This window comes from Typopeltis vanoorti, chromosome 5 (genome assembly GCF_054136105.1).
Source record: "Typopeltis vanoorti isolate ZY-2024b chromosome 5, IOZ_Tvanoo_1.0, whole genome shotgun sequence".
Taxonomy (NCBI): Eukaryota; Metazoa; Arthropoda; class Arachnida; order Uropygi; family Thelyphonidae; genus Typopeltis; species Typopeltis vanoorti.
Window position 1 is genome coordinate 172,128,712 of NC_143553.1, and position 144,179 is coordinate 172,272,890.

The 144,179-nt window shown below is 37.1% G+C and overlaps 1 protein-coding gene across 1 annotated transcript; it reads left to right on the top strand.

Moving 5' to 3' along the window:
- The first annotated feature begins 2,397 nt into the window (after positions 1–2,397).
- Positions 2,398–106,182, top strand: LOC150107062 (elongation factor 1-alpha 2-like). The gene is made up of 6 exons (XM_090392933.1): positions 2,398–2,577; positions 21,609–21,776; positions 35,827–36,106; positions 55,916–56,097; positions 80,382–80,592; positions 105,813–106,182. The coding sequence occupies exons 1-6, from the start codon at positions 2,398–2,400 to the stop codon at positions 106,034–106,036; spliced, it is 1,245 nt and encodes a 414-aa protein (XP_090249059.1). The 3' UTR covers positions 106,037–106,182.
- The last annotated feature ends 37,997 nt before the right edge of the window (positions 106,183–144,179 follow it).

Genomic DNA, 144,179 nt, shown 5'->3' on the forward strand with positions numbered 1-144,179 from the left:
TAGGGCCTCCTTGGCTGATGCTTTTCCTGGAATTTGAGCAGTTCTGCTTGGTGGTAGGGGAGCCTGTCACTGAGCAGAGCCAATGCTGAGTTAAATGGTCGCTCATTGTTGGGTGATCTGAGTGATCGCACTAGTTTTTGGAGAGGTAACCCCACATTTAAACAGGGAAACCGGTTTGGGTTGTGATCCTTTCCATACTGCATGGCATTATACATGTCCATAAGGATATGCATTGCATTATCCTTATGGACCATTATCCATTATCATTATCCTTAGTATCCCTTAATGCTTTGCATTAAGGGATACTAAGGCAAATGATGTGACATCATTAGCCTCTGTATGCTAGTAGCCAAGTTGTGAAATTACTTCACGCTCAAACCTTGTTTGCTTACATTTGGATAAAGGGTTAAACCAAGAATATAAATGTCTTGGCACCTTTAATTTATTAATATGTTACACATATTATTGAATGATTTCCAAATGTCATGAAGGATCACTCTCGGTTTGTATTTAGTGTGCCTTTTGAGCAAATGACATTCTCTCAGTATGACCTATGTACATTTTTCCACAAGAACGTGGTGTCTTAAATACTCCAGATGTTTATAAAATGGAACTTTGCCTTTAGATGAATGTAGGAAGCTTCTAAAGGTGTTAACTGATTTGAAGACTGTTCTGATATTGACTGATTTTAATATTTGGACTATTTTTCTTGATGTATTGCCAACATATGGTACTGATTACTGTGCCTTTGTAATTAATTTCTTAGTTATCACAAGATGGTTCATTAGAAAATAAGTTTCTTTAGTACCTTTCTCAGAGATCCATTTTGAAGAAACTGATTAAATAGAATGTTCTTTTTTTTTATTTCATAATTTTTTGAGTACACCAGGATGTTTTTAATACGGAACTTTAGATGAATTAGAGAAAGAAGCTTTCCTAAAGAAGTTCTTTCTCTAATGCTGGGATGTTATTTTTTGGCAGATTATTGTTTAATGAAACCAGAAGAGTTAAGTCAGGGATGACCAACTTATGGGCATTGGATGATTAGAAGTGGTGCATTGAATCCCAATGATAATGAAAAAAAAAAGTAAGGCTATTTATGCAAAAAAGTATTAACCAATAACCTATTTATAGAAAAAAAGCTAAAACTTAATAATTATTTTTAGTGATTTTATTGTCTTGTGCACATCGTTTGCATATTCACTTGTTTGATCCTGAGGTGCCAAGCATTAGCAGCAGTGATGCATTTGCAAGTTTTTGTCAGTCAATTTAGAATTGATACTCATACGCTATGGAGTTGTGCTTTATTCATTCTTTGTGAATATATGCAGTTTTGTACTTTTTTGAAAATTAAGCCTTGTTTTTACATTCATTTACCCTCACAGTGCAAAAGAAAACAGAAGGTAATAGTAATAAGCACGAATTCAATGAATATTAAACATGTCTGTATTAACATATTTTTACAGGGAGTTTTTAAGGGTACAAGAATTGTATGGTGCATCTGAATTTGTACCTGAAAATATTGCTGCATGGAATGTAAAACGTTGGCCACTCTTGAGCCAAGTTATCTTGTGGATAATGCTTCATGTGATGACAGGAATTTTGTAGCTTTTTTTACAGTCTTTTTCTTCTCTTGAGATCTTCTTCAAATGCATACAATTTATGTTGCTCCATATATTTAGGGATATTGAATTAGCCAGAGTATTATGTAGGTGATATTCCTTTTGTTCAGTGGAGAACAGGTTTGATCTAGTTTTTTATATTGGCTCTTAAAAGAGCAAAACTTGTATTTCTGTATATTCTCCATGCCTTTGCAGAATTTATATTTTCTTTGATTTTTAAAAATCCAGAAATGATAGAATTATCTCTGCAATTTCTCAAAAAATTAAGTCTATTGGAAAGCATTACTTTTTTTTGACTTGACTGTTGGTTGTGCAGGGAATATAGATTGTGGAATTTGGTCAATAGGAGGAAAAGTGGTGATATGATAAAGATGTTCATGTTAGTTATGGGATTTTATCAGATTATAAAAAAAAGTAGATGGTAAGATGGGAAGAGCAAGAGGCCGTCCCTGGAAGTTGTGTAATGATATGGTGGAGAATGGTTTGAGGGGGGGGGGGGTTCTTTTACATGGAGATTGGTTGGTGAGTGGAATGCTATGCTGGAGTGCATTGTGAATGAGAGGAGTAGTCAAAGATTTTAAGGTTCAGTATGATAGACATGTTGCTAGCTTTCCACAACAAGTACTGACCTCATGGAGGCTAATAATAATAATAAAAGAATGGTGGTTATTCTTTTAATACATATGAATATGTATTAAAACAATTGTGTATGTGTTTATTTGTGTGTGTATGTGTGTATATATATATATATATTATTTTTATTTTTTTGTCCTAGATGGGCAAGGGATCTTTTAAATATGCTTGGGTCCTGGATAAACTAAAAGCTGAAAGAGAGCGTGGCATTACAATTGACATTACTCTATGGAAATTTGAAACCCAGAAGTATTACATTACTGTTATTGATGCTCCAGGTCACAGAGATTTTATCAAAAATATGATTACTGGAACTTCTCAGGTAAAACTAAATAAGTAAATATTTTTTATAGCAGCTAGATGTGCAATATTTTTTAAAATGCATATTGGATTTACCATTATGAACATATCTGATCCTTTTTTAATTGCTATGTTATATGACTATTATTTTTCCTTTTGCAAAATACTGTAAAAAGTGATTCTGATCAAATGAAGTTTTTTCTTTAGAAGCACCTCAACAGTGAATGGCATAATAAAATTTTGAGGTAGGTTGTATAGTACTATGGAGATAATCTCCACAGAAGAAATTTCCTTTAAGTGAGCATCTCAGAGAAACAAACTCTACTCTGAAAATACAACTGTTGGTTTTTGCTATTAGTAATTTAATGCAAGATTGTAACACTGAATATATCCTCACAAGAAAAATCTTTTAGTATGCTTACTAGTTTCAAGAAATAACTACTCAATTACCAGCTATAAGGGATACCAGTAGAATCAAATTAGTACTCTTCAAGTAATCAAGTAATTTCTGAAAATTTCTTTCTTTAATCCTCTACTCATTCATCGATGAATGTTTTCTGAAACGTAACATACAGTGATTTTTTTTGGTATGGTATACAACAGTCTTGCATACTGGCTCCTTTATTAACAGTGATGTGTGATATACAGATGCAATACATGTAGAAAATTATAATATTCAGTAATTTTTACACATTTGATAATAAATTTAGTTTAATCCTTTATCCAAGTGTGTGCAAACAAAGTTTGCACCTGAAAGTATCTTCAGGACTGGGGTAAAGTGGTACAACACCCCGGGCGACTCCTTGCAAAGGTGGAGCAAGCTATCAACACTCCTATCTCGGTATCTCCCATAATGCAAAACACATCTCCTTGTGGATATATATAATGTTATGCATTAAGGGAAGGGTCACTACCTGGACTAGTTTCGACCTTCATTGAGGTCTCTTCAGTGGGAGCCAGGCCCAAGTGGAGATACCAAGGCAGAAGCATTAGCAAGGTCATCTCCTCCTATAGGAGCTGCCAAACAGTGTGCCACCATTTTATTAAATTACTCTGGATTTAGAGAAAGATGTTGAAAGTTTTTTATTTTTCACTTGGTCAGACTACAATAAATTTAGTTTAATCCTTTATCCAAGTGTGTGTGTGCAAACAAAGTTTGCACCTGAAAGTATCTTCAGGACTGGGGTAAAGTGGTACAACACCAGGTGACTCCTTGCAAAGGTGGAACAAGATACCAACACTCCTATCTCAGTATCTCCCATAATGCAGAACACATCTCCTTGTGGATATGTATAATGTTATGCATTAAGGGAAGGGCCACTACCCAGACTAGAATACATGACCTTGCTAATGCTTCTGCCTTGGTATCTCCACTTGGGCCTGGCTCCCACTGAAGAGACCTCAATAAAGGTTGAAACTAGTCTGGGTAGTGGCCCTTCCCTTAATGCATAACATCATACATATCCACAAGGATATGTGTTTTGCATTATGGGAGATACTGAGATAGGAGTGTTGTTAGCTTGCTCGACCTTTGCAAGGAGTCGCCCGGGATTGTACCACTTTACCCCAGTCCTGAAGATACTTTCAGACACAAACTTGTTTGCACACACTTGGATAAAGGATTAAACTAAATTTATTATAGTCTGACCAAGTGAAAAATAAACTTTTACACATTTGCTTTGTTAATAAGTTTAATATCTTAGCTGTATGATTCATCAGCTGCCTCTAGTACCCTCCTTATTCAACAAATCACTCTGAAAACTTTTTTATTTTTTTGTCTTTCTTGAAATTTAAGCTTCTGCAGAGTAGCTTTTCCAATATTTGCCTCATTCTCTTTCGAGACTTTAATGTATGCAACATTGATTGGCTGACCTCCTATGCTTTTCACAGATTCAGCTGAAAAACTGGGCCATTTGCTCTTAAAAGTTAGTTTACACAAATTGTACAACTACTAACCAAATTTTCAATCATTTTAACTACTCTACCAATTTCATTTACCATTTTCTCACTAGTGATATTCCTCTTTAGATGTACTGTTAAAATCACCTTCAAGGGAAATTCATGATATACTCTTCTCCCTGTACTATGCCTCCCACCATCATTCACATGTTGTTTGGCACTACATAAACATAATCTGCAATATCTGATCTTCATTTTCAAGTTGTATACAACTTTCATTCTTCAGATTCTAATATGCTCAGAATGCATGATAGAAAGTATGTTCATATGAATAACTTTTTTTCTCTGTCTTCCTTACACATCCCTTATCCATGTTCAACACACCTACAGGTGTACTGAAGCAGTCTGCAATAAATTTGAATTATAGTTGTAATTAGCTGAGTTTTCATTTTCTGCTTATAATAAAAAAGGCCAAATCATAGGAATATAGCAAGGATTTGTATATTTATGTTTTGTGGATTGAGAAAAGGTATATGATACGTTGTTGAGAGAATGGGACGTTACATACAGCAGTATTGAAAGAATTGGTTGGATGTAAAATCAGGTGTAAGACAGTGTGTACGTTATTTACCTCTGATTTTACACACAATTTCTACCATTATTCATCATCTATATGGATCACTTGAAAGGAAAATGGCATTAACCTGGTATTGAAATCAGAAATGTGCAGATCAGCTCTTTACTTTATGCAGATGATGGACTCTTCAGGATGCTTTAATTAAATTAATAATTGCTCTAACAAGTTGAGCATGAAAATTGGCAATAAAAATGAAAACTGTAAAAATAGACAGGAGCATGTAAAAACATTGATTTGGTTGCATTCTTAAAAAAAAAAAAAAAAATGTAAGATACTTCAGTTATATAGGTACAATTTTTAGTGATGATGGCAAATTAAATGTAGAAATAGATAATATGATACACAAAGCTGGTGCTGTGAAGAGCCAGTTGAATAAATTTATATGAAATAAGAGAGAAATCAGCTGCAACACTATAATTGGCAGCATATAAGGCAATTTTCAAACCAAATTTAACTTATTTTCACCTTCCATACTAGAAGACCTTAGTCCATCAAATGTGATTTTTTTTTTTTTTTTAGATTTGATTTTAATCTTGAACTACTGCAGATTGTAGTCCTTTGGAAGTGCTTCATTGGGGAGGCTGTTCCACAGAATTCAGGCAGAAGGAGGGAAACATGACTGGAAGTATCAAGTTCCGTGAGTATGCAGTTCAACTGTAAAGGGGTTTAGCAGTTGTAGCATGAGTTCCTGTAGATTTGGTAGAAATGGGAGGCATGATGGATGCTAGTTCTGCTGAACAATGGCCATTGAAATATTTGTAAAAGAGACAATGTAGAAACAGATGATCTATAGGAAAGTGGCTGAAGAGAGTATAAGAGAAGTGTCATTTATCAACTGGACTGCCCATTTCTGGACAGGATCATGAATTCTTAGGGAGGTCATCGGTGCACTGTCCTTTACTGCTCTCATGTATGGGGTAGTGCACCTAAGACCTCCCTAAATATTCTTGATGCTTACATTAAAGATACCAAGCAATTTTATAAACTTGGGTTTTATCTTTTTTCCCAAGTAAGCAAACAAGCAGGTAAGTCAAGTTTGTGCCTGAAGTATTTTCAGGTCTGAGGCAACTCATGGTAAAGGTGGGGTAAGCTCTGATCACTTTCCTTAGTATCTCCCATAATGCAATGCACATCTCCTTGCGGACATGTATGATGCTATGCATTAAGGGAAGGGCCACTACCCAGACCGGTTTCGACCTTTATTGAGGTCTCATCAGTGGGAGCCACACCTTGAGATGCCAAGGTTGAAGTAATGCAGAAATCATAAATTTTATCTATACAAGTTTGCCACAAGGTGCTTTGACCTTATTAAATAAAAATCTCAGGATGAGAGAATGATGTAGAAAGTTTTTTTATCTTGGGTATACTATACATTAAAGATACCAAGCAATTTTATAAACTTGGTTTTAATCTTTTTTTCCCAAGGAAGCAAACAAGCAGGTAAGTCAGGTTTGCACCTGAAGTATTTTCAGGTCTGATAGCATCATACATGTCTGCAATGAGATGTGCTTTGCATTATAGGAGATACTAAGGAAAGTGATCAGAGCTTACTCCAACTTTACCACGAATTGCCTCAGACCTGAAAATACTTCAGGTGCAAACTTGACTTACCTGCTTTTTTGCTTACTGGGTAAAAAGGATTAAAACCAAGTTTATAAAATTGTTTGGTATCTTTAACGTATAGTATACCCAAGGTAAAAAACTTTCTACATTCTTGATGCTTGTTCATAAAGGGAAGTCTGGTTGATAAATAATACTTCTAAAAATTAAAGATGCCAAAAAATTATATTCTTTGTTTAATCCTTTATCCAAGCATGAGCAAACAAAGTTTGCGCTTGAAGTATTTTCATGACTAGGCAACTTGTATATAAAGGCTAATGACTTCATATCACTTGCTTTAGTATCCCATAATGCAAGCCTCTATATGCAAGTTGCTTAGTAGTGAAAATACTTCATGTGCAAACTTTTTATTTGCTTACTCTTGGAGAAAGGATTAAACCAAGAATTTAATTTCTTGACATCTTTAATTTATAGTATAACCAAGGGTGGAAACTTCCAACAATTATCTCTAATCCAGAGAATTTTAATAATAAGGTTGACACTTTTTGGCAACTTGTATATGAAAATATGACTTCTGCATTACTTCAACCTGGGTCTGGCTCCCACTGACGAGACCTCAATAAAGGTCGAAACCAGTCTGGGTAGTGACCCTTCCCATAATGCTATACATTATGGGAAGGGCCAATGCAAAGCACATAACCATAAGGATATGTGGTTTGTATTATGGGATACTAAGGCAAGTGATGTGAAGTCATTAGCTTCTTTATACAAGTTGCCCTAGCCCTGATTATATTTCAGGTGCAAACTTTGTTTGCTTACACTTGGAAAAGGATTGAACCAAATATATAATTTCTTGGTATCCTTAATTTATAGTGCTGTAAATGAAATATGCAATTCATTTGGATTTTTATGGTATTACTTAACAGTCAATGACAAAAATTATAGGCGACAAATATAACTGCGATATTTCCAAAGAAATTGCCAATGAAATAATCCATTTAAAAACCATACACGTAAGTACTTTTGGTGAGAATGAATTGTTACCTCTTGAGCTATTAAATAAAAAAAAATAATTAGATATTGAAACCCCCAACATTTGCAATGCTCTCAGAATATTTTGCATGCCACCTGCAGCTGTGGCCCAGGCCAAAAGGTCATTCAGTGTATTTACAAGAATTGAGAATGCAATAAGTTCTACTATGTGCTAAAATCATCTCAATCATCTCTGGCTATTGAAACAATGTTAGCCAGACAGATTTCGATCATATTATTCAGATATTGTTTATTAATTTTTTTTGTTGTTGTTTTTTGGTATTCAAAAAACAGTAAAGTATAAAAATAATCGTTTTATTTCTTTATTTATTTTGGGGGCCTGCTAACAGCTTTTTCCCCAGGCATGACATTGTCTTCCGATGCCCCTGCACAGAAGGGATGCTTCATATACTAATTGTGGTCATTGTGGATAGAGATTAAAGTTCTGGAGATATATTGCAAAGGTTATGAAGACATCTCAGAGAACTGCAGCAATGCTGAGGGGAACAATGGCCACAAGAGATATACTTATTTATTTTTGAAGTAATTAAGAGTTAATGTCACAATTAAATTCCCCAATTCGTATCTAAACCATGGTTCTTCAAAATGTGTGCCATGAGTGTCCAAGGAAAGCAAACAGTCTTTCACACTTTCACAAGTGGCTTGAGACTAAACCAGCTTCATTCAGAGCCTACACAGTTGCTGCAACACTTGTAAAACCATCAATAAAAGGGCAAATTCTAAATTCAACAAGGATAAATGTGGAAAACATTTTTTTATTAAATAATAAAACATTTTATTAAACGTGGAAAACATAAAAACAATAATTGTTTATTGTTTTTATTAAGTCTAAGTGAATGAGTATTGCTCTCTTGCCAAGTCAACTGCTGTTCTGATTCTTTAGTGCATTATCTTTACCTTCTTTTCGTTTTCTAAATCAAAACATTGTACATTTACTGTAGTTGTACTTATGCTCTCTATAAATCCTAAGTTCTCCAGAGTTCTTTAATTCTTTTTTCTTTCTTATTCTTTCCATAATTTTTCTTTGTTTTATTGCTCCTGATTTGTGATGGTAGCTCATTATAGAAATTCTTGAAAATTTAATTTCTAAAAAATAAAAAAGTAGAATATACAGAAATCAGATTAACAGTGAAATTATATGTACATAATAAACTTCACCTGATGATCACATATTGTTCACATGTATTTGTTTATATTAATAGTATCTTACAATTGAACAGACTATACACTGACCAAAGTCTAAACATACCCTTACTGTGAACAACTCCATGTGCTCATGCTGCTGGGAAAAGTAGTGAAAGCATTTTGACCATTAACCAAGAACACTATTTATTGTGATCCTTAACACACTAAAAATAGACCATCAAATAAATGTTGCCAGGTATTTAAAATTATATATTTTGAATTCTCTTGGTAAATTGTCAATCATTTAAGAAAAGTCGAATGTTTTCTGTGAGCAACACTATATTAAAAGATTACATTAATATATTCGCACCCAACTTGACTCCTAGGAATCACAAGCCTGGGGAATCTTATCCCCCTTTCTCAACAGGCTTGCGTCTGTATATGCCAAATTTTAAAACCTTACATTTAGTTGCACTAAACTGACTCCCCATAAGAGTCACATTTCTAGCTGGAAATAAGCAAGAAATTCCTGCTTGAAGAGTCAAAACATCAGCACCATTACTAATCCCCCCCCCAAGCTTCACATCATCTACAAACAGCTGAACATCTCCCTGTAGTCCTGTGACAATATCATGACATAAAAATGAACAGCTTCAGTCCCAGGACTGAATCTGTGAAACTCCAATTGTAACCATCCTATTCCCTGATACTGCTTACCATATGCTGTATAACTCTCTGATATCTATCAAAGCCAATCATCGATTCAGTCTGCTAACCTAATATCCAAACCCATATGATGCAACTTAAAAATCAACTTGTCATGTAGCAACCTCCCAAATGCCTTGGAAAAATCCAAAAAAAAAAGACAGTGTATGCCTTACCTCTTCATCCACTGCTCTTTTTACTCTACTGTAAAAGGTAACCAGATTACTAAAACAAGAATGTCCTTTAATAAATCCATGCTGGCAAGCATAAATAATATTACCCTTGTCTGCCCATTCTGTATTATATGAGTTCTTACCAATTTCTCCAAAATTTTAATAACTACAAAAGAAATACAAACAGGCCTATAGTTTGACACCTCCATTTTACTACCATCCCTTATGTAATGGTGCTATTGTACTCTCCTTCCACACACCCCCATTGCAAGATATGCAAGTTGTATATTATTATTGTAAGGGCCCCTTCATGAAGTCTAAAGACTCATCGCAGAAGACCCAAACTATTTACACAATCTATCATACCTCTCCTTGAACCCATTAACTGATAAAGCACTCACAACTGACTCTGGCAACACATTCCACTCATTCACAACTTTCCAAGCAAAAAAAAAAATCTAGTCCTCACACCACTACTGACCACACTTTCATTCAATTTCCAGGGATGCCCCTTTTTCTGGCCCCTCCAGCCAAATGCTGACACATTTCCTCTGCATCGATCCTATAAAACCCTTTAAGCAACTTAAATGTTTCTATCATATCCTCTCTTTTTTCTCTTATCAACCAACTTCTGCAATTCACACACCTTCAATCTATCTTCATAGGGAACAGGGAACAGACCACTAACCATCTTGGTCACTTGCTTCTGAATCTTCTCCAACACTTCTTCATTCCCAAGAAACCCAGGAAACCAGACTTGAGCACAGTAATCCAGATGTGGATATATCAAGTTAATGTGTTCTTCGTTAGCCAAGTAATCTTATGAGCAACCTTAGTAATATGTCTTCTAAACTTTAACTCTCTGTCTACCATCACCCCTAAATCTCTAGCTTCATCTATTTCTTGGAGTACATAATGTTACATTCTCTACGTTATGTAACCCATTATGTTTTGCCCAAACTGACAGCCCATTTAAATTATATTGCAAGCTCTCCACATTGCCTTGATTAATTATCACTACCTAATTTTGCATCATCAGCAAACAACTGAATATTTCCTGTCTGGTTATTTCTTATATTATTTATGTACAAATTAAACAGCAATAGTCTCAGCACCAAACCTTGCAGCACACTACTAGTCACCTGTTTTCATCTTGATTCTGTCCTTCCATATATCACTTTTTAATATCTGTCCAGCAGGCACCCTCTTATCCACTTAACCAGTGTCATATCTATCTCCAAAGTGGACACTCATTATGGGGAGCTTCATCTACAGTGATGTAAACTGGGCAGAGGAGACAGCATACAGTAATAAGGGAAAACTGAATTTTTGGATTTTTTGAGGGACAACTGTCTTAGACAGCATGTAGGAGGGAATACGAACATCAAGATCTGGATTTTATCATAGCATCAGAGATCTGATTGTGATTAAGATGGTATCCCCCCCCCCCCCCTCACTGGTGAGAGTGACCATGTAGTCCTAATTTGGAGGATGAATAGGTCTGGGAAGATATCAAAACAGGAGGAAATTATATGGCAGGTGACTATCATAGACTTAGAAACCAGCTTACAGCAGTGCAATGGATAAAAGCATTTAAAGGAAGAGGGTCATTAGTTCATACTTAAGAATAAATTGTTGACAGCAATGACAGATTGTATACTTTGAGTGAGGAAGATAAAGCAATTTGAAGTCAAATTGATGACAAGAGGAATAAAAGGGGAATTGCAAAAGAAAAATAGATTATAGAAGTCATATAAAGAGAGAGTGATATGAGAGCATGAGGAATATAAGGCTCAGGCTAGGAAAGTGACTAGTATTGTTAAGGAGAGAAAAATTAGAATATGAGAGGAAACTGGCACTGCAATCCACATAGAATCCTTAGGAGATTTCACTATGTGGCAGGTAGGAGGAAAAATGACAGTGGATAGATTACCTTACTTGATGGAGATGGGGATTGGGTGAACAATGCAGATGACATAGTTAAGCTAGTTAATGATCACTTTATTAGTGTTTCATCCTGGTACTACAGGCTTTATTCCTAGTAGAATAATGAGTGGTGAAGTGTTAGAAGTGAATGATGAAGATGTATTTCGAACACTGAGTATAATAAACGTCAATAAAGCAGGGGGACTAATTGGAATTTCACTAAGTGTTTTAAGGAAACGTGCTATGAAACTGACAAGACTGTTTCATAGGTCTGCATGTCCAGCCTTGCCATAATAATGGTAGCGAATATTTTTTTTTGTTTACCGAGGTAGATGTTAACAGAGCTTCTTGTCTGTCCATAGTAATCCAAGTCACGGTCACATGGAACTTCATACACTCTGGAATATGCTAGAGAATGGAGTTTATCCTTAAGAGGGCTGATCAGAGTTACTAATTTAACATATGTTGCAAAGATTATATTTTATTAGTACTTCAGCTATGTCTAGCAATTTGGCTGTAAATTATGGCAAGTATGGACTGGCAGACCATGCTTTGGACATCCCTTAACATAGGATTAGATGGAAGAAAACCACTGAACTATGAGGATGGCCTGAAACTTCTCAGCCTAACAATGAATAAAACATTTATAATTTCAAAATTATTTTTATTTTTCAAGATAATCTCCCTTAAGAATAATACATTTCTTCCAGCGACGCTCCAGTGCCATTATCCCGTCCCTGTAGTGATTCTCAGTAAGATCTGCAAAATACTCCTCTACAGCTGCAATTACCTCTTGATTCAAACAAAAATGCTGACTAGCAAGGAAGAGTTTTAGTTTTTTCCATCCAAATCTGGGGAATAGGGTGGACGTTTCAACAATTCATAGTGCAGATCCCTTAATTTTTTCCCTTTGCGGGCAGGTGCATTGTCCTGATGAAAGATGATTTTTTTTCCTTCTGCAAACCGGGTCTTTTTTCATGAATTTTTTTGTCTAGTCTGGTTAAAAGATCAGAATAATATTCCCCAGTTATTGTTTTACCCTTTTCAAGATAATTAATAAACAAAATGCCTTTAGCATCTCAAAACACCAATGCCATGACCTTTCCTGCTGATGGAACCAACTTTGTCTTCTTTGGCGCTGAACAACTGGCTTCATCCACTGTTTTGACAGCTGTTTGGATTCTGGTGTGATACTTGATAATGGTGAATCCAAGTCTCAAATCGACTCAGAAAATCAGTTTTATTCTTGTTAAAACGCTCCAAACACTGTTCAGAAATTTTCATGCGAGTGCGTTTTTGATCTGCTGTGAGCAAGTGCAGCACTCATCTTGCACAAAGCTTTTTCATTTGCAATTATTTTCTTCATGCAAAATATATCCTACACGTTCTTTTGAAATGCCTATAGTCTCAGCAATTTCATGCACTTTTACACACCGGTTATCCAATACCATACCGTGCACTTGATCAATGGTTTCTGATGTTGTTACACTTTTTAAACATCCTTCACGTGGATCATCTTTAAGGCTGGTATGGCCATGTTTAAATTCTGCAGCCTATTTCTTAATTGTTGAAAACAAAGAAGAAGAGTGCCCATAAACCTTTTTGAACTTTGAATGTATTTCTTTTGCCGTTAAACCTTCTTTTACAAAGAATTTTAGAACTTTACAATACTCAATTTTATCCATTTCAAGGGATACAGACAACACTTTTGCTTCAGACAGCTGTATAAAACAAACTACTTGATAGAGTGACTTGCAATTTCACATGGATGCTTATGACAGATGTATCAACTTAGAAAAAAAAATCTTGCTGATAGTGTTGCTATCTATGGTCGAGGCTGAGAACTTTTCAGACCACCCTCGTATATAGAAATCTCTTATAATAATCTCACTGATTATTATAAGAGATTACTTATAATAATTCTCACTAAAATAAACACCACTGGCTGTTTATTTTAGTGAGATTATTTTTAGAGTTAGCCATGACTGTGAAGCATTCTCCTAACCTGAACAAGTATGGTTGCATTAATTTGCCAAAAATTTGATAGACTATTATCTTAAGATCAACTCCTACATAGCTGTAGTACTTCTTTTTTATAGCATTAGAGAGTCCCACATTAGTATTTGAGATCCTTTTTCTATTACAATTTGAATTGTTTCACTTACTCATTGTTGTGTGTTAACTGTAACTTGTAGTTTGCTCTGATGATGCTGGTTTCAAATTCAGTGAAATATAAGCCAGTTAATAAGCATCTTTTTTTTATCATTTATGTTGTTTGGTGTTGTAATACTTTTAAAATGTTCACCTCAGCTTGTCTGTTAGATGGATGAGAACCAAACAGTTGGAAACAGTCTCAGACCTGTGAAATCTAAATGCACTAATAAAAGGTGAATATATGGGTTCGTGAACTATTTGTGTTTTTTTTTAAGTAGTGCAAATTGAAGGCAACTAATTTCCTTGCCAAAGCTTATATTCTCATATGCTCTTGTTTCTAATCTGGCTAGGGGATCTAAATGAATTTATACAATCCTTTATATAGTTACTTTTTCCAGAATGACACCACTGGCTGTTTATTTTAGTAATAGTATAGCCATTTCCTTGATTTAACTCAGTTGACTTTTTTTTTCTTTTTTTTTTTTTTTTTTTTTTTTTTTGTGTTTTGCATTATGGGAGATACTGAGATAGGCTTGATATAGTGACTGTATAGTGATATAGTGACTTGAGACTGAGAGAGTGATGTTAGCTTGGTCAACCTTTGCTACGAGTTGCCCGGTGTTGTACTACCTTACCCCAGTCCTGAAGATATTTTCAGGCGATAACTTTGTTTGCTCACACTTGGATAAAGGATTAAACTAAGGTTATTATAAACTCAGTTGGCAGTTTGTTATAAAATGTGCAGTGGCAAGATCTAACTTTCACAAAACTGTGCTTCCTTCAATAAAGTATCATGTTCTTGTCCACCCATTCCTGAATTTTGCTTTTAACCAACTTTTTCAATTCCTTAACCACCACTTGATATACTGATTGGTCTCTAATTTGCAACTTCTGCCTTGGACTCTTCATGCAATGGAACTATCTTGTCCTCTTTCACTCCTTTGGGACTCCTGCCTAAGTGCAAGCTGTTTAATTTAAATTTCAGAATCAATATCTCCTCTGATCCCATGGCTGTATTTTCATTAAATTCTGCCATATCCTAAGCATTTCCAGTTCGTGCACACAAGTCCTGTCAGTGCAAATTTCTTTCACTAAGTGGTGAGTACAAGGAAGAATAACCATATAAAGATAGCTTTAATGAATGCTGATGGCTGAGAGGCAACAGAAGCAGACAAAACAGTTGAGTTACTCAGTGGTTCCTATGCAAGGTTGTACCATCCAGGTGGAGATATTTGCCGTGCTAGATGTGACAGGGCTTGTGTGCATGAACTGGAAAGTGGTGAGTACATGGAATCATAATCTGATTTTGTCATCATTCTCTACAGTACTGGCCACCATTCTTACTGTGCTTTGTACTGCTAATGAGCTAGCTGATTGCCTTTCTCCTTATATATTATCTATATCTTTTTTTTCCTAGCTTGCTTAATGAGTCTACTTATTATTCATCTAACTCTACCTAATTTATCCATCTTACCCTGGGTATACTCTTCTGCTTCTTTCCAACACCCCTTTCATGTACTACTAACATCTTTCTCTTCAAGTTCATATTCTGTGGCACTGTTCCAAACTGCCTCTTCAGCTTTTTATAATCACTTGCTTGCAGTTCCACATATATCTCTTCCACATCTTTAGCAACCTCTCCCCATGCAAGACCGTTACAATCAGCAGTTGTGATTTTGGTTGTTGCCAAGTCGGCTGATGCTCTCACCAGATCCAGCACTCTTAAAACCATGTATCCCTTCCATTATGTTCTCAGGTAATTTTTTCACAGCAGCTGCATAAAATTCCATTTCTTTTTCTTTATGTGACCATTCCTACTTCCAGTATGTGTTCACTATAAAAATTACTTGTCCTGCACACATTGTGCTAATTTGCTGTTGCATACCATCCACATTCTTTTTTTTACGCCTTGGCCTATGGTAACAACCAACTCTGTTTCACACGGATAGCTTGAGATACATCATTTTCATCTGTCTCTTTCTCCTGACCTATTTTTGATCCAGTTCTTCTGCTAACAGAAGAATTTAACCAATCTTCCCATCTTCTTCCCTCTATCCCTCCTGAAAATACCATACTCCTTATGCAGTTTTGAAAATTTTAGAGACAACTACAGTGTTTGAATAAAAACTTTAGTTTAATATAACTAAAATCTACATTCGACGTTTCGACCTTTATGTCAAGGTCATCTTCTGGAGCATACAACTATACACAGAAAACAAGCTATACTACAATCAAACTGGTTTGTTAAAGATTCTGACCAACCGCTATAACAATTGTTGACCTGACCTCTGGTGGAGAAAAAAAAAGTATACATCAACGTTAGAGTACTATTATTAGTGTTATCTGTTGGTTGTAGAAATACATTGGGTGCAACAACAAGTATCCATCTATATACATATATTAACATCATGATTATACTTGTACATTCCAGCCAGTTGATATGGAATGGTTTCTAATACTAGCTGAAGATTGGCTAGAGTCCTGACTTATGCTGGATCTTATATATTAGGTAGGTTGAATGTGTGCCATCCAGATCCTTGGAATTTTCATGCCATCTTTGTTGTTGATATTTGGGTGGTTTATCAGGATTTTGCAGGCTTCCTTAAATTTCCTTTCATACCAGGTTTTTGTGTGGTGTAAAGAGCGAGTGTTTTTCCAGTTGATTTGGTGTAAGGTGTTGAGCTGAGAGGCCTGTTTCACTATAATGGTTATATTTAATGTGTCTAATGTGTTCTTTCTTGCGTATAGGGATTGTCCGTCCTGTTTCACCAATGTACGGTAAGTTACAGGTGCAGCGGATGCAATAGACTCCAGGATGTGCTAATGGGAGGAGCGGGTCCTTAGAGGAGTTGAATATGGTTTTAAGTTTAGTGGGTGGTTTAAAGGTGGCAGTGAGGTTATAATGTTGTAGGATTCTGTTGACTTTTTCTGATAACCCTTTAATGTATGGGATGGCTATGGTTTTACTGTAATCTAGATTCATTTTTGTTGTTTTATGGAGTATTTTATTAATAGTATTTTTGTTATAGCTATTATTTATGAATGTGTCGCTGATGATTTTTAGTTCTTGTTTCAGGGCTTGCTGGTTAGAGCAAATTGTTGTAGCTCTGTTTTTAAGGGTGTTAATGACTCCATATTTTTGTGATGGGTGGTGGTATGAATTAGCATGTGTGTATTGGCCAGTGTGTGTCAGTTTTCGGTAGACCGTGAAGGATAGACTGCCTAAAGGAAGACGTATGACTAGTGTGTCTAGGAATGGGAGCGAATTTTGATTTTCGATTTCGATGGTAAATCGTATGCATTCGTCTTGTTTGTTCAGGTGGCTAAGGAATGTGTTTAGCGTTTGTCGCCCGTGCGGCCAGATCACGAACACATCATCAACGTATCTAAGCCAGACTGTTGGTCTTAGCGTGCAGAATCAAGAGCCCTTTTTCAAAGGTTTCCATGTAGAAGTTGGCGATTTGGGTGGGGGTGGGGGGGGATAGTGGTGAGCCCTTGGCTGTACCTTCTTTCTGTGGGTAAAATTTGTTTTGCCACACGAAGTAACCGGACTGTAGTATGTGGGCAAAGAGGGCCGTAATGTCAGGGTGGAAATTTGTTCTGTAGTAGGAGAATTGTGTCATTAATGGAGACATTAGTGAAAAGGGCAGAAACGTCGAAACTGACTAATAAGTCCTCTTTGTCGAGTGTTATGTTTTTAATTTTGTTTATAAAGTGTTGTCTGTTTTTTATGTAGGAGGGGGAATGACCTACCAACTCCTTGAGTGTTGCCGCTAATTTCTTGGCTAAGTGGTAATTGGGGTCTATTCCTTCCACGATTGGTCGAAGGGGCACATTTTGTTTGTGTATTTTCGGGACCCCGTATATTCTCGGGGGGGGGGTGTAGTGGGGTTTGAGTTTTTTAACCTTGTCTGGTGGCCAAGAAGTGACGGACTTGAGTAGTTTCTCTGTTTTATCCTTTATCCTTTTTGTTGGGTTATAATTTACCAGCTTATATGTGTTGCTATCGGCTACTAGTTCATTCATTTGAAGTATGTATGTTGACCTATCAAGGACGACAGTGGCATTGCCTTTATCCTATTTTGTTATTATGTTTTGTTTGGCTTTTAATGACTTAATTGCTGCTAGTTCTGTTTTTGTGAGGTTGTTCTGTGTGCTTTTCTTAGTGTTCAGGACATTACTAGTTTCTAGTCATATTTTATCTGCTATATTGTTAGGTAGGGATCTGATGCCTCTTTCTATGTGGTAGATAAAATCCAATTTGTTTACCTTTTTAGGTGCTATTGCGTAGTTAAGTCCTTTATTCAGTAGCATAAGTTTGCCGTTGTTCAGGGTGTGACTTGATAGGTTGATCACATGGTTCTTGTTTGCTGGTGGTTGGTCGCTCCTTGTCTCCCTTGTTTGTTGTTCATTGTTGGTGTTTATCGGGGAGGAGGTCTTCTGATTGGATGGATTCCTGTGATTGGCTGCCATATTTTGCCATTGTTTCAAACTGTGGAATTTGGTCTTGAGTTTTTCTTTATTCTTTTCCAGGGTATATTTGGCCAAATTGTCAGTAATTCTTTCAAGTACTTGTAGAATGTCTAGATTAATATAGTTCGATAGCGGATTGCAATTTTGAAACCAGATTTTGTGTTGTAGCTAGGTTTTGGTGGGCTGTTTGAATCTGTTCTCTGAGCATTGTTTTTTCTGTGTGGTCATAAATACGGAGTGCCTTAGCGGATGTAAATTTCTTTTTTAGCCTGATGCAGATAGGAATAAGGTTATTGTCTCTGCATCTCTGTAAAAAGGCCAGCCGATTGATCCAGAGGGAAATACGAATCTTTAATTTACCATAGCAATTGCAGCGCTTGTGGGTATCATTTCCATGGATGATCTGAATCCTTTCTTTTCAGATCAGGTCAACAATTGTTGTAGCAGTTGGTCAGTATCTTTAACAAACCAGTTTGATTGTAGTGTAGCTTGTTTTCTGTGTATAGCTGTATGTTCCAGAAAATGACCTTGACATAAAGTTTTTTAAACTAAAGTTTTTATTCAAACACGGTAGTTGTCTCCATAATTTTCAAAAATGCATTCGGATCACCGTGTAAGCTTAAAAGAAAGGAACCATACTCCTTACATTCTATTTCTATGGTTGTATCATCCCCACGAACCAAATCTCTTTAATGCCTGTAGCTTTTGGTCAAGTTGAACTAACTTGACCAAAAACTATCTCCCCCGCCCATTTTGGATGCTACTGGCATTCTTCTTTAGCCTCTTTCCATCCACTTCTGGATATAGCCCTCCCCCTTAACTTTCCAATTCTTACTGTCTTTAGCCAATGTCCACCATCTCATGCAAAACTTTTGTAGATCATCCCTCCTCTTGTCTTTAGCAATCTTTCCTTCTCTTGATATCCACTTGGTACACAATTTTGTCCATCGTTTATCTGTTAATCTACTAATGTGGCCAGCCCATCTCCATTTACATGCTTGACAGTACTTCACGTATCAACTACTCCAGTCATCTTTCTGATTCTCTCTCTCTTTTTTCCAAGCTTAGTCCTTATTTATTGGTAATGACACATATTGTGTATTTATACTGTCAAAGCCTCAGCAATTAAATAATTTAGTTCTGACCCTAGTCATTGATGTTTCAATTACCATTAAATTCATGTTGGAGGTTTAATGGAATAATTATCAGCACTGAGGAAGGATTAAAAATAATTTTAATACTTCCAATATTTCGTCTCTGTCACAGAGACATCTTCAGGAATTACAAAAAACTTTTTGTAACAACACACACACACAAAAGCAATACAGTAGTGAGTGAAACTAAAGTCCTATCTAGGTGGTGCACCCTCTATGGGCATTTGCAAGCGGCCTAGGATGTAAAGAGGGATCTCTAATAATTAATGTTTCCCAAATTTTGGGAAGTTTAATGCAACTGTATTTGTTTAAATTAGGTTGATTCCTGAGTGCCGATGCAGATTCAAAAAATAGTCTTTCTCTTTTGAATTTACTATGGTGGAGCATGGTCATTTTTTTCCAGGAGATCCTGTGGGTAGTATCCAAAACATGGTCTGCAAAGCCAGATTGACCATAATCGTGATTTCAGATGTAAGAACTGTGTTCTTCTAACTGAATGGATGCTGACTTGCCTGTCTGTCCGAAGTAAGCCAGTTTACATGCACAAGTCCCCTCTTGCCAATTTTTACATAGAAAATTTTGAAAAACGAGCCATAGACTCTTCCCTTCTAAAACCTTATCTGACTAAGATATGTAGATGATGTGTTCTCCATTTGGCCTCATGGCCCAGACACATTAGATTCCTTCCTCAATCACCTCAATAGTCTACATCCAAGAATCCAGTTTACGATGGAAAAGGAAAATAACAATAGTATACCCTTCCTGGACACCTTAGTAACATGCCTTCCTAATGATAACCTTTTTTTCTCGGTATATAGAAAACCTACTCATACAGACAGATACATTCACAAACTCTCCCAACGCCACCACCACCCCTCTCAGCAATATGGCTTTATTAAAACTCTAACCAATAGAGCCCACAATCTTTGTTCCAGTGAAACTGCCCTTTCAATCACACACATACACAACATCTTCCTTTTCAATGTCTACAGTGACCACAGGATTAAAAAAATAATCAAATCCTTCCCCATTCCCCGACCACCTCTTCAGAAGGACTACAGAAATGCCATCGCCATACCTTACATTTGTGGTACATCAGAAAAAATAGCCAAATCGTTAAAAAAGTACAACCTCCATACAGCTTTTAAGCCCTATCATAAACTTGCTACCCTTATCCGTTCCACCAAAAACTAGCTCCCTCCTCTCTCAGTGCCTGGAGTACCTTGTGCTTGTAAACTGGCTTACTTCGGACAGACAGGCAGGTCAGCATCCATTCGGTTAGAAGAACACAGATCTTACATCTGCAATCACGATTATGGTCAATCTGGCCTTGCTGACCATGTTTTGGATACTACCTACAGGATCTCCTGGAAAAAAACGACCATGCTCCACCATAGTAAATTCAAAAGAGAAAGACTGTTTTTTGAATCTGCATCAGCACTCAAGAATCAACCTAATTTAAACAAATACAGTTGCATTAAATTTCCCAAAATTTTGGAAACATTAATTATTAGAGATCCCTCTTTACATCCTAGCCACCAGTAGTGAGTGAAACTATCTTTAATTTCACTCACTGCTATATTGCTTTTGTGTGTGTGTGTTGTTACAAAAAGTTTTTTGTAATCCCTGAAGAAATATTGGAAGTATTAAAATTATTTTTAATCCTTTCTCAGTGCATGATAATTATTCCATTAAACCTCCAACATGAACTCTGCACAGCACTTAAGCCTCAACACACGAATTACCATTAAACATCAAGTAATGTTATAATAACAGTGTGATAACTTTATGATAATATTTGAATATAACTACATAAATCCTCGTGCCAGTATGTAATATACAATAAAAACAGAAAAACTTATTTATGGTTAGCAATTAAAATTTGAAATGGTGTAAAGGATGTGGTCCTATAATAACATACCTTGAAGAAAGGTATGGTTATGAGAGGGAAGAAGTGGGTCATAAATAGATCCTTTCATGTAAGGGGTGGCAGTGTAATATGAAGTGGTATATTAAATGCCCAACATAATTTGTAATAAAATAAGGTACTAATTTTCTTCACAATTTGTCTTGTGATTTAAGAGATGAATCATTGTAGATAAATGGGCACACAAAAAATTAAACACTGGTTTTTTATTTGATAAACATTTCACTGTAGTTTATTATTTACCCATTTTGAAATAATTTATTCTAGGCTGACTGTGCAGTCTTGATCGTAGCAGCAGGAACTGGAGAGTTTGAAGCAGGCATTTCAAAAAATGGGCAAACTCGTGAACATGCTCTATTGGCTTATACCCTGGGAGTGAAACAGATGATTGTTGGAGTGAATAAAATGGATACTACTGAACCACCTTTTAGTGAGGTTTGTGGAGTCAGAAACTCTGGTTTCAAATTGATTATTAAAATATAATGTAAATATTTTTTTATATACGTTGGTGTGTGTGTGTTTTACTTCACACATATAACAAGCTCTTACTAAAGCTGTTCTTGTTTTTTCAGGATATTAGGCTATGCTATTTTTCTTTCATAAATATAACTATTTGGTTACTTTTGTAATAGCCTCTACCACAAAGTTGAATATTGTTTCCATTACACAACTATACTTATAGTATAGTATTTATTAACTGTATAATATTTATTAATAAATAAATTTAATCATTCCCATTGTGTTTGTTCATGTTTTCCAATACATTAGGTATTGTACCTTATTGTATCATTTAGGTGTTTTTATCTGAAGCTGTTTAACACAGTCTTTATGATTGCTTCAAATCAGATTGAAAGTATACAAATGCCTGGTGCTAACACAGAGACACACCCTTTAAAGGTGAGTTGTATCATTTAGAGCAGAAAAGAAGAAAATTGTATATGTTCACAGATCCATAATGAGGTGATGTCATAAATGATATAATTACTAAATAATTTGATTATTTTCTCTGTTTTGCCAAAGTCAAATTAGTATCATCTGGAAACAATACACAAGTGCATGTAGGCACCACATGAGTAAGAGAAACTAATATGAAGAAACACAACAAGTTTTAAATCACACCACCTACTGGCTTTGATAGAACATTCTTGGCTGGTCATTTGAGAATAAGCATTTCTCAGTTCTCAGACTTAAGCTTATTTGGGTTAAGTTATTTGGGGGGGGGGGGGCACTTTCCAACAGATTCTATAGTGAGTATCCAAAGCATGGATTGTCTTGTCTGTTTGGTTAGAAGGATGCCATTTTTGTGTGTGGTCTGAAGGTAGTAATTAGATTGTATTCAGGATTTTTACTAACTTTTCACATGTGCCACAGATATAAGGGACAGTGATAGTTTTATTCTAGTCCATATTTGGGAATATGGGAAAATAATGAGAAGTCATTATTTATTTTTAATTCAGTGTTGAGGACATTATCAGAACAAATCAGTTTTGTTCTGTTAACTTAAAGTTTTTATGATAACATGGTTTTTTTTGGGGTGGGGGGTGTTGATGGAAGTGTCTGTTTGGGAGGGAGAGATCTGTAAATAGGGAACACCAGGGATCCATCTGGTTGATGTGTTATTAAGGTATCTAGGAAGAGCAGGCTGCTGTTGTTTCACTTATAAAGTGAAATGAATCCTAATATGTTTGCTGTTCAGGTGTATTAATGGCATTCAGTGTATTTGGGCTATGTGACCAAATGGAGAACACATCATCTACATAGCATAGCCAAACACTAGGTTTCTATGAAGTATAGTTTAGCTCTTCCTCTTCAAACATTCTTTGTTCACTAACTTCCACTTAAGATGTTGAAAATTTATTTTTCACTTGGTTAGAGTATAATAAATTTAGTTTAATCCTTTATCCAAGTGTGAGCAAACAAAGTTTGCACCTGAAAGTATCTTCAGGACTGGGGTAAGGTGGTACAACACCAGGGCAACTCATTGAAAAGGTGGAGCAAGCTACCAACACTCCTATCTCAGTATCTCCCATAATGTAAAACACATCTCCTTGTGGGTATGTCTAATGTTATTCATTAAGGGAAGGGCCACAACCCAGACTAGTTTCGACCTTTATTGAGGTCTCTTCAGTGGGAGCCAGGCCCAAGTGGAGATACCAGGCAGAAGCATTAGTAGGTCATCTCTACCTATAGGAGTTGCCAAATGGTGTGCCACCCTTTTTTTAATAAATTACTCTGGATTTAGAGAAAGATGTTGAAAGTTTATTTTTCACTTGGTTAGAGTATAATAAATTTAGTTTAATCCTTTATCCAAGTGTGAGCAAACAAAGTTTGCACCTGAAAGTATCTTCAGGACTGGGGTAAGGTGGTACAACACCATGGTGTTGTACCACCAGAGTTCAAGATCAGTACTATCAACATAAGAAGCTTGAATGGCAAAGAAATGGAACTGTAATGAAGAATTGGAAAAATAGCAGATTGACATAATAGGGGTGACTGAAACAAAAAAGACAAAAACCGATGAGATCTTTCTAAGCAAAAAATACAAATTGTTATATTCAGGCAATGACAATCAGGGAAAAGAACGAGTAGCTATAGTATTCAACACTAAATATGAAGCTAATCTTCTTGAATGGAAAGCAGTATCAAGTAGAGTGATGTGGGCAAATATCGGAATGGGGAACTGGACATGTGATTTATTTGTGTCTATGCCCACAGAAGGTTCTACTAAGGTATAAATGGGGGAATTTTTTAGAGGCTTTTGAGAAAGCAACTGACACAATGAAAAAGGAAAAGTTGGTCCGTCCTTGTTGGGAATCTAAATATCATCATCAAATTCCTGACATGTACCTTCAAGGGGGGGGGGGGGTAGTGTACAGGATATGATAGTACTACATGAAAAATTTACATCATTAGTAACTTCCTATCTACAATTTTCCTCCAAATCAGCCTATTACTTGTCAAGACTCCAATATTATCATTATCAGATCTTATATTTCTATATCAATCCACTTATATTTTGGTCTTCCTCTGGGTCGTTTTTCTGCCAACCTGGCAGAGAGCACTTGTTTTGCTAATCTTTCCTCACCCATTCTGTTTAAGTGACCATACCACCTGAGATTAGCTTTGCTGATGCATTCCTGGATGCTGACAATGTCAAGTTCTTTCCTAATATCCTCATTTTTAATATCACATTGCCAGTGATACCATCTGTTCACACTTCTAATCTTTCTCAGGACTCTCATATCTGTGGTTTCTAGTCTTTGGTCAAGTGTTTTACTTCTGACCCAGCTCTCAGATCCATAAGTTAAAACTGGTTTGAACACTGTCTTGTATACAGCTAATTTAGTGTTACCACTAATTTCTCTCTTATTCCATATGAATTTATTCAATTGACTTCCTCCCATACCAGCTTTGTTGATTCTGTTGTCTATTTCCACATTTAATTTACCATCTTCACTAAAAATCGTGCCTATGTAGCTGAAACGTTTTACTTGTTCCACAGGCTCCCCGTTCACAACACAGTTGACATTTTCAACAATTCTACCTATTTTCATTGTATTTGTCTTTTTAATGCTGACCTTCATATCATACCTATTACAATAGTTATTCAATTTAGTCGGGAATCTTGCAGACTTGTAGCGGATTTATTCAGAAGTATAACATCGTCCGCATAAAGGAAAGAGCTGACATTAACATCTCCAATTCTGATATCATGTTTAATACCACTTTCCTTCAGAGTAGAAATTGATTGTCAGACATACAAAAATATTTTGGGAAAATTTTTGAGAAAAGAGCAAAGCTAATAATAATAATAATGGCAAATACTTGTTGGATTTTTGCTCAGGACATGGACTGGTTATTACTAACACAATGTTCCAACATAAAAATGTGCACAAATTCACATGGAGAGAAGAAGCAAGGAATAAGAAAAGTTTCATCAATTGTGTTATTGTTGATAGTGATATTTTCCCACTAGTGCAGGACACTAGAGTGTACAACGGATTTGAAATTGTAAGTGATCAGCATTTAGTCTTGAGTAGGATAAAATTGAATTTTGTATTGAAAAAAAGAACATGTAAGAAAGTTTTAAAGTGTTTGAAAGTTGAGCAGCTCTGAAATGCAAACTGTAGACTAAAATACACAAAGATTATTGAAGAAAAAATGAATTTTTTTTGAGAATAGGAACCAAACCATTGAGATTCATTGGCAGATCCTGAAGAAAACATTGATTAATTCAGCCAAAGAAGCATGTGGTGAGGTTGTCTGCTAGGATAGAAAAATCAGAACTCATTGGGGGACACAGGAAGGAAGTAAAAGAGGCAGTGAAGGATAAGAAGAAGGCATATCAAAAGTTCCTGGCAAATAAGTCAGCTTATTCTCTTAGAGAATACAGAGACAAATGTATAAAAGCTAAACACTGAAAAACTCAACCCAAATAGAGGTTGTCAGGATCTGATTTTCACTTTATGACAAATAGTTGAGAAATCATGGGAATATAACAAAGATCTGTATTTAAGTTTTGTAGATCTGGAAAAGATATATGACAAGGTGCCAAGAGAGATGTTATTCAAAATGCTATTTGATCTTCCAATCCTGGCAAAGAACACTTGTTTTGCTAATCTTTCCTCTGTCATTCTGTTTAAGTGACCATGCCACCTGAGATTAGCTCTGCTAACACATTCCTGATGCTAACAATCAAGTTGTTTCCTAATATCCTCGTTTTCAATATGATATTGTTATATGGTGTCAGTGGGACATTATATCAAGCAATACTTAGTCTTTATTTGAATGGAGTCAGCAGTTAGAATTGAAGGAAGTACAGGAAGATTGTTTAATGTTAAATCTGGTGTCAGATAAGAATGTACATTATCCCCTCTCTTATTCATTATCTATATGGATCACATTATGAAGGAAAGTGGTATTAAACCTGATATCAAAATTGGAGATGTTAATCTCAGCTCTGCTTTATGCAGACGATGTTATACTTCTAAATAAATTTGCTAGAAGTCTGCAAGATTCCCTGACTAAATTGAATAACTGTAGTTATAGATATGGTATGAAGGTAAGGAATATCAAGACAAAGACAATGAAAATACACAGAAACTTCGAAAATATCAACTGCATAGTGAATAGAGAACCTATAGAACAAGTAAAACATTTCAGCTACTCAGGCACGATTTTTAGTGAAGGTGGTAAGTTAAATATGGAAATAGACAATAGAATTAACAAAGCTGGTATGTGAGGAAATAAACTGAATAAATTTGTATGGAATAAGATTGAAATTAGTCAAAACACTAAATTAGCTGTATATAAGACAGTGTTCAAACTAATTTTAAATCTGGTGTCAGATAAGAATGTACATTATCCCCTCTCTTATTCATTATCTATATGGATCACATTATGAAGGAAAGTGGTATTAAACCTGATATCAAAATTGGAGATGTTAATCTCAGCTCTGCTTTATGCGGACGATGTTATACTTCTAAATAAATTTTCTTGAAGAACTTATGGATCTGAGAGCTGGGTTAGAAATAAAACACTTTACCAAAGACCATTTATGAAAGTCCTGAGAAAGATTAGGGGTGTGAACAGATGGCATCAATGGTAATATCATATTGAAAATGAGGATATTAGGAAACAACTTGTTAGCATCAGGAATGTGTTAGCAGAGCTAATCTCAAGTGGTATGGTCACTTAAACAGAATAACAGAGGAAAGATTAGCAAAACAAGTGTTCTCTGCCAGGATTGGTAGAAAAAAGACTGAGGAAGACCAAGATACAAGTGGATTGATGCAAAAGTGCCTTAGAGGACAGAAATATAAGATCTAATAATGCTGGAGTCCTGACAGATAGTAGATTGATTTCTAGGAAAATTGTTGATAGGAAGTTAGTGGTGATGTAAATTTTTCATGTAGTACTATCATAATATCCTGTACACTTCTTGAGGGTATATGTCAGGAATTTAATGATGATGATGATTAAACATTTGACTAAGGTTAATTATAGTACACATAGTTTAGTACACCATAATTAACTTTAGTCAATTAAATGTTTAAATGTGCATTACATAACTATTTCAAAAAAAAAGAAAGACTGCCCTTCTAAATTGATTACACATCACCCAATTTTTTGGTAAGAAGAGGCAGTCAGTATGATTTAAATTTAGGTGGTGTAGTAATGCTTCAGCACTCCCAAGCATTCAGATTTGTAACAGCAACAATGAAATAGATGAGTTCTCAACCAGAAGATCCTGTGACCAGGTAGCTTTGATTTGTTCATAAAGTTTATTTTGACAAGCAAAATAATCAAATTATTTGACATACATTCTGGCCTCTCCTTCCCTCAACAAACACAGACTGCTGCAATAAGACTGTTGCTATTCTTTATATCTGTGGTGCATCTGAGAAGTTAGAAAAGATCCTGCAGATATATAATCTAGTTATCACAAAAAAGGAGGGTGGGGAGTATCCCTCATCTGCTCTCCTAAAGACCAGCTATGTTCTTTGGATTTGTGTAATGCCTACCAATCATCCTGCAGCTGTAAGTTTTTCTACTTGTGGTTAAACAGGCAGGACAGAAAACATTAAAATAACTAAACACACAGACTACATCCAATACCACTATACTATATCCACTCAGCACTTGCAGACATGTCTTTGATCTATTAGAAGACCACCTAAAAGTCATTATGTATTCCTTGAATCTGCCTTGGGTATTAAAAAAAAACAGTTCCAACCTGAATACGTTTGTAAGCATAAAACTGTTTCAACTCTGAGAGATGCTTATTCTCAAACTATTACAACTGCCACAAATATCCAATCAAAGCCACTTTGATGACACAGTTTATGACTTATGACTAATCCTATTTCTTCATATTATTTTCTCTTATTCATGTAATGGTTGCATGCACATATCTTTACTGGTATATTGTTCCCTGATGATGAACTTTGGCAAAATATAGAAAACAATAATTAAATTATTTTAGTTAATATATCATGTATGTTGTTATCTTATTCCTAAATTTACCATTATGAGTAATAGCCATCATAAGCCTAAACATCAGAACCATATTTGCAAATCATTTTCAAATGTTAAAACTTGCTTGTTGTCTTGTATAATGTGAGAACTCTTTGATTATATACAGTAAAAATGTAATTACAGGAGAAGTTTAACATTGTTGAAGGAAGAATTATGTTCAGCATTGATCTTTAGTGATATCAGAATCTTTTCATAACAACACAAAGACATTCAGTTCATCATGATATTGAAAACTAGAACACATTTGCATTCTGAATATACTTGTCATTTGTCATACTGGTTAACTACCAAACACCAAAACTAGGTGTCATTAACAATCTCAAAAATAGAACAATAAATATTTACTAAAGTGAGCAATTTCTTATGCACATATTAAAAATTACATAAATGGATGGAACATGTTCAAAGAATGAAAATAGAAAGATTACCAAAACAGGCCTTCAAGTACAAGCCATTAGGAAAAAGAAAGCCAGGACGTCCTCTTAAACGATTCGACGATGACTTCTAAGGCTGGAACAGGCCACATTAGGTCTAAATCCTTGATACGCATGATGATATTAAAAATTATTAGCAGTATTTTTATAAACAACAACAAATGTAAGCAAAAATACTATCAACAAAATTCTTCACTAAGATAGTACCTAAAAATACAAATAGAATATTGTGTATTATTGAATACATTCAATAAAACACTGTATTATATTTATATTTTTAGGGAATGGCTTAGTAAAACCTTAACTTAGTGTTGATTAGGTCATCACTGACCAGGTTAGTGATATTTTGGCATGCTGTCTGAATTGCACGCGCACACACACACATATATATAAAGACTAGCTACGTTACATTTCTTACAGTAAGCCAAAGTGACAATGATTTTGATCAGTTGTTATTCTACTGGCCTGACCTTTAGTGAAAAAAACTGCTATATTCTATTTATAACATCATCAGAGAACAAATTCATATAGATTGGTGGCCTAATCCTGGATTGCTTACAGTCCTAAGGTTAAGTGGGCAGAATATATGCCATCAATATTCTTGTGATTTTTAGACCACCATTATTGTTAAGATTAGGGTGGTTGATAAGAATTTTGCAGGCCTCCTTAAATTTATGCTCATACCATTTTTTGGTGTGACATAAACAACAGGTGATTTTCCAATCAGTTCTATGTAGAGTATTCAGGACATGATCAGAAAGGCCAGATTTACCATAGTTATTAAATTTAATATGTCGTTTATGTTCTTTTTTTTTTTTTTCCCGATAGGAATTGTGCATCCTATTTCACTGTATAGGGCAAATTACAGATGCAATGCTCCATGGTGGGCCATTGGAGGAAGTGTATCCTTGGGTGAATTGAATAATTTTTTAATTTTACAGGAGATTTAAAGGTGCATTAAGGTTGTATTTCTGTAGTATTCTGTTTATTTTATCTGATATACTTTTATTGTAAGGAATGGCTACAGTTTTATTGTAATTAAGTTTATTTTTGTTTTTAAGTGTAGTTGTGTGTAAGTAAGAATTTTGTTGATAGTATTTTGGCTGTAGCCATTTTTCAGGAAGGTATTACTGATAACTTTTAATTCACGTTTAACGGCGTGTTCACTGGAGCAAATCTTCAAAGTCATGTTTTTTAGCGTGTTAATGTGTGGAAAGCATCTGTTGTTTACATCACACCAAAATGTGATGTGTGTGTAAATTTATGGAGGCCTGTGAAATTCTTATCAACCACCCTAATCTTAACAATATTGGTGATCTAAAAAATTCCAAGAATATGGATGGCATATTCTACCCACTTAACCTTTTGGTCTAATAACTGATTAAAAGTAGGACTGTAAGTAATCCAGGATCATAACTCTAATATAACACTGTTGTTAAATTATGGATTAGGCCACTACTTTTTTTGTGTTAAAACTATCCATATGAATTTGTTCTCTGATCATGTATAAATAGAATATTAGGATTTTTTTTTTTTTTTACTAGAGGTCAGCCTAGTAGAATAATGATTGATGAAATCATTGTCACTTTGGCTTACTGTTAGAAATGTAATGTAGCTTGTCTTTATGTATGTGTGTGTGTATATATACTCCAAATGATAACCATAATATGAAGGTCATATATATATATACTCCAAATGATAACCATAATATGAAGGTCATATATATATATATATACAGGGTGTTCGGGATAAATTTGACATATTTATAATTAATTATATTTTTCCGTAAGTTACATGTATTAACACACACTTCTCTTCATTTAAAAGTTTGGACCCTTCTTCATTCATATACAAGATGTCAGAAAGGATGGATAGCTGGAACCCACCTGAATCATGGAAGAGAATAACTTGTATCATGATGATTCGTGCCCGCCATCAAAATAAGGATATTACGACTGCTGCCCAATGCTCCCTGAATACAGTAAAAACAATCAGGCATAAACTAGAGACTTGCAATGGTGACTACGAGGATGTAGCAAGAAGAAAGATCCCTAGCAGACGATCTGATTGCGGTGTTGAAGAACCCTGGCATTGGAATTCGGGCTTTGTTCGTGGAGTTGCTAACTGTAGTCAAGCCCTGGATAACAAGGGTAGCCAATGGTAGGCCATATGTATGGCAGCAGGATTCGGCCCCTTGCCACACCTCTGGGAAAAGTCAAAAATGGTTGTCTGAAAATTTCTACGACTTCACCAGTCCAAATGTTTGGCCTCCAAACTCCCCAGACCTTAACCCCATGGATTATTTTGTATGGGGCACAGTTGAAAAAGACACCAATCGCACTTCCAGTAATACAAAAGCCCAGTTAATGGATAAAATTAAAACAGTTTTTGCGGCCCTTCCCAGGGAGACTGTAGCATCAGCTTGTTCGAGGTTCCAAAGCAGAATTGAAGCTGTGATCGATGCTAATGGTGGTTATTTTGAGTAAATCTTGTTGATAGTATTGTAATTAACTCTGCCTGTAATGTTTTTTTGTCAATTCATTAAATTTAATAGATACAAAGAAGATTTTCTTTTTCCTTACGAAACTGTCAAATTTATCCCGAACATCCTGTATATATATATATATATATATATATATACTCCAAATGATAACCATAATATGAAGGTCAAAATGTCAGGAGATCCAAATAATTATTTGGATTTTGACAAAATCCAAATGATGAGAGTTTGACAAAATCGTACCAACCTGGTGCGAACGTTAAGGATGTAAGCGAGTCAATTAGAATGCAAAAGCAAAGGGTGAAAGAATTGATAGTAGTAGCAGGAACGAATGATTTGAAAGGAGATAAAATGGCTATGAGAGAGTATTTGAAGGAATTACTTGAGGTAGCAAAAGAGAAGAGTAAGAGAGTTAGGATGATGAGTCTGTTGCCGCGGTATGACAGTGAAGAGTTTAGGAGGAGGGCCAAAATTGCTAATGACTTTATGCGCAGATTATGCAGGAGGAGTGGTGTGGAATTTGTGGATGTGTGGAGTGAGTTCAATGGGCAAAAGGATTTATATAAGATGGTTGGTTTACATTTGAATGGATTTGGTGTACGGAGACTTGAAAAGGTGTTGTTGAATGAAGTGGATGTGCAGAATCAGAGAAACTAGAGTTACTGGAGGGGGGTGGGGAGTAGATATGCAGACTTTAGGGAGACGGTAGAGTGTATGAATGTGTGTAATATGCCCGAGCGAGTACGAAGGACAACAAATCAGAATAGTTAGTATAAGGCATCAAAATAGGGATGGGACAAATGGGCTTTTGCAATTCATGTATACTAATGCCAGAAGTATTAGGAAGACGGTAGAGTGTATGAATGTGTGTAATATGCCCGAGCGAGTACGAAGGACAACAAATCAGAATGGGATAGTTAGTATAAGGCATCAAAATAGGGATGGGACAAATGGACTTTTGCAGTTCATGTATACTAATGCCAGAAGTATTAGGAACAAGAAGGAAGAATTTTTGGCCTTGGTTGGTACTTCCAGGCCACAGGTTATTGGCATTAGTGAAAAATGGCTGACTGAAGATGATATAGCTAGTGGAATTGAATGTGAGGGGTATGGTGTGTTCAGGAGTGACAGGAAGAATAAAATGGGGGAGAAGTGTTATTGATGATAGCTGATGAGTTGCAGCCAAGGAGAATAGAAGTTGAATTGCAGGATAGAGAAAAGAGCATATTTGAGGCTGTTTGGCGTGAGATTGAGACTAGCAGAACAAAATATACAGTTGGGTGCTACTATAGACCAGGTGATGGAATAGATGGTAGAGATAGTATGCATAAGCAAATAGAAGAAATGAGTGGAAGGAGGGTAATTATTATGGGAGATTTCAACTATGGTAACATTGATTGGAAGGAGGAGAGGACACATGGGAGAAAGGAATTGGATTTTATGCGGTTATTAAGGGATAACTATCTGCGACAGCATGTAGTGGAAAATACTAGGGGTCAGAGAGTGCTTGACCTAGTAATTGCATCTGAGAATTTGCCTAACAAATATGACCACATTGCCACCAATTGGTGAGAGTGATCATAGGGTCTTGACTTGGGAGATAGCTAAAGGTGTGGAATTTACAATTACGACAGGGTACGTGTGGAATTATCGGGCTGGTAAGTATGACAAGCTTAGGAGTTTGATTGGTTCAGTGCCGTGGCATGTAAAACTGCAAGGGCCCCATGTTGATAGTGCATGGGAGGCAGTTAAGAAGTGTTTGCAGGTGGCAATGGCTGACTATACCTAGAGTCTGAATAATAAATCAAGTAGGGGTTAAATGGATGAATAACACCATTAATCTTGAGCTGCAAAAAAAAAAAAGAAACAACTGTGGAGGGAATTTAATGAGAAAGGTGACTGCCAGGCACTTGAATGGTATAAAGCGCAGGCCAGAAGGGTAACGAGTGTGGTAAGAAAAGCAAAAGCGGATTATGAAAGAACATTAGCCATGCAGGCTAAAGAGAATCCCAAACAGTTTTTTTCGATATGTTGCAAGTAAAAGAAAAAATGTATATGGCAGAATGATTTTAAAGAATGCCGATGGTAGGGAGGTATCCGAATCAGTTGATATAGTGGAATTACTGATTGAGCACTTTGCAAGAGTATATCATCCAGGTGGTGACATTGCAGGAATGAATGAACCAATAACTTATACGGGAATTGTGGTGAATGAAGTGGAGGTGAATAGTCTATTGCATAACCTCAATGTCATTACATCTGTGGGATTGGATGGTATACCAGCTCATGTCGTACGTGAAGTGGCTAAGGAATTGTCAGTGCTCTTGACCATTTTGTTTAGTTTGAGTCTCGGGTCCGGGTTAGTCCCGAGGGGTTAGAAAAAAGGGGAAAATAGTTCCACTGCACAGGTTCTAAGACTGCTGTTATAAATTACTGACCGATCAGTATATCAGGAATCGTTGCCAAGTTCTTGGAGAAAATAGTCAAGAGGAAAATACAGTATTGGATAGATGAAAATGGGATACTGTATGGGGGACAACATGGTTTTGTGAAGGGTAGATCATGCCTCAGTAACTTGCTAACATTTTATAACACAGTGACGTCTGAACTGGATAACTGTAATGGGTTTACAGTGAATTCTACTGGACATTGCTAAGGCCTTTGACAGGATACCACATGGTATTCTAATCAGTAAACTGCAGCATATGGGGATGGATAGGATGGTGGTTGATGGAGAGATATCAGAGAGTGGTTTATTCAGGGGTAGAGTCCAAAAGACGGCCTGTGACTAGTGGTGTGCTGCAGGGTTCTGTTCTTGGACCACTGCTGTTCAATTTGTTCATTAATGATATAGTAAGGGATCTGAGAGGAAGTGTCCATTTGTTTGCTGATGATGCAAAATTGAATAGAGCAATAGTGAGTGCACATGTCAAAATTTTACAGGATGATTTGGATAGTTTGGAGGACTGGGCTAAGGAGAATGGATGTCAATTTAATGTGGCAAAGTGTAAGGTTATGCATTTTGGGGTGCAAAGATTAGCAGCAGTATATCACATTGGTGGAACTGTACTCCAGGAGATCGATGAGGCCAGAGATTTGGGAGTGTTGGTGGATATGGAGTTGAAGTTTAGGGGGCACATCGCAGAAGTGGCTAAATCAGTTCATCAAATCACTTGGTTGCTGAAAAATACTTTAACAAGCAGAGACGAACAGATTATTGTTCCTCTGTATCGAGCCTTGATAAGACCCCATCTAGACCACTGTGCCCAGATATGGGCGCCAGGGTTTCTTCTTGATGGGGAGGAGGTGGAGAGGATCCAGAGATGAGTGACCAAGATGATAGCAGGTCTATGGAATGAACCTTATGAGAACAGGTTGAAGATTTATGGGTTGCAGAAATTGGTTGATAGGAGGAAAAGGGGGTGATATGATCGAGACATTCAAATTACTGAAGGGTTAATTCAGAAGATATTTTTGAGAATAGGACTGGTGGTGGGAGAACTAGGGGCCATACATGGAAAGTTCAGTACTTGTTGTAGCCCTGTGGGAATGGTATTTGCATCTATAGTGCTAAGCTGTCTGAAAGACTATCTAAGGTCATGTAGCCTAGCAACTACAGGAATTTTTTCTAAGCCTTTCTTTGACCAGTTCCTAAGTCATTCAGTCTCTGGCTTGAGAAACTTGATTTTCCCCTCCTAGAAACTGAGGTTTTAACCTCACATCTCTAGAAAAATAGCCATTGAACTCGCAGAATTACAGACAATAATATGAATGTTAGGATTAAGGGCACAAGATGGAGGCAGCTCTCTCTCTTTTTCTCTTTTCCTGAAAAGTTTTGATTTATCGATACTTTTGGGCCCACTATCAGTAAATGCTTGAACGATGAAGATTAGCTGCCCAAGTCTTATCAACAAAGTTAATTACGGCTAAAGTTGTTCTGCCTACTGCCCTCAAAAAGGCATCAGGAGATTTTATTTATTTTTTCCTTCTGCAAACAGAAAAAATGACTTAAAAACACACCCTCTTAACAGATATGAGATGCTGACAGCTCATGATTTTAGATCCTTTGAAACAAAACAAATTAGCAATCAGTTTATGAAGTAGGATTTGTAGGATCCTACTTCATATTTCTTTTTCACAGATATTTTATAGTATATAGGTAGGCAAAAAAAAAGCATTGAAACAGCAATTTCTTTATCAGCATTGTGCTAAATTTCCCATCTTTGATTACATTTTTATGACCAAAGAGTTTTCAGTTTGTACAATACATCAGCATCGTAAACTAGACTTCATTTAGATATAACTGTCTGCAAGCACGCATAGTTTTCCCTTCTGTTTTTCTCTTTATTCACCTATCTTTATAGTTGACAAACCCATGTCTTCAGTAAGGTGTGGCTCTTAGTTAACATTATACATTGACATACTTTTAGTTTATTAGTCTTGCTGTTTAAAATTTTTATTTGCATCCAGCATCCGATGAGATTTTATTTCTTACTGTACATTTTATTTCCAGTCTCGCTTTGAAGAAATAAAAAAAGAAGTGTCTGCTTATATAAAAAAAATTGGATACAATCCAGCAACAGTTCCTTTTGTTCCAATTTCTGGGTGGAATGGTGATAATATGCTCGAACCAAGCACTAGTATGCCCTGGTACAAAGGGTGGACTATTGAACGCAAAAGTGGGAAAACAGAAGGGAAGACTTTGTTACAAGCTCTTGATGTTATGGAACCTCCAAGTCGACCTGTTGACAAACCACTAAGATTACCTCTTCAAGATGTTTACAAAATTGGAGGCAAGTATAATTTATAGAGTTCATTATTTATCCTTTTGTGATATAATGCCGATTATTTTTAACTTATAACTATGTTACAATTATTGATTTTGCTTGTTTTTAATTTTGCTTTCAAGGATTATGTTTTATTGTTAAAGGACCTTGAAGATTGACTTCTGTGACAAATGGTAGTTTTAGCGTCTGTTGCCACTATAAACTATCTGTGTCATTATATCAGAAGCCTTTTAGAATGTCATATCAATAATGTGCCAAGTATATGTTGTGTGTGTGTGTGTGTGTGTGTGTGTGTGTGTGTGTGTGTGTGTGTGTGTGTGTGTGTGTGTGTGTGTGTGTGTTTCTTATAATGAAATTACCTACAGATCTAAATTAAAATTAGAATGCTCGAATTGTGAATCGCTCATCATGCACAGTTAACTTTTGTAAAGTTTTGTATTTCTACATTTTTACATTTCTCTGCTTTCTCTATTTACTTTTATTTTTTTTAAAGATATTGACTCCATGCACAAGATGTCGGAGGAATGTATAGGCACATAAGTGCCGTGGGGGTGGGGGGTTTGCAGAAGAGGACTGAGATGGAAGCTTTTTTTTTTTTTTTTGATAAAGAATTGCAGGCTGTAGTTGTTTGGGAATACTTCTTGAAGAAGGCTGTTCCAGAGAACAGAGGTGGACAGAATAAAAGAAAATTAATAGAAGCAGGTTCAATGTGTTTGCAGTTGCACAGTAAAGTAGTGCTGTGAATCTGCAGCTCTTTACACTATATACAACAATCCGATGACATCAGAAAAGCAGTTGGCCATTCTGATAAGTGAAGGTTCAGTTACATGCCGCTATTCAAGAGATCATTTGACATAAAAGTGTCTATTAAAACAAAGTATCATTGTTCTGAAGGTTTGATAACCAGTTGATTACTACATATTATTTTCTGAAATAGTGTGATGGCTATGGTTGATTATCTTGAGTTACAGGATTAGAAGCTAAAGTTTTTCTGAGAAAAAGAACAAAACAAAACAAAACTGCTTGCCTTTGCTGCAGATTATCTAATGCTGGAGCTTGAAGAAAGGCTCAGAAAAAAAAAGATCCTCTAGCCAATGACTAGAATCAAACTTATAATGATCTTTCTTTGTGCATATTAGTGATATGGATGCAAATGCCATTTTCACAGGTCTACACAGGACTTCCTATGTGTGGAACCAAATAAAAATTTGAAATTTTTATGAGAGTTACTCTTGATAGATAATTATAAAATAATTAGTCCCATTCTGTTATTTTCATTCATCATCATCATCATCATCATCATCAAATTCCTGCCATGTACCCTCAAGGGGTGTACAGGATATGACAGTACTACATGAAAAAATTACATCATTACTAACTTCCTATCTACAATTTTCCTCCAAATCAGTCTGTTACTTGTCAAGACTCCAACATTATCAGATCTTATATTTCTATCGTCTAAGGCACTTTGTACCGTATCAATCCACCTATATCTTGGTCTTCCTCTGGGTCGTTTTCCTGCCAACCTGGCAGAGAACACTTGTTTTGCTAATCTTTCCTCTCCCATTCTATTTAAGTGACCATACCATCTGAGATTAGCTCTGCTAACGCATTCCTGGATGCTGACAATGTCAAGTTCTTTCCTAATATCCTCATTTTTAATATGATATTGCCATTGATGCCATCTGTTCACGCCTCTAATCTTTCTCAGGACTCTCATATCTGCGGTCTCTAGTCTTTGGTCAAGTGTTTTACTTCTGACCCAGCTCTCAGATCCATAAGTTAAAATTGGTTTGAACACAGTTTTGTATACAGCTAATTTAGTGTTCCGACTAATTTCTTTCTTATTCCATATGAATTTATTCAATTGACTTCCCACGATACCAGCTTTGCTGATTCTGTTGTCTATTTCTATATTTAGTTTACAATCTTCAGTAAAAATTGTGCCTAAGTAGCTAAAATGTTTTACTTGTTCCACAGGTTCTCCATTCACAACACAGTTGACATTTTCAATGATTCTGCCTATTTTCATTGTCTTTGTCTTTTTATTGCTGACCTTCATACCATATCTATTACAACAGCTATTCAATTTAGTCAGAGAATCTTGCAGACTTGTAGCGGATTTATTTAGAAGTATAACATCATCCGCATAAAGCAAAGAGCTGACATTAACATCTCCAATTTTGATATCAGGTTTAATACCACATTCCTTCATAATGTGATCCATATAGATAATGAATAACAGAGGGGATAATGTACATCCTTGTCTCACACCAGATTTAACATTAAACCATCTTCCTGTACTTCCTTCAATTCTAACTGCTGACTCACAACTCAAATACAGACTAAGTATTGCTTGATATAATGCCCCATTGACACCATATAACTGCAGCGTATTGAATAGCTTCTCTCTTGGCACCTTGTCATATGCCTTTTCCAAATCAACAAAACTTAAATACAGATCTTTGTTATATTCCCAGGCTTTCTCGACTATTTGTCGTAAAGTGAAGATCTGATCCTGACAGCCTCTATTTGGCCTGAATCCAGCTTGTTCTTCACCAAGCTTTTCTTCCACAATTCTTCTCAACCGTTTCTCAAGTATACTTGCATAGATCTTGCCAGGAACACTCAGTAGGGAAATACCTCTGTAATTCTCACATTCAGTTTTATTTCCCTTTTTATATATGGGTACTATGAGAGCTCTACTCCAATCATCAGGAATTCGTCCCTCTGTCCAGGCTTTCTGAACTATGCAGTGCAGCCACTGTAAGACTCTTATACCACCATACTTCAGCATTTCTGGTCGAATATCATCTACTCCTGCTGCCTTTCCACATTTCAAGCCTTTGATGGCTTTTTCTACTTCAAGTATGGATATGTATTCCTGACTGCATGCCTGGTCAGTGTTTTTTATCACTGTGCTGTCATCACTGCTTGTTTCATTTAGCAGTTTTTCAAAGTAATTACTCCATACTTCAAGGATATCTTTTTCTCCTGTTTTCATTTCACCTTTATCATCTCTAATTCCTTTTACAGCACTCTTTCCTCCATTCCTAAGCTTCTTCAACAACCTCCAGAATATTTTGCCACCTTCTTGATATTTATTTTCTATATTCTTGCCAAAGTCCTCCCATGACTTTTGTTTAGCTAGTTTTACACACTGTTTAGCTTTCTTACATTTGTCTCTGTATTCTGTAAGAGTAAAAGCTGACTTATTTGCCAGGAACTTTTGATATGCTTTCTTCTTTTCCTTCACTGCCTCTTTAACTTCCTGTGTCCACCAGGGAGTTCTGATTTTTTTATCTTTGCACACAACCTCACCACATGCCTCTCTGGCAGAATCAATCAATGTTTCCTTCAGAGTTTGCCACTGAATCTCCAAGGTTTGATTCCTGTTCTCAAACTCTTTCATTTTCTTTTCAATAATATTTCTGTATTTTAGTCTACAGTTTACATCTGAGAGCTGCTCAACTTTTATTCGCTTTAAAACTTTTTTACATGTTATTCTTTTCAATATGAAATTCAATTTTATCCTGCTCAAGACTAAATAGTGATCACTTCCAATTTCAAATCCTCTGTACACTCTGGTGTCCTGCACCAGGGAGAAAACATCACTATCAACAATAACATAGTCAATGAGACTTTTCTTATTCCTAGCCTCTTCTCTCCATGTGAATTTGTGCACATTTTTATGTTGGAACATGGTGTTAGTAATAACCAGTCCATGTCCTGAGCAGAAATCCAACAGATATTTGCCATTATTATTAGCTTTGCTCTTTTCTCCAAATTTTCCCAAAATATTTTTGTATGTCTCACAATCATTTCCCACTCTACTATTTAGATCCCCAACAAGGACCAACTTTTCCTTTTTCATTGTGTCAGTTGCTTTTTCTAAAGCCTCAAAAAATTCCTCCACTTCTACCTTAGTAGAGCCTTCTGTGGGACCATAGGCACAAATAAGTCTCATTGTCCAGTTCCCCATTCTCATATTTGCCCACATTACTCTACTTGAGACTGACTGCCATTCAAGAAGATTAGCCTCGTATTTTGTGTTGAATACTATGGCTACTCCTTCTTTTCCTTGATTGTTATTGCCTGAATATAACATTTTGTATTTATTGCTCAGAAAGATCTCACCAGTTTTGGTCTTTTTTGTTTCAGTCACCCCTATTATGTCGATCTGGTACTTATCTAATTCCTCAGCTAGCTCCATTTCTTTGCCATTCAGGCTTCTTACGTTGATAGTACCGATCTTTAACTCTGGTGATGTTGAGTTGGGCTTTGTTTTCAGATTTGTTCCAGTAGCTGACTTTTCGCTGTTCGCCCTGGTTCCCTGGCGAAAACAACGGGGGCCTTGTTTAACCGGGCGACGCCCCAGCCGGCATGAAATTTTGTCATGTTGTACCATCATTTTTTATTTTGGTTTAACCAATAAGAATACAATTTGGTCGGCTAAATCCCAAATTGCCAGCCCATCCTCGTTCGTTCAGTATCAAAGTAGATACCCAACAGGGTGCACCACGAGAAGGTGAGGATTGGACATTAGGTCAGAAGCCCTGGTCAGTTCTCCGCATTCCTTTAAAGGCTATGTGGAGGTCTCCTCTCAGTTATACAGCTTTGACCCTTAAGCACCCATTTTCATTCATTCAGCTTTTAATTAAGGGAAAAAAAAATTTCCTAGCATATTTAGTGCATCCATCTATCAAAACAGTTCTCTTTTTTTTTTTTTTTTCTAGATATCATTTCTCCTCTAAATTAATATTAATTTTTATGGTTATTTTATCAGTTTTCTTTAGGAGTACCCCTTTTATGATGTCATTGGCTTTTTACTCAATTTTTAGGGCATTACTGATGTTTTAAAGACATAGATACATGAATAATATAATGAAGGAATAATTTTTGAGCAGCATTCCTTGCATATAGCAATATATAAATATGCATATTTTTCTGCTGGAGTATGACTGAAAGGAAAGAAGGCGAGGGGTTGGAAATATGTGAGATAGAAAGATATGGGAGAATTGAGGGTAAGACAAAGGTATGTGAATTTAAAACCTAGGTTTCAAGGGTGGGTTGTGCATTCTTTGGGAAGAAGGTGAAAGATGGAAATTTTTTGGGGGAAAAGAGAAGGATAGAATATGATGAAACAAGATTAGGGTCGGAGTAACAGGGTGTGAGCTGTTTCGAGCCTTTTTTTTTAGTATCATGAATGGTGGCCCTGTGAATAGTAAATGGGAGAGTAAAAAAAGAAATAAATGCGTCAAAAGAAAAAAAATTAATTTACTTTTTAACAAATTACTTCTTTTCATTTTTATAACTAAAGTGATAGAATTTAATCAAGGAAAGAGTGGGATATGAACATAAATTTCATAAAACATTGAAATTCTCATTCCCAAGCCTCTAAAAACAGAAAAAAAAATGTTGAATAAGATCAGAGGGAACTTAGATAATGATCATGATGAAGAAAATCCAACTTCTTATTTTCAGTCAGATTATCTTGAATTGGTACAAGAATAAGCTAAATACAACTACTGCATAAAATTTTGTACTTTTCATTTGATAAAACGCATAAAGATTTCAGACTAATTTAAAGCAAATACTTTGAAATTCTAGAGCATTAAGAAAGAAACATGGAGTACCACAAAGTGTTGAAAGTAAAAAAAAAAAAAAAAAAAAAGGTAGAAATAGGTAAGGTGACAATAAAATTAAGAAAGTGGTAGGTAGTTTTCTACAAGGGTGGTCTGAAAAGTTCTCGGCCTCGACCTTAGATGGAAACACTATCATCAAGATTTTTTTTTTGCTGAGTTGTTACATCTGTCATAAGTATCCATGTGACATTGCAAGTCATTCTATCAAGTAGTTTGTTTTTTACAGCTGTCTGAAGCAAAAGTATTGTCTGTATCCCTTGAAATGGATAAAATTGAGAATCGTGCAGTTATAAAATTCTTTATAAAAGAATGATTAATGCCAAAAGAAATTCATTTGAAGTGCATAAAAGTTTATGGGCACTTTTCTCCTTCGTTTTCGACAATTAAGAAATGGGCTGCAGAGTTTAAACATGGCCTTACCAGCCTTAAAGATGATCTGTATGAAGGATGTCCAAAAAGTGTAATGACACCAGAAATCATTGATCAAGTGCATGATATGGTATTGGATGACTAGGTGACCAGATTTGAGCACAATAGTCCACATGTGGTCTGACCAGCTTTATACAGTGGCATAACCACTTACTTATCCCTACATATCAGAGTGTTAAATTATAATATTAGTTTATAATTTAATTGTTAATTGACGTCAACTGCACCATTCTGATATTCTACATCTATTGTCAACTTTGTATTTCTATCAACAGTGCCTGTGTTATTCTTTTACACGTGCACCTTAGGCCTAACTTACTTCTTTTACTTTACTCAGTCATAACTATACTTTGATTAACATAGACCTCTCTATTAATCACTTATAATTTCTTTATATTCCCACTGCTAGTGAATGTCCTTTATTATTAGTCTATCCATGATAAACAGGTTACCAATCCTCACACTATGTAATTAGAAAAATTTATTTTGTTTAACAGCTGCACCATTCTAATTTGTATATATAACCTGAGAATTAAAGTATGGAACATAGGTAAGATCAAATTTAGCATACACAATCTCTTATAGGTAGTCGTGGCGATTTTTAATCAAACAAACTTGCAGGTTCGCTAATTTTTTGGGAGACAGTGCATTGCCAATAGATCAGGCAAAATAGTTATACAAACAAAACATTTTATTTTGATCTTAGTATGAAACTACAAATTACAATGTAAGAGGGAGAAAATCTCTTTCTCAACCTAGTCATATGCACATTAAGTGCAACATACAATTAACTTTCTCTTACATAACACTTGCTTAATCCTTTATACTGTTAACCCATCTAAATTTAACATACGGTTATTCCTTATGTGCTAACTTAGCTAATCTCCGTTCATTCTATATACAACATTTACATTCGTTTCCTTTCATGACCGTAACTGTTTACTTAACTAGTTATTAACAATTTCCTGTAAGCACTTTCATCATATACATAAATTCCAAAAGTAAGCTTTTAAAACATTAACAAAATTTATGCTTACTTACAGTAGCCTATACAGATACAGTCCAGTTACATGAACAATTCATCAGCTAGATTTGCTTAACCTTGCGACCTTTTCCTGGAAACAACTTTTGACTGGACGATATGACAGTTCTTCACTCTTTCAGTTGCCGGGAAATTTAGGTAGATTTCTCCATCGGAAACAGGAAATGAACTACTGATATCTTCCACTATGCCCACGGATAGCTGTAAGCTCTGAGCATGTCATTGCAATATGGCTGGAGTTCCATCAAAATATGGCCTCGCTTCACCACCAGAACTCCATCCACCGAAAGGGACTGCCGCCAGAAGCCTCCAAAACTCAGGCAGGAGAGTGATTGATTGACCAGGGAGAGTCTTCTAAGTACTCTATTCTCTGTATTTTTGAGAGTCCTCTCAGCCCTCTTAAATATCTTGTCTCATTCTATGTAACCACCACATAATTGTTGCCAGGATCACCTGCCAACACAGCGATGTCACATAGGCAGGATCCTTGCGAGACACTATATCGTGGGTGCATATTTTTATGTTTGCAAGATCTTGCGAAAGTTTGTTTATGCACGGTCATCGTTATAATCTCCGCTAAACTTCTTTCCTTCATTTTACATACAACTTAATAAAGCTTATTTTTGTGCACCTTCACAATAAAATTTATTTGTGCACCTTTACAACATAAATTCATACAAAATATATGAATGGATAACCTCTATAAAATCGAATTCGAAAAATTTAATTAATTAAATTTATCGTGAGAGATTTTATAAGAGTACTTCTTATATCAGCACTATGATGTGTGCAGTTTTTTCAACACTAGCAATATGCCCTCTAAACTTCAGTCTACTGTCAGCCATCACTCCCAGATCTCTAATCTCATCTACTTCCTGCAGTACAGCACCGTCAATATAGTACACAGCCTTATATTTCTGCACTCAAAAATGCAACACCTTGCACTTATCGATATTAAAACTACAACCCCACTCCTTTTCCCAAGTCAAAAGTATTTTCAAATCTTCCTGAAGGGAATTAACATCAGCACTGCTACTTATAATTATTCCCAACTTTGCATCATCAGTAAACAACTAAAGATCCCTAGTCAGTCCTCATAATATATCATTTACACACAAGTTAAACAGCAGGAGCCCAAGAACAGAACAGAACCCTAGGGCACTTCACTGGTTACTCTCCTTTTTGAGATATTGTTCTATCATACACAACTTGCTGGAATTGTTCAGATAGCCAATCTTTGATCCATCTAACCAGTGTGCTATCCATTCTCATCCTGTACAGCTTGTACACCAACTTATCATGTGGTAATCTATCAAACGACACTTCTGCAAAGTCCAAGAATATACTGTGTATGATTCTCCTTTATCTAACATACCTGTTGCCTTATCCTAAAATGCAAGTAAATTGCTAAAACAGGACCTATCCTTTACAGATCCATGCTGCCCATCATATAGAATGCTATGTCCTTCAACCCAATCCTGTATTCTATTCCTAACCAATCTCTCCAACACCTTGACTGACCACAACCACAGTTATACAGACTAGCGTATAATTGGAAACTTCTGTCCTAGAACCATGCTTGTGGAGTGGTACTATTTTGTCTTCTTTCCACTCCTTATGAACTCTACCCACTGGAAGACTTTCATTAAATAACCAGGTCAAGGATATAGCCAGTTGTGGTACACATTCCTTAAGAATATTACGTGGTGATATGTCATCGATTCTCACAGCTTATCGACCTCTAATCCAACCAACACCTGATACACCTCTGATTCTTTCACTTCCAATTCTCCTAATACTTGCATCCCTCCTATATAATGCACCCCCATCATATACACCCAAATGATATATGCTGATAAAGTGCTTGTTCAATAATTCCACTATAACCTTTGCAGCTGTTAATCTGCTGCCATGACTATCCACCAATGTTAGTCTGCCATAATTATTCTTCCTCTTGTTTGCCACGTAGCAGAAAATTCTCTTGAGTTAACCTTGGCCTGACCAGCCAGTCTCCTCTCATACTGCACCTTTTCTTTCTTTACCATGCTCACTGCCTTTCTAGCCTGCACTTTGTACTCTTCATGGATCCGATCACCATCACCTGTTTCGTATCTCCTCCATAGCATTTTCTTTTTCAACACACCTTGCTTGATTTCACTGTTCACTGCCCATTTCACTCCCACTCTGTTTACGCATTTAACCCTCGATATGTAGTTATACATTGTTTGTGTCAAATATTGCCTTGTGAATTTCCATGCACTCTCAACATCTTTTCTACTCAGCTCATCTACCCAACATACTGATGCTAACTGACTACAGAGCTTCCTATAATCACCCACTTTACACTTCCACATATATCCATTTTTGGCAGTAACCTTTCTTGTTAGGGGTGCTTAAGGAGTCAAAGCTGTATAACTGAGAGGCGACCTCCACATAGCCTTTAAAGGAATGCGGAGAACCGACCAGGGCTTCTGACCTAATGTCCAATCCTCACCTTCTCGTGGTGCACCCTGTTGGGTATCTACTTTGATACTGAACGAACGAGGATGGGCTGGCAATTTGGGATTTAGCCGACCAAATTGTATTCTTATTGGTTAAACCAAAATAAAAAATGATGGTACAACATGACAAAATTTCATGCCGGCTGGGGCGTCGCCCGGTTAAACAAGGCCCCCGTTGTTTTCGCCAGGGAACCAGGGCGAACAGCGAAAAGTCAGCTACTGGAACAAATCTGAAAACAAACCCCAACTCAACATCACCAGAGTTAAAGATCGGTACTATCAATGTAAGAAGCCTGAATGGCAAAGAAATGGAGCTAGCTGAGGAATTAGATAAGTACCAGATCGACATAATAGGGGTGACTGAAACAAAAAAGACCAAAACTGGTGAGATCTTTCTGAGCAATAAATACAAAATGTTATATTCAGGCAATAACAATCAAGGAAAAGAAGGAGTAGCCATAGTATTCAACACAAAATACGAGGCTAATCTTCTTGAATGGCAGTCAGTCTCAAGTAGAGTAATGTGGGCAAATATGAGAATGGGGAACTGGACAATGAGACTTATTTGTGCCTATGGTCCCACAGAAGGTTCTACTAAGGTAGAAGTGGAGGAATTTTTTGAGGCTTTAGAAAAAGCAACTGACACAATGAAAAAGGAAAAGTTGGTCCTTGTTGGGGATCTAAATAGTAGAGTAGGAAATGATTGTGAGACATACAAAAATATTTTGGGAAAATTTGGAGAAAAGAGCAAAGCTAATAATAATGGCAAATATCTGTTGGATTTCTGCTCAGGACATGGACTGGTTATTACTAACACCATGTTCCAACATAAAAATGTGCACAAATTCACATGGAGAGAAGAGGCTAGGAATAAGAAAAGTCTCATTGACTATGTTATTGTTGATAGTGATGTTTTCTCCCTGGTGCAGGACACCAGAGTGTACAGAGGATTTGAAATTGGAAGTGATCACTATTTAGTCTTGAGCAGGATAAAATTGAATTTCATATTGAAAAGAATAACATGTAAGAAAGTTTTAAAGCGAATAAAAGTTGAGCAGCTCTCAGATGTAAACTGTAGACTAAAATACAGAAATATTATTGAAAAGAAAATGAAAGAGTTTGAGAACAGGAATCAAACCTTGGAGATTCAGTGGCAAACTCTGAAGGAAACATTGATTGATTCTGCCAGAGAGGCATGTGGTGAGGTTGTGTGCAAAGATAAAAAAATCAGAACTCCCTGGTGGACACAGGAAGTTAAAGAGGCAGTGAAGGAAAAGAAGAAATCATATCAAAAGTTCCTGGCAAATAAGTCAGCTTTTACTCTTACAGAATACAGAGACAAATGTAAGAAAGCTAAACAGTGTGTAAAACTAGCTAAACAAAAGTCATGGGAGGACTTTGGCAAGAATATAGAAAATAAATATCAAGAAGGTGGCAAAATATTCTGGAGGTTGTTGAAGAAGCTTAGGAATGGAGGAAAGAGTGCTGTAAAAGGAATTAGAGATGATAAAGGTGAAATGAAAACAGGAGAAAAAGATATCCTTGAAGTATGGAGTAATTACTTTGAAAAACTGCTAAATGAAACAAGCAGTGATGACAGCACAGTGATAAAAAACACTGACCAGGCATGCAGTCAGGAATACATATCCATACTTGAAGTAGAAAAAGCCATCAAAGGCTTGAAATGTGGAAAGGCAGCAGGAGTAGATGATATTCGACCAGAAATGCTGAAGTATGGTGGTATAAGAGTCTTACAGTGGCTGCACTGCATAGTTCAGAAAGCCTGGATAGAGGGACGAATTCCCGATGATTGGAGTAGAGCTCTCATAGTACCCATATATAAAAAGGGAAATAAAACTGAATGTGAGAATTACAGAGGTATTTCCCTACTGAGTGTTCCTGGCAAGATCTATGCAAGTATACTTGAGAAACGGTTGAGAAGAATTGTGGAAGAAAAGCTTGGTGAAGAACAAGCTGGATTCAGGCCAAATAGAGGCTGTCAGGATCAGATCTTCACTTTACGACAAATAGTCGAGATAGCATGGGAATATAACAAAGATCTGTATTTAAGTTTTGTCGATTTGGAAAAGGCATATGACAAGGTGCCAAGAGAGAAGCTATTCAATACGCTGCAGTTATATGGTGTCAATGGGGCATTATATCAAGCAATACTTAGTCTTTATTTGAGTTGTGAGTCAGCAGTTAGAATTGAAGGAAGTACAGGAAGATGGTTTAATGTTAAATCTGGTGTGAGACAAGGATGTACATTATCCCCTCTGTTATTCATTATCTATATGGATCACATTATGAAGGAATGTGGTATTAAACCTGATATCAAAATTGGAGATGTTAATGTCAGCTCTTTGCTTTATGCGGATGATGTTATACTTCTAAATAAATCCGCTACAAGTCTGCAAGATTCTCTGACTAAATTGAATAGCTGTTGTAATAGATATGGTATGAAGGTCAGCAATAAAAAGACAAAGACAATGAAAATAGGCAGAATCATTGAAAATGTCAACTGTGTTGTGAATGGAGAACCTGTGGAACAAGTAAAACATTTCAGCTACTTAGGCACAATTTTTACTGAAGATGGTAAACTAAATATAGAAATAGACAACAGAATCAGCAAAGCTGGTATGGTGGGAAGTCAATTGAATAAATTCATATGGAATAAGAAAGAAATTAGTCGGAACACTAAATTAGCTGTATACAAGACTGTGTTCAAACCAATTTTAACTTATGGATCTGAGAGCTGGGTCAGAAGTAAAACACTTGACCAAAGACTAGAAACCGCAGATATGAGAGTCCTGAGAAAGATTAGAGGTGTGAACAGATGGCATCAATGGCAATATCATATTAAAAATGAGGATATTAGGAAAGAACTTGACATTGTCAACATCCAGGAATGCATTAGCAGAGCTAATCTCAGATTGTATGGTCACTTAAATAGAATGGGAGAGGAAAGATTAGCAAAACAAGTGTTCTCTGCCAGGTTGGCAGGAAAACGACCCAGAGGAAGACCAAGATATAGGTGGATTGATACGGTACAAAGTGCCTTAGACGATAGAAATATAAGATCTGATAATGTTGGAGTCTTGACAAGTAACAGACTGATTTGGAGGAAAATTGTAGATAGGAAGTTAGTAATGATGTAATTTTTTCAAGTAGTACTGTCATATCCTGTACACCCCTTGAGGGTACATGGCAGGAATTTGATGATGATGATGATGATGATGATGACCTTTCTTGTTTCACCCCTTCCCAAATAAGTACCTCATGATCACTCTCACTAACTGGTGGCAGTGTCAACACCTCATTAACAACTACATCTTGTTAAGTTATCACCAAATCCAAAGCATTAAAGGCTCTAGTTGCTTCAGTCACATACTGCTTAGGATATTTATCTCTCAGAAATTCAACAAACCCACTCTCCTTGTTCCCATACACTATCTCCTCCTTCCATTCCACCTTTTTGCATGCCCAACTAATTTGCCTAACGTTTCACAATCAGTATTCTCTGCATTCCCTGCCCTATGAGGCAGGAATTGGAAGGCCCGGATATCACTAGTGCGTGGGAAATTGTGAAAGAATATTTGTTATCAGCAATGGTAAGTTGTATACCACGAGTGAAGAAGAGGACGCAATTTGGAGTAAAGTGGATGACAAACAATATTAAACAGGAATTGCATGCGAAAAAGAGGCTATGGAAGAGATATAAGGAGACAGGTGAAGAGATGCATGAGGAATATAAGACACAGGCCAGAAGAGTGACTAGTGTGGTAAGGAAAGCGAAACTGGAATATGAGAGGAGATTGGCCGTAAGATCCAAAGAAAATCCTAGGGAATTTTTTAGCTATGTGGCCAGTAGGAGGAGAAATGACTGTGGAAGAATGATATTGTGGGATAAAAATGGGAATAGAGTGACTGATACAGAGGACATAGTGGAATTGTTCAATGAACACTTTATTGGAGTATTTCATCCTAGAGGAGTCAGTTTTAATGCTAGAGGGATAGGACTGGTTCGAGGTCTGGAGGTACAGGAGGAGAGTATGTTTCAGATACTGAGTACTCTGGATGTCAGTAAAGCTGTGGGACTGGATGGTATTTCACCACGAGTTTTGAGAGAATGTGCTAGGGAATTGACAGTGCCTTTAACGTGGCTTTTCAATGAAAGTCTGGCTTTGGCAAAGGTGCCCAGGGAATGGAAGGAAGGTAAGATAGTGCCATTGCATAAGGGTGGTAACAGACTGGAAGTGTCTAATTATAGGCCAGTCTGTGTGTCATCAGTAGTTGTTAAGATCTTGGAGAAAGTAGTGAGGGACCGTATACAGCATTGGGCAGATGAGGGTAATGTTATCTGTGAGAATCAACATGGATTTGTGAAAGGACGCTCTTGTTTTAGCAATATGCTAGCCTTTTATAATAAAGTTTCAAGAACATTAGATGAGGGAGAGGCATATACTGCAATTTTCTTAGACTTGGCGAAGGCATTTGACAGGGTGCCACATGATAAGCTGATATTTAAGTTGCAGCACATGGGTCTGGATGTCAGATTGGTCAACTGGATTCAGGATTGGCTGTCTGATAGATATCAAAGTGTTGTGTATGGTGGAGTAGTTTCCAGGAGGCAGAGGGTTACAAGTGGGGTCCCACAGGGCTCAGTACTAGGACCTATATTGTTTAACCTTTATATCAATGACATAGCCAGTGGATTGCAGGGGGATATTCAGTTGTTTGCGGATGATGCGAAGCTGGGAAGGATTATTAGTAATAGTGCAGATGTGGTAGCTCTGCAAGAGGATTTAAATAAGCTAGATAGATGGGCAAATGAATGGGGGTGTCAGTTTAATGCAGCAAAATGTAAGGTCTTGAGGTTTGGGATGGGATGCTGTATACTCTATGGGAGGAGTTATACTGGAGGAAGTAGGGGAGACAAGAGATCTGGGGTTGATGATTGATAGAAATCTGAAGTTTACGGGACATATTGCAAAGGTGGTGAAGGTAACACAGAGGATTGCTGCTATTATGAGAAGGACACTGTCCTGCAGAGATAAGAGGGTTATCATTCCGTTGTATAAGTCTCTGATCAGACCACACTTGGACTATTGTTCTCAGATTTGATCCCCAGGATTTGAAGGGGATAAATTAACTGTGGAAAGGATACAAAGACAGATGACAAAGATGGTTTCAGGACTTTACAAGGATAGTTATGAGGATCGGCTGAGAGAATGTGGACTGCAGAGTTTGGAGGATAGAAGAAGGAGAGGTGATATGATTGAGGCTTTTAAACTGTTGAGAGGTGGTTACAGGGTTGACACTGGGGAGTTCTTTCGCTTGGTTGAACAGCGGGAAGGAGTGATGACAAGAGGCCATCCCTGGAAGTTACAAAAGGAAACTGTGAGCAAGAGGGTAAGGAGTGGTTTCTTTGTGTGGAGGGTGGTTGAGCCGTGGAATGCATTGCCTGATGGAGTGGTGGGAGCGAGAACGGTCAGTGAGTTTAAAGAGTGGTATGATAGACTTTGTGTTTCTCAGGGGGGACCTCCCCTTTATGAGTCTTTTGACTCCTTGGAGGCCTGAATAATAATAATTATAATATTAATAATAATAATAATAAAAATAATTTGTAATAACTCCATCCTATCAGATGTACTAGGTAGGTTATTTCAACTTCGCTCCACACTGATTCAAAATCTGTGCATTCGCTATCAACTTCTATACTTTGTGGACACAATTCCTCTGCAATCACTAACAGCACTCTCCCCCCCCCCCCCCATCCTCCTTTCACATTTCTATCCTCCTGGAAAATTATATATCCTTCTATTTCTATTCCTGACATCACATCCTCCTGAGACAACTAAGTTTCACTTATTCCAATTATCTTTGGGCATATTGGCCCAATCAATGCAACAGACTCAGCTTTCTTGTTTCGTATACTCCTTACATTTGTGTACAAACATAACAATCCTGTGTCTTTAAGGCCATTCTACCAGCACCAATATTCTCTATTTTATAGTTTAATTCTCTAGTATAGTATTTATTCTCTATTTTCTACTGTATAGTATGCTCACAGATGCGAGACCCTTTGACACTTCTGTGCATGTGAAAAGAAGGAGAATCCATTCCGATTATAGTGTAATCAATCCGTATTGTGGGATGAGTTGTTTATTATTACATGTCGGAAAATTAACTTCTCTTTTATGATCATTGTAGTTTTTAAAGTGGTAACTATTTTGCTTGTATAACAGTTGGAAAATTTTACGCATAAAGCACGTGATTTCATATGTTGGTGACCAATTCGTACATCACCTTATTTCTTTCTCCCCTTCAACATGAATTGACTCTTCTTGGCAGCCTGCCAACGACGGCTCTCGATTCTGTGGTCAGACTTTACCACACCTCTGTCTCTTTGGTGTGACCACTCCCGTTTCTCTGATCCTGACTGATTTTCATTCTTACCTGTCTCATTCTCACCTTTATGCATTCCCTCACCTTGTGCTGCTGCAACTACATCTTTAACTTCATATCCATCTTAATCCTGTTGTACAATTCATTTAGTTGTGCTATCCTGCTTCGCAAGTAGACTAGTCATTTAGTACTTTAACTCTTGACTCTGTGCCTTCTCAGAAAACAATAACCCTTCTAAATGCCCAACACCAAACAAATTCAGATGCAATCCATCAACTTTAAACCATTCCAACTTTCCTTCAAATTCACCTCACAGATCCTTTGCTCATGTAACTTGGCCATCTTTTTCACGGTTGTCATATCTGGGCAACATCATGCCTACGACTTTTCCAACAACACTATTCTTCATTACCCACCACAGCAACTTCCTCAAGTCTCTATCAGCATTCTTTTTTTCCCCCAACTAAGTCATTAATGTCCACGACTACCACTAATTTTGACACCCAGTCTTTCCTTTTCTGCAACTCATCAGTCATTTGTTTCATTGTTCCACCAGGAAAACATGTTTTGTGCACTTTATTAGTCATCACACCTATCATTGTATGATAGAGTCCTCATACAATGATATACGACTATCCTTTGACTCCTTCTTCATAATAGTAACTCCCCCCCCCCCTTCTCTTCCTCTTTAACCTTTATATCAATGACATTGTCTGTGGATTGCAAGGAGATATTCAGTTGTTTGTGGATGATGCGAAGCTGGGAAGGGTTATTAGTAATAGTGCAGATGTGGTAGCCCTGCAAGAGGATTTGAATAAGCTAGATGGATGGGCAAATGAATGGGAGGTATCAGTTTAATGCAGCAAAATGCAAGTCTTGAGGTTTGAGACACATCGATGGGACGCTGCATACTCTATGGGAGGAGTTAAACTGGAGGAAATAGGAGACAAGAGATCTGGGTTTGATGATTGATAGAAACCTGAAATTTAGGGGACATATTGCAAAGGTAGGGAAGGTAACGAACAGGATTGCTGCAGTAATGAGAAGGACACTGACCTGTAGAGATAAAATGGTTATCATTCCGTTGTGTAAGACTGATCAGACCACACTTAGACTATTGTTCTCAGATCTAGTCCCCGGGATTTGAAAGGGATAAATGAACTGTGGAAAGGGTACAATGGCGGATAACAAAGATGGTGTCGGGACTGTACAATGTTAGTTATGAGGATCGGCTGAAGGAGTGTGGACTGCAGAGTTTGGTGGATAGAAAGAGGAGGGGTGGTATGATTGAGACTTTGAAACTGTTGAGAGGTGGTTACACCTCTCAAACAGTTTCAAAAAACGAAAGAACTCCCGAGTTGACACTGGGGAGTTCTTTCGCTTGGTTGAACAGCGGAAAGGTGTTATGACAAGGGGCCATCCCTGGAAGTTACGAAAGGAAACTGTGAGCAAGAGGGTGAGGAGTGGTTTCTTTGCATGGAGGGTGGTTGAACCATGGAATGCATTGCCTGATGGAGTAGTGAGAACGAGAATGGTCAATGCATTTAAGAAGTGGTATGATAGACTTTCCTAGGAGGGACCTCCCTCGATGAGTTGATAGACTTGTGTTTCTTAGAAAGGACCGCCCACGATGAGTCTTTTGACTCTATGGCAGCCTGAATAATAATTATAATAATTCCCTTCAGCCAATCTCTTCTGCAGATGTTTAACATCCTCTTCCAGATGTTTCATTTTGCTTTTCATTTTCACTAACTCCTGCCTAAGACTCTTCTACTATGGTCCCGACACTTGTTCCCATTTCTAGTTGCTCTAATCTATCGAGATACTTTTCACATACATTAATGCTTTCCTTCTTCTCATTTATCCAAACAGTCCACAAATCTTTCATATTTTTCAGTGCATACATATAGCAATTTTTGCATCCATCCACTGCAAAAAATCTAAGGCAGAGCTAGATCTTACAAAAGCCTTCCCCATTCTGCTGATGTGCATTTCTTTATGGACGCCATTTTCAGAAGCAGAAACAGTATGAACAAACAAGTAGCAAAACACAGTATAAACAACAGAAAATTCTAACCTCACTACTGAAGGACATTTGTATCCAAACTGGGGGAAGGGGGGGGGATGCTGCATTAGCTCAATTTGTGATAAATTTCACATACTATACACTAATTAAAAACACTTTTTTTAGCACAGCTGCTATGTTCACTAGTGCGACCCACATATGGAATGCAATATATACTGAACAAAATGTAAACATTTCATGAAATGATTTAGGCTGGATATTTTTAAGTGATTGTTCAAAATTTGGTTGAAAATATGTGATCGCAATTCTCAGTATGGAATGAAAATGCTTATCTGTCTTTTTAAATATTTATTTGATTTCATACAGGAAAACATTTGCTGCCAAACATATGTTGATCTGAACATAGTAACCATTTTCATGGCATCTTTTATTAGCAGAAAACCTGCACATGAGAGAGCCTTGTAGAATTCCAAGTAGTTTATTTTTGCAGTTTCTATATACTTATTTTTGAACCATGTTTTGGCTTGAAAACCAATCATTTTAATAATCTCTCGCATATTTGCTGCAACAAGTGCTGCATAGTCTTTTAAATTCACTTATTTTTACTTATTTTATCATTGAATGTTCACATTCTTGAAATAATTAACAAAATTTTAAATGCTATTTTAGCTCACAAGAAAACAAGAATAATTAGATATACTCAAATATTTAACTTTCAGCACAGACCATATAAAAATTCTTATGAGCTGTATGCTGTAGCACATTAAATGTGGTTCCTGTCCATTAGACAAGAACCATATTTTTTAGGTAGCAGACTGTTGTTTTATTGCATAGTTAGTCTTGTATACCTTTTCATCTATAAAAATCTAATTATAAAAATCAACGTTTACCATAGTGAATTAACACTAACCACTTGGCTATCCTGGCTGGCCGAGTGGTTAGCGTATCCGCTCTCCAGCCAAAGGGCTGCGGGTTCGAATCCTGCTGTGGGCAAGGATGTTTGTGATTGTCTTTGGAAATACTAGTTGTGGTGGTTGGAGGTAGATGCAGTTGGTGTAGTTGCGGTCAGTTGGTGGATTGAGTAGCGGAGACAGAGTTGTAGAGCAGGTGCCCTCCCTTGATGAGTCTTTGGACTCCCTGGAGGGGTATAATAATAATGTGGACCAAAGAATATTTACTCTGGTGAATTTCCTGTAGAATATGCCTGAACAGCTGTAACTAGATTTTTCTCAATAACAGTGTTTACCATGCTGGGAATTGAAAGTTCTTTTCACTTGGTTATACTATAAATTAAAGATGCAAGAAATTATATTCTTGGCATCTATAGTTTGTGTGTGAAGATACTTCACACACAAACTTTGTTTACTTACACTTGGATAAAGGATGAAGCCTAGTATATAATGTCTTGGCATCTTTAATTCATACTGAGGGTTAACTGCATATTTGTATAAGTTGATATGTTTAAGAGAAGGCAAGAATAATTAGAAATACTCAAAATATTTTAAAATATATAGCTGGGAGGCAGGGGGAGGACATGCATCTGTTGTGAGTTAATCTAGTATTAACAAAATTGTGTACATGTGCCATTAAGTCTCACTATTAAATTGAAGACCATGCATTATTCCCCAAATTGTTTTGTGAGGTAGGTATGTTTTTGCAATGAATATATATGGCAAATAAATTATTTATTGTTATACCTCTGTGGAGTTACTCTTCATGATTGGTTTTATTATAACACCTAACAAACATATTTTTTACCTTTAGGCATTGGCACTGTACCTGTAGGTAGAGTTGAAACTGGAGTTATGAAACCAGGCATGGTGGTTACTTTCGCCCCATTAAATCTTACAACAGAAGTGAAATCAGTAGAAATGCATCATGAGGCATTAACTGAAGCCCTTCCTGGTGATAATGTTGGCTTTAATGTTAAGAATGTATCTGTCAAGGTAAATATATCTGATATGTGATTTATATATGTGAAAACTATTATATAATGCAGGGTTTCCCAAACTGTGTTCTGCAGAATTCTGCAGAACACAGAAATCTGCTAGTGTTCCGTGGAAGGTGAAAAGTGTTCCACAAGAAGTTCTCCTGGAATTTATCATTTTTAGTTTTATAAGCATTTTTCATGAATAAATATTTTATAGTGGAAATATTCTTAGAAGAATAATATTTGTGAATATGTCGAAAAGCTCAGACCCAGAACGCCTAATAACATCTGTGTATCATTAATTTTCACACATTTCAACATTGAAACCTTTCAACATTTGGGAAAGGGAATATTGCTGTTTATGATTGGTCATAAAAATTGCCTGCAAGTGGATTATAACAATGGGTGGCGTATCCTCTGTTCTCAAAACTGAAGGAAATGACATCTGTGTAGCAAATGTCAGTGACCAAGCGGCATATTTTTAAACATGGAAATATTCATGAATTATCATTAATTTTCACACATTGAAATCTTTCAACAATCAGGAAAGAGAATACTGCTGTTATGACCGATCATAAAAATTGCCTGCAAGCCGATTACAACAATTCACGGCATATTCTCTGTTCTCAAAACTGAAAGAAATAACATCTCTGTTGCAAATGTTAGTAACCAATCAGCAAGGAAGTATAAAGAAAATTTTTCCACTAAAATTGAAGATCAAGGTAGCCTGTATCCAGTTCTCAAATCTAGTAATACTGAATACTTTCTTCGCAAGTTTATATAGTAGGGTGAAACCGTACATGATTTTTTAAAGTAATAGGCCTGCAGATTTAAATTTTAGTATGAATAAGAGACAAGGGACTTTGTTTAATTTTGGTATTAAGAAATCTCTTATTGAAGGTGTTTGTGACACAACAGATAGTGAGTCATCCACCACCAGCCTAAAAAGCGATCTCCAGGATGTATAAAAGGAGGGGAAAACTACCAGCACACAGGAGAAAAAGTCTGCATTCACTTGTAGGTACTTATAATAAAATTATAAATTTTTGGTGATCAGAATGGGATATGTCAATGAAAATCAGCACAAATTAATTTAATGATGTTTATGTTTATTGATGTTTAATTAATTAACAATTAATTATTAATTAATACATTAAAAATAACCAAGGTGTTCTGTGAAAATTTCAGGATTTGTGAAGTGTTTCGTCTTAGGAAAAGTTTGAGAAACGCTGATATAATGAATGAAAGATTATCATTCGGGACATACTGAGTGAATGAGCAATGAAAGACTGTTTGCAGAGAGTGAAGATTCATGACATAACTGAAGCTATGTTTAAGCAAGTAGAATAAAAGATTTGAAAGGAGATAATGTCCTTAAATGGCACTCCAGGAAGTGCAAGAGAATGAAGATGATTTTTAGGAGATGAAGGTTTGAAAGTGGCATGGAGATGATATTTACACAGAACTTTGAATATTTTTTCAAAGTGATCCTGTGTGTTGGTTTTAGGAGAGATGGAGGAAAATGCTGATACTACCTAGAAATTTTTATAGGTATGAGAGACTATTTTTAGAATCACGTCAGCTATGAAGCACTCTCCCAATCTCAAGTGGCTGCATTAATTTGCCTAAGATCTGATAGACCGTCATTTTGACTCCTGATAGCCTGACTTCTCCACATGAACTTTATGGTTATCTGGCCCATAATGGGTATGCCATATAAGAAAATTAATTCTGTTTCAGTTACAATTTGAATGTTTCCCCCATTTATTTAGTACAGTGCGATGTGCTTGTCACAGTGATCCATAGGGAAGAATTTATGTTTTAGAATAATTACTTTACTTAAACTTTAGGAAAATAACATTCAACGTTTCGACCCTTGTATTGAAGTCATCATCGGGAAAAAACGTATAAGATACAAGCTAAATGACACTGCACCATACTAAAGTACGATGAATCTAAATGCTTAATTATTTAACCTAGCCTGACCTCTTGTGGGAAAAAAAAAAAAAAATATATATATATATATATATATATATATATATATATATATATATATACATACAGGTAATCCTCCTATAACGCGCTACTTATACAACGCGGTCTACAAATTGTAGCAACCCTTGTTCAATGCAGTTTTGATATAACATGGTCTACAAATTGCAGTAACCCTTTATCTTTTCATATATTTTTCATCTCGTGACTTAAAAATCTAATTTTATCTTCGTTAAATTTGTTCTGCTTGTATCGCGCATGTAGTTATAAGTAGCGAATTTTAGGGGAAATACCTTTAGCACGCATCTACATCAATTGTTTACCATGTAAAATGTTAATCATTGTTGAAAGTTGTCTTCGTTTTCTGCCAGGAAAGCGCATTAAAAATCATAAGTATGTTCATCTCAAGCTGAGCACTTTATTTCCTGGTGAGTTACATATATTATGTAATGCTTTTTTTTGTAAAAATATTATTTCTATAGTAATGACTGCTTAGAGGGCTTTTGTGATATTGTGGAAAACGAAATTAGTGAATTAATTGATGAGGAAATGAATTTAAATTAGGAGGAACTAGTACAATTAATAGATGACGTCGAACCAAATGACAGGGAAAGTTCTGTCGAAGATTCTGATTGTGATGAATCTGTTAAAAAATTCAGTTTAGAGAAATTAGCATAAGGATTGGACTTGGCAAGAAAGTTAGGAAGCTATTTTACGGATAATGAAACCTCAATGAGGGCTCTGGAAAATTCACTAGACAATTGGATATTTGTTTAGCTCCATATTGTTAACTCCGCGCGGTTAGCCTAGTGGCTTTGCGCTTCGCAACCATATGCCTGGGGAATGAGTGTCCTAGGCTCGATTCCCGTCCACGACGTGAGGAGCTTAAGGATCTTCCTCAGCCATAGCCAAGTTAGCCGGTCTTGGGCGTGGGCAGCAGGGTTTTTTCCGCCAGTTTATCTGTGGTTTTTCATCCCGCAAGCAGGCAAACCGGCCCCGTGAACACACAGGTTACAGTCATAAATACTTACGGCAAGGAAGGCAATGGGAAACCACCTTGCTCATAATCATCTCTCCCTAGAATGGTAGCATATAGCTACCCTCCCGCAGCCGTATGGCAGATGGGAACCAGAAGAAGAATAAAAAATTGCAGCATAATGGTAAGCAAGGTCTTATTACTGACTTCTTGATAACTAAACCAGCCAAAGTATGCAATGAGAATTATACAAATGATGTCCCATAGATTTCAAGTGATGACGACTTCTGGCCACTCGTAAATAAAAACCATCTACGAAATGTTCATTTTGAAGACAGTGATGACGATTAAAATATGCACTTTATTATGTGCAATGAAGTTTACGTACAATTTGTAATTTTATAAGTTTATACTGTATATTTGTTTCATAGTTTATATGTTTTTTTAATTTACATGAATTACAAGAATTAAATAAAAATATTTTTTTATTGGGTATGTCGTTGTTTATATAATTTCAAAAAAAAAAACAATTTAGGAACCTAACCCTACTTTTTCTATGTAACTCACATAACTCAATTTATATAACGCAGCATTTCTATGGAACCTAGCATCTGCGTTATACGAGGGTTACCTGTATATGTATATGTGTATATATATATATATATGTATATATATATATATATATATATATAATAAAAGCCATTAAGAACTTATTCATATTTTATTCATATTCATAAAGATATCATAATTCTTCCAACTGATAAAGGGAATGCCACAGTCATCCTGAACAAAACTGACTACCACAATAAAATACTTGAATTATTGGAGACAGACACTTACTCTGAACTTAATAATGATCCAACAAGAGAATTTCATAACAGAACCAAAATCTTCTAAAAACTACTTCAGAATTACCAATGCAAATCTGTCTTTCGCTCAGATCTGTTCATCCTTTCATCCCACGATTATACGGCCTTCCAAAGATCCATAAAATCCATACTCCCCTAAGACCAATAGTTGAAGGTATAGACTCACCAACTTACAATGTGTGTAAATATCTCGCCTCTTCCTTATGACACCTAACAGGAAAATCTTCTTCTTATATAAAAAATTCAGCTGACTTCGTCTCGAAAATCAAAAACCTCAAACTAAACAAATCTGATTTAATGGCAAGTTTTGACATAGTGTATCTTTTCACAAATGTTCCAACCCAGGAAGTTCTCAATCTCCTTAAGAGCAAATTATCCAAAAAATTCTTTGCCTTACTCTCCCACTGAGTCAATTCAGGATACTTTAGATTTGAAGACAAGATATATAAACAAAACTCAGAATTAGCTATGGGCAGCCTGCTCTCCCCCAGTTCTACATCCCTACCACTGAACTATTCCATCGTCAGGCTAGTCCCCTGACATGAAGAACATAATTCTACTTGTAAGTTGACAGAAAAAGATAATCGGATTGAATCTATGGAAAACAACCCTGGAAGGGAAAAGGTAAAACAAAAATGGAAACGACAAAATATAATACACATAGCAAACTGAAATGTAAGAGGAATAGCATATAAAGAAATAGAATTAGACCAACTATTAAATGAAAGAAATTTTAAAATAGCAGTAATCACTGAAACAAAAAAAGAAATTAAAAGGAACTATGAGAACTGAAAACTTTAATGTGATATACAGTGGAGTCGACAGAGACCAAAGAGCACAAGCAGGAGTCATGATTTGGATTCATAACTCCCTTTCAAAACAGTTAAAACATTATAAATTATGGAATGAAAGAATAATAGAAACTAGAATAAAAATAGATAGAGGCTGTTTAACAATAATTGGTTTATGTGCCCCAGAAGAAGGAAGAGAACAGGATAATATTGATTTTTTATAATCAGCTACAAAACAAATATAATAAAATAAATAAAAATGATTATGTAATTTTAGCAGGAGACTTAAATGCAAGAATTGGAAACACGAAAATTAATAATAATATAGGAATACATGGAGAACATACTCTAAACAGGAATGGTAAAAAATTGATTGACTTTTTAGTTTATAATAATCTAAAAATAATGAATTCCTTCTATAAACATAAAGACATACATAAATATACTTGAGCAGCAAGAGGATGGAAATCAATATTAGATTATTTTATATTAAATGAAAAGACATCAAAATTTTCACTAGATGTCAGAGTTCACAGACAATATGAAATAAGCAGTGACCACTTCCTTGTTAAAATAAAATTAAGATTACCAACATAATTCTACTTGTAAATTGAACAGAACGAAAATTTGAAATATTTGTATAAATATTTCAAATAAATATAAAAATAAATAAAACTAGACTATTGAATGACACAAATGTACAGTGGCTATATGAGCAAAGAATTAACCAATATCTAGATAAAATAAAACAAAATGAAGAAATAGAATGGCTTAATATAAAAATGATACTAAATGCAGCAGCAAATGAAAGCTTAGGAAAGACCAAAAAATTCAATAAAAGGAAAAAATTGAAGATCTGGGATGATACAATCAAAGAAATAATCAAAAAGGAAAAAGAAGCCTATCACAAATGGTTAAGCACTAAAAGATTAGAAGATGAAATAGAATATAATAGAATAATAGCCATAGCTAAAAGAGAAGTCATAAAAAGACAGAGAGAATCATGGAACAAATTTGTTTCTAATTTAGAACATGATTTATATAAAATAAGACCCAATGTATATAAGATTTTGAAACACTTAGATGCAGATACCAAAGAAAACATAAAATTAAACACCGAATTGAAATTAGAAGAATTTCTAAATTACTACACAAAATTGTGGACAGACAAATATTTTTAAAAAGACAACTGGCAAACAATTAACAAAAATAAAAAGGAAATAACTAAAGAATAATTAGAAATCAGGCTGAAAGAAACAAGAAATGCAAAATCACCTGGAGAACGTAAGCTAGGTTCAGAACTATATAAATATGCAGGAACTAGATTCAAAGAACGACTCTTATTATTTTTAAATAAATATTCAACTGGTATCCCCCCAATAGAATGGAAAAAAGCAATTGTGATTCCTATCTTTAAAAAAAGTAATAGAGATGACCCTAAAAACTATAGAGGTATCAGTATACTAAATTCCTGTTACAAAATATATATAATCTTAAAGAGCAAACTAATGAAATATTCCGAAAACTTTATTTTAGAAGTACAGAATGGATTTAGAAAAGGACGATCATGTATAGACCCGGGCTTTTGCCTAAAATTAATAATAGAGAAAAGAAGAGAATACAATTTAGAAACACATATTGCATTTATTGACTTTGAAAAAGCATTTGACAAAGTTAAAAGAAACATATTAAAAGAAAGACAAATACCAAATAATATCCTAAAAGCTATCACAAGTATATGTGAAAATAATCAAACGCAAATAAGATTAAATCATGAGCTATCATATATGAGAGAGATAAACCAAGGGGTCCAACAGGGATGTCCCATCTCAGCAACTCTTTTTAATATCTACTTAAATGAAATAATAATAAAATGGAATAAAAATTTACATCAAGAAATTAAACTTTCTCCTATAGTGAACTTAAACACCCTCCTTTTTGCCAACGACCAAATAATAATTACAAATTCTGAAGATAACTTACAGAAAGCTATTTTAGATCTAAATGAGATAGCCAAAGGTTATGGTATGATAATATCAACAGAAAAATAAAAAACTATGGCCTTTAAAGGACAAGATCCAGCAAGAACTAAAATAGTAATAGATAACGAGATCTTAGAACAGGTGAATTCATTTAACTACCTAGGATATATGATCACATATGAAAATGAGAAAGATATAAACATAAAAATTGCAAAATATTTAAAAATAACTGGTGTAATTAACTCCATATTTAAACCAAACCTGGTTCAAAAACAAACCAGAATAAAAGTATACAATACATTAGCCCTACCAGTATTAATGTATGGAAGCGAAATCTGGACAATAAAACAAAAAGACAAACAGATTAATAACAGCAGAAATGAAGTTTATGAGAAAAACTGCAAAGTATACCCTATTTGATAACAAAAGAAACGAAGAAATTATGAAAGAATTAAACCAAGAACCAGTAATAGAAAAAATTAAAAAATATAAACATAAATGGATGGAACACATTCAAAGAATGAAAACATAATGATTACCAAAACAAGCCTTAAAGTACAATCCATTAGGAAAAAGAAAACTAGGACGTCCTCTTAAACGATTCAAGGATGACTTTTAAGGCCAGAACAGGCCATGCTAGGCCTAAATCTTTGATACGGTGTGATAGAAGCATACAATTTAGTAAACATACCACTGAAATTTTGCAACTTATGGTTGGTGGGATAGAACTTGCAGTCATCTCTGGGAGCTAGTAAGAAAGGACATGAAGTCGAGATTCTCATGATGTGTGAAATTGGCTGCCATTCAATGATGTGTTTTGTGTAATTGGTAAATGTCTCTTTACTATGTAATAACAATATCTCTTTCCAGGATAGAGATATTGCTATTACATAGGTATATCCATGAATTCAGAAGACTCATTGTAGGAGACCATTATTCACACAGTACCTATCCTTAAATTCATTCAGTGATTAAACTCAAGTACTCATAACTACCCATTCCACCTGTTCACCACCCTTAAGCAAAAAATCTAGTCCTAACTTGCTTGATAACCACATTCTTAGACTATTCCCATGGATGAACCCTTATTTTTTCTCCTTTTCTGCCATGTACTGAAAAAATTCTTCAGCATCAATGTTATAAAACCACTTTATTATATGCTTCTATCATGTCTCCTCTTTTTTTTTTTTTTTTTTCCCCTTCAGCTAGTTTCTAAAGCCCACAGATCTTCAATCTATTCTCAAACGGAACATTCCATAGACCTGCTGCAAACCTTGTCACTCCTATTTGGATCCTCTCCAGCACCTGTTCATTCCCACAGGATCCTGATGTCTAGATCTATTTGCTGGTGATGCGAAGTAGTCTAACAAGCAGGAATAGAGAGTTTACTGTTCCCCTATATAAAGCTTTAATATTCCTCAACAACTATGTGATCTGATGTGTCCTTTTCACAATATGCCTTCTAAACTGCAACTCCCTGTCCACAATCACTCCCCAAGTCCCTGGCCTCATCAATTTCCTGCATTTCAGTTCCATCAGTATAGTACAGAGCCTATGATTTCATCCCAAAATGCATCACCTTTTACTTGACCACATTAAATTGACACCCATTTACCTTTGCCTATACTGATAGTCTGTTTAAGTCTTCCTGCAGTATCTCTGCATCACATTCATCTTCCCAGTTTAGCATCATCAGCAAACATCAGAATATCTCTTGTCAAATAATTTCTTACATCGTTGATGTACAAATTAAACAACAGAGGACCAAAATACTAATAAGCCCTGTGGTACGCTACTGGTCACCTGCCTTTTCCTCGACTCCTCTCCTCTATAAAACCACTCTTTGATTTGTTCATCAGCCAAATCCAAATCCTCAGATTCATATCCATCCCCATTTGCTCCAATTTAAGCAACACTGTTCTATGCAAAATCATGTCAAATGCCTTGCAAAGTTTAGCAATATCACTTAACTCCATTGTCACTTGATTATAAAAAGTAAGCAAATTACTAAGGCAAGACCTACCCTTCACAAAACCATGTTATCCCTAATGAAGTATCATATTTCTCTCTGCCAAGTCCTGAATTCTGTCTTTCATCAACTTTTCCAATACCTTAACCATCATTCCTGATATGCTGATTAGTCTATAATTTGCTACTTCTGTTCTGAGGCCTCCTTTATTCAGTGGGACTATATTCAAAATTATATTTAACAGCTTGGTCAGAGCATCTGATCATTCCCTTGCACATTCTCATAATACACAGGCTGATATGCCATCTAATCCCGTGGCTGTGTTTACATTGAAGTTGTGCAATATTTTTTCAAGCTCTATTCTTTCATCACTCAATGTCACAACTGGCATTGCAACATCAGCATTTACATGGTACACCCCCAGCTGCAAAATGCTTTCTCAGAAATTCAACTATTTGGTTTTTGTTTTTATCTTCTCACCATCAGCACTCTTTAAAGTCATCCTTCTATATCATTCCTCTTTTTATTTGCCACATAGCAAAAGAACTCTTTAAGATTTCTTTTGGCCTCATAGCTTTTTTGTCTATAAGTCCTTCCACTACTTGGAGGAGCCTGCATAATAATTTACCTCTGTTCTTTGAAACAGCCTTATACTACTGTTTTCCACATCTGTGACCTTCAGCTATTCAAAAAATAATATCAGCATATTCCCTTCTTTCTTCTTAACACTTCTTTGCCTGCAGGACAGTGTGAAAGATTGAAATAAATATGTATGTATATATTTGTTTGTTTATGAAATATCATGTGATATTATCAGGTTGAGTTCTGGTGAGAAACTGCATTGAAAACATTCTAATGATTCCAAATTTGAGGTGTTGTTTTTCAAAAAATGAAACCAAAGTTTTGTGATAATCATTTCTAACTGGGAATTTATGTGATGATGTTTTCATCACATAAATTCCCTGTATTTCTCTGTATTCGCCATAAACTCTGTACCCTTTGGGTATTATATAAAAGAGTATTTGTTTCAGAATGTTGGGTATGTAGAGCTTTGACCTTACCACCAATGGGATAGGCTGAAGGTTTAAATGCATTATCTTTGTTAAACAGTGACCTGAAGCTCCATTTCAAAAACTAATAAATAAAGTGATTTACTTTTTATCTGACTGCTTTGGGAAATTGATTCTTGTTCCAATAGCTTGATGGATTATTATTGGAGACTCATTTGGAAGGCTCTCTTAAAACATCATTATTTGTACATTTTTTTTAAATTCATATACTATGTCACCATATTGACTATTCATATACTACAGACAACACATTCTGTGTACCTACTGTGTGAAAAATCTCCTCAGTATTCAATAGTAAATACCTCTTAATAGTTTAAATTCTTAACCATCTTGCCTTCTGTGTACCAAATCCTATAGAATACATGTCCTCAATTTATCCTTGTGGCCAACATTCTATAGTCCTGATGTTCATATTTAATTGCCTTGCTGTGTTTTGAAATACTCAAATCTTGGTGACAGTATCTGACCACAGTTCAGATGTTGTCTGGCCAGGACTTATACAGTAGAACTGCTGCACTCCCATATTTCTGCATCAACATCTTTCTCAGTATTGCAACAATTATGTGGATTGTGGTTGCAAAGGCCTGAGGAGATTCCTTATTATGGTGAATCTTGCATTATGAGATATGTTGCAAAGGTCCTCCTAATATTTTTGTTTCTGTACAATTTGACTAAGTAAGCAAGTATAATTTGTCCACAATTAACATTTATTTATGCATTTTCTAATCATGTGAAATCTCAAGAAACATATTAAAATATAATGCATGCAGTTATCACAAATCAGAATAGGTATTAAGTATTACTGATTCCTCCTGCTTACAGTATAATCAACTTGTAAAATGTATTATTTGTTTTTAAAATGACTGCATTTCTTATTGTTATAACTCCAATTTCTTCAGATGTGCATTCTGAAATAAGTGAAATGTTGTTGCAAGATAACTTTGCAAAATATTCTAACCTGCTCTATATCAAACTTCTAGGGACCAAACAAGTATGATATGTTTTTATGAACTTCTTTTAGAATAGCACTGATGCTATGAAGATTTTATATAGATTTTGAAAAAGCTTTTGACTTTGTAAAATGGGATAAGATGGTGGAAGTAATGGAAAAGATTGGTATAGATTGGAAAGACAGAAGGCTAATTATTTTGCTATATATGGGACAAACTGCCATGGGAGACATATATGGTACAACAGAACCAGGTATCAATGGACAAGGAGTAAGACAAGGCTGTTCTCTGTCACAAATTTTTTTTAACATGTATTCTGGAGAATTCGGAAGAAGGAATAAAGGTTGGAGGTAGACAGATATTTGCAATAAGATACGCAGATGACAAGGCATTACTATCAAATACTGAAACAGGACTACAACATCTGTTGAACCGATTACTGGAATCCTATATCAATTATTGAATGAAAATTAAGATCAGAAAAACAAAGGTAATGAAAATAGCAAGGAAAGAGGCAAATATGGATATCAGAATAAATGGGGAAAAATTGAATCAAGTAAAGACATTTAAATATCTAGGAAGTGTTATTAGCAGTGATGGAAGATGTAAAAGTGACATAAAGGCAAGAATAGCGATTTAAAATCCAATTTCAAAAAGCTTGTGGTGGCTCAATCAGTGTTAAATTGGATTTTAAATCAGTATCATACTTTTATTTGTAGCAGGTCATCTTGGACGTGTCACAAAATAATAACACACACACACAAAATGCATGCACGCACAGTGGGGAGGGCGCTGAATTAAAGAATAAAGATAGATGCAATAGAAATGCTAATATTATGAGAACTTGACTCAAATACAGCACTTGAACTTGTTGAGATCTCAGCATATGTGTTGAAGGACTGCTAAACAACAGTGAAATTCAAGAACTACGAACCTGCATAAATCTGAATAATAAGGGGAAAGTTTTGTGATATACTAATTGATAGGTTTAAGCCTCAATTGAGATAAAGTATAGGTAAGTGTTTCATGTAGAAAGTTTTTTAACTTGGGTATATTATGTATTCAAGATACCAAGTAATTTTATATAAACTTGGTTTTAATCCTATTTCCCAAGTAAGCAAACAGACAAGAAAGTCAAGTTTGTGCCTGCAAGTAGTGCAAGTCCAAGACAACTTATGGTAGTGCCAGTCAAGGCAACTCGTAGTAAAGGTGGATAAAGAACTGATCACTTTTCTTAGTATTTTCCCCTTAATGTAAAGCACATCCCCTTGTAGAGATGTATGATGCTAAACATTAAAGGCAATGGTCACTACCCATACCGGTTTCAACCTTTATTGAGGTCTCGTCAGTGAGAGCCAGACCTTTATTAAGGAAGAAGTAGAGAGACAACAAAGACTGATACTGGAAGGGCAAGAGAGACTAATCAAAATGTTAGAGCTTAAAGTACTAACAACTCCCATTAAATGTCAGATAGATCATCTAGTGAGAATGAGACTAAATGTAATGAAGTAAGGAAAGAAAGAGGTCTGCCTAGACGTTATTTCAACTGTAACAAACTAGGACATTTAGTTGAAGTTGTTACAGCAGGAAAGAGTCAGATTCTAAAGAAAGAAAAGGAATAAGGTATGACTCGAATATTATATTAGTGGAGAGTAACTTAGTGAATAATCAGATTAGCAGATTTAATTGTAACTCGTGTAGTCAGTTTGACAGTGCTGAAATTGCAAATGACAGTAATGAAAGCCTTTAACAGCCATACAAGGTGTGATTGAAGATGTGCCTTGTGAGATTCTGTTGGATACAGGAGCATATGTCTCAGTAATGTCTTGGTCATTCTATGAAAAGGTTAGAACTTAATTCCTAATGGCAATGTTAATTTAAAGATCCAATCTCTGGATTAGAGAATTTTAATATGTTATTATTAAAATTATTATTAATTAAAGATACCAAGAAATTATATACTTGGTTTAATCCTTTATCCAAGTGTAAGCAAACAATACTTCCTGCACAAACTTTGTTTACTTACACTTTGATAAAGGATTAAATCAAGTATATAATTTCTCAGTATCTTTAATTTATAGTACAACCAAGTGGAAAAACTTTCAACAAAATTATTATTATTATAATTAAAGATATTATACTAGTTACTATGTTACAATTGGTTATTATACCAGTGGATCCCATTAATGTCTACACACCTTTGATGTGATTCCTAACCAACCATTCCAATATTTTGAACCATACTTGAGAATATTAATTGGTCTAAAATTTCCTGCATTAATCTTAGCTTCATCCTTGTATAATAGAATTGGATTGCTTTTGTTTCACTCGTTAGGAATATGATGTAAAATATTCTTACTTTATCTTATCTCATGTCTACTGAACCATTGTTAACATTCTACTTTACCTTCACACCCTGTAGTTTAACACATTTATTTGTTTTACAACTGCGGCAGTTAAACCTCTGTATATACCATAATAGTTCTATATTTTGCCAAGGTATTTGACAGAATTCCACTTTGGAGGTTGTACTTTAAATTATAATATTTGTTTATAATTTAATTGTAAATTGACATCAACTGCCCCATTCTAATATTCTAAGTCTATTATCAACTTTGTATTTCTATCAACCATGCCTGTGTTATTCTTTTACACGTGCACCTTAGGCCTAACTTACTTACTTACTTCTACTTTACTCAGCCATAACTATAATCTACTTAAGATAGACCTCTGTATTAATACCTTTTAATCTTCTTTATGTTCTCACTGCTAGTGAATGACCTTGGTTATTAGTCTATCCATGATAAACAGGTTACCAATCCTCACACTATTATTATTATTATTCGACACCTCCAGGGAGTCCAAAGACTCATCAAGGGAGAGTGTGCCAACAGCATCGAATGATTGGTCCCCCTTCCAACTGCGCTCAAACTTACTTAACTGAGATATTAGTAGCAGAGGCTCTACCAATCGACCAACCTTTGCCAGCAAATGCAATTAGAAAAATTTATTTTGTTTAACGGCTGCACCATTCTAATTTGTATATATACCCTGAGAATTAAAGTATAGAACATAGGTAAGATCAAATTTAGCACACACAATCTCTTATAGGTAGTCGTGGCGATTTTTAATCAAACAAACTTGCAGGTTCGCTAATTTTTTGGGGACAGTGCATTGCCAATAGATCAGGCAAAATAGTTATACAAACAAAACATTTTATTTTGATCTTAGTATGAAACTACAAATTACAATGTAAGAGGGAGAAAATCTCTTTCTCAACCTAGTCATATGCACATTAAGTGCAACATACAATTAACTTTCTCTTACATAACACTTGCTTAATCCTTTATACTGTTAACCCATCTAAATTTAACATACAGTTATTCCTTATGTGCTAACTTAGCTAATCTCCGTTCATTCTATATACAACATTTACATTCGTTTCCTTTCATGACCATAACTGTTTACTTAACTAGTTATTAACAATTTCCTGTAAGCACTTTCATCATATACATAAATTCCAAAAGTAAGCTTTTAAAACAAAATTTATGCTTATTTACAGTAGCTGTTACAGATACAGTCCAGTTAACATGAACAATTCTTCAGCTAGGTTTGCTTAACCTTGCGACGTTTTCCTGGGATATGACTGTTGACTGGACGATATGGCAGTTCTTCGCTCTTGCAGTTGCCAGGAAATTTAGGTAGATTAGGTAGATTTCTCCATCAGAAACAGGAAATGAACTGCCGATGTCTTTCGCTATGCTCATGGATTGCTGTATGCTCCGAACATGTCGTTGCAACCTGACTGAAAATATGACGAGGTCATATTTTCAATGGAATGTTAAATTGTATGAATTTAACATTCATACAATTACTACATAAATTCATACAAAATATATGAATGGAAACCTCTGTAAAATTGAACTCGAAAGGGACCGGCACCAGAAGCCTCCGAAACTCAGGAAGGAGTGCAATAGAGTGGCCAGTGAGAGCCCTCTTAAATATCTTGTCTCATTCTATGTAACCACGTAATTGTTGCCAGGATCACCCTCTGGCACAGTGACGTCACATCGGCAGGATCCGTGTGAGACACTATATCGTGGGTGCATATTTTTATGTTTGCAAGATCTTGCGAACATTTGTTTAAGCACAGTCATTATTGTAATCTCTGCTAATCCTCTCTCTCCTTCATAATCCTCTGCTAATCCTTTTACATACAACTTAATAAAGCTTATCTTATTTTTGTGCACTTTTACAGTAAAATTTAACATTCATACAATTACTACATATTACTACATAAATTCATACAAAATATATGAATGGAGACCTCTGTAAAATCGAACTTGAAAAAATTAATTTAATTTTACGTGAGAGATTTTACAGTTCAAACTCAAAGGGAGGAGTTTTAAAAATAAACTTGTAACATGAATTGGAGAGTGACTGATTTACAGATATCACTGTATGATATCCGTGATGCTGAATTTATGAGAAAGTGGGTGATCACTGGTTTATAACAGAGTATGATATTTAGTTATTTGCTGATAATGCTAAGTTAGGAAGAGTAATAAGGAATATAGCTAATAAAGAATCCCTGTAGGGTGATATGAACAGATTGGTTATATGGACGAAGGGGGGGGGGGTGATGAATTTCATTACCTAGTGTGAGACCCTGCTTACTTAGAGGATTGAAGGGGGGCATGAAAAGTTCCATGTTTGGTCGCTAGTGGGACAGTTTCCAGATTATGTAAAAACTCTCTCTCTCTCTTTATATTTATATTTATATATAAGTTTGCACGGTTAGCCTAGTGGCTGTGTGCTTCACAACCATATGCTTGGGAAAGGAGTGTCCTAGATTCGATTCCTGTTAGCGACGTAAGGAGCTGAAGGATCTTCCTCAGCCATAGCCAAGTTAGCCAGTCTTGGGCGTGGACAGTAGGGTTTTTTCCCCAGTTTATCCTGGGGTTTTTCATCCCACAAAGCAGGCAAACCAGCCTCGAGTACTCAGCACTACAGGACATAGGATACACCAGGGTGTAGGGCTGACCACCTTATCCTGTGAACGGTTTGAGGTCCGATGATTAATAAACCTCGACACTGCAAGGTAAAAGAGGGTATAAAGAAGATAAGATATATATATAATTAAAATAGAAAAACTTTAGTTCACCTGCTTATACTAATGTACTATTATGTAATATACTAATGGCTTGGTGTCACTCATTTCAGGGGATCCCTTGCTGAAGTCTTTGTATAGGCTCAATGCTTTCTGGCGCTACATGTCACCATTAATTGGAACACGTTTTCTGTTCATGTCTTCCACCCACAAATTTAATGCCTTTTCCATCTTAATATCATACACTGTGGCGATAACTTTTGCAGTTTGAGGTGCAAAGCAAAACTAGGGCGAATTTCTTTTTCCTTCTTCACAATTTCATAGGTAGAAGATTCATTCCTATCATACTGTAGATCTTAGCAACCTTAGCATATGATTTTTTTTCTTTCCTTATGAAGCCAAGAACTTTCGCCTTTTCATTTAAAGGAAGCACTTTACGGCTTCTCTTTTACAGCAAAGGTTGGTCAATTAGTAGAGCCTCTGCTACTAATGGCTTGCAAAAAGTTAAGCAAGTTTAAGCGTGGTTAGTAGTTGGAAGGAGTTCAGTCGTTCAGTGCTGTTGGCACACTCCACCTCGATGAGTCGTTGGACTCCCTGGAGGTGTCAAATAATAATAATATCCAAATTGCAACATATAAAATAAGGATTACTTGAATAAGGGTTACAAATAAAATAAGGGTTACTTGAACACAGCACTGCGATATACTGCGACAGTCTATCTGATAACTGAGACACTGCTAAGTGTCTAACAGGCAGGTAGTGTGTACAGCACAGTGTAGATATTATTATTATCTAAACCTCCAGGGAGTCAAGGACTCATCGAGGGAGGCTGTAAATTACCCAACCCAGCTCTTATACCTACCCTTGAATTCATTCACACTAGATGCACTCACTACCCGTAAGGCAAAGTATTCCACTCACTCACTGCTCTCTGGGAGGAAAACCTAGCTCTTAACCCTTTCTTGGCTGAGAACAACCTCAACTTCCATGGATGGCCCTGTGTTTCCATATAACGAAAAATTTCATCAGTTGAAATGCTATAACACCCATTCAAAAGTTTATAGACCTCTATCATATCACCCCTCTTTCTCCTGTTAACCAGAGTCTATAATCCACATACTCGCAATCTGCCCTCATAATCTAACAGTATAATAGAACACAGAAACTAAGTAAATAATCAATTTATTAACTTGATGCTGATATTTCGCTGGTGTTATAACCAGCATCTTCAGAGCACAAAAACTCTGTTTGTCACAATACGCGAGACTAAAACAACATGGTGTACTTAAACAAAATTGTAGCAGCAACACAAAGACTAGAGTCCTGATTTTGGCGCCCTCTATCTGAAAAAAAAAAAAATTATTTACTTAGTTTCTGTGTTCTATTATACCGTTAAAATAATAAACAACATGTTCGACGAACACATAAGTCTGTCCACACCTCATAATCTAAATCCCATAATCCGGATGAAATCTTTGTAACTCTTCTTTGCACCCTTTCCATGGCTTCTTTATCCCCTTGGAACCTTGGAGACCAAATCTGTGCACAGTAATCCAAGTGTGGTCTTATCAAAGCCTTATAAAGAGGCAAAATTACTTCTTTATCCTTACATGTCAAGGTTTGCTTTAACATGCCAATTATCCTCTGAGTTGTGTTTGCTATGTGACCTTTGGACTTTAAATTCTTATCCATCAATACACCAAGATCCCTTGCCTCTTCAGGTTCTTGTAGCATAACCTCGCTAATATTATATGCCGCTGGAACTCTAATCATGCCAAAGTGCATAACTTTACACTTACTAACATTAAACTGGCAGCCATTTTCATTAGCCCAGATTTCCAGTCTATTCAAATCATTTTGTAATTTCTGAATATCAGCAGCATCCCTGATTGCCCTGCCTATCTTCACATCATCAACAAACAATTGCAAATCTGATGATATGCCCTGCCTGATGTCATTAATGTATAGATTGAACAATAATGGCCCAAGGACTGAACCCTGAGGTAACCACTGGTTACCTTAAATCTGGCAGATTTACACCCACTGTATACTACTTTTTGATCTCTGTCTGTCAACCATCCCATGATCCAAGTCAATAGATTATGTTTTAGTCCCATATTCTCCAGTTTACACAACAGCCTATCGTGTGGTATCCTATCAAATGCCTTAGAAAAATCCACCATTATCATAGTGTATCCATTCCCTTTATTCAACTGGGCCGTAACATTGTTATAAAATATCAGCAAATTGCTAAAACATGACCTTCCTTTAGTAAACCCATGCTGTTCCCTGCATAGTATAGAATGCTTGTCTACCCATTTCTGTATGCGAGCTCTTACCAACTTCTTTAAAATCTTCACTACCACACCAGAGATACTAATAGGTCGGTAGTTAGACACATCAGTTTTTGCACCACACTTGTGCAATGGAACTATCATACATTCCTTCCATTCCTTTGGTATCATTCCTCAGTTGAGACTCAAGTTTATACAAATGTGTGAAAGGCCTAGCCAATTCAGCTGAACATTCCTTTAATAAACGGGCAGATATTCCATCTGTCCCTATTGACAAATTCTTATCCAGGTTATGCAAGAGCTCTTTAATCTCATTTTCATGAACCCGTAACTCTTGATCTAACGTAGCAGTAGCATCATGCACTAGGTTGATATATCTTAACAAAGTGAGCACTCATTAACTGAACAATCTCCTTGGCTTCCGACACTCGTGTACCACTGCCAATAAAGTTATTCTTCCACATTCATTCCTTCTTTTGCTTGAGACATAACAATAAAATTCTTTTGGATTGCCTTTAGCTTGCATGGCCAATTTCTTTTCATACTCCGTTTTAGCTTTTCTCACAATACTCATTATATTTCTGGCCTGAGCTTTATATATTTCATAACTCCTCTCGCTCTTATTCTCACGATATTCTTTCCACATCAACTTCTTCTTGTGGATCACTAGCTTAATAAGGCTGCAAATCCATTTCACTCCCAACCTATTTATTCTTCGAACACTAGGGATACATTCAGATACTGCCTCATTGAAGCAATTTTTCAAAGTTTCCCATGCATTGCTGACATTTTTTCCATTCAGTAACTGACACCATGGGACCAAAGATAATATTCTTCTAAGTTGATCATAAATTCCAGCTTTGTAATTTAGAATGTAGCCTGATTTAATCGGAGCTTTAATACAAGTAGATGGTCTTATGCCGCTAGAGGTAGTCGTTTGTGTTTGTCGAGAGCTCCTGATAAGATAAGTGTTATTTTAAGTTATCTTTGATAAATTTATGTGAATATTACGTAGTTTTGTTTGCCTTGCGTATCTTAGCGTGTCTGTTTGCGTGTTTTTGGTATTTCAATTTATAATTTGATAAAATACGTTATAAGTAGTATGGTTCCTGTATGAAGGAAAATGGCAGCCAGTAATGATGGTTCACCATCTTTATTCAATAACGGTAATATAAAGGAGATGATTCAGTGTACTATCTGCGAAATGTACGCTTTGCGGAGTGCGGTCGGAGTATGGTTAGATGATAATAAAGAAGTGAATTTGTGTAGAAAGTGTAAGGAGAATGAGGAATTAAAGTGTAATTCAGGTAGTGAGTGTGATATTTTTGTCAAACTTCAGAATGAAGAAAATAGTGATATGACAAGAAATGGCGAGGTTGTACCAGAGAACTGTGAGGGTGTGAATGTAGAAAGTGTGAATTGATGGTATTAATTCAGAGCAAATTAATTGTTTTACAGAAAATAAAAAAGCTGAGATAGATGCAATGAGTGAGATCGGGTTGTTGAGTGGAGCGATACAAAGGGCAAAGCGCCAGCTAGAGCGTATGAACAAAAGTCGACTGATTGTCCCAGCCAATAATAAAAAGTATGATAGGAAAAATAAGCGTATGAGTGTGAATGTAAACAAAATGAAGGAGAGTGCTGTATGGAGACTCGTTAGTACGAGGAGTGTTAGTAGAGGATTTGACAAAATCATACCGACCTGGTGCGACCATAAAGGATGTAACTGAGTCTATTAGAGAGCAAATGGAAAGGGTGAAAGAAATAATTGTTGTGGCAGGTACGAATGATTTGAAAGGAGATAAAATGGAAATGATAGAGGACCTGAATGAATTGTTTGAGGTAGCAAAAGAAAAGAGTGAGAGAGTTAGGATGATTAGTCTTTTGCCACAGTATGACAGTGAAGTGTTTAAAAGGAGGGCCATAATTGCAAATGACTTTATGCATGGGTTATGTATGACGAATGGTGTGGAATTTGTGGACTTGTGGGGTGAGTTCGATGGGCGAAAGGATCTATATAAGATGGATGGCTTGCATTTGAATGGATATGGTGTAAGGAGACTTGAAAAAGTGTTGCTGAATGTAGTGGATGTGCAGAATCAGGGAAACTAGATTTATTAAGGGGGTGGAGTAGATATACAGACCTTAGGGAGGCAGTTGATGAATGAGTGAGTATAATATGCCCGAGCGAATAAGGACAACAAATCAAAATGGGATAGCTAATATAAGGCATCAAGGTAGGGATGGGGCTAATGGGGGTCTTAAATTCATGTACACTAATGCTAGGAGTATTAGGAACAAGAAGGAAGAGTTTTGGGCTATGGTTGTCACTTCCAGATCACAGGCTATTGGCATTAGTGAATCATGGCTAACTGTAGATGATATAGCTAGTGGGATTGAATGTGATGGGTATAGTGTGTTCAGGAATGACAGGGAGAATAAAATGGGGGGGAGTATTGTTGATGATAGCTGATGAGCTGCAGCCAAGGAGAATAGAAGTTGAATTGCAGGATAGAGAAAAGAGCACATTTGAGGTCATTTGGTGTGAGATTGTGGCTAGCAGAACAAAATATACAATTGGTTGCAGCTATAGAGCAGGTGATGGAAAAGATGGTGGAGACAGTATGCACAAGCAAATAGAAGAAATGAGTGGAAGGAGGGTAATTATTATGGGAGATTTCAACTATGTTGCATTGATTGACGGAGGAAGGAATTGGATTTTATGTGGTTATTAAGGGATAACTATCTGCGACAGCATGTAATGAAAAATACTAGGGGTCAGAGAGTGCTTGACCTAGTAATTACATCTGAGGATTTGGCTGTAACAAATTTGACCACATTGCCACCAATTGGTGAGAGTGATCATAGGGTCTTGACTTGGGAGGTGACTAAAGGTCTGGAATTTACAATTAAGATAGGGTACATGTGGAATTATCGGGCTGGAAAGTATGACAAGCTTAGGAGTTTGATTGGTTCAGTGCCATGGCATGTACAACTGCAAGAACTAGAAGTTGATAGTGCAAGGGAGTCACTTAAGAAGTGTTTGCATGAAGCAATGGCTGACTGTATACCTAGAGTCCAAATAATAAATCAAGTAGGGGTTAAATGGATGAATAACACCATTAAGCTTGAGCTGCTAAAAAAGAAACAACTATGGAGGGAATTTAAGGAGAAAGGTGACCGGCAGGCACATCAACGGTATAAAGCGCAGGCCAGAGGGGTAACGAGTGTGGTAAGAAAAGCAAAAAAAGGATTATGAAAGAACATGGCCATGCAGGCTAAAGAGAATCCTAAACAGTTTTTTCGATATGTTGCAAGTAAAAGGAAAAATGTATATGGCAGAATGATTTTAAAGAATGCCGATGGTAGGGAGGTAACTGAATCAGTTGATATAGGATATAGTTGAGTTACTGAGTGAGCACTTTGCAAGAATATATCATCCAGGCGGTGACATTGCAGAAATGAATAAACCAGCAGATTATATGGGAATTGTGATGAATGAAGTGGAGGTGAGTAGTCTATTGCATAACCTCAATGTCAATACATCTGTGGGATCGGATGGTATACCAGCTCGTGTCGTACGAGCTGGTATACCATCATGTGGAGTGCCACATGACAATCTTGGTTTTTAAGTTGCAACATATGAGTTTGGATATCAGAGAGTTGTATATGGGGGGGGGGGGGGAGTAGGAAGGTTATAGATGGCGTTCCACAGGGTTCAGTCCTGGGATCATTACTGTTCAATCTTTATGTCAATGATATTGTCATGGGACTACAGGGATTGTGGTTCTGTGACAATATCATCTGCAAACAGGTGAACATCTGAACATCAATGATATTGTCACAGGACCACAATCCCTGTGGTCCCATGACAATATAATTGACATAAAGATTGAACAGTAATGATCCCAGGACTGAACCCTGTGAAGCTTGGAAGGATTATCAGTATTGGTCTGATGTTTTGACTTTTTAAGAGGATTTGAATAAGCTGGAAGGTGGGTAAAGCATGGGGATATCAGTTTAGTGCAACTAAATGTAAGGTTTTAAAATTAGGGATCCACAAATGGGATGCTTCGTACTCACTTGGTGGAGTTATACTAGAAGAAATGGAGAAAGCAAGGGATCCTGGGATGATTGTGGCTAGAGATTTGAAGTTTCAAAGACATATTGCAAAGGCTGTGAGGACATCTCATAGAATAGCAGCAATGTTGAGGAGAACATTGACCACGAGAGGTAAAAGTGTGCTTTCCCATTTGATAAAGCTTTAAACAGACCACATCTGGATTTCTGTGCAGTCTGGTCACTGGGATTTGATGGGAATGAAGTAGCCTTGGAGAAAGTGCAGAGACATATAACAAAAATGATATCACAAATTAAAGATACCAAGAAATCATATACTTGGTTTTAATTCTTTATCCAAAGAAGCAAAACAATGTCTTGTGTGTGAATATATTCACGTCTGAGCCATTGTATATAGAGACTAATGTCTTCACATCACTTGCCTTAGTATGTGTCCCATAATGCAACAGTGTAAAAACGCTATGCATAATTGGAAGGATTGCTACCCAGACTGGTTTTGACCTTTATTGAGGTCTCATCAGTGGAAGCCAGACCTAGGAGAGATAATGAAGTAATGCAGAAATCATGTATATCTCATATACAAGTAGCCAAAGGTGCTAGACCTTATTAATAAAATTCTCTGGGTGAGAAAAAGATATTCAATTTTTTTTAACTTGGTTCTATTATACATTAAAGATACCTAGAAATTATATACATGGTTTAATCCTTTACCCAAGGAAGCAAAACAATGTCTTGTGCATATACAAGTAGCTCAGGTGTAAATATATTTCAATCCCAAGACATTGTTTTGCTTCTCTGGATAAAGGATTAACCAGGTATTTAATTTTAAAAACAAGTATTTAATTTCTTGGTATCTTTAATATATAATAGAACCAAGATAAAGAACTTTCAACAAAAATGATATCAGGAGTGTACAATGTTGATTATGAAGATAGACTGATGGCATACTGACTGTAGAGTTTGGTGGATAGTAGGCAAAGTGGTGCAGAGGGGGGGGGGTTATGATCGAGACATTTAAGCTCTTGAACTGTTATTATCATATTAACACTGACACTGATGAGATTTTTCATATGGTAGAATGCAGGAAAGAATCAAGGATAAGGGGCCATCTCTGGAAGTTGCAGAAGAAGATTTTTAGTAAAAGGGTAAGAAGTAATTTTTTTTGTATTGAGCATAGTAGGAATTTCGAATGCATTGCCTAAGACAATTGTGAACATACAGACCAGGGATGAATTTAAGGAGTGACATGATGGTCTTTGTGTTGATCTCTCACAGTAAGTCTTGTGACTTCATGGAGGTCAGAAAAATAATAATAATTTGAACTTCTTTTTTGGATTATCAATGCTGGCCAAGTACCCATAATGGATACTTGGCCAGAATATTTCACTGATAAAATATTCAACAGTTTTTTGAAGTAGTTCTTCCAAATTAATAGTTCTTCGTTTTGGTTTTGCAGTAGGTATCTTGCCATCTTTGCCTTTTATTCTTAGTGTTTTTGGGGACTTCTTTTCTTTGGTTCATAAGGAATAAACTACCTGGTACGTTTATCTTGTTTTATGGATATTTTGATATAGTTTAGATTTCTGACTTGATAGCTTGGGTATAGTTTCCTTATCATTTCAAAAGGCAGTAATTGATCATTTAGTTCAGTGAGCTGAATATGTATATTGTTTATCCTCTGATAAACAATATATTGCTGTTTAATGCCATGTTTCTTTATCAGTTCTTATAGTTTGTGATACCCATTTACCTTGAGAAGATGAAGTCTTGGTGTCTAAAGATTTTTTTCTGCTTCTTCATGGATGGACTGGGCAATAAGTAAAGCTCTAAGATGGTTCTTCAGGCATTGTGCTTTCCATTAATTTGTTTTGTAGTGCTTCTTTATACTGGGTTTTATGCTTAGGGCATTTCAGTGATATTTATTTGCTTATTTATACGAGGTATACAAAAATATATATACCAGATTTATGAATTATGTAACTATAAATTATTTCCTTATAATGAATGATTATGTTTTGAGAGATAGGTTTGTCATTATTACACTTGAATAAAAAAAAAATAAAAGTTAACTTTTTTTAAAAAAAAAGGTTTTTATATTAATTTAGCTTCACTGTTTTTATTTAAAAGTTCTATTTCAGTTTTATTTATTTTGTGTGCTTTGTTTGTATTATCTCATTAACAAAAAAAAAAAAAAAAAAATTCTTAAACCTGTTTTAGGAACTTCGTCGTGGATATGTTTGTGGTGACAGCAAAGATAATCCTCCAAAATGCACTGAAGAGTTTACAGCACAGGTAATTGTTTTAAATCACCCTGGACAAATTGCAAATGGCTACACTCCAGTATTAGACTGTCATACTGCACACATCGCATGTAAGTTCAGGGAAATCAAAGAGAAATGTGACCGCAGGAGTGGCAAGAAACTTGAAGGTAAAGTTATGTTTTTATATTGTTCTACTAATTATATTATGTGCGAGTATAAATGTATACATGAGATATTTATTTGATGAATGGCGATATCTTCTGTGCATTGTTATTCACCAAGTGGAAATGTGGTAGCTATCACTGTCAATAGAAGTAGTGAACATTAAAGTCTTAATTCTTTCTGTAGGCTGTTAGGAATCCAGAATTGAGATTTTACTTCTCATATTACAAAGTATGTTTTAGTGAATAGCATAGTTTATAGCAGTACATTACATTTTATGCAGTATGTAATGTATGTATGCTATATGAATGCATGGTGTTTCATTCACAAATATCTTTTCATAAGTATAAGGAAATTGTTCTTTTACATATTATGTAGGGGAGTATTCTTTTATTTTTTTTTTCTTGTGTGTGCAATCCTATTATTTACACTGAGTAATTTACTCCTTCAGCTCCAAGTGGTTTAACTCCTAACTTCTAAATAAAAAGAAAATACCAGAAACTAAACTTGTATATAGATTCATATCCAAAAAAGTTATATATCTCACATATATATCTTATCTTCTAAATGAATATATTAACCATTAAACTTATTGAATCTTCAGGCATCTTTATAACCAAAAAATAAAAATCTTTAATTTACAAATAATAAGTCTTAACGCGGTTTTGATTAACGTGGCGAAATTAATTGTGACAGTCGTTTGATATAAGTGGCAATAGTTTTGATTAACGTGCCTTTAAATTTACCATGCAAAAACATGCAAGCCTCATGGCGTGAGCATGATGATGTAATTTCTCCCATGCAGCCGTGCTCCCAGAGCCTTGGTGCCAGCCAGTTACTTTAACGGGTCTACAACACAGACTATTTTATCCAAAGCTGATGAGTATTGTGAGCAAGGTAAAGTTGCATCTACATCTGCAGGTATGCAATGCACATGTAACTGGAGTGCTATGATAGTTGAAATGGAAGATCTGTTGATTATTTGGCTAGAAGACTGCAATCAAAAGAGAATTACAATTAGTGCCTATAATATCATGGCCAAAGCTCTAAGCCTATTTTCAAGACTTAAAGACACTAAATATAAAGAAGACAATTCAAAATTCGCAGCTAGCAAAGGCTGGCTTGAAAAATTTAAATCTAGGGCTGGACTAAAGAATGTGAAAATAACAGGTGAAGCTACAAGTGCTGATGAAGATACTGCATCTACATTTCCTGCTGAGCTGCAGAAAATTATTACGATTACCACCAAATTTTCATATATTCACATATCATAATTTTCATATAGATGAAACTGGCCCCTATTGGGAAAAAATGCCATCTAGAATGTTTATATCAAAAAACAGAAGCAGCGCAGCCTGGCTATAAAGTATCAAAAGATTGCTTACAAGGAGAAGGGCGATCAGGACACCCATGAGCAGTACAAGGCTCAAGCTAGGAAGGTTACCAGCATAGTAAGAAAAGCTAAATCAGATTATGAGAAGACCTTAGCCAAAGAGATCAAGGGTAATCCCAAAGAGTTCTTCCGCTATGTGGCAAGTAAGAGGAAGAATGACTTCGGAAGGATAACCTTAGTGGGTGCTGATGGTATTGAGGTGACAAAATCAGATGTAATAGTCGAGTTACTGAGTGATCACTTCTCAAAAGTCTATCACCCAAGTGAGGATATCTCTATACCTATAGCAATACCTAATGTGAGAATTGAAGCTAAAGAATCAAAGGTATTAAATATATTGCGAAACTTAAATGCAAACACTGCGGTAGGCTTAGATGGAATATCAGCTTGGGTGTTGCGTGAATGTGCAAATGAATTGTCAACCCCTCTTACCTGGATATTTAATTTAAGTTTGAACTCTGGTATGGTCCCTAGGGAGTGGAAGTTAGGCAAAGTGGTTCCTTTGCATAAGGGTGGCTCTAAAACTGCAGTATTGAATTACAGACCAATCACCATCTCAGGAGTAGTGGTAAAAGTATTGGAAAAGTTGGTTAAAGACAAAATTCAAGAATGGGTGGATCAGGATATGATACTCTATAGAGGCCAACATGGTTTTGTTAAAGGTAGATCCTGCCTTAGCAATCTATTAACTATCCATAATAGAATAACATCAGAGTTGGACAAAGGAACTGGCTACACAGTGGTACTTCTGGATTTTGCTAAGGCTTTTGACAGGATACCCCATAGAACACTGTTACGCAAATTGGAGCAGATGGGAATGGATATTAAATTGGTGATATGGATAGGAGAATGGCTCAGGGAGAGATACCATAAGGTGGTGTATGGAGGAGCCGAGTCCAGAATGAGGCAGGTGACCAGTGGTGTGCCTCAGGGCTCTGTGCTTGGGCCAATGTTGTTTAATTTGTATATAAATGATATAGGAAACGGCTTAAAGGGAGATATTCAGTTGTTTGCTGATGATGCAAAGTTGTGTAGTGCAATAAAAAATCAAGCTGATGTTGAAAGTTTGCAGGAGGATTTAAATAAGCTGGTAAAATGGGCAAAAGAAAATGGATGTCAGTTCAATGTGGAAAAGTGTAAAGTCTTGCATTTTGGGATTAAAAGATTATCAGCTGTGTACTACATAGATGGAAAGGTACTCCAAGAGATTGATGAGGCTAGGGACTTAGGGGTATTGGTAGATAAGGAGATGAAGTTCAGAGGACACATTGCTAAGGTGTCCAAGATTGCACATAGGATTACTTGGTTGTTGAGGAACACACTGACATCCAGAGATAAAGAGGTTATTATTCCCCTTTATAAAGCATTGATACTTCCACATTTGGATTACTGTGCTCAGGTCTGGTCACCTGGATTCCTTGGAGATGAGGAGGCTGTGGAGAGGGTTCAGAGAAGAGTGACCAAGTTGGTGAGTGATATAAAAAATGCTCCCTACATTGATAGATTGAGAGCTTGTGGATTGCAGAGATTGGTTGATAGGCGAAGAAGAGGGGATATGATAGAAACATTCAAATTACTAAAAGGTTTTTATAGGATTGATGCAGGGGAAATGTTTCAGCTGTGTGATAGTGATGGAAGAACAAGAGGTCATCTCTGGAAATTAAAGAAGAGTGTGGTTAACAAAGGTGTCAGAACAAGGTTTTTTGCCTGGAGGGTGGTGAATGAGTGGAATTCATTGCCTGACTTTGTTGTGAGCTCTTCATCTGTAAATGAATTCAAGAAGAGATATGACAGATATTGTTTTGCTAGCTTGGGTCTCCCGCGATGAGTCTACTGACTCCATGGAGATACCCGTAATAATAATAATAATAATAAATAATAACTGTTATGCTTGGAGGGAATACTATCATCATCATCAAATACCCTCAAGGGGTGTACAGGATATGATAGTACTACATGAAAAAAATTACATCATTACTAACTTCCTATCTACAATTTTCCTCCAAATCAGTCTGTTACTTGTCAAGACTCCAACATTATCAGATCTTATATTTCTATTGTCTAAGGCACTTTGTACCATATCAATCCACCTATATCTTTCCTATACCCACCTATAATTACATCGGTGGATGTAATTATCAATGAGGTATCAAATCATCCACCAATTGGTGAAAAGTGACCATGAGGTGATTACTTGGGTGGTTGCCAGCAGTGCAAGGGCCCCTGTGAAAAAAGGGTATATGTGGAACTACAAGGGGGGGGGGTGATTATGAAGAGCTCAAGAGACAGCTTGCAGGTGTAGCATGGAATGAGGAGTTAGCTGGAAAACAGATCAATGCAGCTTGGGGGATTTTCAAAAAATATTTAGTAGATGCAATGTCTAAATGTATACCATGGGTGAGAAGGTTAAATAAGGTAGGTGTGAGATGGATGAATAAAGAGATTAAGCATGCAATACAGAGAAAAAGGGCATTGTGGAGGCAGCATAAGAGAAGTGGAAGTAACCAATTTCATGAGGTCTACAAAGACCAGGCAAGGAGGGTGACTTGGTTGGTGAGAGTAGCTAAAGAGAGGTGTGAACAGCAGTTAGCTAATGAAGCTAAAAAGAATCCTAGGGAGTTCTTTCAATATGTAGCCAGCAAAAGAAAGAATGATTATTGAAGGATGACATTGATTGGAGGAAATGGTATAAAGACAGCTGTTGCAGAATGTGTGGTGGAGATACTTAATGAGCAGTTCATAAAGATCTTTCAATCTTGTGAATGTGACTTCATGGAGAGATTGAGAGCAGTTGTTGATGGGGAGGAGAGACTGACTGTAAGTGAGCAAGAGGTGTTTGGGGAGTTGAGTAAACTAGATGTAAATAAGGCTGTGGGACTTGATAATATATCACCGCGTATTCTGAAGAAATGTGCCAGAGAGTTGACACCTGCCCTGACATATTTTTTTAATATGAGTCTTGCACTTGGTCAAGTCCCTAAAGAGTGGAAGGAGGGCAAGATTGTGCCACTTCATAAAGGAGGTGATCGAACTCAAGCATCAAACTATAGGCCTATCTGTGTGTCAGGTGTTGTGGTTAAGTTGTTGGAGAAGCTTGTGAGAACTAGGATCCAGAGTTGGGTTGACAACAATGGTATAATCTTTGATGGACAGCATGGATTTGCTAAAGGGAGGTCGTGTTTTAGTAATCTACTTACTTATTACAATAAAGTGACTGCTTCCTTGGACAGAGGAGAAGGATACACAGTAATATACTTGGATTTCACAAAAGCTTTTGATAGAGTACCTCATAATAAGTTGACAGTCAAACTAGAGCAGATGGGGTTGGATATTAGATTAGTGCATTGGATTGGAGACTGGCTATCTGATAGGTATCAACAAGTTGTGTATGGGGGTGCAATATCCAGGAAAAGGAAAGTCACTAGTGGAGTGCCTCAGGGATCTGTTTTAGGGCCATTACTATTTAACTTGTATATTAATGATATTGGCGAAGATTTGGATGGAGATATTCAGTTGTTTGCAGATGATGCAAAGTTGGGATGAACCATAAAGAGTAGTGAAGATGTTGTGGCCTTGCAAGAAGACTTGAATAAATTGAGTGATTGGGCAAGCAAATGGGGATGTGAGTTCAATGTTGCAAAATGTAAGGTTTTAAAATTTTGAAAACAAAAATGGGATGCAGAATTTATGCTTGGTGAGGTTGTATTGTCAGAGGTGGAGGAAATAAGAGATCTTGGGGGTGATGTTGGATAAGGATCTGAAATTTAGGGGACACATAGCCAAAATTGTGAAGACAACACAAAGGCTTCTGGGAATGATGCGAAGGACACTGACTTGTAGAAGTAGGGAGATTCTTGTTCCATTGTATAAGGCTTTGATTAGGCCACACATGGACTATTATGCCCAGATTTGGTCACCGGGTTTTCAGAAGGATGAAGATATGATGGAAAGGGTCCAGAGGCGACTGACTAAGGTGGTTTCTAACCTCTGGAATGTGGAGCATGAGGAGAGATTGAGAAGATGTAATTTGCAGAGTCTGCTGGACAGGAGGAGGGGAGATATGATAGAGACCTACAAGTTGGTAAAGGGTTGTTATAGGATCAATGGAGGAGAAGTTCTACAGAGAATAGTGGGAGATCAGGGGAGAACCAGAGGTCATCCCTGGAAACTGTATAAAGAGGGTGTGCGTTGGGGAGTGAGAGGCAGGTTTTTTTCATGCAAAGTTGTGAGTGATTGGAATGCCTTGCCTGAGAGTGTGGTGTCTGCAAGGAGTTTGAATGTGTTTAAGACGCAGTATGATGAGATGTGTGTGTGAGATAAAAGGACCTCCTAGATGAGTCTTTGACTCCATGAGGTCTTTAATAATAATAATATCTTGGTCTTCCTCTGAGTCGTTTTGCTGCCAACCTGGCAGAGAACACTTGTTTTGCTAATCTTTCCTCACCCATTCTGTTTAAGTGACCATAGAAGGAGAGAAGGAAGAGGGGAGATATGATAGAGACCTACAAGTTGGTAAAGGGTTGTTATAGGATCAATGGTGGAGAAGTTCTACAGAGAATAGTGGGAGATCAGGGGAGAACCAGAGGTCATCCCAAAACGACTCAGAGGAAGACCATCTTGGTCTTCCTCTGAGTCGTTTTGCTGCCAACCTTGCAGAGAACACTTGTTTTGCTAATCTTTCCTCGCCCATTCTGTTTAAGTGACCATACCACCTGAGATTAGCTCTGCTAACACATTCCTCGATGCTGACAATGTCAAGTTCTTTCCTAATATCCTCGTTTTTAATATGATATTGTCATTGATGGCATCTGTTCACGCCTCTAATCTTTCTCAGGACTCTCATATCTGCGGTCTCTAGTCTTTGGTCAATTGTTTTACTTCTGACCCAGCTCTCAGATCCATAAGTTAAAACTGGTTTGAACACTGTCTTGTATACAGCTAATTTAGTGTTCCGACTAATTTCTCCCTTATTCCATATGAATTTATTCAATTGACTTTCCACCATACCAGCTTTGTTGATTCTGTTGCCTATTTCTATATTTAATTTACCATCTTCAGAAAAAATCATGCCTAAGTAGCTGAAATGTTTTACTTGTTCCACAGGTTCTCCATTCACAATACAGTTGACATTTTCAATCATTCTGCCTATTTTCATTGTCTTTGTCTTTTTATTGCTGACCTTCATACCATATCTATTACAACAGCTATTCAATTTAGATGGAGAATCTTGCAGACTTGTAGCAGATTTATTTAGAAGAGTAACATCGTCTGCAAAGAGCTGACATTAACATCTCCAATTTTGATATCATGTTTAATACCACTTTCCTTCATAATGTGATCCATATAGATAATGAACAACAGAGGGGATAATGTACATACTTGTCTCACACCAGATTTAACATTAAACCATCATCCTGTACTTCCTTCAATTCTAACTACTGACTTACAACTCAAATAAAGACTAAGTATTGCTTGATATAATGCCCCATGGACACCATATAACTGTAACGTACTGAATAGCTTCTCTCTTCGCACCTTGTCTTATGCCTTTTCTAGATCAACAAAAGTTAAATACAGATCTTTGTTATATTCCCATGATTTCTCGACTATTTGTTGTAAAGTGAAGATCTGAACCTGACAGCCTCTGTTGGCCTGAATCCAGCTTGTTGTTCACCAAGCTTTTCTTCCACAATTCTTCTCAACCGTTTCTCAAGTATACTTGCATAGATCTTGCCAGGAACACTCAGTAGGGAAATACCTCTGTAATTCTCACATTGAGTTTTATTTGCCTTTTTATATATGGGTACTATGAGGGCTCTACTCCAGTCATCGAGAATTCGTCCCTCTGTCCAGGCTTTATGAACTATGCAGTGTAGCCACTGTAAGACTCTTATACCACCATACTTCAGCATTTCTAGTAGCATATCATCTATTCCTACTGTGTTTCCACATTTCAAGCCTTTGATGGCTTTTTCTACTTCAAGTATGGATATGTATTCCTGACTGTATGCCTGTTGAGTGTTTTTTACCACTGTACTATCACTGCTTGTTTCATTTAGCAGTTTTTCAAAGTAATTACTCCATACTTCAAAGATATCTTTTTCTCCCGTTTTCATGTCACCTTTATCATCTCTAACTCCTTTTACAGCACTCTATCCTCCATTCCTAAGCTTCTTCAACAACCTCCAGAATATCTTGCCACCTTCTTGATATTTATTTTCTATATTCTTGCCAAAGTCTTCCCATGACTTTTGTTTAGCTAGTTTTACACATTGTTTAGCATTCTTGCATTTGTCTCTGTATTCTCTAAGAGCACAAGCTGACTTATTTGCCAGGAACTTTTGATATGCTTTCTTCTTTTCCTTCACTGCCTCTTTAACTTTCTGTGTCCACCAGGGAGTTCTGATTTTTTTATCCTTGCAGACAACCTCGCCACATGCCTGTCTGGCAGACTCAATCAATGTTTTCTTCAGTTTGCCACTAAATCTGCAAGGTTTGATTCCTGTTTTCAAACTCTTTCATTTTTTCTTCAATAATCTTTGTGTATTTTAGTCTACAGTTCACATCTGAGAGCTGCTCAACTTTTATTCGCTTTAAAACTTTCTTACATGTTATTCTTTTCAATATGAAATTCAATTTTATCCTTCTCAAGACTAAATAGCGATCACTTCCAATTTCAAATCCTCTGTACACTCTGGTGTCCTGCACCAGGGAGAAAACATCACTATCAACAATAATATAGTCAGTGAGACTTTACTTATTCCTGCCTCTTCTCTCCATGTGAATTTGTGCACATTTTTATGTTGGAACATGGTGTTAGTAATAACCAGTCCATGTCCTGAGCAGAAATCCAACAGATATTTGCCATTATTATTAGCTTTGCTCTTTTCTCAAAATTTTCCCAAGATATTTTTGTATGTCTCACAATCATTTCCTACTCTGCTATTTAGATCCCCAACAAGGACCAACTTTTCCCTTTTCATTGTGTCTGTTGCGCTTTTTCTAAAGCCTCAAAAAATTCCTCCACTTCTACCTTAGTAGAACCTTCTGTGGGACCATAGGCACAAATAAGTCTCATTGTCCAGTTCCCCATTCTGATATTTGCTCACATCACTCTACTTGAGACCGTCTGCCACTCAAGAAGATTAGCCTTATATTTAGCGTTGAATACTATGGCTACTCCTTCTTTTTCTTGATTGTCATTGCCTGAATATAACATTTTGTATTTATTGCTCAGAAAGATCTAGCCAGTTTTTGTCTTTTTTGTTTCAGTCACCCCTATTATGTCGATCTGGTACTTATCTAATTCCTCAGCTTGCTCCATTTCTTTGCCATTCAGGCTTCTTACGTTGATAGTACCGATCTTTAACTCTGGTGATGTTGAGTTTGGGTTTGTTTTCAGATTTGTTCCAGTATCTGACTTCTCGCTGTTCGCCCTGGTTCCCTGGCGAAAACAACGGGGCATTGTTTAACCGGGCGACACCCCAGCTGGCATGAAATTTTGTCATGTTGTACCATCATTTTTTATTTTGCTTTAACCAATAAGAATACAGTTTGGTCGGCTATAAGAATACAAATCCCAAATTGCCAGCCCATGCTCGTTCGTTCAGTATCCAAGTAGATACCCAACAGGGTGCACCATGAGAAGGTGAGGATTGGACATTAGGTCAGAAGCCCTGGTCGGTTCTCCGCATTCCTTTAAAGGCTATGTGGAGGTCTCCTCTCAGTTATACAGTTTTGACCCTTAAGCACCAGGGAATACTAATGGAGATTTTAAATTGAAGCGACTGTTTGCCTGTCGAACTCAGAACCCAAGGGCTTTAAAAGGATGTAACAAGAACTCTTTATCTGTAATTTGGCGGGCGAATCAGAACACTTGGGTTACCCAAAGTCTATTCGAAGATTGGTTTAAGTCTTATTTTTGCCCAGCAATTGAAGCTTATTGCAAGAGAAATAACTTAGCTTTCAAAGCTCTTTTGCTTTTATATAATGCACCTGGTCATCCAAATTCTCTTAATGATCTGTGTGAGAATCTGAAAGTGTTATTTTTCCCACCAAATACAATATCATTGCTACAACCTATGGACATGGACGTCATTGCAATTTTCAAAGCCTATTTTCTTAAGAAGACATTCTCAAAGGCAGTAGAAACAACAACGGGAGAAAACGTGATTAGGCTCTGAGCATTTTGGATAAAATTTAACATTAACCACTCAATTGAAAACATTCCTGACTCGTGGGAGCAAGTGTCTTCTAGCTGCATGAAAGCTGTTTGGAAAAACCTTTTGCCAGAATGCGCTAATGACTTAGGTTGTTTTCAAAATCCTGTGAGCAACATGATTGAAGAAATCGTTGCAATTGGTGAAGGCCTTGATTTTGATGGTGTTCATGCAGAAGATGTTAAAGTATTATTGGATTCAAATTCAAAATATTTCAGTGACAACAATCTTGAGAACAACAAAGCGCATATGAAGACAACGAACAAATTGAATGTGAAGATGAGAGATAACATTTTAAAGGAGATAACATTTGAAGAACTGAATGGAATGTTTTGCAGTTTAGAATTGCTTAAGCAGCAAGTAATGGATATGGATCCAGATGTTAATCGAAGAATGCTTGTTTGCCGAGGCATAGAGAGTCATTTTGCTTTTTATCATAGAATTTATGTCGATAAGAAAAAAACTAAAACTGTTCAAACGTCTCTTGATAACTTCTTTTGATAAAAAATTGCAGTAACTAATGTAAGTACAAGTATTTATTAAACATTTATTTTGCATTCATTTTTTATTTTTCCTAAAAGAGTACCATATAAAACGAACTATTAATACAGTAATCAATCATGGATGAATTGTGTTTTTTACCATTGATTATTATATTTGATTGATGCGATTTTGATATACGCAGTAAATTCGAGGGATTAATTAATCTCATTAATCGAGGGATACCTGTATATGCAACATTATCAGCAATTTCATCACTTGTAGAATTTACTTCTGTGTGAAAGTTTCAATATTCTACTTTGAAGAAATAGCTAAAACCATATCAATAACTTCAAATTACTCTTCAGACTGAGAATCCTAAATAAAACAACAAACTTTACTGTGCTTATTTCTGCATGAACTGGAGAACAATAAAGTTTCTTTCAGTTTTCACTGAATAAATTCTATGTGGATTCATGCAAAGAAACTTTACTTATCAGTCTTTTAATGGACTTTTGACTTTTGTCCTGATTCTTGTTCAATCTTCATATATTGCAGACACAGAAACTCCACATTCTCCTCATGCTGTTTTCTATTTTCTTCCTTCCCTTAATGTTCTTTTTTCTTCTGTACATGCTTAGAAATACAACAGAGCAACTTCTGCTCTAGTCCACCATTGTGCACTGCCATCTTTGTTTTCAGTGCTGTACTTGACAGTTCTTTTCATAGTGCAAAAGTTTATTAATTTTAATTTCATAATTTTCTTTAATTTCACAAGATTTTACCATTGAATTAAGTTTGCTTAATTATTTCTGCAATGTGAAAGTCGTTTATAAGTGATACATTTATTTATCAAATAAATAAATTTATTTGATATCAGTTAGACTTCAGTGGCCAAAATTAAAAATAACATTTTCAAAATGTCTTGCTCATAGCATACAAAGAAGAAACTTATGTTTGAATAACAACTTTACAAAATAAAAGTACATGAGTAGATGTAATTACAAAAAATTAGAGATGGGGGAACTTATGCAAATAAATATTTAATAGATGCAAAATTTTCACTTTAGTATCAAAAACATCTTCAGTACAACTGAAGATGCCATTTTTTAAAATTCCTGATTTTTAAAAACTATGTGTGTGTGAGAAAATTTGAATTATTAGAGGAATCATACAATAATATCTCCCATGGGAGAGGAGGAATAACTCAAGTCCATCGGGTCTGTTTAAATTGAACGGTGTAAAAAAGTCTCACAACTTTCTTTATATATGCATTCTTTTCTTCATGCTTACATGGTGATCAGAATACATCTTAGAAATTATGGAAACAACTACTGTTAGAGTAAAACTTCAGTTTAATAAAAACCAAAATAATCACTTGACATTTTGACCTTCACATTAAAGTCATCATTGGAGTATACACATATATATACAAAGATTTAGCATACCACGTAGATTGTAGTGCAGCTACAATCTACATGGTATGAGTGGTATGCTAAAGTTACTGGTGAACCATTAAAACTATTAACGACCTCATCATCATCATCAAATTCCTGCCATGTACCCTCAAGGGGTGTACAGGATATGACAGTACTACATGAAAAAATTACATCATTACTAACTTCCTATCTACAATTTTCCTCCAAATCAGTCTGTTACTTGTCAAGACTCCAACATTATCAGATCTTATATTTCTATCGTCTAAGGCACTTTGTACCGTATCAATCCACCTATATCTTGGTCTTCCTCTGGGTCGTTTTCCTGCCAACCTGGCAGAGAACACTTGTTTTGCTAATCTTTCCTCTCCCATTCTATTTAAGTGACCATACCATCTGAGATTAGCTCTGCTAACGCATTCCTGGATGCTGACAATGTCAAGTTCTTTCCTAATATCCTCATTTTTAATATGATATTGCCATTGATGCCATCTGTTCACGCCTCTAATCTTTCTCAGGACTCTCATATCTGCGGTCTCTAGCCTTTGGTCAAGTGTTTTACTTCTGACCCAGCTCTCAGATCCATAAGTTAAAATTGGTTTGAACACTGTCTTGTATACAGCTAATTTAGTGTTCCGACTAATTTCTTTCTTATTCCATATGAATTTATTCAATTGACTTCCCGCCATACCAGCTTTGCTGATTCTGTTGTCTATTTCTATATTTAGTTTACCATCTTCAGTAAAAATTGTGCCTAAGTAGCTGAAATGTTTTACTTGTTCCACAGGTTCTCCATTCACAACACAGTTGACATTTTCAATGATTCTGCCTATTTTCATTGTCTTTGTCTTTTTATTGCTGACCTTCATACCATATCTATTACAACAGCTATTCAATTTAGTCAGAGAATCTTGCAGACTTGTAGCGGATTTATTTAGTAGTATAACATCATCCGCATAAAGCAAAGAGCTGACATTAACATCTCCAATTTTGATATCAGGTTTAATACCACATTCCTTCATAATGTGATCCATATAGATAATGAATAACAGAGGGGATAATGTACATCCTTGTCTCACACCAGATTTAACATTAAACCATCTTCCTGTATGTCCTTCAATTCTAACTGCTGACTCACAACTCAAATAAAGACTAAGTATTGCTTGATATAATGCCCCATTGACACCATATAACTGCAGCGTATTGAATAGCTTCTCTCTTGGCACCTTGTCATAAGCCTTTTCCAAATCGACAAAACTTAAATACAGATCTTTGTTATATTCCCATGCTTTCTCGACTATTTGTCGTAAAGTGAAGATCTGATCCTGACAGCCTCTATTTGGCCTGAATCCAGCTTGTTCTTCACCAAGCTTTTCTTCCACAATTCTTCTCAACTGTTTCTCAAGTATACTTGCATAGATCTTGCCAGGAACACTCAGTAGGGAAATACCTCTGTAATTCTCACATTCAGTTTTATTTCCCTTTTTATATATGGGTACTATGAGAGCTCTACTCCAATCATCGGGAATTCGTCCCTCTGTCCAGGCTTTCTGAACTATGCAGTGCAGCCACTGTAAGACTCTTATACCACCATACTTCAGCATTTCTGGTCGAATATCATCTACTCCTGCTGCCTTTCCACATTTCAAGCCTTTGATGGCTTTTTCTACTTCAAGTATGGATATGTATTCCTGACTGCATGCCTGGTCAGTGTTTTTTACCACTGTGCTGTCATCACTGCTTGTTTCATTTAGCAGTTTTTCAAAGTAATTACTCCATACTTCAAGGATATCTTTTTCTCCTGTTTTCATTTCACCTTTATCATCTCTAATTCCTTTTACAGCACTCTTTCCTCCATTCCTAAGCTTCTTCAACAACCTCCAGAATATTTTGCCACCTTCTTGATATTTATTTTCTATATTCTTGCCAAAATCCTCCCATGACTTTTGTTTAGCTAGTTTTACACATTGTTTAGCTTTCTTACATTTGTCTCTGTATTCTGTAAGAGTAAAAGCTGACTTATTTGCCAGGAACTTTTGATATGCTTTCTTCTTTTCCTTCACTGCCTCTTTAACTTCCTATGTCCACCACGGAGTTCTGATTTTTTTATCCTTGCACACAACCTCACCACATGCCTCTCTGGCAGAATCAATCAATGTTTTCTTCAGAGTTTGCCACTGAATCTCCAAGGTTTGATTCCTGTTCTCAAACTCTTTCATTTTCTTTTCAATAATATTTCTGTATTTTAGTCTACAGTTCACATCTGAGAGCAGCTCAACTTTTATTCGCTTTAAAACTTTCTTACATGTTATTCTTTTCAATATGAAATTCAATTTTATCCTGCTCAAGACTAAATAGTGATCACTTCCAATTTCAAATCCTCTGTACACTCTGGTGTCCTGCACCAGGGAGAAAACATCACTATCAACAATAACATAGTCAATGAGACTTTTCTTATTCCTAGCCTCTTCTCTCCATGTGAATTTGTGCACATTTTTATGTTGGAACATGGTGTTAGTAATAACCAGTCCATGTCCTGAGCAGAAATCCAACAGATATTTGCCATTATTATTAGCTTTGCTCTTTTCTCCAAATTTTCCCAAAATATTTTTGTATGTCTCACAATCATTTCCTACTCTGCTATTTAGATCCCCAACAAGGACCAACGTTTCATTTTTCATTGTGTCAGTTGCTTTTTCTAAAGCCTCAAAAAATTCCTCCACTTCTACCTTAGTAGAACCTTCTGTGGGACCATAGGCACAAATAAGTCTCATTGTCCAGTTCCCCATTCTCATATTTGCCCACATTACTCTACTTGAGACTGACTGCCATTCAAGAAGATTATCCTCGTATTTTGTGTTGAATACTATGGCTACTCCTTCTTTTCCTTGATTATCATTGCCTGAATATAACATTTTGTATTTATTGCTCAGAAAGATCTCACCAGTTTTGGTCTTTTTTGTTTCAGTCACCCCTATTATGTCGATCTGGTACTTATCTAATTCCTCAGCTAGCTCCATTTCTTTGCCATTCAGGCTTCTTACATTGATAGTACCGATCTTTAACTCTGGTAATGTTGAGTTGGGGTTTGTTTTCAGATTTGTTCCAGTAGCTGACTTTTCGCTGTTCGCCCTGGTTCCCTGGCGAAAACAACGGGGGCCTTGTTTAACCGGGCGACGCCCCAGCCGGCATGAAATTTTGTCATGTTGTACCATCATTTTTTATTTTGTTTTAACCAATAAGAATACAATTTGGTCAGCTAAATCCCAAATTGCCAGCCCATCCTCGTTCGTTCAGTATCAAAGTAGATACCCAACAGGGTGCACCACGAGAAGGTGAGGATTGGACATTAGGTCAGAAGCCCTGGTCGGTTCTCCGCATTCCTTTAAAGGCTATGTGGAGGTCTCCTCTCAGTTATACAGCTTTGACCCTTTAACGACCTCTGGTGAAAAAAAAAAAAAAAAAACTTGTTGCATCAAATCTAGAGACCTGTTATTATTATGATTATCTATTAGGTTACAAAATTAAATTAAGCTAGAGAGCAACATGTTCACACAAAAAGAGCTAACCTCAGGTGACATTGTCAGTTAAACAGAATAGGAGAGGAAAGGTTAGCAAAATGTGTTTTTTTCCCCTAAGATGGCAGGAAAGAGACCCAGAGGGAGACCAAGATCTGGGTGGATTGGTTCAGAAGTGCCTTAGAGGATTGAAATCTAAGTTCTGACAGATAACTTGGATAATGTGATGTGAAGTTATCTGCCTCAGTATACTAATAGCCTAGTTAAAAAAGTTACTGCATCTGTAAAAGTTTTGTTTGCTTGTGCATGGATAAAGGATAAAAACAAGAATATTATTTCTTGTCACGTATAATGATCTTTTGACACTTACTTTAAACAATACCCAATCCTGCCCATTACTATTTCTTTTGCAAATTCTCTTAATACACTTGAGTGCCACCTTTATGCAACAGAACTATCTTACCCTATTTCCACTCCCTTGGAACCTTGCCTGCCACCAGGCAAGATTCCAAGGAAGAGGAAATGATTTGTGCCAGCCAAAATAATTCAGGTGTCACGAGAAGTAGTGGTGTGTCAAGAGGGCTCCTATTTGAGATAAGTTTTTTGAAATAATTAATAGTATATAAGTGTGTGTGCATGAGTAAGAGTTGCTATAAAAGTTGTATATGCTTGCAGTGTTATTAGTGTGTGGGATTTTTTGTTTAAATTTATTTAAACTTCTTTGACATTAGAGCTCAGTATAATAACCAGCGAAGGAAAGATGGCGGTGGCTTTGTCCATGCAGGAATTCAATTTCGATTTCAGTCATTTAATGAAATGTGAGGTGTACTATATGTACTGGTTTGATTATATAGATAAATTGTGAGTATTTAAGGCAGATGGAAAGAGGGTGTGTGAGCTGAATGAGGATTTGATGAGTGCTAATATGTTGATAACTGAAAAGTGTTAGTGGTGAGAATGCCACGAGGAGGATGGGTGCTTATCTGATAGAAAAGGATGGTGTAAAAGAGCAGCGAAAAAATGTTAAAACGAGAATGAGCGATCTGAGAAACTTAACAATAGATGGTAAGAAAGTTGAAAATTATGTGGATGAATGAGAGCGAAAGTGTGACAGAAGATTTGAAAGATCAGTTGGTTAAGATGAGGCAAGAGAAAATGAATGCAGAATGAAGTTAAGAGAATTTAAGATATCTATGGGACAGTGAAAATAATGAACACAAATAATGTTGGTATAAAAGAGGTAATGAATGACCTGTGAGTGGCATTGTATGGTGATTCAATTATTAAAGGAGCAAGAGTCGGTAGTTGTAATAGGTACAAATGACTTGACTGCAAACAAAGAACCCATGAGATTGAATATCATGAGGTTGTTGAGATGGATAAAAGAGAATAGTGTGATAGGAATGGTAGTAAGCATGTTGTCCAGGTATGACAGTGGTGAGATGAGGCAGAGAGCAAAGATTATGAATGATATGTTAGCAGAAAGGAGGGCAGTTTGTTAATGTGCAAAATGAGTTTGAAGGACGAAGTGAACTGTATAGGAGCGATGGACTGCATGGTTTTGGTGTGAGCCCCTTGGAGAGACTGCTGCTGGAAGGTAAAGAAGTGAATCCAGAAAATGAATCTGATCAAGTGGTAAGTGATGTGAAAGAACAGAAGAGTCAGATAGGAGAGAGTGAAGAGGTTGTTGTGAATGAAGAAGTGAGTGGCATGAGCGTAGAGAATGGGAGAACAGGTGTACAAGACAGACAGGGAAACGAGGAGGCTCAGGGTGGACAGAGGACACAGCAAAGGAAAGTAGATGCTCCAAGAGGATGTGAATGCTTGTTAAGACAAAAAGGGAAGGGAAAACAGTTGGATCTGAAGAAGGTTCGAAGATGAATAAGGAGAAAAAGAAATGGCTCGAGTTAAGCATGGAGAAGTCACATCAAATAAGTTGTGTTAGTGGAACCAGCTATAGATCTAGTAATAAGCTGCTGTGTTTGTTATACAAATGCTAGAAGTGTCAGAAACAAAGCAAATAAAATGGTTGCATTAATTGAGTCTGTTCACTCAAAAATTGTTGGAATAAATGAGACATGGTTGGATGAGGACAACACCCTGACAGGAATAGAGATGGAAGATATGATGTGTTTCATGAAGATAGAAAGAATAAAAAGGGAAAGGAGTGCTATTGATGACAGAGAAAGAGTTATGTCCATACAAAGTAGAGATGAAAGAGGGAAATAGTGCCAGTGGTTTTGAGGTAGCATAGTGTGAGAGGTTGAATAGAGTGAAATACTTAGTTGGATGTTGATATAGACCTGGTAATGTGGATGGTAGTGACTATGAAATGTATCATCAAATTAGCCAAGCAAATAAGAAAAAGGTGATTTTGACTGGGATGATGAGATAGCAACTTAAAGTAAAGAAAATGAGTTTCTTGAGTTTTTGAAGGACAATTACCTCAGACAGTATGTAACAGAGGGCACCCGAGGATTGAGGCTCTTGGATTTGATCATCTCATCAGAGGATGTAATTATAAATGAGGTGTCAAATCACCCTCCTGTTGGTGAGAGTGACCATGAGGTGATTACCTGGGTGGCTGCCAGCAGTGTGAGGACCTCTGTGAGAAAATGTAGAACTACAAGGCTGGTAATTATGACGAGCTCAAGAGACAGCTTGCAGGTGTAGCATGGAATGAGGAGTTAGCTGGAAAAGAGATCAGTGCAGCTTGGGAAATATTCAAGAACTATCTTAGTAGAAGTGATGTCTAAATGTATTCCAAGGGTCAAAAGGTTAAATAGGGTAGGTGTGAAATGGATGAATGAAGAGATTAAGTATGCGATATAGAGAAAATAGCCATTATGAAGGCAGCATGAGAGGTGTGGTAATAACCAATTCCATGAGGATAACCAAGAGCCTATGTAGCTCAGTAGAAGTGACGTTTGCACTCTACAGTGCTTGACCACATGACGAAAGATTTTGGTTTGAGTCTAGTCACCGACTAGAGAAACATTTTCTAAGCCTTTTCTCAACCAGTTCCCGAGTTAGTTGATCTCTGGCACGAGCACGCAGGGTTTTCGTCCTGTAAACTTAAGTAAATCGGCTGTCGAACCCACACTATTTTCAGACTGTGTTAGGGTCTATGAGATGGCAGCACTTGCTAGCCACCTTCTTCACTCTTTTTTTTAGGACTTCAAGCAATTGTCAGCTTTTATTGGAAACTATTCCAATTCCATACTGGTGACTATTCCATACCAATTGGTTGATATTTATATGCATAATCACAGTTCTTTTTATTATTTTTTATTTTATTTATTTATTTTTATATATATAAATAAATAAACATTTTGCTCTCCAGTCCAATTTAATTTTGTAACCTAATAGATAATAATAGGACTCTAGCTTTGATGTTGTAAAGGTGTTTTTTTTTTTTTTTCACCAGAGGTCAGGCCAATAATTGTTGTAACAGTCAGTAACTTTAGCAAACCATGTAGATTGTGGTGCAGCTTGTTTCTTCTGTATATATGTGTATTCTCCAGATGATGATCTTGATATGAAGGTCGAAATGTCGAGTGTTTATTTTGGTTTATATTAAACTAAAGTTTTGCCCTAACACAGTAGTTGTCTCCATAATTTTCCATAATGTATTCTTCACTCTGTACTGATTAATTAGTGATAGCCTTAGGCCAGCTATCTATGATTGACTACCAGTGGAGATTGAACTGCCCACTCAGTCTCCGATAGATAAGGCTAAAATGGCCTCGCCTGCTTCCTATGGGGGAACAAAAAGACATTAGCTGGTTTTTTTTTATTTATTTTATGTTTTTTTTATGAGGATTACAAAGACCACGCAAGAAAGGTGACTTGATTGGTAAGGGTAGTAAAGGTGAAGTATGAGCAGCAGTTAGCTAATGAAGCCAAAAAGAATCCTAGGAAGTTCTTTCGATATGTAGCCAGCAAAAAAAAAAAAAAGGGGATGATTATGGAAAGATGACATTGATTGGAGAACATGGTATAAGGACAACTACTGTGGAAGATATAGTGGAGATACTTAATGAGCAATTCATAAAGGTTTTTCATTCTTGTGAATGTGACGACATGGAGAGATTGAGGGCAGTTGATGATGGGGAAGAGAGATTGACTGTAAGTGAGCAAGAGGTCTATGGGAAATTGAGTAAACGTGATGTTAATAAGGCTGTGGGACTTGATAATATATCACCATGTATTCTGGAGAAATGTGCCAGGGAGTTGACATCTGCCTTGACATATTTTTTTTACCATGAGTCTTGCACTAGGTCAAGTTCCTAAGCAGTGGGAGGAAGGCAAGAATGTGCCGATTCATAAAGGAGGTGATAGAACTCAAGCAGCAAACTATAGGCCTATCTGTGTGTCAGGTGTTGTGGTTAAGTTGTTGGAGAAGCTTGTGAGAACTGGGATCCCAAATTGGGTTGACAACAATGGTATTATCTTTGATGGACAGCATGGATTTGCTAAAGGGAGGTGATGTTTTAGTAATCTGCTTACTTATTACAATTTATTTATTTATTCATATGGAGTTTCCTCCCTTTTCTCCCCCGTCCCTATTGGGGGCGAGTTGAGCCCCCTCAAGGGGGGGGGGTAAGTATCTATGGCTGTAAATCCGTTTGCTCACTGGGCTGGTTTGCCTGCTCATCATCATCATCATCATCATCATCAAATTCCTGCCATGTACCCTCAAGGGGTGTACAGGATATGACAGTACTACATGAAAAAATTACATCATTACTAACTTCCCATCTACAATTTTCCTCCAAATCAGTCTGTTACTTGTCAAGACTCCAACATCATCAGATCTTATATTTCTATCGTCTAAGGCACTTTGTACCGTATCAATCCACCTATATCTTGGTCTTCCTCTGGGTCGTTTTCCTGCCAACCTGGCAGAGAACACTTGTTTTGCTAATCTTTCCTCTCCCATTCTATTTAAGTGACCATACCATCTGAGATTAGCTCTGCTAACGCATTCCTGGATGCTGACAATGTCAAGTTCTTTCCTAATATCCTCATTTTTAATATGATATTGCCATTGATAGCATCTGTTCACGCCTCTAATCTTTCTCAGGACTCTCATATCTGTGGTCTCTAGTCTTTGGTCAAGTGTTTTACTTCTGACCCAGCTCTCAGATCCATAAGTTAAAATTGGTTTGAACACAGTCTTGTATACAGCTAATTTAGTGTTCCGACTAATTTCTTTCTTATTCCATATGAATTTATTCAGTTGACTTCCCACCATACCAGCTTTGCTGATTCTGTTGTCTATTTCTATATTTAGTTTACCATCTTCAGTAAAAATTGTGCCTAAGTAGCTGAAATGTTTTACTTGTTCCACAGGTTCTCCATTCACAACACAGTTGACATTTTCAATGATTCTGCCTATTTTCATTGTCTTTGTCTTTTTATTGCTGACCTTCATACCATATCTATTACAACAGCTATTCAATTTAGTCAGAGAATCTTGCAGACTTGTAGCGGATTTATTTAGAAGTATAACATCATCCGCATAAAGCAAAGAGCTGACATTAACATCTCCAATTTTGATATCAGGTTTAATACCACATTCCTTCATAATGTGATCCATATAGATAATGAATAACAGAGGGGATAATGTACATCCTTGTCTCACACCAGATTTAACATTAAACCATCTTCCTGTACTTCCTTCAATTCTAACTGCTGATTCACAACTCAAATAAAGACTAAGTATTGCTTGATATAATGCCCCATTGACACCATACAACTGCAGCGTATTGAATAGCTTCTCTCTTGGCACCTTGTCATATGCCTTTTCCAAATCGACAAAACTTAAATACAGATCTTTGTTATATTCCCATGCTTTCTCGACTATTTGTCGTAAAGTGAAGATCTGATCCTGACAGCCTCTATTTGGCCTGAATCCAGCTTGTTCTTCACCAAGCTTTTCTTCCAAAATTCTTCTCAACCGTTTCTCAAGTATACTTGCATAGATCTTGCCAGGAACACTCAGTAGGGAAATACCTCTGTAATTCTCACATTCAGTTTTATTTCCCTTTTTATATATGGGTACTATGAGAGCTCTACTCCAATCGTCGGGAATTCGTCCCTCTGTCCAGGCTTTCTGAACTATGCAGTGCAGCCACTGTAAGACTCTTATACCACCATACTTCAGCATTTCTGGTCGAATATCATCTACTCCTGCTGCCTTTCCACATTTCAAGCCTTTGATGGCTTTTTTTACTTCTAGTATGGATATGTATTCCTGACTGCATGCCTGGTCAGTGTTTTTTATCACTGTGCTGTCATCACTGCTTGTTTCATTTAGCAGTTTTTCAAAGTAATTACTCCATACTTCAAGGATATCTTTTTCTCCTGTTTTCATTTCACCTTTATCATCTCTAATTCCTTTTACAGCACTCTTTCCTCCATTCCTAAGCTTCTTCAACAACCTCCAGAATATTTTGCCACCTTCTTGATATTTATTTTCTATATTCTTGCCAAAGTCCTCCCATGACTTTTGTTTAGCTAGTTTTACACACTGTTTAGCTTTCTTACATTTGTCTCTGTATTCTGTAAGAGTAAAAGCTGACTTATTTTCCAGGAACTTTTGATATGCTTTCTTCTTTTCCTTCACTGCCTCTTTAACTTCCTGTGTCCACCAGGGAGTTCTGATTTTTTTATCCTTGGACACAACCTCACCACATGCCTCTCTGGCAGAATCAATCAATGTTTCCTTCAGAGTTTGCCACTGAATCTCCAAGGTTTGATTCCTGTTCTCAAACTCTTTCATTTTCTTTTCAATAATATTTCTGTATTTTAGTCTACAGTTCACATCTGAGAGCTGCTCAACTTTTATTCGCTTTAAAACTTTCTTACATGTTATTCTTTTCAATATGAAATTCAATTTTATCCTGCTCAAGACTAAATAGTGATCACTTCCAATTTCAAATCCTCTGTACACTCTGGTGTCCTGCACCAGGGAGAAAACATCACTATCAACAATAACATAGTCAATGAGACTTTTCTTATTCCTAGCCTCTTCTCTCCATGTGAATTTGTGCACATTTTTATGTTGGAACATGGTGTTAGTAATAACCAGTCCATGTCCTGAGCAGAAATCCAACAGATATTTGCCATTATTATTAGCTTTGCTCTTTTCTCCAAATTTTCCCAAAATATTTTTGTATGTCTCACAATCATTTCCTACTCTACTATTTAGATCCCCAACAAGGACCAACTTTTCCTTTTTCATTGTGTCAGTTGCTTTTTCTAAAGCCTCAAAAAATTCCTCCACTTCTACCTTAGTAGAACCTTCTGTGGGACCATAGGCACAAATAAGTCTCATTGTCCAGTTCCCCATTCTCATATTTGCCCACATTACTCTACTTGAGATTGACTGCCATTCAAGAAGATTAGCCTCGTATTTTGTGTTGAATACTATGGCTACTCCTTCTTTTCCTTGATTGTCATTGCCTGAATATAACATTTTGTATTTATTGCTCAGAAAGATCTCACCAGTTTTGGTCTTTTTTGTTTCAGTCACCCCTATTATGTCGATCTGGTACTTATCTAATTCCTCAGCTAGCTCCATTTCTTTGCCATTCAGGCTTCTTACGTTGATAGTACCGATCTTTAACTCTGGTGATGTTGAGTTGAGGTTTGTTTTCAGATTTGTTCCAGTAGCTGACTTTTCGCTGTTCGCCCTGGTTCCCTGGCGAAAACAACGGGGGCCTTGTTTAACCGGGCGACGCCCCAGCCGGCATGAAATTTTGTCATATTGTACCATCATTTTTTATTTTGGTTTAACCAATAAGAATACAATTTGGTCGGCTAAATCCCAAATTGCCAGCCCATCCTCGTTCGTTCAGTATCAAAGTAGATACCCAACAGGGTGCACCATGAGAAGGTGAGGATTGGACATTAGGTCAGAAGCCCTGGTCGGTTCTCCGCATTCCTTTAAAGGCTATGTGGAGGTCTCCTCTCAGTTATACAGCTTTGACCCTTAAGCGCCCCGGTTTGCCTGCTTGCAGGATGAAAAACCCCAGATAAACTGGGGGGGAGGAAACTCTGCTGCCCACACCCAAAACCGGCTAACTTGGCTATGGCTGGGGAAGATCCTTAAGCTCCTCACGGCGGTGTCAGGAATCGAACCCAGGACACTCCTTCCCCAGGCATATGGTTGCAAAGCGCAAAGCCACTAGGCTAACCGTGCAGACACTTATTACAATAAGGTGGTGGCTTCCTTGGACAGAGGAGAGGGATACATAGTAGTATACTTAGATTTTGCAAAGACTTTTGACAAATTACCATATGATAGTCAAACTAGAGCTGATGGAGTTGGATATTAGATTAGTGCATTGGATCGGAGACTGGCTATCTGATAGGTATCTGCAAGTTGTGTATAGGGGAGCAATATCCAGGAGAGGAAAGTCACTAGTGGTGTGCCTCAGGGGGTCTGTTTTAGAGCTATTGCTGTTTAACCTGTATGTTAATGATATTGACGAAGATTTGGTTTGAGATATTCATTTGTTTGCAGATGATACAAAGTGGGGACTACTATGCAGAGTAGAGAAGATGTTGTGGCCTTACCAGAAGACTTTAATAAATTGAATGAATGGGCACGGAAATGGGGATGCGAGTTCAATGTTGCAAAATGTACGGTTTTAAAATTTAGGAAACAAAGATTATTGGATGTAGGATTTATGCTTGTTGGGGATATATTGTTGAAGGTGGAGGAAGTAAGAGATCTTGGTTGTGATAGTGGATAAGGATCTGAAAATTTAGGGGACAGATTGCCAAAACTGTGAGGACAACACAAAGAATTCTTGGAATGATGCAGAGGACACTGATTTGTAGAAGTAAGGAGATTCTTGTTACTCACATGAACTTCTGTGCACAGATTTGGTCACCTGGTTTTCTAAAGAAGGAAGAGATGTTGGAAAGGGTTCAGAGATGACTGACTAAGGTAGTTTCTGATCTCTGGAATGTTGAACATGAGGAAAGGTTGAGAAGATGCAATTTGCAGAGTCTAGTGGATAGGAGGAAGAGGGGTAATATGATGGAGACCTACAAGTTAGTAAGGGGTTATTATAGGATCAATGTTGGAGAGGTTTTACAACAAACGGTGAGAGATCAGGGGAGAATCGGGGGATATCCTGGAAGCTGTATAAGGAGGGTGTGAGAAGCAGGTTTTTTGCATGGAGAGTTGTGAATGATTGGAATGCATTGTCTGAGACTGTGCATAGAATTTGAATGCATTTAAGACAAGGTATGGTGAGCTGTGTGTGTGTGACAAAAGGACCTCCTAGTTGAGTCTTTGACTCCATGGGATCTTGGGATAATAATAAAACAAGCAATTCTTTCACTTCTCCCATTCTGCAAATTAGCAGCTTCAACAGCCTTGGTCTTTGCACCTGTTTCACTTATACTAGTTCTTAACTGAAAACTCCATGTGGCCACTTACCACATTTTCACTGTACAGTCAGTTTTGTATCATTTGGATTGATTACTTGAATCACTATGAAAGATATAAATTTTTATTCTTAGAAAAGTGCACACGAGACTGGCTAACTCACCTTGAGTTGCTCTTTCCAAACAAAGGATTTCAATATGAACATGAACAATTCTATAAAATTTGTTTTTAATCTAAAATAACTTATCAATTTTTTTTTTCCTGACAGCCAAAAGGACAGTGGAATAACAAATATTACCTATTTGTGGTATAATGGAAGAAGCTATGTATTTTTCAGCATGCATGCTTAAGTGTTGATTATCACTCATGTTATTGTCATATTATTACTCATGGAGAAACCACGTACATGCATTGTACATGATTTCTCCATGCATATATCATTGTACCTATGAAGATGATTTTAATGACCAACACAAACTATTAGATTAAATTATTAGATCAGAAACATTGATCTAATAATTTAATAACTAAATAAAGTTATTATTACATCCTCCATGCTGTTACTATGGAGGATATAATACTCACTAAGACTCATCGTGGGTTAAGTATATCTTTAGACATGTTTTCTCTGCTAAACAGCAACATGAGTGTCATTGTATATTTTGTTATCACAGAATCTTTAAATAACCTTTAACAGTGTGATATTGGTTTTCATAGTGAAAAATGATTGACTTGAGTTCAGATTAACTGAAGAAATATATTTCTTGCAGACAATCCAAAATTCATTAAGTCTGGAGATGCAGCTATTATAGAACTAGTTCCTACTAAACCTATGTGTGTGGAAACTTTTACAGAGTTTCCTCCATTAGGTCGCTTTGCAGTGAGGGATATGCGGCAGACTGTTGCTGTTGGTGTCATTAAGGCTGTCAAAACTAAAGAGGTCTCTGGTGGCAAAGTAACCAAAGCTGCTGAAAAGGCTCAGAAGAAGAAATAACTATTTGCTTCTAGTCCAAGAAAGGACTGCTTCTTACAGCTACTACTGGATGTCAGATGTGGAACAGATTCAGTTGCCAATGTTAAACTTAAAAATGATTTTGCATTTACATCACAATTTCCTATGTATAAATATTTAATTTCTGGATATAACTCACAGATAACACTTTCTCTAGTCTTACTGTTTTTTCTTAACCTTTGGTTGCTTTGTCATAAATGTCACCGTAAAGAATTTAGGAGGAAAGATAGTCATCCTCGTTTGTACTCCGCATGTGAGCAAGTATTTAAATAAATTGTTTGCTGTTACTTGTTCATTTCAGAGAGAATTTCCTGAAATAAATACCATTTTCATAGTAGATACACACACACGCACACACACACTGTAGTGCCATTGAATTAGGGTTGTCCACAGTGAGATGTAAGCCCACAACTATTCAGATGAAGAATGCAGATTCTATGTTATCAGTTAATCCTTAGTAAATCAAAAACGCATTCTTTACTTAGGACTGGAAAAATCCTTATGTAGCACTGTTCTGTTCTTTTTAATTTATCATTGCTGTAGGCAGTATTTAAAGGTAAAATATAGAGACTGGTTTTCATCTATACATGAATGTTTAAATACAAAGAATTATTTCTTTATACTTAGACACATTTAAGAAAATTATTTGAGTACAAATTTATACTTTTTACTATGGTATCTAGAGAAAAGTAAATAGAAGATAAAAATGTGACAGTTTGGCTATTGAGGAGACATTGCAGATAGGTTAAATAATTTCATGATACATGGGTTGGTGCTCAAAGCAATGTGATATTAACTTGGATGATGGAAGGGTCTCCCAGAATTTTGAAATCAGGGTAGTCTTTCCTGTTTAAGCTGGGAAAGTTTTCAGAGTGTTTTGCAAAATTTTTTGAAAGCTTTTTGAGCTTTCAAAAAGCTTTCACAAATTGATTTTCTTTTATTCTTCCTTTTAGTGTTGCACGGTGATCAACATTCATTTTCTTTTACCTGACTTTAATGTTAATGATATGGTTTGCCAGACCGTAGATGGTTGTTTTGAGGAAGAATAAGATAGGCAATATATGTCCCCTGTATACTATTCTGTCTTTTTTTTTGTGTCAGCATCAGTTGTGAGGCCGAGTGGTTAGCGGGTCCGCTCTCCAGCCAAGAGGCCATCGGTTAGAATCCTGCCATGGATGTTTGTGATTGCCCTACAAACTTTGTGTGGAAAGGGAATCTGCGACCCTACCACTTATTCTGGCAGAAGACATCATTGCTAAAACCATGTGAGGTACGGCAGTGACCATATGGCATCTACAGACATCAAATATGAAATTTTTATTTATATTATCAGTTGTGAGCAAAGTAACATCTTTGCCACTATAGATTGTGGCATGGATGAAAACTGTTTTCAGCTTTAAAAATTTATCTTTCCCTCAAATAGAAGTATTTTTCCCCTTCTAATCTCTAGTCTACCCTTAGTACTATTGTTTATAGATAATGAAAAAGCATTTGATAAAGTAAAAAAGACATTTACAAAGAATAAATCTACTTAACATTTTATCACAGGCAATATTAAATATATTCGAAGATAATGAAATAAAAATAAATGAAAAACTGTGTGGAAAACAGTCTATAAACCAGAGTGGGAGGCAGGGATGTCCTCTGTCTCCAACACTTTTTAATAATTATATTAATGAAATACTAATACAGTGGAACACTTGAAATAACCCAGATTGAGAAATTTCCCACAATAGTAAAATAAGTACGCTATTATTTGCAGATGATCAGGTGTTAATATCAAATAAGGGAAAACAATTTACAAAGAGCAATAAATATATTTTTTCAACATTATAGAACAGTTTAGAATGAAAATATCCATAGATGAAACTAAAGCAATGACATTTTGTGGACAAACTCCATTTGGAAGTAAAATTATTAATAATAAAATAATAGAATAGATAAAAACCTTGTAATTATCTTGAATGTAAAATATCATATGAAAAAGACACAAAATTAACCCCTTAAATACAAAGGCATCTGTGACATGTCTTTTGTTTATTGTGCCAAAATTGATTTTGAATTTTGGTTTCACATATAAATACAACCAAATATAGATGCTAGACAATCTTGTGCCTATTTCCTTTCAGCTGAGAAAAGTTGCCATCGGCGTGTATCTGCTATTTCGTTTGTGTTTGCAGAAATTCATCATTATTTTTCAAATAATGATGAATTTGATCCACAAATCACCCTTGCCCAAAAAATTGGCAGAAAAACGACCACTTTCTGATTTTTAATTGGTACATTAAATTGGGGTTAAAACTTCAAAATTTTTACAGATTATAGGCCTGATAAATATAGAACATTCAATCCATATATTGTACAAAAAGATATACGCTTGAAAATATGCAATAATTTAGCAGTGCCCACATTGTTATATGGCAGAAAAATTAGACCATAAATAAACAAAAAACAAGTGAAATGAGATTCATTAGAAGAACTGTAAAATAAAATCAATAGAAGAAAAACTAAAATATGTGAACTGAATGGCCAACACCTGATATCCTAAACAGGTGTTGGCCATTCAGTTCACATATTTTAGTTTTTCTTCTATTGATTTTATTGCTTACCTTCCCAACTGGTTTATATAAAATAAACCAGTTGGGAAGGTAAGCTGGGTTGATCCCAAAATGATGTTAGATTAAAAATGAGACCAGAACAGATAAAGAATATATATATATATATATTGAAAAGCAAGGGAAAGGGCATACTCCTTGCCTAAATCCTCTTAGAGAGGTTTTATTGAACTCTCATAATTCCAATCTCTTAGAGAACACGAGTTTCTTAGGAATAATCTAATATGGAGGATCAGATATTATCATTTGTATTGATGTTTAGTGAAGAAAATGTAGGTCAAAAGACAATAATTACTACCATATTTTCTCGAATATAACTCGCATGTGTGTATATCTCAACCCCCTGATTTTAATTTACGAAAAAAAAAAAGTTTCACATATACCTCGTACACGAAAAAAGGTTAAAACTTGAAGAAAGAGAGAAGGAATGTTATGGCAGAAATAGTAAAAAAAAAGAACTCGAATATGAAGACTGATATGGCCATTATTTCCTGGTGGTCTCACACCATGTCTATCGCACTGGATGTATCAGTCAACAAACCAGGCAAGGACTATGTGACTACATACGAAAATTGTACATGGACTGAATAGCAGCTGGTGGCTATGACCTGACTCAAGCAGGAAGATTAAAGAGACCGTCATTACTGAACTGTTGTGCAATTGGATTTTGCAGCTTGGGACATGATTTTGCCAGAAATAATTGCCAAGTGTTTTTTAAAGGGCAGCATCTCTAATGCCCTGAATGGGAACGAAGATGACACTATTTGGGTAGATCATCAATGCACGTGAAACTGGTCTTGAGACCGGAAGTAGCGAATAGGAGATTCTTGGTAACTCGTACTCATTTTCTTTTTTTTTTTTAAATCATGGCGATCTTATGATTCTGAAACGATAAAGGTTGGTCGATTGGCAGGGCCTCTGCTACTAATGGCTCGCAAAAAAAAGTTAAGCAAGTTTGAGCACAGTTATTAGTTGGAAGAGATCAATTGTTCGATGCTGTCGGCACACTCTCCCTCGATGAGTCAATGGACTCCCTGGAGGTGTCACATAACAATAGGACAAGCAATAATGAAACTTTTAATTTAATTATAGAAGCATTGTCGCTATAAGATCAAATATATATGTATCGCATGATGAAGATAAGCAGACAATCGTGTAAATAATGTTGATCATTGAAATTTAAATGCATTTAGTTTATAAATAATTTGAGCAATTTATTTATTTATTCATTCGTATGGAGTTCTTCCTTGTCCGTTAGGATGGATTGAGCCCATTTAATGAGGGATTACATGTATGTATTTTATGACTAAATTCTCTGTGTTCAATGGGTCGGTTTGCCTGTTATGAGGAACGAAACACCCAAGTTTCTGAGTGAAACAAACAAAAAAAAAAACTTTCTCCGTAAGAAACCGGATAACTCGCCTTTGGTTGAAAGAGACCAGATGAAGGGCTCCTCGCGTCTTGGATTGGAATCGAACGCTGGTCTTCCCGACCAAAAAGCTCCATCTATACTGACTGAGTTGTGGAGGCTCTATGTGAGAAATTACAATTGTTATGAAAACTGAGAAAGATGTCCGTGTACCTCAGTGGAAGTGGCGCTTGCTCGCTCAAAGTCAGACTTAAGTTCAAGTCTAGTCGCCAACTGGAGGAACTTTTTCTAAGCCTTTCTTTGACCGATTCCCGAGTTAGTCGATCTCTGGCACGGGCAAGCGGGTTTTTTATCCCGTAAACTCAAGAAAATCGACCGTAGTACCCACATTATTTCAAACAGTAACATATCTTGTTAGAGTTATGTAGCAAGAGACAGCAGCACTTGTTTGCCCGCCTCTTCATCGGTGGCTGCCTATAATTAGTGATAGACATGGACCAGCTATCTCTGGCTACCAGTGGAGATTGAACTGCCCACTCAGTCTCCAAAGTTAGATAGGGTATAAAGGCCTCACCTACTCCCTATAAGGGAATAAAAGACGTTAGATGATTCATTTTTTTTTTATTTATGAAAACTGAGAATTTAATTATAAACGTCAATTTAGTGTTTTTCTGAAAAACTCCGAAAAATCCTCATATCTCGCACGACGATTTTTTAACTTTAATTTTGAGGAAAAACTTGCGAGTTATATGCGAGCCTGGTTGGCCGAGTGGTTAGCTTGTTGTCCGCTTTCCAGCCAAAAGATTGCAGGTTCGAATCCCACTGTAGGCAGCATGGATGTTTGTGATTGTCTGTGATATACTATACTATTGGTGGTGGTAGGTAGATGGCGTTGGTGTAATTGGTGGATTGAGTGGTGGGGACAGTTGTAGAGTAGGTGCCCTCCCTCGATGAGTCCTTGGACTCCTGGAGGTGTCATGTAATAATAATATTCGAGTAAATACGGTAATTGAATATCTCACCATCAGGGGGGTGTACTGAATATTATGATTGTACCATACACCCTCTGCCAAAAAGAAACCGAACTTTTCGAAAATAGAAGAAACTATTAGCGCAACTTATATCTTTTTTGTTGTCGAAAGCGGCAACCGTCATTAGTTTGTGTCAACTGCTTATGACATTTTTTTCAGTAGAAGCCGAGTTATGATGCCAAGAGTGACAGTGTGATTTGACGAACGGTCGGAAAATGAATTTCAAACAGAGAGCTGCGATTGACTTTTGTGTTAAACTTGGTAAACGTTTTACCGAAACTTATCGAATGCTTCAAAAAGCATACGGTGATGAATGCTTATCCCTTACTCAAGTTTACGAGTGGTTTAAGCGATTTCAAAGTAGTCGTGAGACGCTTGGGGACGACGAAAAGCTGTGCTGTCCAAAAACTGGACTAAGCGAAGTTAACATCCAAAAGGTGCGTGATTTCATCAAAGAAAACCCGAAATCGTCCGTGAGATTGATTGAAGATGAATTGGGGATTCCAAAATTAACTGTGCAGAACGTTTTGATCGAGAGTTTGGGCCTTCGTAAATTGAATTCGCGATTAGTTCCTCACAAATTGACCGACGACCAACAAATGTATCGAATTGAACACTGCAAAGACCTCATTAAAATCGCTCGTAAGGACTCAAACTTTCTTGAAACGATCGTTACTGGTGAAAACGTGATGTTTTGAGAATGAGCCCGAAACAGAGTGCTTAGTGGAGACCACCAGAAGAGGTACATCCGAAAAAAAAGTCGCTTGGAGAAGTCAAAAGTAAAGACAATGCTGATTGGTGTCTACGATTCTAAGGACATTATCCACAAAGAATTCATTCTGCCTGCCCAAAAGGTCAATGGTGAGTTTTATCTCGAAGTTTTGAAGCTATTGATAGCGAGAATTCGTCTCGTACGGCGTGAAGGTCGACCGTTCATCAAAACACACTGTCATTCTTGGCACTATAACTTGGCTTCTAATGAAACAAATGTCATAAACTGACACAACACTAATGAAGGTTGCCGCTCTCGACAACAAAAAGATACGACAGGTTGCGGCACTAGTTTCTTCTATTTTCGAAAAGTTCGGTTTCTTTTTGGACAGATGGTGTATATGAAAAACATCATTACTAACTTCCTACCAACAGTTTTCTTCCAAATATGTCATCTGTCAAGACTCCAGATTATTATATCAGATCTTATGATATAGCCAAAGATGTATGTGGCCTGATATAGCCAAAAAAACGCTTTGGAAGGCGTTTTTGGCTATATCAGGCCACATAGATCTTCTTTGTCTTTCCTGGCAAAAAAAAAAAAAACTCGATTTCCTAATCTTTCCTCTCCATTCTGTTTTGGCGACCATCACACTACCTGATATTAGCTCTGATAAAAAAAAAAAAAATTCCTGAATGCTAAGAATGTGAAGTTCTTTTCTTATCTCCTTGTTTATAATGCCAATTGCCATTGATGCCATTTATGGTCTCCGCTTTTTGATCATGTGTTTTATTTCTAACCCAGTTCTTACCATATGTTAAAATTAATGCAAACACCATCTTATATGCGGCCAGTTTAGTCTTTTCATTAATTTCCGTCTTATTCCGTATAAATTTATTCAACCTGCCCCCACTTTGCCAGCTTGCTATTTATTCTGCAAACTCTTTCCAAATTTAGTTCGCATCGTCCCAAAAAATTGTGCCTGAATAGCTGGCATGTTTTACTTGTTCAGTAGGTCCTCAAGATGCAGTTGATACTTTGTGTTTCTGTCTTTTTTCATTGACTTTGTCTTTTTATTGCTGATTTTCATACCAAAATTATTACCGCGGTTATTCAATTTAGTCCGGAGGTTTTGCTGCTTTTTACTTTATTATAACGTATATGCATACAGTAAAGAGCTGAGATTAATATCTCCCATTTCTGATATCAAGTATAACGCCACTTTCCTACAGAATGGGATTCTAGATGAATAACAGTGGAGATAATATGCAACTCTTGTCTCACTCCTCATTTAACATCAAACCTATCATCCTGTACCTACTTCAGTACATGCTACATATTGCCCAATGCAATGTACATCGTATAACTCAGAATTTTGAACAGCTTTCCTCTTAGCATTTTGTCATGTGCCTTTCCCAGATATTCAGAGCTTTTTCTAAGTTTTGAACATCTGGAAAAGCGAAGGTTTCCTTTCCCGATTTCTCTTAGCCTTTTCTCTGGTATACTTGCAAGAATCTGACCAGGAACATCCTATAGTTCAAGCTACCCAGGAGCAAAAATTAAAGACAGAAAATGTAATAAAGCAACAGAAAAGAAAAGTAAATCAGATGGTTGTTGCGACTAGTGATTTAAGTAGTGATAAATATACGAGGAGAGAGAGAGACAGGATATGAAAGATTTTGTAGGGGAAGCGAGAAAGAAAAGTAATTATTACGTAGTTACGAGAGGAATGAGTTAAGGACGGAGGGCCACAGTAACAAATGATTCGATGTGCAACCCGGGCAGAAGAAATGGGATCAGTTTGGTGGTAGGAGAGATTTGTACACAATGGATTGCCGTCGAGAGAGCCTGGAGACATTACTAATTCGGCTGAGACAACGAACACAGTCAGGGAAACCAGATCATGTCGGGAGAAAAGGTGAGAATGGTGTACAAGCGAGACAATGATATGAATATCATTGAGTACGGTTATGAATCCAGCGAAGGGATGAACATTTACGCTTTTGAGTTCAGACTTTTTGAGTATGTCTGTGGATGGAAAAGAGAAGGTTGCCCAAGCAGACTGTAGATGTAACAATACGAAAAAGCCCAGAGGTAACTTGCTTTACATAAATGACTTGTCCTTTAACATGCTCGTATAGCTCAAGTCTCAGCTCAGAAAAGATCCTTTGGGAATGGAAAGAATGTATGATAGTTCTGTTGTACAATGATCGTGCAGAAGCCACTGGGTAGCTACTGACCCATCAGTATCTCTGGGATAGCGGTGAAGATTTTAGAGAAGTTCGTAAGAACCCGCACACAAAAATGAATGGACAAAGAAGCTAGGCATTGCAAAGAACAGCATAAATTGACTGAAGGGAGGTCATGTTTTAGCAATTTGCTTATACTTTATGAGTTATGGCTGAATTGGATAAAGGAAGGGATACACTATGATACTATTAGACTTTGCTAAGACATTTGATAAGTATTTTTAAGGTGACCAGTGGCGTTTCCCATGGTTCCTTGGACCATCGTTTTTCAGTCTATATAATAATGGTATTGAAATGAACCCGCCTGACAGAAAAGCTCTACCGTTTCCTGATGATGCAAAGATAGTTAAGGTAATCAGAGATGCTACTGATATCCAGCACTTACGAAATGATTTGAATAGGCTGGAAATTTGGGCAAACGAAAATGGCTCTCAGTTTAATCTGAGTATGTTAAGTTGTGAACTTCGGTATGATGAGAATCGAACGGGATTTCATTACAAGAAGAGGCTAGGGATCTTGAAGTCATGATGGATTAGAAATTGAAGTTCAACGGTCGCATAGCAAAAGCTGCAAATACAACTCATAGGACAAATTGCAATGTTGAAGCGAACCTTGACGTGTAAGGAAAAGGAAGTCATTTGGCCTCTTTACAAGGCCTTGATAAGATCACACCAGGACTACTGTGAGCGGATATGGTCTCCTGGTTTCCAAGGGATAAAGAAGCTGTGGGAAGGGTGCAAAGAAGAGTTACGAAGATTATATCCGGATTATGGGATTTAGCTTGTGAGTATGTGGATTACAGACTCTGCTTAACAGGAGAAAGAGGCTTGATATGATTGTGGTCTATAAATGTCTGAATGGATGTTACAAGTCATCGACTGATATTTTTTTTTCGTTATTAGCCAGCCTGGCTGGCCGAGTAGTTAGCGTATCCGCTCTCCAGCCAAGGGGGCTGCAAGTTCCAATCCTGCCGTGGGCATGGATGTTTGTGTTGTCTGTGGAAATACTAATGTCGGTGATTGGCGGTAGATGGCGTTGGTGTAGTTGCGGTTAGTTGGTGGATTGAGTGGTTGAGACAGAGTTGTAGAGCGGGTGACCTCCCTTGGTGAGTCTTTGGACTCCCTGGAGGTGTCCAAAGACTCATCGAGCTTTTAATTTTAATTTTTTAATTAAAAACACAGGTTTTTAATTAAAAATTGTAATTTCTTATTGATTCATGAAGTATACAGTATAGGGTTATGCATGGAATAGCATATTGAGTAAATGGCCTCCACGGCTGTGCTGGCACATACGCACTCTTTTGTCGAAATTTTCCATGACCGTTTTGCATAAATGTGGCTGAATTTCTTGATACAGCGCTCAATTTCCTCCTTCAAGGCGTGGGTGGTCGTAGGCTTGTTGGCATAAACCTTAGACTTCAAAAAACCCCAAAGAAAAAAGTCCAACGGCTTTTGTCCAATTTCTTATTGATTCATAAAGTATACAGTATAGGGTTATGCATGGAATAGCATATTGAGTAAATGGCCTCCACGGCTGTGCTGGCACATACGCACTCTTTTGTCGAAATTTTCCATGACCGTTTTGCATAAATGTGGCTGAATTTCTTGATACAGCGCTCAATTTCTTCCTTCAAGGCGTGGGTGGTCATAGGCTTGTTGGCATAAACCTTAGACTTCAAAAAACCCCAAAGAAAAAAGTCCAACGGCGTTAAGTCCCATGATCTGGGCGGCCAATTCTAATCACCAAAACGGGAAATTACACGACCAGGAAATGACTCATGCAGTAATTGAATTGTTTTCTCGGCCTGTATGGCATGTGGCACCGTCTTGTTGAAACCACATGTCGTCCACATCCATATCTTGCAATTTAGACACAAAAAAACTGGATTATCATGTCGCGATAGCGAGCACCATTAACTGTTATTGCCTTACCAGCCGCATTTTCGAAGAAGAATGGACCGATGATGCCTCCAACCCAAAATCCGCACCAAACAGTGACACGTTGTCGATGCATTTGTTTCTCAACAATCACTCGTGGATTTTCTGAACCCCAAATGTGACAATTTTGTCGATTAACGAAGCCATCAAGATGAAAATGAGCCTCATCGCTGAAGATGATTTTGTTCGAAAAATAAGCATCCACTTGTTGTTGTTCCATAATCCATTCAACGAACTTTCTTCGCTGTGTGTGGTCAGTAGGCTTCAGTTCTTGAATCAATTGAACTTTGTAAGCATAAAGATGCAAATCTTTCGTGAGAATACGCTGTAGAGAGTTTCTCGAAATGCCCAATTCAAGACCACGGTGCCGAATTGATGTTCCTGGACTCTCAGCAACACTCTCACGAACTGCTTCGATGTTTTCTGTTGAACGACTTGTTGAAAGACGGCCAGAGTGTATAAGATCGCTAATTGATCCAGTTTGCTTGAATTTTTTAATTAATCTTTTCACAGTTGATGAAGTTAAATCACTATTCCGACCATATTTTGTACGAAAATTGCGAACTGTAGCTGCCAATCTGAAAAAAAAAAAAAAATCAGACGCCTTTTTATTCCCGTATACGGGGAGTGGGCAAGGCCATTTAGCCAGCGGCCAAACCTTCGTTATTTTTAAAATATTGCTCAACAAAATGAAAATGCGTTGCTCTTTCGTGTAGCGCTCCATTTTTAATAACCCTGAACTGTCAGCTGTCACGCTGTCTTTTTTTTTTCTCGTTGTCAACACTTTACCGCACAAATGGCGCTAAATTTAAATCTTGCGTGAATTTTGGGACACCCTATATATGCATTATCATCGGGAACGAGAGTGTTAACGCTTCCCCGAAGAAAGTAGTGATTTCGTATCTTCCGAAAGAATTAAATCAGCCAGGTGGACACACAAAATTAACTTCCACGCACGTGACTTCTCAAGTCTTGTGAACGACGTTGATTGCAACCACTTCTCGTGGGTGGTTCATCTTGGCAAAACCGAAACTAACGGTTTGTCGGCAGCGTTAATTAAGAGCAGTTATTATTATTATTATTATTATTATTATTATTATTATTATTATTATTATTATTATTATTTTACTAAAAAGTTTTATTTCTTTTCCAAATTCTTCCTGTTTTACCAGTTGGTATTTCAGTGGTCCTTAACAGTTAGGGATGATCATCATTGCACGAATGATAAGGACGAACGAACTGATTTTCTTTTCAGCGTACCTTCGGTAAAGGAACAAACTTCGTTCTAGGACTTCCCTCGAGTTTCGATCATCCCCCCCCCCCTTCCCTAAGATTTCTCGTTCATGCAATGGGATGCGTTTATGTCCGCTGACATTTCAGTCCCTCCCCCAAGAGGTCGCCTACGCCATGCCGCAACCAGGCGTCACACGAATTAGGATTGACGCGGATTGACGCCATCAGAACGCACGACTCGAATCTTCGGAGCTAGGCAAAGGTTCGACGTGTTCGCGCTGCTAATCGCCGCTTCCCAACAGTTCCCTTCATCTCTTGCGAAGCGTTTTTTCAAATGTCATCCCGTTCAGCCACGAATGCCTCAAGCGAGCAACCGCTTTCGCTTAGTCCCCGATGAATTCTGATCGCAAAAGGGTTTCCATTTCAGAAATGCTGTCGAACCCACAGTGGCGTTCTTCAGCTTTCGCTCATCCCGAATTGAAAACTTTTTTTTTAGACAACTTGCGAAGACGTTTGCAGTTGTTGAAAGGGTGCTCTCGTGTGGCTCTTTTACCGACACTACGCGAATGCGCTGTCGTGTGACAGGCAAATGTTTATGCCGGAAACTGCTCCGAACGCATGCCATACGAGGACTTACTTTTAGTTGTTATTAAACTGGCGAAAATCATCTGCGCCTTCGCTTTCTTTTCTTTCGTTTTGTTTTATTTTCGATTTGATTCTGCTTTCGGTTTCTTTCCCCTCCGGAGAGCATTTTCGTTTGCTTCTCTCCGGACAAACTCGATCAAAGTTGATTTGCGTTTGCGACGAGAAGGGCAAAATAAAACTCGTGTTTGTTATGGCAAAGCATTTCGGGGCTTCCTTAAAAATCCGCTTTCACGTGGGATCGAGCTCTAGTGCACTTCGCTTTTCACGAAGGTGAGTACGATTTTTTTTTTTTTTTTTGCTGTTGTTTTCGCCTTGTTCGTGAGCAGTAGCGACGCCATTCGCCTATTAATTCGAGGAGATTTTCGGGTGGCCGAATTTCTCTTAATTTTCGATGCCCGCAACGATTAAAAATGAATTAGAAACACTTTAATTAGCTGACTCACAACTTTGTGTCTCCTCGCGAAAACGCGTTCTTGAATTTGAATGTTTTGACTCAAAAACTGCGATGGAGCATTTTCATTACAAAGTCCCCCCCCCCTCCCACGCGAAGCCGAAAGGGGTTCGTTGAAAGTGTGAAAGGGCATTGACGACCACGCCTGCGATCTTCGAAATTTCTCTAAAACTTCCCCGAACTTTTATCTCCATAATTCGGAATGCTTGCGGGCAATCTGCGGTTCCGCTTTGTCAGCTCGCTTCTCCCACTCTGCCCTCCCTCCCGCGTGCTCGTCATTCATACAAAAAGGTGATTCTTCTTGGCGTGACGCTCCCGAGGAGTAACCGAACCCATCGCGGAGGTCGCTCTGTTTACACATCGCAACACAGCCCTGAATGATTTCCCGTTCGCAGTGCGTCGTCTGATTGTTCTTGTGCCCGCTCCAAACAGCTTTTGTCCGTTAACTGCGTGTGTTCTCTGGCTGTGTTGCGTGCGTGTGGAATGAAAACCCCAAGTTCATCGCAGAGCAAAAACTTTGCTGCTACTCACTTAAAAAAAGCCATAGAAATGTTCCCGTCGTCACTACGACTACGTATCAGAAGCGACACCTGGCGCTATTCTTGAAAATATTTGGTTGCTTTATTCCACTGCCTTTTTTTCCACCCACTCTTGTCAATAATCTAAACCTTGCGGTTGTTCATAACAACAAAAAATAGCGAACCTTTTTTTTAATTTTATTCTTTTGTCTTCAATAAAAGGCGTGTACGAAAGGAACTCAAAACAAAATGAAAATAATGTTATATTACATACTTCGGCTACGACAGCGTACTCAAAAAATAGAAATATTTTCAAGTATGCTGCCGTAGCGGAGAATCCAGTGATGGGTCGCTCGCTCAGTTATTTCAGAAATGGAAATTATTAACGGGCGAACTCAACATCGGTGGAATTAACGCAGTGAATTAAACTGCAGGGAACGGAACTGAACAATTTTCCGCAGCTGGTTCGCGTTTCTGTTAGAAGCAACGCGCGAGGAACAGAAGAGTCTTCGATCGAATGCTCACATCGGAGGAACTCACTCAGACGGGGCGTCAGAGCCATCTAACCCCAAAATTCATTCATCCATTTCGTATGGTGAATCAAAGGCCGTGAGTCTCTTTTACGGGGGTACGGCACCACCTCAATCCCTTTTTCATCCGGCCTGCTTGCGGGATAAAAAAACCCCAGATAAACTGGGGGAAAAAACCTGCTGTCCACGCCCGAGACCGGCTAACTTGGCTATGGCAGATCCTTCAGCTCCTCACGTCGTCGACGGGAATCGAACCTAGAACACTCCTTCCCCAGGCATATGTTTGTGAAGCGCAAAGCCACTCGGCTAACCGCGAGGACACCCTACGATTAATATTAAGGGGAAAAGCTACGACTGCTGCAGTTTTTTTTTCTTTCTTTCTTTCTTTAATTAAGAAAACTAGGGTTGGTTGGATGACAACACATTCTTAAAGAAACTTCTTTCTCCTTCAGAAAAAACTTGAAGAAGAAGAAGGGGGATCTGCAAATAACAGCTGACAGCTTGGGAAAATGCCAAAACGGGACGATCATTAACATTCATTAAATTGGAGTTTCAAGTTCGCGAGGAATAAAAAGTTGATTTTTTGGGGGGGGTTTGTTTCGTTTTTTGCTGGTGTGTTATGAGAACAGTCAGTGAAGTAGAAGAGAAGTTCGCGAAACGAGAGTGCTCGAGGTAAATCGAAGGATCTTGCTGGGACAGCGGAGGGATTCGACGATCGCTTCACTGCGTAGAAGGCACGGCCCATCGAATAATCTACTCGAGCGATCACTCTCACGTGCTGAATGCGGGATGAGGAACTTGCGAGATCTCGAAAAGGTGAGGCTAATACCAGTAGAACTAATACCAGTCCATAGCATTCGTGATATAAAATGGAGAGTGGCACGCGCGCGCACACACACACACACACACACACACACACACACACACACACACACACACACACACACACACACACACACACACACACACACACACACCAGTTATTATTTTTAGTCATTTTGCTAAACTGGTGGAAAAATTAACGAGGGACCGAATTCAGACGTCGTCTATTGAGAAGCGCACAAGACGGTTTCCACTAGGGGTCACATGATCGTGACAGATCTGGTCATCTTTGTGCATATGTGAAAATATCTCGCTGTAGCAATACGGGTCATGTGATTCCCACGAAATGGTCCTGTTTGTTAAGATGGGTCATCCGGATGCTGATGGTTACTGACTTAAAGGATCGTCGGAAATTGGTTGGAGAAAATTATTCGGAGGAGGAGACTCAAGGAGGATTAGTAGCAGAATCTCTGAGGGTTCCGCTTTGAGATATTTGTTATTCTACCCATCATAACTATCGATGATTTATATTCGTGTATTATTAGTGAAATTTCTCTTTTGCACGAGGAAAGATGGGAAATGGGGGGGAAGGGCAATAACCTGCGCAGATCACCTCAGAAATCTCTTCAGGACGATCTTGATAAAGTTGAAAGAGCAGACGAGGGAAAAAATCGATGTGGGGAGATGTAAATGTATTCCATTCGATAATAGAGTAGGATTAGATGGCTGCAAAGGGAGTGGAAAGAATTCAGAAAGCGTCCTCAAATGCGAATGGATGTGGTGGATTCGAAATGTAAGCCAATGATTTGTACCGATGACACAACTAATAAAGCGCGGTGGACTGCTGGGTTAATTAACGAAAATACTTTGCAGAACAGAGGAATGGAGGGAAGTGGAAATGAAAATGAGGAGGAGAAGAAGAATTGTTGAACACGCATGTTCGGGATTAAAGCAGGAAAGTTATGAAAGGCAGTCGACGCTTAGCTAGCAGGGGAAAGAGGGGATTACTTTATTAGGAATGATGATAAAAGGCCAATACGTGACTCAACTCTTGGTATTTGTGATTGGTTTTTATCCGGGTGCTCCAGTTTCTTTCTAAAAATTGTGAATCCTGCTTAAAAGGTTTTAAAGTAATTAACAATAATGCTGTTGTCTCGATGGACTTCGACCCTTGGTCGAAGGCTCAAATAATCATAATAATAATAAAGTTCAAAATATCTCACATTACAGAAATAAAAGCGATTCCAATTTCGCCTCTTTTGAATCACACTCTCTTACTTTATAAAGTTTTGATTTAAATGTTTCCTTTTTGGTATTTGTTTATCGTTGGCCGATAACAAATCCATTGGTTTCATTTGTATTCTATTCTTGCGTTTGGATTAGATTATTGTTTGTTTGTCGGTTCAGTTCTTCCAATGCATTTTTTTTTTTTTTTCTTTGACCGCTGAAGTGTTGCTTGGTTACAAAAGAAATTCGACGCCGATCGGAAATGAGCGCTTCAGTTTGTTCGAGTGTAATCTTAAAATAATGACGCGATTTAATTTGTGCTTTAATATCTTTATTTCAAATTTACGAATTACTAAATGCACACGATATTCTTCTTCTTCTTCTTCTTCTTCTTCTTCTTAATACTCTGTAGCTTTTGTTTGTTTCTGTCTTTTATCAACAGCTTTCTCATAATCGAGAAACACTAAATTCGTCTCCAAATTAAATTCTTTTTTATTTTTAGTAATCTATTTTATTAATAAACATAAAATTATGCGTTGTTTGCGATACAAATGTTTTATCCAAAATATTGCTGTTGTTTGCCACCTTGTTTCTTCCCTCATAATTCCCGCAGTCATCCTTTTCTCGTTTCTTAAACATAGCTATTGATTGATTGTCTCATCCATCCCTATAGGACGGGTACAGTCCCCTAATGAGGGATTAACGGAATCAATGCGGCCGGTTCGTCACTCCTTGCTGCATCCCCTAAGGGTAGTATTCCTGACTGCATCCGTGTGTATTCACGAGGCTGGTTTGCCTGCTTGCGGGATGAAAAACCCCAGATAAACTGAGGGAAAAACCCTGCTGTCCACGCCCGGCTAACTTGGCTATGACTGAGGAAGATCCTTAAGCTCCTCGCCTTCCCCAGGCATATGGTTGAGCTTCGCAACCATATGCCTGGGGAAGGGCTAACCACTGGGCTAACCGCGCCGACAAATATAGCTATAATCTTGGTTTTTAACCAATCTGACGGAAGCTCACATTTCCTCCTACATTTGTTTATTAACCTTACGAATCTTTGATGTTAATATTCTCCGCCATAATACTTCCGTACGGTGGTATACCTAGAGCTTTTGCCGTCCAGGGTGATCCCTGAGTTAGCCGCCCCTCTCAATACACACCAAAAATACAACAAAAAGTCAAAACGACGTAGAGGGAAATAAATTAAAACACTTATGTTTATTAATTGTAATGTAAAACTTTAATTGCAACATTCTAAAATGTTATTTTTCTTGCTTTTCTGTTGGCAAAATCGTCGATCACACTGGCGAAGTCTATTTCATAGTAATGTAGGTCAGTGACGCACCCGGGGGGAGGCCAAGGGCCCTGCACCCACCCAAAATGAAAAGGAAAAACACTAGAAAATTTTCCAAAAATATTTTCCTAATTAAAATGATTTTTTTTTAATTTATGTTGTGCCGTGTCTTCTATTTCTATGTTACTTATGAATTAGCGGTCACGTAAGGTGGGAATACCCTGTAGCTCTCAGGAATCACGGCCGCTGTGAAAGCAAGGCGAACGAATTAGTGCGAGGGCGAACTGAGCGCTCCTTCATTTCCCGAGCCGGGCCAGAGGATAATCACGGGTAGCATGTATTGGCGATCACTGCAGAGGCTCAGTCATAGGTCGTATGCGATGCGTAGTGTGTATTCTCAAATCATCTACTCAACTCAGCCCTCCCCTCCAAGATTAAATATCTTGAGTGTTCGCCCCCCCCCCGCTCCCAAGATTAAATCTTGAGTGCGCCACTGATGTAGGTAATTCTTAATCAAATTTTATTTAGGAAAACTCCTCTCACAAGTAGCAACACTCACAGCAGTTGTGAGGAAAATTCGCAGTAGAATTAATTACAATCTTTGGAAATGAGTTCTCGAGACCGTGTTTTAGAATTAACTAAGATGTTAGCTTGCTCCACCTTTGCTACGAGTTACCCGGTGTTGTACTACCTGACCCCAGTCCTGAAGATACTTTCAGGCGCAAACTTTGTTTGCTCACACTTCGATAAAGGATTAAACTAAATTTATTATAGTCTGACCAAGTGAAAAATAAACTTTCAACAAGGTTACTCTGTTTATTGGGTCGAATGCCTTTTGAAATCTATAAAACAGTAATCGATATTTTTGTTATGTTCCCAGTATAATTCTGCTGGTGTTTGTATTACGAAGATCTGATTCAATGTGGAGCGATTCTTTCTGAAGCCTTCCTGTTCTTCACTAAGAATGATCTCACATGCGCTCTTTATTTTGTTCTGCAAGATTCTTGTAAATATTTTGAACCATGGCTGAGTAATGTGATTCGTCTGTAATTTTTGAATTTTTCTTATCACCTTTCTTGTAAATTGGTATGTTAATTCCTGTTCTCCAATCTTCTGGTGTTTCTCCTCTTTTAATGATTTTGTTGAAAAGTGTGGTAAGGAATTCTAAATTGTTTGCTTTCCAGAGTTCTGATGGGATTTGGTCCATCCCTGGTGCTTTGTCAGATTTCATTCATATTGCCTTTATCGCATTTGGGTTTCCTGTTTCTTCGCCTTGATGGCTGATCATTGTTAGTGGTAGTGGTGAAAGGTTTTTTGTAATTTCTTTAATTGTGTTGTGTAATGTTTTGGAGTTATGGTGTTTATATGCCTCATTGAAATTTCTTCTTTTTTTGTTTCGCCAGTTTTCTTTAGCCTGTCTGCAGAGTTTATCAATTTCATTTTTGAGTTGTTTGTATTTCTTCTTGTTTTCTCCTGATGTATGTCTGTTTATTTTTGTTTTTAGTTTTCTTTTTTGTTCACATTTTTCTAATATTTCAGATGTTATCCATTTATTATTGGGTCTCATAAATTTCTAAAGTTTCGTTTGCCGAGCTAATCGATATTTCTTTTCTTGTTTTCCAAAGGTTTTCGGTTTCATCTGTTTGAGTTCTATTCATTTCTTCAATTTTCCTAATGTAGTCTAATCAAAAAAAAAAAAAAAAAAAAAAAAATCAGCTAACGCCTTTTTTATTCCCGTATACGGGAGTAGGCGAGGCCATTTAGCTCTATCTAACTTTTGGAGACTGAGTGGGCAGTTCAATCTCCTTTTTTAACTTTTCCATGTGGAGTTTATCAATTCTATTTCTTTTATAGTGCACTCTGAATTTTATCCGCATTGTTGCCAGCTCTAGGCTCTTGAGCGTTCTTGCGTTTTTGATTGAGGTTTTCCATTTATTTCTAATTAGGATACAATTTTGTATTTCTCTGTCTGGTGAGGTCCAGGTGTATTTAAACTAGGTCTATGGTAAAACATTGTGTTTGAGATGACAAGGTTGTTTTCTTTGCTGAAATTGAGCAGAGTTGCTCCCGTTTCATTTTCGGTTCCAATTCCAGACTTCCCCATTGCATCTTTTAGTCCTTCTCTGAAAGTTTTAATCTTAGCGTTGAAATCTCCGATTATGAGTAAGAGGTGTCTGGAGTTTGTATTATCTATTTCTTTTTGGAGATCATTGTAGAATACTTCGATGTCTTCTTCAGTGTGACTTGCGTCCGGTGCGTAAATCTGGATAATCTTTATGTGTAGTCCTTTTCTTTTGCTTTAAGTCTAATTCTTATTATTCTGGATGAGATAGGCTTAATATCTGTTGCACTTGCAGTAAGATTTTGTTTTATTAGGATTGCAACTCCTTCTCTATGTCCATTGTCTCTCCTTCCCGAATGAAATAATTTTCCCTCTGGTTTGTCTAAGCATCCTTCTCCTGTCCAGCGAGTTTCTGAGATTCCTATCATATCCCACTTTATCCTTTACAGATTTGGAGTTTTCCTGCTTTGAATAGAGAACTGATATTTACGGTAGCCATATACTCATCACATTTTGCTGACCACATAGAAGATTTCTCACCGACGCTAGGTGAGGCTCGTGTTCGCGCGTCGGCTACTCCGAACGTGTAGTGCAAGATGTATTCCAGGTAATCGTGTCATCCATGGAAGTTTTTGGCATTTTAATGTGGCTAGCTTGCCTTTCCTATGCCACACCCTTTGGTCTACGGCTCCTTATTCTTTATTCAGAGCAACCTGTTTGGGCTTCCATCATCCGCCGCCCAAGGGACGTACCTGGTAGGGGTCCGGTCTCCCCCAAGATACAGGGTGTTCGGGATAAATTTGACATATTTATAATTAATTATATTTTTCCGTAAGTTACATGTATTAACACACACTTCTTTTAATTTAAAGTTTGGACCCTTCTTCATTCATATACAAGATGTCAGAAAGGATGGATAGCTGGAACCCACCTGAATCATGGAAGAGAATAACTTGTATCATGATGATTCGTGCCCGCCATCAAAATAAGGATATTACGACTGCTGCCCAATGCTCCCTGAATACAGTAAAAACAATCAGGCATGAACTAGAGACTTGCAATGGTGACTACGAGGATGTAGCAAGAAGAAAGATCCCTAGCAGACGATCTGATTGCGTTCGTACAGCAGAATTCCTCGCAAATCTGCAGGAACAGGTGTTGAAGAACCCTGGCATTGGAATTCGGGCCTTGTTATCCAGGGCTAACTGTAGTCAAGCCCTGGATAACAAGGGTAGGCAATGGTAGGCCGTATGTATGGCAGCAGGATTCGGCCCCTTGCCACACCTCTGGGAAAAGTCAAAAATGGTTGTCTGAAAATTTCTACGACTTCACCAGTCCAAATGTTTGGCCTCCAAACTCCCCAGACCTTAACCCCATGGATTATTTTGTATGGGGCGCAGTTGAAAAAGACACCAATCGCACTTCCAGTAATACAAAAGCCCAGTTAATGGATAAAATTAAAACAGTTTTTGCGGCCCTTCCCAGGGAGACTGTAGCATCAGCTTGTTCGAGGTTCCGAAGCAGAATTGAAGCTGTGATCGATGCTAATGGTGGTTATTTTGAGTAAATCTTGTTGATAGTATTGTAATTAACTCTGCCTGTAATGTTTTTTTGTCAATTCATTAAATTTAATAGATACAAAGAAGATTTTCTTTTTCCTTACGAAACTGTCAAATTTATCCTGAACACCCTATATATATATATATATATATATATATATATATATATATATATATATATATATATATATATATATATATATATATATATATATATACACACGCACACACATACATACATATATATGCTGCATACTCTACATGTGGAAATATACTGGAGGAAGTGCAGAAAGCACAGGATCTTGGGTGGATCGAAATTTGAAATTAAAGGGAGTGTTGCAAAGGTAATTGAGACAACTCAGAGAATTTCTGCAATATTAAGATGAACATTAATCAGCAGAGATGAAATGGGGGGGGGTGATTCCATTGTATAAGGCCCTCATTAGGCCACGTCTGGATTACTGGGCTCAAATCTGGTCACTGGGGGGGGGGGGGTTTGGAGGAGATGAAGATACTTTTGAGAGGGTGCGATTGACAAAAATGGCTTCAGGACTGAATGTTCACTGTAAGGATGAACATTCCACAGTCCTGAAAGAATGAAGTCAAACGACCTGCAGAGTGTGGCTGATAGAAGAAGAAGAAGGGGTGATGTGATTGACAGGTTAAGCTCTTGAGAGGTATTTACTGGACGGATACGAGAGAAAGAGATTTTCCAGATAGTGAAAATAAGGGAGAGGCGAGAACAGAACTACAGGACATCCCTGGAAATTGCGCAAGGAAGTAGTGAATAAGAAGATGAGAATTTTGTTTACGTGGAGAGCAATGGGTGAGTGGAATGCATTGTCTGATTATATTATGAATGCTAAGAGTGTGAATGAGTTTAAGCTTCAACATGATAGATATGTTACAGGAGAGATTTTCCCTAAATCTCTGGACTTTTGTGTATTTCATATTGTAACGTAACATGAAGTATACTTTTTATATAATCGGATGACTTCAGTCCAGTTTGTGTTGACACCTATGACTGCAATTCTAGTAATAGTATTTCATGTGGCACGGAGTTTGAGGCCATCTGGTGTGAGGTGGAATCTAGTAAGATCAATTACATAGTGGGGTGTTGTTACAGACCTGGTGCATCGGTTGCTGGTGATGAAGAAATGCATCACCAAATAGAAAAGGTGAGCGCGAAAATAGTAATCATAATGGGAGACTTTAATTTTCCAAATATTGATTGGGTAGCAGTAGATTCTCGTGAGAAGAATGAAAATGCATTTATTGAGCTGATGCAGGACAACTTTCTCAAGAAGCACTGTATTTACTTGAATATAACTCGCACTTTTTTCCTCAAAATTAAAGTTAAAAAATCGTGGTGCAAGATATATGCGGGATTTTTGGAAACTGAAGTTTTTCAGGAAAAAATTAAATTGCATTTATAATTAAATTCTCATTATTCATTATAATTTATGATTGCTCACATTATTTATAAAATGAATGCATTTCAATTTTAATTATCAATATTCTTTACGCGATTGGCCGCTCACTTTCATCACGCGATGTATTTGAATCTTTTGCGAAAATGCTTCTGTAATAAATTAAAACAAAGTTTCATTATTGCTTGTTCTTTTATCATTTCGGAATTATAAATTCACCATCATTTAAAAATACTGAAAATTGGTATGACTTACCAAGAATCTCGTATTCCCTATCGCTCCTTCCGGTTTCGCATATGATTGGTGCGGAATTAACAAAAGATCCCGCGACTCAACAACAAAGGCAAGCCGACGATTGTTGAGTTGAAATGTTGATTCTCTTCAACCGAATTCCAAAATATCTTCAACTGCTGTAAGAACGTCCTCTATCTATTTCTTAAAGTTTTAAACTTTTTCGTGTGCGAAATATGCGAAATTTTTTATTTTATTTTTTCGTGAAAGTAAAATCAGAGGTGCGAGATATACGCGAGAGCGAGTTATATTTGAGTAAATACGACATATGGCAGAAGGTAGTCGAGGTCAAATAGTGTTAGATTTGATTAAGGTGTCAGAGGGCGTTTTAGTTAAAGCCGTTCCTGTTCTGCCTCAGTTGGTGACAGTGATCAGGTACTACTCACTTGAGAAGTGACTAAGTTTCTGAATGTTCCATTCAGGAAATGTTACCTGCTGAACTACAAAGGAAATTATGACCAAGTGAGGAGTATGCCAAGTTCAGTGAATGGGATCGGTTGCCGGATGGGAAGTCTGTCTCCATTTTTATTGCATGTTGTTTCACCATTTGTTCCTAGAGGAACAACAAATTATATTTGCACCCAGTGGAATGTTCCCTACTCTGGCATTAAAATCTCCCATTATTGAGAGATAATCGTTTCGGTTCATTTTATCTTTTGTTTTTTGTAAATCTGAATAAAAGACGTTGTTATTCCTTTGGGGCGCCAACAGGAAGCCGCGGCTTATTTGTAATTTTAGTTCCACAATTCTCTCGCTCATCTATTTGTAACGTGTGATATTTTTTAAAATTGATTTGTGAATAAAAATCATTTCTCCTGCTTTTGCTTCTTTCCGACTCCACTGTGGATTTAGATGTAATCATCGGTTTCTTCTGAACTTCTTTCGTTTTTTCTTTGTTTCTGTTCTTACTGCTAACTTGATATTTCTTTCTATTACGGTTTTGTCTAGATCTTGGTGTTTGAGACGGATACGCCTGACATTCCAAGTAACAACATTCCAGTTATTCTCGTTTATTTTAATTTCCCCCCTTTCCTTATCCTACTCATTTCTGTTAACCTGTCTGAGTCGTTTTCCAGAGTGGCACTGCACTTACTTCTTTCTTGAGACATTGCAGTAAGAAACGATTCAATTGGGTTGGTTACCAGCCATCCGCAGCCTAGATTAGTGGTGGGCTTGTCACCTTAGGGCCTCAAAACTTCTCCTTAGTCTTCCTTCTCTCGTTTGTACCTGTCCAAGCTCCCACTGGGGGTTGGTACCAATCTTCCACTTGCTTGCTCAAGTTCCAGGGTTCACCACGTGGAGGGGAGAGTCGGATTGCAAAGGACATGCGAATTATACGATCCTCTCAAGTAGCTGATCGTACTTGAGAGGATCGTATACTGTGCATCCCTCCCCCTTGAACCCCAATTTTCAGATCCAAAACTTAAAATTGTTAAAATTGGTTTGAACCCCCCCCCCCTTCTTTTGGATGGCATAGTAAGAGGCGAGTAAAAGGTTGTGACTCGCTTGTCTTATTCTGTGATTGCAGGATGGAACAGTTTATTGAATGTGGGGCGTTGGTGCAGGGCCTGCTCGTTATTTCATTTGAGAACAGCGAAATACAAAGACTTTCTCTTTATTTTCTTTTTTTCCTCTTAGGCGCTGCGATGGACTGGCAGAATGACAAGAACTTCGTCGTCGCCCGCACTGCTTACCTGATGGAGCATGGCTTGTTCAGTGACGTCACGCTTATCGTCGGAGAAGAACGCGAAGCTTTTTCGGTCCACAAACTGGTCCTGGCGATGTCCAGTCCGGTGTTTGCCACCATGTTTTACGGATCGCTGCCGGAAGGAAGAGAAGTTTGCATTCCTGACATCACTGCCGACACTTTCCGCAGAACCCTGAGGTACATCACGCAGAAACGATTATTTACGAGTGACTTTTTTATCTTTTTATTTTTGTTTATTTTTATTTCGCGCAATGAAAGTATGGACAACACTTCGAAAGAAAGAAAGAAATACTGTGGGAAAATTATGAAGTCGTGTGACTTTAGTGTTGAACTTAAAAAAAGCAATGAAATATGTCCAGTTTTTTTTTTCTCGAATATTTATTTCTTTGCCATTCTGAAGCTTCTCAGTCAAACACGGGAAAAATTGAAACCAATCGAATAACGCAACGGATTCCTCTACAGCGATCCTAGTGAAGGAATTTTGTACTAACTGCAGTGGTGTTTCGTGTTACACGAAAGGAAGTCATCCAATTCATTTGTAACTCGCAGATGGAACGGAAGGAAACTTCTGAGACGTCCTTCTTCGGAATCTGCCAGTCGTGATGTGGGCTGAATGGAGGATGGATGGTCTACGGTCAACTTCGGAACTTGTTTCACTTTGCTGATCAGCAAACTGCGGAATAGATAAATGAAAATTGTCCGCTCCCACCTATGACCTCTGGCTTCCGAGTGACAGTCGTAAACTGTTTCCTTCGTTCTTTGTCAAATTACCTGCGAATGTTCTTTAAGTGAAGAAATGAAAACTGTTCTACGAAAAGGGAACTTCGGGCGAGTTTATTTAGCGTCGGCATACTGAATGACGCTGGCGGAAATTCAGCGAAATAAAATAAACGAATCCAAAGTGCTGAGTTCATCCTTCGAATGAGACAAAAAGAAGTTCATCGTAGTTCAGTTGAACATCGTCTGAAAACGATTCCTCCACATTTTCGGTAAAGCTGAGGGTTGTTGCTGATGACTTCAAAAATACTCGCTCTGACTTGTGGCGACTACTCCGTAGTTTTATTTATTTGTTTGTTTTTCCCATGTAATCCATGCGGCAAGACGCGCATGGCATGGCCATACTTACCCAACTGATGACGGTATTTCTTTAAGTTCTTCACGGAGAGAGCAGTTGTTAACCGATGTCAAACATAAATGGCCATTCGTCACGTGCGCTCCTCGCCCAGAGATGTCTCATTCCTGCCAGAAACCGAGATCGCAGCAACACCTATTACAATGTTCACCTCTAGTGCATAAATTACTCACTTGATGATTATTTTCGCCACCAGGGTGGCACCTGCGCCTTTCTGAAACCTCGTGTAGCCTGCCGGAGAACGGCTAATTTAGAATTCCCTGCTTCCGACCTTCTCTTGATCAAGGTTTCCTTTTCCATTTAATAAATTTCATTTGTTGCATTGACCACCTCCAAACACTGTGACCATCCAACACCTCTTCGCATTCCTTTCTATGAAACTCGAGCATTTGCAATCCAGCTATCCGAATAGTGAGGTCATCTTCCCGGGCTACATCCGGGTCCAGAATTCCAACTGGTTTCCCCTCCTCCAGTACCACTGACCAAGCTGGAGAAGAAGCAGAAGTCTTTGCTATGAATAACGAACTAACATAAATCGTTCATCTACCTTCTCGAATTCCGGGAAACCTGCTTCACCCTCCTAATATTCTGGACCTCTTTTTGACCATCCTCCTTCAAGAAACAGTTAGTTGTAAGTACTGCCAAAATACCGGTTAAATATAATTCACATGCATACCACTTTTGAGCCATACATCCAACTACCAACCCATCCTCCTCTTTCGTTCTCCTAAGGAGACAAACATCGATCAACACACCTGGGAGAGTATAAAGTGCTTTTTGTCCACATCTCAGCCGAGTGGACAGCAAGACCATAACGGGGTCAATCTAAATTCCGTTACACTGAAGTAAATGGAAGCAAACAACAGTGTCGCATAGAATTAGTTACTTGTGTCCGGGAGACTATTTTGGGAGTCAGCCATAAGCCTAACGCTCTCTAGATCTCAATAAGTATGGCTGGATTAATTATTCAAAGGTTTCGGCAATAGGCCTTTTAACATTAATTTTCACCCTTTAAATCCGATCCCAGAGAGTTGCCCTTTCAATTTTCGACCATTCCCAGTTGCTTGTTGGCGCTCTGAAAAGATGCGCGTATTCAATCCCGTGCTAATTAAATATAAACTTGTTTGGCACTTGAGGTGTTGTGTTATGCCGTCTAACAGTAAACTGCCAACACTGAAGCCTTTCTACAAGTCTATTAGTAAGATTTGTTTCATTTTTTAGATTTTTTTACATTTGCATAACACTTCAAGGCAGCACATCTCCATATTTCTTTTTTATCCTGCAAGTAGAAATTGTGGGTGTTGTTTCGCTCTGATTTCTTCAGAAGTGCAACAGAGCTGGATTATGCAAAGAGCATCGCACTCGAGTGCTTTGGATCCCTTCCCAAGCTTAGGAGTCCACCCTTTCGTGGTTGACAACGATGGATCTCTTAGGAAGTATCAAATCAATGTGAGGATCGTATCTCCCACTCGGAAAGGGAGGATGCGCCCCTAACTCGAAGGGTACGAAATCTCGGTTTACACTTCCATTCACATTCAAAAATTTTCTTTCAAAGCGTAATCCCAAATAACAATGAAGGATCTTTATTATCCTGTCTTGAGTTCAAGTAGAAATCCATTACGATGTTATTAATCCTACGAAACAGTGTGGGATGAGAAGCATGTGAGGGATCTTCCCGCCCTGCTGTCTGCTGGGCGAATGAAACAAATGACTTTCTGCAAAAGGACTTTTTGTGCTAAATCAGGGAGGCGCTCTGCTGCATTCTAATCCAAATGTGGGCTGGACTGACGGCGTTGAGCGATTTCTTTTGGAGGCTTAACAGTCATGAAATACGTCATCACCTTTCACTGTGCCAAATTCAACTGTCAGTTTCACACAACGCCGCGATTTTAATATTACTTCATTGAATTTTATGTATTTTAATTTACTACAACTACTTTAAACCCGTCGTGGAAAACTACACCAGATGACGCCTGTTCCCTTCCCCGTTACCAAAAAATCACAGAACCGTTTTTGTTCTGTTATTTTTCGTCTCGATCCCTGAATCAACTGATGACTGGACGGAAACAAATTTATTTCTCAGGATTTTGCTGCTTCACAGAAGTCGCACTTTGCTCATTTCATTACGCGCCTTTTGTACATTCATTTCTGTCTGTGTTCCTCTTCATTCATCACGCGTTAGTTTAAGATACTTTAAACATTTCTTGTTTCGCCACTAACCGAGATCCGGTTCCTTTCCAGATTCGTCTACACCGACACGACGGACATCGACTCCTTGGACGTCGCCATTGCGATGGCATATTGCAGCAAGAAGTACTTGATCGTCCCGTTGCTTAACTTGTGCGAAGACTTCCTCTGTGCCAACACCAAAGGTCACAACGGCGTCTGCAAGGTGTACGAGTTCGTCTCGACCTTGGACTCGAAGAAAGTTCTCTACCACTGCATCACCGTCATCGACGAGCAAATCAGGACGGTGTTCAGAAGCGAAGACTTCCTACAAGCCAAACCCGAAACAGTGCAGTTCATCGCCAGGCGAACAACGCTGGACATCAAGTCGGAGTTCGACCTGTTCCAAGCAGTGCTGCAGTGGGCAGTCCGAGAATGCAGAAGGAGGGGTCATTCAGAGGAGGGAAGCAGCCTCAGAAGCGTTTTGGATCCCATCATTCCCCACATTCGATTCCTGACCATGAATCCCAAAGAAGTGGCTCGCGTGCTGGACAGTAAAGTGTTCTCGATGGACGAGCTGGGGCCCGTTCTATGCAAGGCCGTTAACCCTGAAACCGACTTGGCCCTTGCAGGATTCAACTTGTGTCCGCTCACGGTTAAGAGGCGAAATATGAAGTACGAGAAGCTCAAGTTGAAACCCCCCGTGTGGCAGGGGTTGCCTTCTCTGGTGTTCTATCCCATGGTCCCGCAGTACATCACCTTCGACCACTTCAACCAGTTCAGTTACCTCGTGCAAGTTCTCGAAGGATCGATATTCGTGAGTGGAATCCATCTGAGTCTTCCTCACAACTTTTACTACTTGAAGTTTGACGTGACGGTCGAAGTGACCCACAACACGTCGGGCCTGACCTCAAGGACCGAACTGTATGGTCAGATGAACGCTTGCTCGGTGCTGCTCCCTGAAGCGATGTACATCGAGGAGCGGCAGTCTGCAATTTTGGAGATATTCGTCCGAGGGGTGAGTTTACCGCTGAACTGCTTCACCAATTGGAGGGTCCCTTACACGGCGAGCAGCGTGCACTTCGTGGTGAGTGTGTTGCCGAGAGTCGCCGCGTGTCCGTTTGTTCCCGTGGAACTGCTGTTCAGATCTCACGTCCTTGCGTGATTCACATCGTGAAGAGAAAGAAAAAGAAATCCCTTTTGCTTGCTCGCTCTTCACATTTCTCTCTGTAAAACTCGTCTTCCAGAAACCTCTGAAAGTAGCTTGCGAAACAGCAACTGAAACTTAGCCAAGATATCTGCGAGATCCCTTACGATAAAACTGTCACTTTTATTTCGATGACCTGCATGAATACACCCGTTTTATATTTAATTTAAGACACCCCAAGGGTTTATCCACTGCTTTTTAAGCAACTTTGTATAATTCGGTTATCGATCGGATCGATAACCGAATTATACAACACAGACAAAAACAAAACAAAACAACCAAAAAAAAAAAAAACATCGAAGTTTGATGCTTAAAAAAATAAATAAAACCCTGTTCAAGATGCGATCACATGTCAGACGCATACTTTTAACAGTTCTTATGTATTAATATTCGTTTAAGTAATTCATTCAGTGAGCAAGATTTTGTGATTAGTGCTACTTACAGTCGAAAGAAGTTGCGTGCAGAGTGATTAAAAAGAAAAACTTCATTGACTTTGAAATTATGCTAATACGATAACTAAATTATACTGTTCAGATACTTTTTTTTTTTTTACTAAAGTGTATTTGGATGGCGAGTAAGTCATCGATCGCAGCGCAGTAAACATTAAACGTTCCGTCCATATTTCTGTTTCGAAATCGACATCACCCCGTAACCGCTTCCGCCAAGTAAGAAGCACTCGTCAAATTATTCAGTTGGTTACCTTTTATGAAGGCAAGTGGTATTTTAAGCTCGAGAGACTATTTTAAGGATTTGTTATTTGGAAACGATTATGTACGGTGCTCATTTGTATGTTGCTCGTGCGTATCTTGGAATATTCAACGCTTGCTTAAATATCTGTTGTAACAAAATTACTAAAATTATTCGCCTCCAAATAAACAATCGTTAAAAATCACGAAGTCTGGTATTCAGCAAGAGTTATTGTCAAACAACTCTCAAAGATATTTTCCTTTCCTGCACATAAAAATGCAATAAATGTTGTAAAAAAATGAAAATCTCGAATATTTTAAGAATTCGAAAATAGTGTTTCAATAATTTCTTCATGAGAAGCACTTTAAATTCAGTTGCGTCTGCTCATCCGATAAAACCAGAATATGAATGATTAAGTACTGAGGGCGCAATAATAACTCAAACCACACGGAAGAGCTGTGTGGTATTAGTTGTCTATTTTGCATACTGTGTGAAAAAAATCGAGATTTAAGGTATTTATTTTGAAGTAAAATAAATTCATTTCTGGTTAATTAACAAAAAGAAAGATTTAAAATACAACATAGGAAAACACTCGGGAAGAAAAACAAACAAACAAAATAGAGGTCAGGCATGATTAAACAGATTTTCGAATTCACAACCAGATAATACTGCAATTAGTACAAATGTCCTCCATTAGGTGTCGGTACAATACAAACTACACGTTTATTCGCAATTTACGTATTTAAAAGTTACGATTTGCGTCCTTAAGTCATGCGTGATGCCCTTCTTTAAAGTTTTCTCGCCAAAGAAAAACAAAACACGACGCCCATCTAGAAATTGTACTTCAAATGGGGAACGACTTCGTACAAACTTGAGTGATGCCGATAATTGCTTTCGGAGAGAGAAAATCGAGCACATTTGAACGGAATTCCAACAGGAAGAATTCGTTGCCAATTTGTTCCCAAGAAACATCGAAGTTTGAATTTTTAATTATTCAGTAAGTTTTTATTTGCAAGGATAAAAAAATGAAAACGTTATGGTTGATTCGCTTTTTACTTTTCCACGATGCAGGAAGTTAAAGGCACAACCGCGGAAAATTAAAATGCGTATCGAATTTCCTAGCAGATGAGTCAGCTTGAACTCTGAGAGAATACAAAGAAAAATGTAAGAAAGCGAAATAATGCGTACACTAGTTTAAAAAAAAAGAAGAAAGAATAATGGGAAGACAGTGATAAGAACACAAATGATAAAAGATGTTGACAGAATACCAGATGGGAAACTGTTAAAGAAGTTGAAGAAAATGAGAAGTTCAGGAAGGTTAGTTAACAGGTGGAGAAGAAGATAAAATCATGTATTTCTAAAGGGATTCCACAAGATTAATACAAAAAGAGTTTCAATATAGATGACAAGTGGAGAGAGAACTTGGAGCTACCCCTGGAAGTTTTATAAGCGTGTAGTTAGTAAGGGTGTGTGGACAACATTCTTCGCTTGTGTTTTCTGCTCTACCGTTTTCGGTTGCAGTTCATCTGAGCAGTTTATATCCCATCCTATTTTCTCTGTTCTTTATGAAAATGCTCAGCCATTCACATTCTATCTCTGTAAGTACATCGTCTGTTGTTCACAAAGTCTTATTAATGCCTATAGCGGTTTATTGCATCAACCAATGTCAAAAACACCCCTCGTCTTATTCCTGATATTTCAGCATTAATACACCAACTTCGGCATCTCTTTAGGTCCACAGCTACCTTTACGTGTTGTATTGACTACTGCATTCGATTTCGTCACTTGACAAACTAACTTCTACATTTTTGGTGATTCTCACACTAACTTGCCTCGTGGATGCTGAGTCCACTCTAATAACTTTAGGTGTTCTGATTTTTTCCTTTCACACTGTTAGTGAACAAATCTTTCTCTATACAAAAATAAAACTAAATCAGTTAACACCTTTTATTCCCTAATAGCGAGTAGGCGAGGCCTTTATACCCTATCTAGCTTTTGGAGACTGAGTGGGCAGTTCAATCTCCATCGGTAGCCAATCAGAGATAGTTGGCCAGTGTCTACCACCAATTATAGGTGGATACTGATGAAGAGACCAGCAAACAAGTGCAGCCATCTCTTGGTGGCTAACGCTAACAGGATATGTTATTGTCTGAAATAATGTGGGTACTACAGTCGATTTTCTTGAGTTTATGGGACGAAAAACCCGAGTTTCCGGGAGGAAAAACCCACGCCAGAGATCGGCTAACTCAGAAACCGGTAGAAGAAAGGCTTAGAATAAGTTCCTATAGTCGGCGACTAGACTTGAACCCAGGTCTAACTTCGAGCAGCCAAGTGCAGAAGACACATGCCACTTCCAATGAGCTACACAGGCCTCTCTTTCTCTAGACACTTAACTTTAAATATATTCAAGTGCAATCCATGAGCATGAAGTCTTTTCTTCCATCAACTTCAGTCCATAGGTCTGCAAATTCCACACCATTCCTTTCCCACTGCAAGTGTTGCTCTCCACCTCATCTCCCCACTCGCAGCTTGGCAGCTGACTTAGTCTTCTCTCTCTCTCTCACTCTTCTTTTTCGCTTCTTCCAGTACCTCTTTCATATCTTCTCTCATACAATATTTTTGACGTATCAAGTCATTATTCCCACCCAAAATAATCAGTTTACCGTTTTTGCATCCTTAGCAGCTTTAGTAACGTTTTCACTTTTGGGGCCAGCGAATCAAGATTTAGTTACAATCTCATTAATACTCCTTTTATCATATTACCATAACATTTTTCTCTTTCCCTTGGTTACACATTCTTGTTTCTTACTTTGAACCTTTTGCTTTTTTTCTCTTTTTAGACACTTCCACAGTCTTTCGATCTCATACTTTATTTTTCGTGTAAGCGCTATTTTTTTCATGAGCTCTTCGTTCTCGAGATCTTCCACATTTTCAACAATATTTTCTACACTAACATTTTCTGTACTTCTCTCAATATTCTCTACTCCACTACCATTTCCACATGACTGACTCACTCATGAAACACTCTATATATTCTCTAATCGGTCTCGCTATCCTTCCAGAAATCTTTCATCTTTTGAGACAAACATAGCACACCACCTACTGCACCCGTCCAAACTCTAACATATTCAGCTTTCTCAAAAAAAGGCATCTTACCTGGCATTGTCCACTATATATTAGTGCCGACAAACAACAACTATTTTAATGCAAAATACATAATTTTTCTTAAATCTAAAAACTCAATGCATAACACACGGATAATAAAACTACAACAAATGAACTTATTAAGAATTAAATTCTAAAAAAACAGAGGCAACTAGAATTGAACCTAGGTCTTTCAGGTGGCCTAGAACTGAGACAGCAAACGTTTGTCTATTTAAATATAAACTAAATCTACAGTGGCTGCACTGTATAATTCAGAAGACCTGGCCGTAGGGTCGAAGTTCAGATTATTGGAGTAGAGCTCCCATAATAAGGGAATAAAAAGGGAAGTTAAGTGAATATAAGAATTACAGAGGAATTTTCCTACTGAGTGTTGATGGTTCGATTTGCAGTAAGCTGGGTTCAAAAAGAAGAGCAAGCTGAGTTCAGGCCAAATAGAGATTGTCATCATCGGGTTTTAACTGGGAAAAAAAGCCGAAATATAACAAGAACAAGAGTCTGAAAAATGTATATGACAAAGAAAACCTTTTCAAGACACTACAATTGTAAGGGGTAAATGGAACATTATGCAGAACAATGCATTTTCTATATAAGTTGTATGCTAACAGTTTGACATCTGTTGATGATCATATTATGAATGAAAAGTGGCATTAAACCCAACAGCAGACCATCACCTGCATCCCAAATGGAAGACCTACACAACAAGTGAAATATTTCAGATATTTAGTCACAATTTTTTTTAGCAAACATTGCAAATTAAATATAATCTGTAGCGCAATTGGAAGAACCACGGTATGTTGCACCCTTCGATTAGAAAAGGCCTAAATTCGATTCTCGTCGTGACGGGAGGAATCTTTGTATGGACTTTTTCAATCGAAGGTGAGTTAGTCAATCTCATAAGGAGGTAGTAGGGTTTTTCTCGCGAAAACTCTCGTTTTTCATTGCGCATACAGACAAATTGGCTCTTCAGAACACATGCAATTTACAGACAAAATATACTAATTGTGGTGGTTGGTAGTAGATGGCGTTAATGTAGATAATTGATAGTAGAGGTTCTGTGTAGTGGTGGAGACGGAGAGTTGTACAGTGGTTGTCCTCCCGCGATGAGTCTTCGGACTCCTTGGAGGTGTCACAAATAATAAATTTGAAATAGATAACAGAATTAGCAAAGCTAGTATGGTAGGAAGCTGTGGCGGCTTGTGGTTTGAAATCGTGGAGGTGCTGCAACTTTCGAAATAGGCATTTCGAAATTTCGAAACGCCTATACACTGTAAGTACAGTGTATAGGCGTTTTGATAAAATACCAACATTATGGTAAAACTTTTTTTAAAAAAAATTCGACATGAAAAAATATTGTTTATTACCGATAAAATTATACAGTTTAGTATAATTCAAAATTACTTAAAAATAAAATCCATTCCTTTAATTGTAATTAATGGAATAGATTTATAATTTTTGGACATTACAATTAAATCATTTAATTGTAATGTCCAAATATTTAAAGAGACGGAGTAAACATGATAAGCACTACGAACACTCTACTACTGGCGTAAACTGCATATAAATAACAGTGGAACTGCGCGACGGACAGTGCCACATTACGCTAATAGATCGTATTTCACTATGACGTGCATATGCTTACGTAGCAATATGACACTGTGGTAAACACAGTGCTGCTAGAGTCCTTCGTCCCCCTAAGTGCTACAAGATGGATTTTTTATTATTTTTTATACAAAAAAGAGAATTGCATAGGATTGTTGATAAAATTAAATATTACACGCAAATATAAATAAATTAATATTTATATATCGAGAAAATTGGGGGTGCTGCAGTTCCGCAGTGCCTATGCACGAGCCACCCCTGGTAGGAAGTCAACTGAATAAATTTATATAGAATAAGAGAGAAATTAGTCAAAACGCTGAATTAGCAGTATGCAAGACAGTGTTCAAACCAGTTTAAATGATAGGTCTAAGAGTTGGATTAGAAATAAAACATTTAATCAAAGATTGGATACCACAGATATGACTCAATGAGGACACTGAGAAAATTTTAGGAGGTGAACAGATATCATTAATAGCCAAACCATATTTAAAGTGAAGGTGTGAAGAAATTTGACATTGCTACCAACATGAGCAGAGGTGATCTGAGGTGGTATGGTCACTTAATGGGATAGGTCTGATTAGCAACACGGGTGATCGTTAAGATGGCCAGGAACAATTTCATTTCACCAATTTCTTCTATTTCACATTCATCTTGTTTAACCTCATCCTTGGAAAACATTCAAACATCGCCATTATTTGATGGTTCTGGAGTCTTGCCCCAGGAAATAAATCAAAAGGCTGAACTACGTGAATGACAATTTTGGAAGCTTGACAGCTAGCATACTAGTTTGGAAGAAAATTATTTATGTATGATTTAAAAAGAATGTAAATTATGTGATACCATCATAGTACTATTTCCCATGAGGGTACATATTAGGAATTTGATGAGGGAAATTAACGAATTCTTTCATTAACCAAACTGATTTCTCTTCCTATATTGATTGGCAGAAATGACCTCTGATATGAAGGATGAATCGTTATTTTGCCACTCCGATACTCGGGGCTGGCAGAAGCGGGCATGCAGAGCATGCGGGCGCCGCTACGAAGGGTCACCGGGGCATGGGTCATAAGTTCATTTTTAAGAAACAAAATTTTTATCATAAAAACAAAAAACTCTTAGAATGATCAATATTAAAATAAATAAGGCCGGATACACCGAATAAAAATTTTTTAAAAATTGTATATTGCCGGCTGTTTCTAATTTTGCAGTGAAAGCAGGCTAATTGCTTGCCTCCCGAATCTAAAATGAAACGGTGAACGTTTTTATGAGCAGAAACGAATTTTCGTACAAAACATTTGTTACTACGTAACCAGTCATATGGTACTGTAAAAACTCGATTGCAGCTTAAATATTCCAAAAGACATTACATTCGATTGTTAACTTGAGTTAAGTCCCATGTGAATATTGTAAAAATAAACTTTATAGTTTATTTTTACTAGGTCTCTGTATAGTTTGTTTTAGATGTTATTGTAATTAACACTCTGGAAGTACAACTGTATATACTGCTTTAATAAGAATATGTTAGTGTCAAAAACAAAGGCAATGTTCATATCGCCGAAGCTGCATGGCGGCATTAGAAAGATTGTTATTAAAATTTGTTTGTATGAGAAAGGCTTGCAGGCTCTAAGTGTAAACATCTGCTAAGTCAGTCAGAAAGATTCAAACAACTTTCCGATGGCCAGCAACTTACAATTAAAAGAAAGTGGAGGAGAACAAAAGGCGTGCGAACTTGAAATTTAAGATGAAAGAATCATACTGATTCTTTGGGGTTGCCAAACTTCATGCAAGGTCTCAGAGGAGGTATAATAAAAAGGGACTGAAGCAAACAGAAGGGACTGCACGGATCCAGAGATTGCTGCAGAAGTAGAGGGGGGGTCCGGTTCCAGAGACGTCCAGAGAGAGACAGGAGAGGCGGCCCAGTTCCAGACGCTGTCAAAGAGGAGGCAGCTCGGTTCCAGACGTTGCCGAAAAGAGACAGAGCTGCTCGGTTCCAGACATTGTCAGAGAGCATCCCAGATCCAGACGTTGGTTGAGAGAGGAGTTTTCCACTTCCAGAAAATAGCTTCTCGGTTCGAGACGTTGCTAAAGAGAAACGACTTTTAAGTCACAGACAGGGGGTTTTAAATTGCCGAAAGGAGATGTCCCAAACGCCGTAAAAGAGAAAAGTTCCCACTCCAGAGGGATCCTAATTGACAGTTGACAACAGTTTCATTTTTCTTGGAGGCGGCCTTTTCAGTTTTTTAGAGGCGGCAATTCAAGCTACTTGAGACGGCAGTCGTCCAGGCATTTTCGGCGAGCCCAAGTAGAGGAGAAAAGGCGAGGCGAATTTCCCGAAGTACCTTCGCTCGTAAGTTTTTCTTTTCACCGTGGGAGAATAACATTTTTACGGAGCTGTACCAGTCCCGCTACATTCCCAATTGATATAGCCGAAGCCAAAATTCCAGATGAAGATCTGAGATGAAAGAATTGCCATAGAACTTTTAGTGAAAGAATTTTGACTAATTGTGAGATACAGAGTCTTTGTAAGTTCAAAACGTTTATATAATTCCTCTTATAGTTGTATTAGAAAGACTTTTAAGATATATATGTAATAAGGTTAAGAAGTGTCCTTAAGGAAATCAATTGGCATGTTAGAAGTTGATATCAAATTTGCAAAGATAACTTAACACAGAGATTTAGGTAACCTCTTTGAAAGTAAGCTTGCAGTTTAATAAGTAAAATGTGTAAACTGAGAGTAGATAACGTTTGGTGTTAAAGAAAGTATTTTAAAGTTGAAGAAAAGGGTTCTAAATTTTGCTAAAGAGTTTTTATAGAAGGATAGCGAAAGCAATCTCCCTAATGTTTAAATTCGTGTACATTTCATAGTAATGTAAATAAATGTTATTTGACTTTCTTGTAAACATAGCACGCAATAATATAAACAAGAGAGATTCTGAGAGAGAGAAAGCGCGCACAGCTACATTAGAATAACGGAGAATAAAGTGTGAAGTAAAGAAAAAAGACATCACAAGTAATTAATAGAAATTACAAGTATACGAAGTTAAAATAATAAAAAAAATTTACAATGATGCAGTAACGACAGGATAGCAACAGTAGATTTATAGCAGTATGCATCGCAATAGGCTACTGACAGTAGTGCAGTGTTGACTATTGTTTCGTCTCTGTGTCGTGTTGTGTAATAATTTTTTGTGGGTATAAAATAGAAATGGAATCAAAAAGTTATCCGGTGCACAAAATCGTAAGGGTCATGCTGCAAAAGAAGCAGACATTAATAAACAAACTGGGGCTCTTAATACATTTGTTAAAATATTACAATATTCTGATGCAGATTGTAACCAACTCGATACATCAGAAATCAGAGTTGACGAACCGTACACATCATCCAGTTTGAATGAAAGTACTATTGCAACTGTTGAACAAGATAACAAGACGCAGGATTTAAGTGAAAAACAGTCAGGAGAAGATTTAGTTGTAGTTGACCATGAAACTAACACATTGTTAGTGTCTGTAAATTTAGAAGATCCAGGTGAATGGGGAAATTATGAGTTGTTTTAATTGAAATGGGGCCTGTTCAAAAGAAAAATATAATATATCCCAGAGATACATATGATCGTAAATTTGGCGACAAGTATTATAATAGAAAAATGGAAAACGAAGAGCTCAAGCCAAGAACATGGCTCCTTTATTCCAAAACATTATATTTTGTTTTTTGCTTTTGTTGCAAACTTTTCGCACCTACTGCATCAAGTAGTCTTGTAGAAGGTTATAACGATTGGAGAAATCTAAGTACAACTTTGCATAGACATGAGACTAGTTTAGCTCACATGAAAAATTTCTTAAAATGGAAGGAACTTGATAAAAATTTAAAAAACAAAACTACTATTGATTGCCAGACTCAAAGCATGTATGAAATGGAAAAGAAACATTGGACGAGTGTTTTAGAATGCTTGATTGAAATTATAAAATTCCTTGGTAGCCAAAATTTAGCTTTTCGCGGATCATCTGATAAATTATATGAAAGGAATAACGGCAATTTTTTAAAATTAGTCGAACTGTTTGCGAAATTTGATCCCATTATGGAAAATCATGTTGAAAGGGTCCTACAAGGAAACAATAGAGTATACTATTTGAGTAAAGACAGTCAAAATGAAATATTGGAAACTAATTAACGCAATCAGGGATACAATTTTATTAGCAATTCGAAAATCTAAATATTATTCCATAATTTTAGACTGCACACCTGATGCAAGTAAACAGAAAAAATGACCATTATTATTCGCTTTGTTTCCTGTGACAATGGAATTGTAGAGATCAGGGAAACCTTTTTAGGTTTTGTAGATATATCAAATTCCACAGGACGTGGTTTATGTGCAATAATAGTGGAACAACTGGAAAAATGGAACATTCCTATTGAAGACATGCGAGGTCAAGGGTATGACAATGGGGCAAATATGAAAGGGAAAAAATATGGATTCCAAAATTTGCT

Excerpts from the sequence above, each read along its gene's own strand:
- LOC150107062 (XM_090392933.1), top strand. The coding sequence starts at position 2,398 with ATGGGCAAGGGATCTTTTAAATATGCTTGGGTCCTGGATAAACTAAAA. Across the intron at positions 56,098-80,381 it reads TTAAGAATGTATCTGTCAAG|GAACTTCGTCGTGGATATGT; the intron begins GTAAATATATCT and ends AACCTGTTTTAG. Across the intron at positions 80,593-105,812 it reads GAGTGGCAAGAAACTTGAAG|ACAATCCAAAATTCATTAAG; the intron begins GTAAAGTTATGT and ends TATTTCTTGCAG.